General features: G+C 40.5%; 2 protein-coding genes across 7 annotated transcripts; one reads left to right on the top strand and one right to left on the bottom strand.

Moving 5' to 3' along the window:
• Window positions 1-4,354: 4,354 nt before the first annotated feature.
• On the top strand, window positions 4,355-4,966 carry LOC122645235. The gene has a single exon (XM_043838565.1). The coding sequence runs from the start codon at window positions 4,355-4,357 to the stop codon at window positions 4,964-4,966; it is 612 nt and encodes a 203-aa protein (XP_043694500.1).
• A 295-nt stretch (window positions 4,967-5,261) lies between these two features.
• On the bottom strand, window positions 5,262-110,324 carry LOC122645995 (sodium/hydrogen exchanger 8). Of its 6 annotated transcripts, XM_043839442.1 has the most exons (24): window positions 110,109-110,324; window positions 106,939-106,948; window positions 105,114-105,162; window positions 103,465-103,556; window positions 90,364-90,441; window positions 90,133-90,290; window positions 89,866-89,967; window positions 89,669-89,786; window positions 68,641-68,693; window positions 68,469-68,534; window positions 65,122-65,166; window positions 58,572-58,627; window positions 54,946-55,130; window positions 52,560-52,607; window positions 52,351-52,458; window positions 37,477-37,708; window positions 36,199-36,501; window positions 26,712-26,809; window positions 8,566-8,697; window positions 8,253-8,474; window positions 7,945-8,151; window positions 7,506-7,767; window positions 5,658-5,968; window positions 5,262-5,569 (listed from the first exon to the last, which is right to left on the bottom strand). In XM_043839442.1, exons 1-24 carry the CDS (start codon window positions 110,318-110,320, stop codon window positions 5,300-5,302), a joined length of 3,417 nt encoding a protein of 1,138 aa, XP_043695377.1. In that variant the 5' UTR covers window positions 110,321-110,324; the 3' UTR covers window positions 5,262-5,299. The 6 variants fall into 6 exon arrangements, with proteins under 6 accessions (XP_043695377.1, XP_043695376.1, XP_043695378.1 ...); XM_043839441.1 differs by lacking the exon at window positions 106,939-106,948 and having other exon boundaries at window positions 105,114-105,164; window positions 110,101-110,324; XM_043839443.1 differs by lacking the exon at window positions 106,939-106,948 and having other exon boundaries at window positions 5,658-5,959; window positions 105,114-105,164; window positions 110,101-110,324.
• Window positions 110,325-114,714: the final 4,390 nt, after the last annotated feature.

Below are 114,714 nucleotides of genomic sequence, written 5' to 3'. Positions count from 1 at the left end.
AGCCTTACCCCTGCCCAAGCAAAAGTAAAGCGATTTTTTCTGCCTAACTGTGTGTGGGGCACAAGAAAATAGGGGCAGGTCGCAAGTAGAGATCCAGATCCATTATGCTGATTTGAAGATATACGTTTAGTGGCTATGGACTACCATAGAAATCAAGGAATCAAATCCATAAGAGATTCTACCAAAAATAAATAAATAAATAAAAAATCCATGTAAGATGAAAGGGAGACGCATGCACGGGGAATCTAAGTGGAGGGGTGAGGTGATCATTTCATTATCCCATGTGACAGGGCATAAAGAAACGATATCAGTATTATTTTTCTTTAAATTAATATTATAATCTTCTACCAAAAACAAAAGAAAAGATATTCTAATCTTTACCTTTTAATTTCTTTTGAAAAAAAATCAATTTCCTCTCTTTTGGGAAAAGGGACCAAATATTGATTATATGTCTATAAAATTTGAGTGCAAAAGGAGCTGCATATGGAACTATTAAAGCCGTTAAGGTTAAGTAACCTATCTGTGTAGAAAACTATTTAAATATATTTTCATACATGATTGTGTAAGCATGTCCAGTCGTGTGTCCCCTCTCATATAGAGTTGAAAAAGTCATAAACCCCCCACCCATTAATTAATGTCTTGAAATTCCCATCCTCTCACATACACGGTTTACACAGTTATGAAAACTTTCTCCAATATATTTTTTAGGGATTTTCTTCTGTCACTATACCTAGTGAAGAACATGATTGGTCCATAAATAGAGGATTAGACAAACATCTCATTTTTACAATTTAAACTTAAAAACAATAGAGAAAATAGTTAAAATTAAAAAGCGAAAAAGAACACCACCTGATCGCTCCAAACACGCCATCCCTATACCTTGACATAGGGGTGCACGAAATGACCACCGCACCCTGGTCATTTCTAGGGTTCCAAGGGGTGTGGTGGTCATTTCATGCTCCCTTGTGTCAAGGCACAAAGTAGGCGTTCACTGCATTGCCGAGTGGCATTCTCTTTCCCAATTAAAAAAAATGCCATTTTGTATTATATATTCATCTTATTTGATACCATTTTGGTATTTTTACTATAATTTGAATTCAAGTTTGAACAACTTTCGTCCTTCTACCAATAAAAAAACACGACAACTTTCATCCTCTATCACATAAACTAACTCATGTATTGCCAAGTGACAAATAGTGAAGCATCATTATTTCATTAGGGCAAAGTATTACTTAGAAGATTTTTTTTTTTAAATTCTTAATAATATTATTATTATTATTATTCAATAAATATAATAATTGTAAGAAAAATGTTTATTTAACATCATGATTGCCATAATACGTACATTAACATAATTTTCTATGGTAAAACAACATAAAAAAAATGATATACAATGATTGCATTGCTTTTCTAGCTAACTTAGATTAATTTACTACAATGATTGCATTACTTTTCTTTGATTTTTATAAAGGTTATCCCATAATTTGGTACACCCTATTTGAGAAAGCTAGACATCATATCCTGAGTATCACCTACTTTTCTTAAGAGTTTGTGACACCTGTAGTGATGTGCCAACGACATCCTTAGAATCTTATTAAAGTTTGAGGCATAGTGACCTCAAGGGGGGTTGCCTCGGTTGGCAAAACCAACTCCTCAAAAGTAGAAGGTTATAAGATCAACCCTCCTTAGGGTCTCCCCAAGTAATATATATATAAAATCTCTTAATTTAGGAAAAAAAAATAAAAAAAGTTTGAGGCATAGTGTAAGGGGACCCAAGGCGTTGGAGGGTCCCCTAAGCGACAAGGCCCTCTTAACCACCCTAGGCATGCAATGTGTGGCTATATGTAATATAATAATCATAATTTTATTAGGAAAATTTACACATACACCCCTGAGATATCAAAAGTCTAATCATACCTCCCAATTTTGAAAAATTCTACGCATCCCCTGAGGTTCACAAACGTTAACACATGCAACCATTCCGTCAATTTATGACTAATAATATTAAAATCAAAAGGTAAAGTGACAAAAATGTTCATTCAAGAAAAAGGAAAAAAAAAAAAAAACTGCAACTGATCTTCCCCAAATCGTTTAAGGTTTAAAAAAGGGGAAGATCAGTTGCTGGTATGTATCGTGTTTTTCTTGAAAGATCAGACTTTATTCATAAATGGATTGAAGCAGCATCCTGAGATGCAAGGTTAAAAGCGGTAGCTCGTGGGCTGTTGATTTCTTCTTTCGTTCTCTCTGTTTCCACCATTGACAGTGGATACAGCGGTTGTAACTGCGATGAAGAAGGCTTCTGGAGCGTGTAGAATATCCTAGATTGCCAGAGAGTGAGTGATTTCGTGATCGTTGTAGCCTACTTTTCCAACCCCATTGAACTCCTTTACTTTGTTAGCTGCTCCAACGGCCCCTTCAAATGGATACTCTTTTAGTTCATCATCTTCATTGTCCTCTATGGGCTGACCCATTTGCTCAATGGCTGGACTTATGCTCCACACTCATTCCAGCTGATGCTGACCCCCACCGTAGCCAAATTTGTCACTGCTGTGGTCTCCTGTGCTACTGCCATAACCCTTATAACCCTTATCTCTCTGCTCCTCAAAGTAAAGGCCAGAGAGCTATTCTTAAAGGAGAAGGCTTGGGAGCTCGAGAGAGAGGTTGGAAGCAGCTTGAGAAATGAGATCTTTCCGGCTACATCCTATGGTGAAGGAAGCGGCTTGCCTTGCCAAGTGTCTCTGTATTTGTAAAGGTCTTGATTTCCGCATTGAGGTTGAGAACTTGGTGCCTGACTGGGTCCTGGGTGATGAAAGAAGAATATTTCAGGTGATCCTGCATATGTTTGAGAATCTTTTGGGTGGGTGTCATGGAGGAGAGTCTATAACCTTTTGGTTCTTTTAGAGATTGGAAATGCAAGAAGTAATGAGAAACATTGGGCTATTTGGAGACCAGATTCAGCAGATGGGTACGCTTTTATAAAGTTTGAAATTGGTATTGACAATCTTACCAAAAAAAGAATTGGGATTGACAATGGTTGTTCTCAATCAGAAGGCTCAGTTTCAATGATGCAGCTTGCAAGTAGGAGACACAACAGCGAGGGTATTGAAATTGGGAAACACGATCCTCTATAGTACAATCTGCTTCTTCTCGAGATCGAATTCTAGGAAGGATACCTGCAACTCATCTTCCTTTTTTTCAAATCCTAAACGATTTGGGGAAGATGAGTTGCAGATTTTTTTTTTCTTGGAGGGGCATTTTTGTAAATTTACCTCTTGATTTTTACATTGTTAGTCATAAACTGATTGAATGGGTGCATGTGTTAACATTTGTGAACCTCAGGGGGGTACGTAGAATTTTTCAAAACTAGGGGGTATGATTATACTTTCGACATACCTCAGGAGTGGTATGTGTAAATTTTCTATTTTATTATTATGCATATATGCAACATAGAAGTCATATCAATGCAACATGATATAATTATGCTAGTGATACCTAATATGAGAAAATCAACATATAATTAATAAAGTGTAGGATATAATATATGAATATTCATCAAAAAACAAAGCAATAAACATAAAATCAACATAAACTCGTGATGTGTCAACAAGGCATGCTGTCGCCTTGGACCCAAGAAAGAGCCTACACGCCTAGGCGGCGCCTTGACAACTATGGCTTGAAGTAGTAGATTAGGAGCATCTGTCATATTCCTCTGATTTCAAACTGACAACTTGTCTACTACCTTCTTTCATTCAACACAACTAGGTTTTAAGCAATGTTCAAGATTTCAGTTCGACTAAGATTACAACCTTGGTTGAAACCGTAATATACCACCGAAATAGACGAAATGGCACCAAAATATGGTCCATTTCGTCAAAAAATCGAAACATTGAAGATGCCTCAATTTTCTTGCTATTTCGATTCAATAGTGTCGAATCCCAAAAATGCCGTCCAAATTTTGACCTATGGTGTTAATTGCTTTCTGATTGAATGCATATAATGCTGAAGTGCAATGCAAGAGTAAAGCATGGTTCTTAACTCATGAAAGGTTTGTTCACCATCCATATTGGAGGGTGTTGGCCACTCTAAGATAGTGAAACCTTTCCTTTTGCTGGTCTGCTTTATACATGATTTGTCGACAAAGACACATCTCACCCTCAAAATTAGACCACTGGAAAATTTATTTCTCAACGAAGACATTGCACAATTGGAACCAGAAAATACTAACACGGTCTGGCAATTATTATTTGATGGAGCAACCAATCACAAGGGTTATGGAGCCAAAATACTATTAATCACTCCAAACAGAACCTATATGCCCTGGGCGCTTAAGCTAGACTTTGAATGTACTAACAATATGGCCGAATACGAGGCTTGCGCCACAGGACTTGAGGGTGTCTTATCAACAGGTCTTAAGAGACTAGAAATCTATGAGGATTCTTCTTTAGTTGTATGCCAAATGCAAGGAAAGTGGAGAACAAAGGACAAGAAGTTGATACCATATCAAGAACATGTTGAAAATCTATCAAAGGAATTTGAAGAGATATCCTCCTCTTTGCCAAGGGATAGCAATCAGTTTGCGGATGCACTATCAACCCTGATATCCATGGTTGAGATGGAATTTGGAACAAGGGTACATCCGTTCTCAATTGAGTTAAGACATCAACCAACAGATGCCAATCACAACAATGCTTTAACGATTGATGAAAGACCATGGTATGCAAATGTTACTGACTTCATCAAAGAAAGGCGATACCCTAAGGATGTCACGACTAAGGAAAAACGTTTCTTGAGATACACAACCCAATTCGTGCTACGAAAAGACATTCTCTACAAAAGGTCGTATGATGGAGTACAATTATTATGCATTGATGAAGAACAAGCAAAACTAGTAATGGATAAAATCCACCAAGACATATGTGACCCCTATATGACTGCAAGGATGATGACAAAAAGATCCTTAGGCTAGGATATTATTAGAATACCATGGAAGCCGACTGTGCACAGTACGTAAGTATCACAAATGTTAGATATTCAACAATCTCAAACACACACCACCTTCAGAGTCAGACACTCTAAGTTCTCCCTGGCCATTTGCCACTTGGCCTATGACATCATAGACCAAGTGGTCCCTAAGTCCTCTAATGGTCATGAATACATTTTAGTAGCCATCAACTACCTTACCAAGTGGGTGGAAGCCCAATCTTTTGCCAAACTAACAACAACAAGATAGCTACGTTCATAAGCAACAAATCAATTTTCACGATTTCGTCAAGATAGCAGAGAACCAACTCCAAAATGCCTAGTGGAAAGATAGTCTACTAGGGGAATCAATTCTCACGATTTCATCTTCACCACCTGATTCATCACTAGAATTGCCAACTAAATGCCTTTCTCTAGTTAAACTACTTGGAATTTGGGTACCAGGGTTAGCAGCTCCTTTTAATCTAGCAGAAACTTGTCGACGACCAAGTACTCCAGTCGAAGGAACTCCAGGATATGAAATGCTATGTGATGGATTTGTTTGAGAGGTCCATGGGAAGCTCCTAGTCCGCCTTCGCGTCTCACCCACCTATAAGATAAGATTCAAATAACGAAACAGTAAGTTGAGTAGAATACAAATGAATGCAAACTAAAGGTTCATTGACAAATAAATATACCATGCTCCCATAAATGCTCAGCTGCAATGCTCTTGCGGACAGATTATGTTGTTCCTGATCGGCTGCATCAGAGTGTTGTAGGCGTTGTTTTGGCTTGTAGAAATTTTCAGGCCAACTCATTAGACGACCATACTCTCTACTAGGGTATCTTTGGGGGTCGATTGAATTCGAGACCAATGAAGCTGGCCTTTTCAGAAACCCACTGTCAGCCTCAAATGCTCCAATATCGAAAAGGATTACCCTTGCTCTTTCCTCAACCTGATACCAGGATCCTTGGTGACAGAAACTTGTTGCATTTGCACCTGGGCCAACTAATAATCATAAGATAATTCAACTTACAGATCATATGTTGCATTAGGTTGGTTTGACTAGTTAATCAGAACCGACAGAGAGATGAGCAGCTGTAAGATAAGGAAGCAAATTAAGATCACTCATATCTTCCAAAAGTCACAGTGTCTAGGCGACCTAAGGCATTGGACAGGGTCCAAAATCAAGCCGATACCAAAAAGGCGACTAAGGTGTCCAAGGCACCCGCCTAGGCGACTAAGGCACCTGGACGCCTAGGTGTCACCTTGACAACTATAATCCAAATAATCTGTGAAAATTGTTTTTTTTTTTTTTTTGATAACAGGCATCATGTTTTATAAGAGACAAGACTTTGTCAATAAGAAAGGACATCCGCTGAATCAATGCCAGGGTTTTTGTTAGTCAATTGTTTAGTGCAAGATATGGGCTTATGGTAGGAGCTGGGGGTATCACTAATTCAATCAGAAAAGACAAAATCACTGAATGATTCCCTCCACAAACAGAATATAGTTGATGGAGAGAAGCTGTCTAGAGCCTCAAATGTTCAAGCCTCCAAGATCCAGCATATGTCTCGGAGGTCGCTTGTACCTGAAGTCTTTTGTAAAGTCCAATCTCAGTCTTGGAGATCAGATCCTTTCTTTCCCTTGTCTTTTCTGCCCTCTCGATTGGGTTACATGCCTCTTTCTGAGATTTGACAATCTTTAAGCATTTATCATTTCTCTTGATTGGTATTTTTATCAAGGTATCTAATTAGGTTTGGCTTTAGATTCACGTGTCATTTTCTGTAGGACAGTAGTAGATCCGACATATTTAAGAGCTCTCATGGAATTTATTTTATCAGCTAATGCTCTTTCAATGCCCATTAGGTCAATGCCCATTAGGGGCCCATGCAGTCGTTGACACATTGTCTCTGGGTTTGGTCCTTCACCAATGTGGCCAGGCCAATGGCCTACATTTGGAGTCCCATATCAGTGAATGCCAACAAAGCCCAACATCCATGTTGATGATTATTGATGAAGTCCACCAGGGGTAAAAATTTCAATGCCTATAATCATCTTTATAAAATTTCAAGCCTGTAGGTATTTCAATATTCTTTAAAATAATCTTTAACATACAAAAATATGGAACACCCAATTTTCACATGGAAGTCTCAGAAAAAAATAATAATTTTGTACTGTTGATTTAATATAATAAGACTAAAAATAGATCCGCTGGATTACTCGAAACCCAATACAGCAGCATGATATCAAAAAATGTTGTGGCATACATGAACCCCATGGGACCAAAAATGATACCTACCTTAAATGGATCCTCCATGTGTCTAGAACAGTGGGAATGTTAGCCTTATCCTTTTCTCCAATCGGTCTACTTTCATGTCACATGTTTAGGATTAAAAAGAAAACCTCCTAGTTTTTTAAGGAGGCAATTGTTTCAATAATATCGAGTCAATTTTAATAAGCTAAAACGTCAGCTATTCAAGTAATAGGATGCACCACAAGTATTACCAATAAGATACTAAAATGAATCTACAAGAATAATTACCTGCTGTTTCTAGATTGACAAAGTTTAGCTCTCCATACGATGGCAGAAGTGTGGCTGGAGATGTAATCAGTTCCTGAACATCTTGGTTTTTCATGAACCCATCCAATAGTAAACCAATTGAATGGATTGGTATTTCTACAGTTTCCCCCCCTATGTATCTGTTCATTATTGATCTCTCTACAACAAGAGCTCTCAATTCTTGCATTGACATTTTCTCAAATATCTGAGGAAGTAAGAGTTTGGCTAAGATAATTGCACTTTCCTGCAAAAGAAAGAAGTCATATATCATATATGATCTGGTAATTTCTCAGCGTTTGAGAGCCATCCAGTACGAATTTTTCCATAAACCATCCTAGACATATTCCAATTTTAACGATTCATTAATCATTACAAGGCCAGAAAGATGAAATTATATCAAATGAAATACCGTTAACATTACCTGCCACAAGAAATCTTCCACAGCAGGGTCTGAGCGGAGCACTGAGAGTATCCTTTCCGTTTCAATAAAAAAACACTGCAGAACAGAATCCGCGATCATGTCACAGATGTAAGGCTTCTCAACTAGAACCTCATACAGGCCCAAAGTACTTCCATGTGAAAATCTTGGATGCAACGAGTGTTTGTTTCTCAAATTGTTACTTTCCCACTGTTGAGAGAGAGAGAGATGTTAATTTGAACATATCCACAAACATACATGATGTAATCAGACAACTGATGAGCTGTAACTCACAATAAGAATTTTATTACCTTCACTACCCCATTTGAAATAAGCCATATCCCATTTGTCTTGGATCCCTCTTTGTACAGAGAAACACCACGCAATTTCAACTTCATTTCTTTGGTAGAACCCACAAGAGATTCACGTGCTTTGGGAGGAAGAGCTCCAAGAAAAGGATGGATTCCTAACAAATCGTTTGCTTTTGGCATCTTCACCAAGGGAGGATTTCTTAAAAGTTTCTTCAAGTCAGTCTGGTAAGAAGGTTTAATGGAGATTATCACTATGAACTGTGAAAATATAGGAACAAGATTGAAAAAGAATGAAGAATCAGTAACAAATTACCTGAACAGCATCATGAAGATGAAGCATCTCTTTATCTTCCAACAATCCAACCTTCTCAAGATTTTGGATGTAGTCACTCAAATGTTGAAGAATTGAATTTGTCACTTGCCTTGTTTTCAGGACATGCAAAACCTGAGAATGTCCATTGAATCATGTTAAAGTATCAAGTAGAGTAGTGAGAATCTCGATTAGACTATTCCTAGTTCTAATCGAGATTCTCTACTTTGGTGTCCTTGTAATTAGATTAAGTCTCTACGTCTTAGTTTTATTATGATTCCTAGTTGCAATTGGATTTGCTGATTGTAAATTAAATCTATAAATAAAACGATGGGGCAGGAGGCCGATCAATTCGATCATAACTTTCTCTCCTGTCCCTCTTCTCCATCTTCTCTCTACACTTTCTCGGTTCTGGTTTTCTAGAGCTCTGCTTCGTTACATGGTATCAGAGCACAACCATTAGGTTGTTTCTGTTCTGCGATCCTGGTTTGAGAGTCTTCTACAGCTTAATTTCCTTTTAAAGGGTGCAGCACCCTATGCTGCATATTGTTGAAGATTAAACCCTATATGCAGTTTTCAATTGAAAACTAGGGTCTTACTACTACTGCTGACCTGAAGTGAAGAATTGATTGGGGTTTTTAAGTCTAAGTCTCTGTTCAACTTTTAATTCTGATCCAATCATGGGATCTATGTTGCTCTTCGAAGAAATTCTTCAATACTTCCTACGATTAGTTGGATTTTAGGTTATGAATGCAAGTAAGAGAAGGAGAAGAAGTTGAAGGAGGAAGAGGGAAGGAGGAGAAGTAAAAAAAGACAAGAGAATAGAGTAGAAGAAGATCTGGTGGTAATGTGTTGTGTTGGAGAGTATTCTCCACACAGCTATATTACTTCATTGATAATAAGAAATATATTACATCCACCTGTTAGAGTTTATGTAATAAGGGTAGTTTGGGCATTACTCTAGTGTCTTATTTACTTATGTTGTATTTCCTTGTTTTAGCTTTTACCTCCCTAGGGAGATGGTTGTAATTTACTATTTTCACATTAGTGAATCAAATAGGGGAGAGGAAACAACTCTCCTACCATTTGGTTGCTATCTTCTTCTTCTTCTTCCCTTTCTTACCTCTATCCTCTCCTCTCTTCTCTTCTCTTCCCTTGATTTGATCTCTACATCATTTCCAACTTGGTATCAGAGCATTCCCAGGTTTGAGAGTCGACCAAGCTTCTACTTCCTTTTTTTCTCCTCTCTTTGGAACCCTAGGAAAGTAGAGGGTTCCAATAGAGGCTATACCATGTAAGATAATTCTCTTAGAGGATATATTGGAGTTCTATCATCAACTACAAGCCATAATGGATGAAAATTTGGAGCTGTAAAGCTCGATTGAAGAACAAGAAGCCCTAGACAACTTTACCGCCAGTTCCTTCCTTCTTGCTTTTGATTCTCCCTCCTCACACTACCATTTGCATTGAAACCAGACCAGTTAGAATTGCCCAGGGGTCCTCTTTCAACCCCCTAGGGTCTCGGTTGGTGAAGTGAAACAGTATGGGAGCATAGTCCATTCTCTTACAGCCCTATAGGTACCGCCAGATTCTGATTTGCTTCTCTGTTTCATAAAAAATGGCTTGTGGTGTATTGAATAGTTGCTGTTGATTGAAGAGTTGAATTATTTGAGTATTGTTGGTTATTGTGGAATGAGGCTAAGGTGCAAAAGGTGGTGTATTAGCTTGTGATTTGGTTTTCTTCAAGAAGCTGTTGTTCATTGCGTGCTTGTTTGTTTCTTTGGGTAAAGTGTACTCCCCATTTGAAATGCAATATATGATGCTTTCCAGTTATGAAATGGTTGTGGAATGTGTCATATGGAACCTTGAGTTATCATAGGTTGTTGCTACCATTCGAAAAGTTTATTTGAGTGGAGTTCAAATCTGGAACTGTTTTCTTTCCTTGCTGGATTTTCCTTTTTTCTCGAAGAGGGACAGATTGGTGTCGGTAAGGAATGTTGTTTGAGCTTCTCTAGTGGTTGTGTGATGAAGCTATATTTTAAAGAATATAGTGATGTTGAATTTCTTTGACTTTGGGTGTTTTCCTCATCATGTAAGTGTGTTTATTTAGCCTGTCTCAGATCAGTGAATCGACAAGGGTTATTTGGACAAATCTTTCCTGAGAAGAATTATCTCTGTATGGGTAGAGTGTGTGCTCCCCATTGAGTTTGGGTATCATCCCATTATTTCTGTGTATTCCGACATTATGTCAGTTGTTGGAAGAAGAGGCCCGGTTCCACCCAAAGGGAATAACAGGGATAGATTCAGCTGTAACCACTGTGGGAAAGCTGGACACACCCGCGAGAGATGTTGGATACTTTATGGCTGTCCCTCTGGCATGCATGACAACAGGAGAGGGGGAGCCGGAGCATGCTCCTTGATGACTGAGGTTGCACCTATGGGATCTACATGGGTTATTGACTCTGGAGCCACAAACCATATAACCAACATTTCTCAGTGTTATGACTCCTACACTATATGTTCTGGTAAGGAAAAGGTTAGAGTTGCTGATGGTTCCCTTTCCTCTATTTCTGGTAAAGGTAGTGTTCGTGTCACTTCTTCTATCTACCTTGACTTTGTTCTTCATGTTCCTCAGTTTCATACTAACATCTTTTTTGTAAACCACCTAACCAAATCCTTGAATTGTTCTGTCACTTTTTTTTCATCTCATTGTGTTTTTCAGGATTTGGTGACAAAGAAGGTAATTGGCAGAGGACATGAGGAAAAGGGACCCCTTTACCTTCTTGATCAAGGGACTTTACCTACTGCTCAGTCCTACGCATGTGGGCGTAATGACAACAATACTGTTGACTCTGTGATGTCGTGGCATCAACGTTTGGGCCACCCTTCTTTTGGGGTTATGAGGACAAAATTGCCCCACTTGTTTTCTTCCATTCCTTCTTCCCATGTGTTTCAATGTGAACCCTGTTTGTTTGCCAAACATTGTCGTTCTCCTTATCCTTATTAGGGTAATAGATCCACTATTCCCTTCCATATTGTGCACTCAGATGTTTAGGGCCTTCCCCCACTACTTCTTTGTTAGGCTATCGCTATTTTGTTTCCTTTATTGATGACTATTCCAGGGCAACTTGAACCTTTTTTATGAAACAAAAAAGTGAGGTCTATGATGCCTTTAAAAATTTTTATCAGCTCATTTATACCCAGTTTCGTACTCGTATTCAAATTATTCGTTCTGATAAAGGGAGGGAAGTATATGTATGGGGGGCGTCAACAGTTTTTTACTGATCATGGCATTATCCATCAAGTTGCTTGTTTGGACACCCCTCAACAGAATGGGGTGGCTAAAAGGAAAAATCGCCATTTGTTGGAAGTCACTAGAAGTCTCCTATTTGGCATACATGTTCCAAAAACCTTTTGGTCTGAAGCTCTTCTCACTGCTTCCTTTTTAATCAATCGCATGCCCACTAAACTTCTGGGCTCCAAATCCCCTTTAGACTTGTTGTCTCCTCAGACTTCTGCTTTCTCTCTTCCTCCCAAGGTGTTTGGGTGTGTCTGCTATATCCATGTCAACAAATGTGCTCAGTCTAAGCTTGACCCCAAGGCACTTAAATGTATTTTCCTTCGATATTCCTCATCTACTAAGGGGTATAAGTGCTATCACCCCTCTTCTCGAAGGTAACTTTTCTCAAAAGATGTTACCTTCTTTACTTCTTCTCAACATCCTTTTCAGGGGGAGAATAGTGGAAATGAAGAGGTTGTCTTCATCCCTTTCCTCCCACCTTTGCCTACTTCTCCATTTCTGTTTGATATTAGGAAACAAAAAGAAGGGGCTGTTGTTGAAAATTGTTCTGGTAATGAGAAAGATTACCACATTCAGTACAAAAAAGGTGAATGCTTGAAGAGTAAAGGACAGAAGACCTGCCAAGACCCCTCTTTAGATCCACATCCTGAGATACATCCTCCGTAGTCAGGTAACATCTCTTCTCTTCCTTCTGATTTAGACCTTCCCATTACTACTAGAAAAGGGAAGAGAGCTTGCACTAATCCTGTAGCCCAGTTTGTTTCCTATGATGCTCTCTCTCCTACAGGTATTGTCTTCACTACTGCCCTCTCTTCTATTTCCATCCCAAAAATTGTCACTGAGGCCATGTCTAACCCAAAGTGGAAGCAAACCATGTCTGAGGAAATGATGGCCCTTGAGAAGAACTGTACTTGGAAACTAGTTGATCTTCCCAGGGGGAGAGTTCCAGTTGGATGCAGATGGGTATACACAGTCAAGTACCAATCAGATGGTACAGTTCAGAGATACAAGGCCTGGTTGGTGGCTAAAGGCTACAGTAAGGTGTATAGGATCGATTATTAGGAGACATTTGCTCTTGTGGTAAAGCACAACTCAATAAGAGCTCTTTTGTCTTTGGTGCCTAATCAAGATTGGCCATTGTATTAGTTGGATGTGAAGAACGCTTTCCTCCATGGTGATCTAGAAGAGGAAGTGTACATGCAGACTCCACCTGGCTTTAAGTGTCCCTCAGCTGAAGGAAAAGTGTGTCTGCTCAAGAAGGCACTATATGGTTTCAAGCAGTTTCCGAAGGCTTAGTTTGAGAGGTTTAGACAGGCCATTTTGAAAAATAGGTATTCCCAGAGCCAAGCTGACCACATTTTATTTACCCGGCGAGGTAATGGTACCATCACAACCCTTATTGTCTATGTTGATGATATTGTAGTGACTGAAAATGACAAGGCTGAGATAGCTAGGCTAAAGACATACTTGGCTCAACAGTTTGAGATTAAAGATTTGGGTCCCTTAAAGTACTTCTTGGGTATTGAAGTGCCAAGGTCTAAGAAGGGAATACATATTTGTCAAAGGAAGTTTGTCCTAGACTTGTTGAAAGAGATAGGGACGTTGGGTTGCAAACCAGCAAACTCTCCTATTGATCAGAATCATAAGCTAGGAGAAGACTGTGGACCTTCCCTTGTTGATGCAGGGAAATACCAGAGGCTTGTAGAGAAATTGATCTATCTCTCTTTAACTCGCCCAGATATCACCTATGCAGTTGGGGTGATGAGTCAGTTTATGCACGCCTCCAAGAGTGGGTACCTGGATGCTGTTTACCGGATCCTTAGATACTTAAAGTCCTCTCCAGGAAAAGGTCTCCTATATGCCAAGAACAACCATTTGAGAATCGAAGGCTACACTGATGCTGATTGGGCTGGTTCAGTTTCTGACAAACTATCTACATCTGGCTATTGTACTTTTGTGGGTGGTAATATGGTCGCATGGAGGAGTAAAAAGCAACCAGTTGTGGCTCGATTAAATGCAGAGGCAAAATTTAGAGCTATAGCTCATGGATTATGTGAACTTCTATAGTTGAGATGGCTGATCCAAGAGTTGGGATTTGATACTGAGGCACCTATGAGACTCTATTGTGATAACAAGGCTGCCATTAGCATTGCACACAACCCTGTACAACATGACAAAACAAAGCACATTGAAGTGGACCGCCATTTCATCAAGGAGAAGATTGGCTCAGGATACATTTGTACTCCTTTTGTTAAGACAGGCGATCAGTTAGCTGACATCTTTACCAAGGGGCTCATCCCTCATCAGCTCAGTACCCTGTTATGCAAGCTGGGAATGTATGACATTTATTCTCTAGCTTGAGGGGGAGTGTTTGAGTTTATGTAATAAGGGTAGTTTGGGCATTAGTCTAGTGTCTTATTTACTTATGTTGTATTTCCTTGTTTTACCTTTTACCTCCCTAGGGAGATGGTTGTAATTTACTAATTTCATATTAGTGAATCAAATAGGGGAGAGGAAACAACTCTCCTACCATTCGGTTGCTATCTTCTTCTTCTTCTTCTTCTTCTTCCCTTTCTCACCTCTATCCTCTCCTCTCTTCTCTTCTCTTCCCTTGATTTGATCTCTACATCATTTCCAACTCAACCTCCCTAGAGAGATAAAAGGTAAAAAAGATAAAAGAAAAAAAAGGAGAAAATACATTATAAGGCAACCAGACAAAAGACTAGTTCCTAAAGTACCCTTATTACATAATTTCGAACAAGTCTAACACTCCCCCTCAAGCTGGAGAATAAATGTCATGCATTCTCAGCTTGCATAAGAGGGTACCAAACTGAAGAGAGGTAAGCCCTTTGGTGAAGATGTCCGCCAGTTGATCACCAGTCTTCACGAAAGTGGTACAAATGCAGACAGGGTCTATCTTCTCCTTGATGAAGTGTCTATCCACTTTGTTAGCATTGTTATGGAGTTCTTTTTTCCTTTAGTCCAAGTTGGATCTTCTTTCTTTAATATTAGTATAATCCAGCTTGAGGGGGAGTGTTAGAATATATGTACTCCAGAATACCGTGGGGGGTATTCTAGTCCTTTTGGGGTATTTTTATGTTATTAAGTGTACTTAGCTTATGTCGGCTATGTGGGTTTTAGTCCCACATCGCCTAGCTTAGACTATTTGTAATTTTCCCTCTATTATAAATAGAGGGGCTTACCTATCAATACAACAAGCCATTCCATTATTTTATTCCCTCTCTCTGACCCACGGTTCAACCAACATGGTATCAGAGCTGGTCTGATCTAGGTTAGAGAAAAAAAAAACCCTATGTCTCCCTTCTTCTCCTCCAATCGATCTTTCCCTTCTTCTCCTTTTCTCGGTTTTCTCTTGCTCCTGTTCTTCTTCTTTTCAGCCCAACAAAAGGGGCAGCACTAATGAGGTAAACATAATATTGATGATTTAGTTGCTGCCCCCCTTCTCTTCTATTGTTTTTATTAAAAAAAAACCTGCTGGAGCTTCATCTGCGATTTGGAGTTTCCCTTCTTTGAGATCAGATCTCTATGAACTTGATCTTCTTATTTAGGAACACCCTATGCAGCCTTTTTCCAGCCATATTCTACCCTATTCCTAAACCTAACTTCCCTTTTTCTTTATCTCCATCTTTTATTATTTGTTTTCCAGCCTAAATCCCCAAATCGATTTCACCTTGTCAGGGTTTTTCAAAACCCTGACTCCAATCGATTTTGGGGTTTCCCTTGTCAGATGCAGCCAATATTTCAGGGATAATTCCCAACTAATCCAAGCCTTAATCGACCTCAGTTTGGTCACTATCTGATGGCTGGATTCGTACCTACAGCAAAACCTTCTCAACCTGCTATTTTTGGTTACCTGTTAAAACCCTGACTCAAATCGACATTAGGGTTACAGGTTTCAGTTTTTCCTGCCTTTTGGAGGGATGCTTACTCCATCTATAAGGATCACTCGACCTCAGTTTCAGCCTCTTTCCAAGTGTTTGAAAACCCCTAACCCCAATCGATCCTTCTTTTCAAGGTTTTGAAAAAAACCCTGACAAATATCGATTTTAGGGTTAGGGTTGATTGCTACTATTGGAGTTTTTTGGAGGTGTTTCTACCATCAAGAAGGACATTCTACTTCAACTATTCATGGCTTGAAGAAGGTCTATTGCACATGATAGCTGCCGCCCTATTTTTCTGCAATTTTTTGGTGATTCTCCCACGTGAAGAACAAGTCTCAATTACCAAGGAGATTGGTTATTCGAACTGGAGATCCATTCCAGCAGTGGTGGTCAGCATCTATTACCAGAAGACATCACCTTTGACAAGTCATCATCACTTTGTTGAAGCCCCCTTCCCTACAATCGATCTTCCCTTTCAGGGTTTGTTACAAAACCCTGACTATAATCGATCTAAGGGTTAAGGCAGTCCACTATTGCTGATTTTTTTAGGAGAGTTTTATAAACATCAGAGGAGTATTCAGCCCCTATTTCAGCATCATTCATCAGTTCTTTTTGGAAAAATTAAGGTTCATTCTTATGGCTCGGTTTCTCCAATTATCAACCTATGTTTCTTACTCATTCCTATATGGCTGGCTGCTTCAACTACCTATGGATCTGTTTGGTTATTTATCTTATATTTGCTGGTTATTTTGAGCTTTCATACCTACCTGGCTGGTATTATTGATTGGCTTCTTTAAGCATGACTGGTTGATGTGTTACTGCTGCCTTCATGTGGAATACTGCTGCCCTATGATTGTGATTGAGTTTCCTATTATTGGAGATCGAATTTCTTTTGTTATGGAATACTCGAATCTGCTACCCTAGAGATCAGCTTATTTGGGACTACAACAGTGTGTTCCACGATTATTGGCTGCACCTACAAACATATTCAGTTATGTGAAGCTTTTCTGGTTCATTTCTGGCTCACCTTGGAGCTTGAATCATAGCATTGTTACTAATTCAGATCTGATCAAATTTTTGTTGAAGCTTCTACAATCCATTGTTGTCCAGATATCTTCGTTTGTTCTTTTAAGCATCTGGGAGTTTATACATTGGGGTTTTTGCACACTTGTTCCTCCTTGTTTGAAGATTGATCAAGCCTTAAAGAATGGAGGCTTTCCTTACTTCAAATCAGATCTGTATACTTGTCAGATTTGAATATTGGAGTTAGCAGTTTCTCCCCTGCAGGAGTTTCCATCAAAGGTGTTTGTTTGATCGCTTGACGATGGTTGGAGATTTATATGTTGCATTACTTACTTACTTCATTATCCCACTGCTTTTTCCTTCACCACCTCCCAAACCATACCTTTGGCATTCCCCATAACCACCTTGGAAGTTAATGGTACTCTCTTCTTTACCATTTCTTCTTTTTTCCTTTACACTTGGCAGCCATTGAAAAATTCTGGAATGTTATGTTTTGCCCTATCTCTAAAATTATCTCTCTTATGTCCACGTGCACTACACGTGAGGGGGGGATTATATACAGTATACCTGCAACCATTGCAGAGAGCAGAACATGTAGGGACACTTGGTGCAAAACATAGAAGGTCAGAGGTTTCACCATTGCCAATGGGTATCTACTTTGTTATTGGGTTGAGTTTGCCGCAAGGGAGAGGTTGGTCTTAAAATTTTGAAGATGTTTGGTTATTGCCTGCCTATATGAGGTTCTATAGTTGGGTTGTTTTTTTTCTACTGCTTGCTCTTTATTGCTGCCTGATACATTTGTTCGCTACCCTAGTCACTTATCTTCAAGATTATCAGTCTGAGATTCATCACTGGACAGCTGCTGAAGATTGGTGAAAATTTACTGATCAAGTCTGCCTAAGTTTTGAAGATCTAATTTTACAAGTTCTTGAAGGTTTATTTGGGAGCTGCGTTCATCTTGAAGCTGGATTCTGCTACAACTTATCTTTTCCCATTTTATTCAAGTTGGGCATTAGTACCTTGTATGCGCCAACTTGAGGGGGAGTGTTAGCATTGTTATGGAGTTCTTTTTTCCTTTAGTCCAAGCTGGATCTTCTTTCTTTAATATTAGTATAATCCAGCTTGAGGGGGAGTGTTAGAATATATGTACTCCAGAATACCGTGGGGGTATTCTGGTCCTTTTGGGGTATTTTTATGTTATTAAGTGTACTTAGCTTATGTCGGCTATGTGGGTTTTAGTCCCACATCGCCTAGCTTAGACTATTTATAATTTCCCTTCTATTATAAATAGAGGGGCTTACCTATCAATACAACAAGCCATTCCATTATTTTATTCTCTCTCTGTGACCCACGGTTCAACCAACACACTTCAATGTGCTTTGTTCTGTCATGTTGCATTGGATTGTGAGCAATACTGATAGCTGCCTTGTTATCACAGTAGAGCCTCATATAACCTTCAGTGTCAAACCCCAATTCTTGAACCAATCGTTTCAACCATATGAGTTCACACACTCCATGAGCCATAGCCCTAAACTCTGCCTCTGAACTAGATCTGGCTACAACAGGCTTTTTTTTCCTTCTCCATGTGACTAAGTTACCTCCCACAAATGTACAATAACCGGAGGTAGATCTTCCAGTCTGTGATGGATCCAGCCCAATCGGCATCAGTGAAGCTTTCCACTCTCAAGTGATTGTGCCTGGCATACAACAGTTCTTTCCCTGGAGAAAACTTCAAATATCTGAGAATGCGATACATACCATCCAAGTGGCCACTCTTGGGGGCATGCATAAATTGGCTCACCACTCCCACCGCATAAGAAATATATGGGCGTGTTATAGAGAGATAAATAAGCTTCCCCACTAGCCTTTGGTACTTTCCTGCATTAACAAGAGAGGGACCACAATCTTCTCCTAGTTTGTGATTCTGCTCAATAGGAGAATTTGTTGGTTTGCAGCCCAACATCCCTGTCTCTATTAACAAATCAAGAACAAACTTCTATTGACATATGTTGATTCCTCTCTTCAGTCTCTTGGACTTTGATACTTCAATTCCCAAGAAATACTTCAAGGGACCTAGATCTTTGATTTCAAACTGTAGAGCCAAGTAGATATTAAGCCTATTTATCTCAGCTTTGTCGTCTCCAGTGACTACAATATCATCAACATAGATAATAAGAGATGTGATGGTACCATTACCTCGCTTGGTAAAGAGAGTGTGGTCAGCTTGGCTCTGGGAATATCCATTCTTCAGAATAGCCTGCTGGAATCACTCAAAGCATGCCTTTGGTGACTGTTTGAGACCATATAGTGCATTCTTGAGAAGACACCCTTTCCCTTCAGCTGAAGGTATTTTGAAACCTGGTGGAGTTTGCATGTACACTTCCTCTTCGAAGTCACCATGAAGGAAGGCATTCTTCACATCTAACTGATATAATGCCCAATTTATTGGCTGCCAATGATAATAGAACTCTTATAGAGTTATGCTTGGCCATAGGAGCAAATGTCTCTGGATAGTCAATTCCATAGACTTGACTGTACCCCTTGGCCACCAACCTTGCCTTGTACCTTTCAACTGTACCATCAGATTAATACTTGATTGTGTAGACCCATCTACATCCAACTGGGACTCGTCCCCTGGGGATATCTACCAATTGCCAAGTACCCTTCTTCTCAAATGCCATCATCTCCTCAGACATAGCTTGTCTCCATTTTGGGTCAGACATAGCCTCAATGATATTCTTGGGAATAGAAACAGAAGAGAGCAATATTAAAGCCAAGACCTGTAGGAGAGAGAGCATCATAGGAAACAAATTGGGCTATAGGATTAGTACAAGCTCTTTTGCCTTTCCTAAAAACGATAGGAAGGTCTAAATTAGAGGGAAGAGAAGGGATGTCACCCGACTAAGGAGAATAGGTCTCAGGATGTGGATCTAAAGAGGACTCTTAGCAGGTCTTCTTTCCCTTCAAGCATTCACCTCTTTTGTACACAACCACTTCTTTGTCATTGCTATTATCCACACCTGATTGATCATCAGTATCAACCACATCCACTGCTCTGTATTTTCCAATGTCAAACATAAAAGGAGAGATAGAGGAGAAAAAAAGGGAATATCAGCAACCTGTTTACTTCCACAATTCTCCCCCTGAAGAGGATGCTGAGATGGAGCAAAGAAAGGGACAGATTCAAGGAAGGTGACATCTTTGGACAAGAGACACCGATGAGAAGAAGGGTGATAACACTTGTAGCATTTGGTAGTTGAGGAATACCTAAGAAAGAGACACTGGAGAGCTTTGGGATCAAGTTTAGTGTGAGAGGGTTTGTTAACATGCACATAACAAACACATCCAAAGACTTTGGGAGGAAGGGAGAAAGCAGAAACCTGTGGAGATAAGGTTTCTGAGGGAGATTTGGAACCAAAGAGTTTGGTAGGCATACGGTTTATGAGAAAGGAAGCTGTGAGAAGAGCATCAGATCAGAAGGTCTTAGGAACATGCATGCCAAAAAAGAGACTATGGGTGACCTCCAATAAATAGCGATTTTTCCTCTTAGCAACCCCATTTTGTTAGGGTGTGTCAACACATGCTAGCTAATGGATAATGCCATTATTAGCAAAGAAGGTTTAGAGGTCACTAAACATGTATTCCCCCCCCCCCTTATTAGACCGAACAGTTTTGATTCTAGTATCAAACCGAGTAAGAATCATCTGATAAAAATTCTTAAATGCATCATAGACATCATTTTTATGCTTCATAAGAACAATCCAAGTAGTACGAGAAAATCATCAACAAATGAAACAAAGTAATGATAGCCAAATAAAGAGGTAGTAGGTGAAGGTCCCCAAACATCTGTATGCACAATATGGAAAGGAGCAGTAGATCTATTACCATGATTTGGATAAGATGAATGACAATGTTTGGCAAACATACATGGTTCACATTGAAAAACATGAGAAGAAGCAAAAGAAGAAAATAAATGAGGTAATTGTTTCCTCATTACAACAAAAGATGGATGGCTAAGACGACAATGTCATAACATAATAGAATCCATAGAACTACTATCATTACGTCCACACACATAGGACTGAGTTGCGGGCAGAAAAGGTTCAAAAAGGTAAAGGCCTTTCTCTTCACGTCCAGTGCCAATAATCCTCTTCATCACCAAATCCTGAAAAAGACAGTAGGAAGGGAAAAAAGTGACACAATAGTTCAAAGATTTAGTAAATTGACTCACAGATAAAAGATTAGCAGTAAGGTTAGGAATGTGAAGGACGGAAGTAAGAGAAATGGATGATGTAACAGAAATGCTGCCCTTACTAGAAATAGAGGAAAGGGAGCCATCAGCTACCCTAACCTTATCCTTACCAGAACAAATGGTGTAGGAATCATAATAATAAGACGTACCAGTCATGTGGTCAGTGGCAACAGAGTCAATAACCCAAGACTAGGCTGCAGTAGAAGCTGATGTGGAGACCTACAAAGCGAAGGATGAAGAGGAGTTGGTCACTGTAGGTGTAGAAGATGTGCTCAAATGTGACAAGACCCTGCGAAACACTGCATCTGCCAAGGTGGAATCATCTTGTGTGCTAGGTGGGTACTCCCTAGAATCTGCCTTAGTCATCACAGAGTGTGCTCGAGCTCCCCCTCTACGGCCACCATGGGTACCAATAGCACCACTTTGTGTACCAAGAGGACGATCATAAAGAAGTCCAACACCTATCCTTAGTATGTTCAGATCTCCCACAATGATCGCATCGAAACCTGTCTCTGTCTTCCCCACGGTTAGGCCCTTGGCCTCTACCACCTCAACAGGCATCTCTGAGAGAACTAGAAGTGAGAGCATATACCGATGCATGACCCCTATTATTCACATATAACTATGGTTTTTCACATCTTCATTTTTTGAAGTTAGCTCGAGGAAAAGGGGTTCTTTTGTCTCCCCATAATCATCTCCGTATTAAGGCATATACCGATGCTGATTGGGGTGGCTCTTCTGATCGAAAGTCTACATCAGTGTACTGCTCATTTGTAAGAAGGAACCTTGTCACTTGGCGCAGCAAGAAACAAAATGTTATGGCAAGGTCCAGTGCTGAAGCAGAGTTCCGGGCTATGGCACAAGGAATCTGTGAGTTGTTATGGATTCAGGGTTTACTTCAAGACCTTGGTGTTACTGTTCGTCTCCTAGTGATGTTGTATTGTGATAATAAAGCCGCAATTAGCATTGCCCATAATCCAATGCAGCATGATTGTACACGAAGCATGTGGAGATAGATAGACACTTCATCAAAGAGAAGTTGGAGAGTAGATAGATTTGTATGCCTTTTGTGAAAACCGATGATCAACTGGCTGATGTTTTCACTAAAGGCTTGTGTGGAAAATTATTTCATCCTATTTTGTTCAAGTTGGGCATGTGTGATATCTATGCACCAACTTGAGGGGGAGTGTTGAGTTTTGTACCCTGAGGGGCATTATGGGGTTTTTCCCCTATAGCCGATTCATAATTAGAGACGGCTATAAAGGGGGTATTATTGTATTTTTATTCTCTCTTTTTATTATAAATAAAGGGCTCGGTGATCCTATTGATCACTCAAGCATTCAGTTCTAAAGCTGCTAACATTATCTTTGCTGATGGGTCCTCCATTCAAGTAACTGGTCATGGAGATGTTTCTCCTACATCCTCCATAACCCTCTCTCATGTTTTTCATGTTCCTAAATTACCTCTAAGCCTTTTCTCTATTAGTCAACTTACTAAATCTCTTAAGTGTTCTGTAACATTTTATCCTTCTTATTGTGTTTTTCAAGACCTTCAGACAAAGAAGACGATTGGTGGTGGGCTTAAGTGCGACGGTCTATACTACCTGGATAGCACAAGACCTTCTACTGCAACTACATCTACTACTATCCCCTCTCCTATGCAATGACATTTACGCCTTGGTGACCCTTCTTTGCCAAAACTTCAGTTAATGGTTCCGAGTTGCAAGACTACACCTCTTCTTGAATGTGAAGCCTGTGAACTAGGAAAACATCACTGCGCCTCCTTTCCTACCCGTACTAAACTTAACAGTTCTTCTTTGTTTTCTTTGGTGCCTTCTGACATATGGGGTCTGTGTAGTGTTCGTAATAGATTAGGATTCTCTTATTTTGTTGGTTTTGTGGACGATTATTCCCGTTCCATTTGGGTTTATCTGTTAAAGGACCGGACTCAATTTATTACTGTATTCAAATTCTTTTATCAGGAAACAAAAACTCAGTTTGATAAGTCTATTAAAATTTTTCGTTCTGATAATGCTCTTGAATACACCCAATCTGAGATTTCTGATTTTTGTCTTACTCATGGTATTATTGTATTAACCACCAAACTAGTTGCTCGTACAACCCACAACATAATGGAGTGGCCGAATGCAAAAATAGGCACTTACTGGAAGTAGCCCGGTCCATTATGGTCCATATGATTGTTCCCAAACGGTTTTGGTGTGATGTTGCCCTCACTGCTTGTTACCTTATTAATCGTATGCCATCATCTGCTTTAAATAATACTATTCCTGTATTTCTTCTTTATACTGATTGTTCTTTGTTTCCTTCCCCACCACGTGTATTTGGTTGTGTATGTTTTGTTCACATTCTTCACCTTGTAGTTGATAAATTATCTCCTCGCTCTATCAAATGTATTTTTCTAGGTTACTCTCGAACCCAGAAAGGATACAAATGTTTTGATCCGGTTTCTAATAAACAATATGTTAGTGCTGACGTCACATTTTTTTAAAATACTCGTTATTTCTCTCCTCATATGCCATCTACTGTGACCCCTAACAACCTCTTCGGATCACCTATCCTTGTACTCATTCCCATCTCATCATCTCCACCTATACAAGTCTATCATCGTCGTCGCCATTGACCTCCTACCTTACCATCCACCATCCACTACTATTATTGAACCAGCCCTCGCCGTCCCTGATCCATTACCTTTTGATTCCTGTGCTCCAGAGCTGCCATCCACTACTGCTAACATTCCTCCAGCCCCTCCATCTGCTTCTAATGCTGAGGTCTCTATTGACTTACCGGTTGCTGTTCATAAAGGTACTCATACGTGCACTCAAAAATCCCACCAATCTTTAACTGTTTATCCCATTGAAAAATATCTCTATTTCTCATCTCCCATCCCACTATCACCGAGCCTCTCTCCGAGACAGTGCCCAGATCGTTACACCTTTCGTGCGTGTCGGAACTTACCCAACAAGGAATTTCGCTACCTTAGGACTGTTATAGTTACGGCCGCCGTTCACCGGGGCTTCGGTCGCCGGCTCCCCTGTCATCAGGTCACCAACTTCCTTGACCTTTCGGCACTGGGCAGGCGTCAGCCTCCATACATAGTCTCCCTCTTGCTTCTGTTTTATCTACTAACTTTGTTCCTCAATCCCAACGTGAGGCGATCCCTCACCCTGGCTGGAAGACAGCAATGGATACTGAAATGGATGCTTTGTTATCTCGACAGACTTGGACTCTGGTTTCTCCACCTCCTGGTAAGGATCTTGTCAAATGTTGGTGGGTTTATACTATCAACCATAATCTTGATGGTTCTGTTGAGCGGCTTAAGGCTCGATTGGTTGCTAAGGACTATACTCAGACATATGGTGTTGATTACTTCGAGACTTTCTCGCATGTTGCTCACCTGAATTCAGTTCGTATTCTTATTTCTCTAGCTATTAATTTTGACTGGCCCTTATATCAGATGGATATAAAAAATGCCTTTCTCTATGGTGACTTTCAATAAGAGGTTTATATGGAGCAACCTCCAAGGTATGTTGCTCAGGGGAAGAATTCTACCAAAGTTTGCAAGCTCCGTAAGGCCATTTATGGGTTGAAACAATCCCCACGGGCATGGTTTGATAAATTCAGCTCCATTGTCACCAAGGTTGGGTTCGCACAATGTTATTCTGATCCAACTGTTTTTGTTCAGCGTCAAGGCTCAAAAGTGGTGGTGATGGTGGTTTATGTGGATGATATTATTATATCTAATAATGATATCTACAGTATTACTCAAGTTATCTTCATCAGCATTTTCAAATGAAAGACTTGGGCGTTCTCAAGTATTTCATTGGTATTGAAGTGTTGCGAAGCAAGAAAGGTGTTAGCTTATCCCAAAAAAAAAAAACATTCTTGATCTACTTACTGACACCGGAATGCTTGCTTCCAAACCCGTAGATACTCCCATGGATCCTACCAAAAGCTTGGGTCCATTGAGAGTGAGGATTTTACACATGTTCTTCGTTATAGAAGACTAGTTGGGAAACTCATTTATGTTACTGTTACCCGCCCGGATATATCCTTTGCCGTTGGAGTTATTAGTCAATTTATGCAACATCCAAAGAAAATTCATTGGGATGCTACTTGTCGTGTGCTGCGATTTCTAAAGGGTGCTCCTGGCATGGGTCTTATTTATCGACCTAATTGGAATGCTAATCTGGTTGGGTTTTTTTATGCTGATTAGGCCGATGTTGATGATGATAGGCGGTCGACTACTGGATATTGTACTTTTGTGGGTGGTAATTTGGTCACCTGGAAGAGCAAGAAACAAACTACTATTTCCTGGTCTAGTGCTGAAGCTGAGTATCAAGCTATGGCACATACTATAGCTGAGTTAATGTGGATTAAGTCATTACTTCAGGAGATGGGGTTTCCTATCACTCAACCTATGAAGATGTTTTGTGATAATCAAACTGCTATTTACATTGCCAGCAATCCAGTATTTCATGAGCGGACTAAACACATAGAGTTTGATTGTCATTTTGTTCGTGATGCTGTTATGAAGAAGCTAGTCTCTACTCCATTCGTTTTTACTGCTAATCAACTTGGTGATATGTTTATCGATCCTTTGTTTGGACTTGCTTTCCAAAAAAATTGTTCCAAGCTAGGTCTTGGTGATTTGTACACTCCAGTTTGAGGGGAGTGTTAAAGTATCGAGTAGATTTGGGAGAATCTCGATTAGACTATTCCTAGTTCTAATCGAGATTGTCTACTTTGGTGTCCTGGTAATTAGATTAAGTCTCCAAGTCTTAGTTTTATTATGATTCCTAGTTGTAATTGGATTTGCTGATTGTAAGTTAAATCTATAAATAAAACGATGGGGCAGGAGGCTGATCAATTCAATCATAGCTTTCTCTCCTGTCCCCCTTCATCTTCTCTCTACACTTGTATTCCTGGAAGTAAAAATTGACAATCCTGAGCTAAATCCTATTTTCAGAAAACAAATAATAGTTCAGAAAGCAAGAAAACAGGATAGGTGCAGAGATTCAATAGAGTCTGTTCTAACGAATGGAGTTGACTGCATTGGTACTGAGAATTACAGTGAAAGTTACATTTATAGTTATATTTGAAGTGAAAGTGGGAGCTATAAGAGAAAGATAAGATGTAAATTGGGGACTCTATTACTCTATGTGCATATCATTTTGTCCTCTTCTTGTCTTCTTTTCTCCTCTATTTTTTTCTCTTTTTTTTTTTTTTTTTTTGGGGGGGGGGGGGTTGGAGTGAGGAATCCCACTACCAGGTTCTCTCTCTTTCATGTTTGTACACTCTTTACCTTATATATCTTAGCTCCGCCTATATTCATAAAAAAAAAAGGAATTTATTGATATATAAAAATACAAAACTGTAAGTGCTCAGGACTTTTGATTGCACAATAAGTGTATGTAGCATAAAATGGTATGCGAATGATTAAAATATACCATGTTCACCCACCCACCCCCACAAACACAAAAAAGAAGAGCAGAATAATTTCTTCTAAATGTTTCCAAGTCCAATTCTTTGGACTCCTTCACAGAACAAGCCAATCAAATCCTATCATTTTACGTTACTGTATCTTTTACCTATTAATAAATTCTTTTCACCTACAAAAAAATGTATTCATTGAGTGTTTTAGAGTTACAAACCTGGGGGAATGTAACACGAACATCTTCTAAGAATTGTCTTGCTTCCTCTCCTTCAGTATCACTTTCATTAATGACTATAGACGTAACTTCATTTTCACCTACAATGACATTACTTTGCAGTAAAGAAACATACGATATTTGACACAAATCCTACACATATTCACATTCTCATGCAAACATGTGGTATATGGTGTTGTATCACCCCCCCCCCCAAAAAAAAGGTTGTATATGGTGTTTATGTTGTGGAACCCAAGTAGGTTAAGGTTAGTTGAATTGAGTTGTTGACATGAAAATGTACCTTTAGCTGCACGTGCACATAGTTATGCACACACACATGCATGCTCACACAATAGTATGGACATGTGACCTGTTAGCATAGTTCTAAATTTCGGCAAAATTTGTGAAATGTCGCAGAAATACTTCAGTGTCAAAAGAAACCAAAGTGAAATGCTAGTCGATTTATGAGGAATTCCAAATTTCGGTAAAAATTTCGAACATTGCCCATCTATAAAAGCAAGATTTGGACGATGTAACGAAAGATAATACTAACCAGAATCTGAAGAAGAAGAAGAGAAGAGATGAGAGAGAAGAAGGAACTGATTAGAGAACAATAATTAACACTCTCCCTCAAGCTTGGAGTATACCTATATCAAAAGAAGGCTACAGCTTGGACCAATAAGAATATATATTAAAAGCAGCATCAGTCTTGAATAGCAGTTGTAGACGCCAGTGAGCACGGAGAGAGAGAGAGAGAAAGAGAAGCATCATTTAGGTAGCACTATCAACTCAAGCACACAAATCATCAGCAGCATCAGTAGATAATAACTGTCGTGTCGAACAAATCCAATCGGCAACAAGCAAAAATAGGCGGTAGTGAACACTAACCGCAATCCATAGTATCATATCAGCAACAACAATAGAAAAAACACTTCACAAAGAAGGCTAGTAGTAGGTAGCACCTCACAAACAAGGCCAGTAGTAGATAGTCATCTTCTCAAAGAAAGATAAAAGTGCAGTATCCAACGGCTACAACAAAAGCCCTTCTCAAGGAAAGCAGGTAGTAAGTAGTATTCAGCACAAACAAAGGCAGATATAGAACCCCAAATAGAGGTCTCAGATAAAGCAGTATAGGTTATTGCAGACTATACAACATCAGGTTGTTGTAGATAAGATAAATAGTATAGGTTATTGTGGACTAGAGAGACAATATAAGTTACTGCAAACCAGATAGGCAGTGTAGGTTACTGCGGACCAAACAACATCAGGTTGTTGTAGACCAAGTAAGTATGAATTGTTGCTGAATACCATATTCACAGAAAAAATTGTTGCTGAGGACACAAACAAGTAAATAGTAGTAATCTTCAAATAAAAAATAGTCTTGAGATGATGACTTGAGCATAAAAAATAGTCTTGAGCTGATGACTTAAGCAAATAAGAGAATAATCTTCAATCTCCCCCTCACGTGTAGCATTACACATGGACAAAATCCACATTGCAAAGGATGAGCATCACAATAAATCCCATAATCAAGAGCAGCTACGAATATTAGTAAAAAAATCTCCTATCTCCCTCACAGTAGCAAATAATTTTCATGCAAGTACCAATTGACAAAAAATTGCAAATCCCAAATGGATGTGATTGAGGGCCCACTAAAGCAATAATATGGCAAATGAATAAGATCAATGGCGATTTTGTAAATTCTAGCTACACATATGGGAGAACCCAAGCAAAATACCAAATAATGCAATCCGGGGTTCCAAATCCCTGCTCGGATTGCTTATGGTCCACCAAATCAATAAGACTCCAAGGATTAAAAGGCAATGACAGTTTGGAAAATAATTAAAAATTTTCAGGGGTTAGTGGGAAATAAAGAAGCAATGGGACATAAAGGGGGTTTCAATTTATTAATTGAGGATAGACTTGGCAATAAACAAAACGAGGAGTATAACAGAATAATGATAAAAGAATGGGGGCAATATGGGAAACCAATTTTAAAAAAAGGGAAAGCAATGTCTGGGGGGTTGGATATATTAGAGAAGCATAATAATAAGATTGGAAAACTGACTAACGAAAGCACAAGAGGGTAATTATGTTAATCTAGTCCCATGAAAGGATTAAATAGGATCACTATAACAGAACAGGGGCATACTTGTCATTACCGATGAACAAGATCTTCTTCTCCACGGTAGAACAGAGTAGCCAAGGCAGGGAAGCATGAAAGTCACACGCAACCAGCAGAATTCTTAGGGGGGAAAAATGGCGAGGTTGTCTCCAATCGAGAACCTAGGAAGGAGGGGGAAGCGACAGAAATCTCCTGCGAAGGACACTGGTTCCATGGTAGGGCTTCAACCGATAGCAGCAAACGACACTGGTTCTATGAATCTAAGAGCATTTTAATTCCAGCAGGACAGCAGTAGTAGTATGTAACGAATTGCCCAAAATAGGACTTCGCTTCTTCTTCGATCAACATTTGAGCAAAGACAAAGATTCCAACAATCGAAGCAATCAATGGTAGCAATCCAAGCAAACCCTAGCAGTATATCATTTGCAAAAGAAAATCAAAGCAGCAAATAGTGTCGAAGTAGCAGATGACAATGAAGCAGCAGTAGTACGACGGAGTGAACTCAGACAACAACAAAGCAGCAGTAGCACGATGGAGTGAACCCAGACGACAACAAAGCATCAGTAGCACAATGGAGTGAACCAGAAAAATCACAAGCAATAATGGAGAACACGATGCAGGTAAGCAATTTTTTTTTTTCCACATCAGCAGTAATGAAACACAACACAGGATACCTACCCCCTTTTTTTTCTTCTTTGTTGTTCTGATACCATATAACAAAAGATGATACTGACCAAAGCCTTTATTTATATTAGATTGAAAACAAGACAAATAGGAATCCAACTTAGAAGTAAACAACAACTCAACTAATGACTAAACGTAACTCTAATCAAGGATCGAGAACTCGCGAGATCTTGCCGAGTTTCTCGGTTTTGGGCCATACCGAGTCGAGTTAACAGTCGGTTCCTAGGAGTGCAATTTCTCGGTTCCTAGGAGTGCAATTTCTCGGCCGATGCCGAGATCTCGGTGATATCTCAAGGCTCAAAAACAGGTTCTTTTCAATACAAAAAAAGCAATATCTCGCCGAGATCTCGACAAGATCTTGGTTGGGCCCAAAAGTGCTATTTACTTGTATTCAGCCCATTTTTCACCCAAAAACCCATTTCCAATGTAAGAGAGAGCAGGGACAGAACTCGATAGGCTCTAAACCAGGGGGAAAAACACCTCTCCTTCAAATTTCTTCTTCTTTCTTTCGATTCTTGGCTAGAATGCACTGTTTGGAGTAAGATTGAAGTGCCAAAGTGAAGATTCAAGTGCCAATTTGGAACACCATCACCTATTTGCAAGATTTCAAAGGTATTTTCTATTTTTTCCTCAAATCTATTTTTTCCAAAAAAGATTTTGTAATCCTTGTTAGATTCATGTGGTTTTAATATATGTTGAACATCTTTGCCCGATCTATCACTTGATGGAGTCCGATTTTTTTTTCAGTTAATAAATTATTTATTATAATTTCTGAAAAAATAAATGATTTATTTGAAAAAGAAAATGAAAAAAATAGGATGAATAGTGATTGTTTGAAAATGATTTTGATATATGTTAAACTACTTGGGATGCTCTACAGCCCCATGGATTAATTTTTTATTTTCACCCATTAAAAAAATTATTTTATTTTTCAGATTTAATAAATATATTATAAAAATTAAAAATATATATATAATATTAAGGAAAAATACTTATTGCTTATGAAAAATTATGTACAACATATGTACATAATATTCAACTTCAAATGGTGTCAAATTCATCACTACATTATATTTTTCTTATACTTTAAGGTATAAATAGTTTTAAAAAAAATTCAAAATATTATTTTTAATTAACAAATAAATACTAAGGTTAGGGGATAAATAAGAGATAGTTTTTTCATAGTTCTAGTAGCTTGACATTACATTTAAGAGTTATAAATAGCATACTTTAAGTCTTGAATACCTTACTTTAAGTGATCCATGGTTATTAATACATGCTTTTTTATGTAACAGTGTAAAACATAAGACATTTTGTATACAATGTCTGATATAAGATGGCAACATAGAGTCCTCATGTCCGCAGACAAAAAGAAGTCCAAATGCAATTATTGTGGGAAGTTGCTATTTGGAGGAACCACCAGGTTAAAGCAACACTTGTTCGGTACAGACAAGGATGTTTCCTCATGCCCAAATGTTCCTATCCAAGTGAAAGTGGCAATGGCACAACATTTGAAAGGAGGAAGATTAAAAAAAATCTGAGCGGGAAATAATACAACAAGAGTTTAATGAGGCAGTACTAGAGAGGGTTGATGTAGAGGTCCGTGGCGGAGATGATACTGACATTGGGCCTCCACCTGGTGAGTTTCAATCAGAGGCTGAATGGAGAATTTACCAGCAGACTTTGGCTGAGAGTAGACAAAGTTTTCATTTTGATAATATAAGAGCATATGAGCAAGCAAGAGGAGCTGGTGGATCTGGCTCAGCTGCACCAGTGCAAGAAGATGAGAGGAGGAGAAGCACTGGGACAAGAAATATACCACGACCCCAAACCCGACCACGAGTACAAGGTCCAAAACCCATTTTTGAGTAAGATCCCACAACTTTTAGGCAACAAGATGCCTACCAGCCAACCATCTCACAAGTATTTGGTGGTAAACAAGAGGAAGCACGAAAAGCCTTCAGCAAGTTCATGCTTTACCATGGCATTCCAGCCAATTTAGCACAAGGAACATACTATAATGCATTCCTTGATGCTGCAGGGAGGGCTGGTGCAGGATGGAAGGGACCTTCACCATTTGAAGTATACAATGTATATTTGCCTCAGGAGGTAGAGGAGCTAAAAGACTACATTGATGGTTTGAAGCCAATGTGGGAGACATATGGGGTTACTCTTATGGCTGATGGTTGGACTGGACCTACTAGGCTGCCCATCATAAATTTCATGGTGAGTTACAATGGAAAGACTATATTCTTGAAGTCTATCGATGCATCAAAGCATATAAAGGATGCATCATACTTGTATAAGGAGTTGAAGCAAGCGGTGAAGGAGGTAGGACCAAGGAACGTTATCCAAATTGTGACGGATAACAGTTCCAACTATAAAAAGGCTGAAGGACATGGGGAAAAAGACTTTGGTGGCGGGTGTGGTAAATAGGGCAAGACAAGTAACAACTTTTGTGTACAACCATTCTTATGCTTTAGCCTTGATGAGGGAGAAATGCAATGGAGATTTAGTGAGGCCTGGTGTCACTCGATTTGCCACCAATTACATTGCATTGAAGAGCTTTCAGAGTAAGGGGATAGGTCTAAGGTGTATGTTTACAAGTCATGAATGGTTTGGTTGGCAAGGTTCTAAGTCAGAAGAAGCAAAGGCAGCACAAGCTGCACAACAGACCATTGCAAATGATGGATTTTGGAAGGACTTGGGGAAAGTGGTTGGCATATTAGAGCCAGTGGTGGCAGTACTGAGGATGGTTGATACAGAGAAGAAGCCTACTTTGGGCCACATTTATGCTGCCATCCAAAAAATGAAGGAAATGGTTAGAGCTGCTATACCTCGAAGTGCAAAGTCCTACACTAACATCATTGATGAGCGGTGGGTGAAGCACTTAAGTCATCCATTGCATAAAGCTGGTGAGTTCAACATACTTTATACTTTAAATGTTATAACTTTTTTACATTTACATATTCAAAACCCTAAAAGCATTAAGTCAGTAACAAATCATATTTGTGGTGTTTACTTTACCAGCATACTATTTGAATCCAAAGTATCACTGCTCCCATGATCTTGGGCTAGACATAGAATTGTTAGAGGCAGTTCAAGCTGTTAGTCAGAAGTTGGAGCCGCATCCAAAGACACAAGCTACTTGCAATGATGAGGTAAGAGTATGGGACTTTGGTAGTTAGCTTATGAATGTAATTACTAAATAGGAAATACTAATGCCTCAAATTAAAAATAGATTAAATACTTCAGAGAGGCCTCAGCAAGTTTCGGTCGACAAGCTGCAGTGGAGGGTAGACAAAAGTCAGACCCTGGTAGGTGGCATGATATTACATTTATGAATTATAATTTTATCTCTTTAGAATGTACATATTCTTACTATTCTATATTTGTAATGTAGCCGACTGGTGGGTGCTTTATGATACAAGTTTACCCAACCCGAGGAAGGTAGCAGTGAGAGTGCTCTCACAAACTTGTTCATCCTCCAGATGTGAGCGCAACTAGAGTACATTCTCATTGATACATTCAAAGAGGCGGAACAGGTTGGGTAGCGAACGACTGGAGAAGCTTGCGTACGTGCACTACAATATGAGATTAAGGATGAGGCACATACGTGAAGGAATTGAGGCCAATGATAAAGAACCCATTGAACTGTCCAACATTTTTCAAGAGGACTCTGATGACGATGAGGATCCCCTATTCCAGTAGGTGAGGGATCGTGGTACACCTGATATGGATCAGCCTGGGGGTAGGCCCGACCCCACCATTGCGTCTGTAACAGGCACTGATGTTGATGATTATATGTCGACGCAAGAGGGGCATGCACATGCAGAGTCACCGAAACCTTTTGAGCCTGCTGTAGTAAGTCCTGCTGATGATGATGATGGTGGTGGTGATGACACTGGTGATGCTAGTGATGGTGATGGTGATGGTGATGGTGATGCTGGTGGTGGTGAGGCTACTGCTGCTAGTGGCATGCGGAGTGGCTGTTATTATGATGATCGTCATGAGGGGATGCGCGAGCAGTACAAGCATGATGTGGGAACGCAGGGGGACCCTGTGCATTTCACCGGGGAGTCTCAGTTTATGCATGCCACTCAAGATCAAGACCATGGTGGCCACCCTAAAACATACAACAGAGAGAAGGGTCGCAAACACTCACATCAGTCATATGCTCAGGAGGAGGACAGCAGCAGTATGAACACCATGCTTACAAGTTTCAGAAGCATGAGTATAAATACTACTAGTGAGCATCAGTCATGGCAATCATCTCAGCATCATCATGGCTATGACTATGGCCAACAGAGCACTGATTCTGATTATAGTGCCTATGGTCAGTATGGGCAGTTAGCCGCTGAGTATGACAGTCAAAGCTCTGGGTCAGGTGTTGGGTACACATTCCCAGTCCCAAACCAGCCATTCATGCCTCAAACTCAATATGACAGTAGCAGTGGATCTTACACCTCATACCAACAGCCTCCCATGTACCCTAAGATAGGGAGATTGGTATATGTTAATCAGAAGACTTATATGGAAGTTGTGTCACACTATCTGCAATACTATAGCAATTCCATGACATGGGAATTCTATGTGGATCGATATGGGGATGAATTTCTTGTTCAATCTCATTTTATGTAACAAATTAAGTGAACATTGATGTAATGTACATTTTATTTGAATGTTTTGATTGATGTGTACTAATTAGAATGTTTTGATTGTTAATTTGCTATGTTTTACTAAATTATATGTAGATTAGATTGTTTTAGTACGACTCGTCGCCTATCAACCTATGGTCCAAAGTGAAACTCATATTTGGACTTGTTTTTTAGCAAATCTGGGCATGCCATTGTGTTTAAATGGCCTGAAATAGGCTGGATACCAAGTTTCAGACCCAAAATAAGTGTACAACCCACTGAGTTGGGGGTCCGAGTCCAAAAAAAAAAAAAATGCAGCAACTCGCCGAGATCTCGGCTGGACTCGGTTTTTGGCCTGGCCGAGATGCCACCGAGACCCGAGTTTTCGAACCTTGACTCTAATAGGACACATAACATCAAATCTTAATAGAGGGAAGATTCCTCCTATTGAGTTACAACTCCATATACCCCACAGTACAATAATTAACAGATGAAATTGCAACTCATTTCATTGAAACTTTGAGCATTCACTCCCTTTCACCCGAGAGCTCTAGAACTGCTAGAAAACCTCACTTCTTTAGAAAATCCTTCATTTTTCTGTTGAATCAACGCTTGGTAGTCAACTATAGAGAATCCACTTTGTGACAAACACAGAACCTGTAACCAGTCGGATTTTAATCTCTCCAATTCCCTAGACTGTGCAGTGCTGCAGTTTGCGGTGGAGATTTCGACACGTGGCAGCTCGGATATCCAACAGTCCGAGCTCATTAACTTGCATTTTTTTTCTTTTTTTTCTTTTTTTTTCTTTTTTTTTCGGTTGAGCTCGGCACTGTTGGATGTCCGAGCTGCCAAGTGTCGACATCTCCACCCCGAACTGCCGCACTGCACAGTTTTAGGGAATTGGAGAGGATTATGTTCCGTAACGAGTAACTGAAATAGAAGAGAGAAGAGAGAAAGAGATTGAGGAAGACGAAGAGAAGGGCAGCCGATTATGTTAGCTCTCAATAACGTGAGAGTAGGGAAGCAGTTTTCTGTCCGGGAGTGTGGCCTACTCCACTACTTCCATATTTATCTCTCTCCTCCTCAAAACAAGGGGACAGAGATGTCTTTTCATATAGGGAGGAGAGAGATAGACTCATGTGAGTGCTGGCGTAGGCCACACTCCCGTACAGAGTTCTTTTTCCCATATAATAAAATCAATAGAAAGTTACATTAGAAAAGAAAACTAATTCCTTGTCAGCCAAGGAGAGAAAATAGGAAACTAATCTAATAAGGAAACAAGAGAATCTAACCTAGAGTAGGAAACATAGCAAAGAAATAGCAACTAGCCTATGTAATCACGGTAGGGACCAACCCCCTACTTGTGATACATATCTTAACACACTTCAAACTTTGTGTGGATTTGAAGCATTATTTGCCAAAATTTCCCCAAATTCCAAAATTTTCACCTATAGGGCTCTTGTGATGAACTTTGAGAGATTCTTCAAACAGATGATGACATGACCATCATATGTTATAGGGTTCGAAGCCAAACTACCACTTTGGGTTTTTTTTTTTTTCTTCTAATCTAATGATTCAAACATGTTTAGTTATGCTTAAATAGACACTCCCTAAAGTTTCAGGTCAAATTTTCAGTTTTTGGGCGCACCGAAATGAGCAATCCTATATTTTCGCCAAAATGGACCAAATTTCGATGTGATTTCAGCCATTTCACTAGAACATTTTTATCTCAGCAGAAATGCCACCGAAATCGGAAATTTTTAACCTGGCAAAATTGTCCCTGAAATAGACATTTACTCTCATGCTAGTTTCAGCCCCAAAAACAAGCGCGAGAAAAATGACAAAAACTACAAAAAATTGCCACTTGATGCAATACAATAGAATTACATTTTGTAATTTTTTAAAACTTTGCAACAGTTTTTTTTCCCTCCAAAATAAGTTTTGCATAGAGTCTAGTATGTAATGCAAGGAATTTAATAAAATAATGTCAATACCTGAAACAAATATATGAAAAAAATTTGAGGTTAGAAAAGAAGATTCATACCGATAAACTCATAGAGTTGCGTCCTTGCGATTCTGTGCGCACGGAGAAATGCAGCACAAATGTAACATGCAGACTCTAACCTTCCTACTATGAAATATGTCACCAACTTTTGAGGAAAATTGCTCATATGGAGGAACCTATAATAATTTGGGAAATGAACATGAGCTTTAAGGCCCTTCCAATCACATAAAGGTTCATAGGGCACTAAATCAATTCCTTCATCCACTGATTGCATCAGAAGATTTGCTGTAGCTTGGGTTATTCTTCCCTCATCAAGCATCCCCCAGTAGGCAGCTTGAACACCTGTTATGACTTTTGAATTAGGAAAGGAAAAATGACTATTTCCCTGTTGGCAAATAATTGATCTGTTCATCATAATGGAAGTTCTGAGTTGAGAATAAATATTCTTAACTTTTTAGAGCACAATATCACATTAGCTAGTAACAATAGTCTGCAACTGATTCACAGAGCCAAATGTGTAACAGAAAACAACTGAGTCCAGGATTTACAGAATCTACCATAAGTTGATGCAACGGTAAGGTTGCTCCATTGTGGCCAAGTGGTCACGGGTTCGAGTCTAGAAACAGCCTCTCTGTGAAACCAGGGGTAAGGCTGCATACACTATGACCCTCCCCAGACCCCACAGTGGCGAGAGCCTCGTACACTGGGTACGCCCTTTTTACCATAAGCTGATTACGGCCCTAACTGTTTATTTCCACGAGTAAGTATGGATTACAGTCAGAGAAATTAGGATGAATAAAACAGAAATGGAAAACAAAGTAACAAAAGAAGTCCTCTTCAGAGAAAAAACAATTAAAATCACAGATGTATCATGTCCAGAACAAATTAAAAAATACAAGGGATATAAGACCCTGTGATCCTATAGAGCCATGAACATTCACATGCAAATGTGAATCATAAACAATTTATTAATCAAGGTTGAAATGTCAACATTATAGTTGTCATTATATCAAGGTGACGGCCAGCCACAGAGAAATCCTTAATATTGTTAACATGTGGAGGGCCGATAAGTGGGTTTTTAGGCTAAGTGTCTTGACACATAAAGTGGCTGGTCACCTTATGCCACAAGTGCTGGCTTTCACCTGGGCAGCTTTGACTACTATTATCACCATTTCAACTTATATAAGGGACAAAAAAGGAAAATAAGTCGATGGATACAGGAGTTATAATACTATAGTCAACAGAAAAGTGTTAAACACCAATCTCATTGTACAAGTGACATGCTTCACTGTAGAATGTATCAAAATTACAACTTACCATTTAAAAGGCGTACTCGTATATCTTTTAAATTCATATGCTGCAAATTGTGATCGCTTTCATATGCAATCTGAGGCTGCATGTGTTCACCTTCTAGGTCCCTTAAGCAAGCAATATATCTTTTCACTGTATCCCAGTCAGCAGGTCCTAGTTCTTCATCATCCCTAAGATCACCAAAAGCCTCTCGTGCTTTGCTCATCATCTCATACCTTGTATAGTCCAATATGCGCCTCTGCCATTTATATAGCAGATAAAACAAATTGTCAGCTAATTAATATTTTCCAGGGAAAGAACCCTGTCATGTAAAATATGCAGAGGATATCAACGTGTGAAAACCTGAGATAAAGTTACAGGATCAATCATAGTTCAAAGTCTCACCGAAATTTCGGATATTTCGGCCAGGCCGAAACAAGATGCTATGTCGAAATGAAAAAATTCAATATTTCGGAATTTTTTGTCTAAAAATGAACCATTTCGTTGAAATTTCGAATATTTCGTTTGGGTATTTAGGTCATTTCAGCATTTTACACCCAGAAATGGCCAAGGAAAACTACTAGAAAAAATACAATATTTCGGAGAAATTTCGGTCTGGCCGAAATGGCCTTCCAAAACGAGATTTAATACTATGGGATCAATTTCATATATTATACTGAAGTTAAACACACATGTCATAATAAAATGAAAGAGAACTGAACAGATGGTAACATAAACTTGTCAGTTGTCAGACCAGGAACATAAGTGTGAGAATACTGAACACGTCAAGGCTGAGCTGCCATAAGGCGGTAAAAATTCCTTTCACTTGCTAAAAATACTGCTAAATGGTTCAGGAAATCAGGACTAATAGGTTGTTATGACATACAGAAAACCTACTGATTTTTCAAGATCTTTTCATATCAATAGAAGCCAAACATTCAATAATATATATTCTAAATGGCAAATAACCAATTTCCTTTGGACAATTTATACAACAGAGGCCTTTTTAGATGAATAAATGCCTATGCTACTATCTATAGACAGAACTGTTAGGAGTTTTACCAAAAAAAAAAAACTGCTAAGAGTTGCACATTTAAGACCAGACTCTAAGCTCATGTCAGGCTCAAGCAAGTCCACCAACCCATGTTCAGTCAACCCCATCAGTCAGCCTATTAGCCTCCTTTACTTAATGAGGCTTTTCAGTTTGTTCTTGACAAGAAATTGCAGTAGTATTCCTTTTCCTCAGTCCCATTTCCCAAAGCAAGAAATTAAGTACGGCACCATGCGACAAGGTAAGCCCTGATGCTGGCCAGAAGACTTGGAATCTAAGAGGTGGCTTAGGCAAAGCCTCATTGGTCAAGGCATGCATAAAACAAGGTTTAGGTTACGTTAGTACTCATTATTTACCAATATCCTAACCAACTTATGTTAATATTTAGTATGCTTAGTACTAATATTAAATCGCCCTCTTGAAAATCAACATTCCTTTGATTCCATCCGTTGGGGCTTCATCTCCCATGTCCTCATAAAAATGTCCTCCCCCCCCCCCCCCCTTTTTGTTAACTGGAATCATTCTTGCATCTCCTTCCCTCGCTTTTCTGTCCTGGTCAATGGTAGCCCGGCCAGCTATTTTTCCTCCTCTATTGGTATCCGCCAGGGCTGTCCCCTCCCCCTTTCTCTTTTGCCTGCCTCTTGAGGTCCTTTCCCGTAGCCTTCAGTCCAAAACTGACTTCACCTTATTTCCCCCATCCCTAAGTGCTAACGCTCCAACTTGACCCACCTTGCCTTCGCCGACGATCTTATGATCTTCTTTAAGGCTGATACCCACTCCATTGACTCCATCATGGCCTCCCTCCTCCTCTTTCAGAACCTCCCAAGCCTTCGTTTTAATCTCCTTAAGTCCCACATTTTCCTTACTGGGGTTTCTGACACCAACAAGACCCTCCTTACTAGCCTCACCGGCTTTACCCTCGGCTCCCTCCTTGTTAGATACATTGGTCTTCCCCTCATCCCCGCTAGGCTGACAGCCCACCACTGCTCCCCCATCCTTAATCTCCTTCGTAAAAGACTGCAGCTTTGAAAAGCTAGACTTCTCTCCTATGCTGATTTGAATATAATACCTCATGGCAATACAAAATGTCACGAGTTCCTTAATGTATTATAATATACATGTGGTTTTATTTATTGCCTAGTCACATAGTTAGATGTCACAACCTTAATGACACTCAATCCACACTTAGAATAGTACAAAATGTGATGTTGGATATCGTACATGTGACATAGCATAATGAAAAACAAAGCATAATAATCATAATAAATGATTAAATAATTAAACAACCAATATGCAACCAATGAATACTTTATGTATCCAAATAACACCTTTAAAGGCCAAGGGATACTTAATGCAGTCAAACAGACCCTTGGGTCGACGATTTTTTAATACATTTTTTATGGCAGAGACTACTTCAAATGTCCAAACCATAATGTATTTTTTATGTGGGTGGACGAATTTCGATTATGTGAATGTGGGTTGGGACAATGTAAAGTTCGAGTAGAAAAATCATAAGCAAACTTAGGCCGACGATTTTGGTGTTGCCCGCAATCTACAGGGGTATGACTATCAACTTCTACATTCAATTGAAATTCAGTCTATTTTTTTCTTTTTAAACCAATAATGGTATCTTAATATGGAACAATGTATTTGGAATACAGGCTGAAAACCGTGGTTGCAAATTTTTCAAATGGGTGGGATGATGACATCAATTGCTCTACTACCAAAGTTAACCCACTCACAACTGATTCTGTAGGACTGTCCATATCTGCTCCTTCGCCTGGCACTCCCCCTACATCAGATTATGTCAAGGGATATATACAAAGAACAATCCAAGGCGAGGAGGGAAAAAAAAGAATGTTAACTGGAGAAATTCAAGACGCAGAGGAAAGGTCAAGGATATTTACAGATATCCTTGATGCTATTGAGAAGCTTGATTTAAACAAAGGAGGAAATTAGAACCCCATTTGAGCATATTTGGCATCTTGCTTTGTTATAAACTGTGGAATTCCGTGAATACTGGCTTGATCAATGTGATCATAGCCCAGCCTTTATTTATAATATTGAAATCATATGACAAAACTATAACTAAGCAATGTGGGACTAAAATCCACATACAAGAATACCCCCACGGACAGATTTACCCTTGGACCCAGATTACAACACTCCCCCTCAAGTTGGTGCATACATATCAAACATGCCCAACTTGCTAATAATAGGAAAAAATAATTTTGTACTGATTCCTTTGGTGAGGATATCAGCCAACTGTTCACTAGACTAAATGAATGGAATACAAATAATTCCTTGTTCCAGCTTCTCTTTGATGAAGTGCTGGTCAATCTCAACATGTTTGGTCGGATCATGTTGGACCGGGTTGTGAGCAATGTTGATTGCTGACTTGCTGTCACAGTAGAGTCGCATAGGAAGATCACTCATCCCCAAATCTTTAAGAAGCCCTTTGAGCCAAAGAAGCTCATAGATACCCTGTGCCATAGCTCGGAATTCAGCTTCAACACTAGATCGAGCCACAACAGCTTGTTTTTTGCTTCTCCAAGTAGTTAGGTTACCTCCAACAAATGTGCAATATCCAGATGTGGACTTCCTATCATCAGGACTGCCAGCCCAATCTGCATCAGTGTACGCTTCTATCTGGAGATGGTTGTGTGGAGAGAACAATACTCCTTTCCCCGGAGCTGACTTGAGGTAACGGAGAATTCTATATGCTGCTTCCAAGTGAGAAGAGTGAGGATAATGCATGTATTGGCTGACAAGGCTTACAGGAAATGTGATGTCTGGCCGGGTATGTGAGAGGTAAATCAATCGACCCACTAATCTCTGATAGCTGCCTTTATCCACTGGCTCACCTTCCTTACTCTTCAAATGTGTGTTGGGCTCCAGAGGGGGATCTGCTGGTTTACACCCAAGCATCCCTGTTTCTTTCAATAAATCTAAGGTATATTTCCTTCGAGAGAGAGATATGCCCTTAGCTGAATAGGCAACCTCAATCCCTAGGAAGTACCTTAATTTGCCCAAATCTTTGACTTCAAACTCCGTGCCCAAATAAGCTTTCAACTTCTGAATCTCATGTGCATCACTGCCTTTAATTACTATGTCATCAACATAGACAATCAAAAGGGTAACTTGCTGTCCCACTCCCTTGACAAACAATGTTTGGTCTGCATTACTCTGCTTATACCCATATGCGATCATAGGCTTGTGGAATCGGCCAAACCAAGCCCTTGGGGACTGCTTCAAACCATACAGGGCCTTCTTTAACTTGCACACTTTCCCCCGAGTCTCTGAAGAGGTAAAACCTGGGGGTACCTCCATGTAGACATCTTCTTCCAAGTCTCCATGTAGGAAGGCATTCTTCACATCGAGTTGTTGGAGTTCCCATCCTTGATTTACAGCACAAGAAATGATGACCCGTACAGTTTCATCTTCGCTACAAGAGCAAAAGTCTCTTGATAATCGATTCCTTGGGTGGGTTTGAGTGAACCCTTTGGCGACCAATCCCGCCTTGTATCTCTCCACAGAACCATCAGCCTTGTGCTTCACAACAAAGACCCATTTACAACCAACAAGCCTCCTCCCATGTGGAGAACTTACCAAATCCTAGGTCTGATTTTTCGCAAGGGCAAGCATTTCTTCATTCATTGCCTCCTTCCATTTTGGTTCGGCTATTGCTTCCTGCCAAGTGTTAGGTATAGAGACAGAGGACAAAGAGGATATGAAAGCATGAAAGGCAGGAGTTAGAGAGTTGTAGGACACAAAATTTGAGATAGGATGCTGAGTGCAACTTTTTTTTTATCTGCGAACAACAATGGGTAAATCAAGACTAGGATCAAGAGGGGGCTTACCAGAAGTATGACTAAGAGCAAGATTTGGAGTAGGAACAGATGCCGATTGCGTAGGTGGTGCAGCAATGGTGGTTTCTTTCTCTTTATACCGAGGACCATTTGTAGGAAAATCAGTTCCCCAAGTGTATTTCTGCTTCACAAGTCTCTCCCCCTGCACCTGTTGCTCAATCTATCCAACTTCTTGTTCTTGACTTGTAACTCCATCCTCTAGTTCAATAGAAACATCTTCAATGCTTGGTATCTCAACATCTAAAGGAGCAATTAGCGGGACCTCTTCATTACTTTGAGTCTCCCCCTGCAGAGGTACCGGCGGTGGAAAGTAAGCTTCTGACTCCCAAAAGACAACATCCATGGTGACCAACACCTTTCGAGTAGGAGGATGGTAGCATTTATAGCCCTTCTGAGTTGGTGAGTAACCGAGAAAAATGCACTGTAATCCTCTGGGATCAAGCTTACCATGGACATGGTGATTTCGTGCAAACACAACACAGCCAAACACTCCTGGGGGCACCACAAAGGTGGATTTGCCAACCAACATATCCAAGGGACAGCGGCCACCCAAGACACGAGATGGAAGTCGATTGATGAGGTAAGTAGCTGTAAGCACGGCATCACCCCAGAAACGAGGAGGGACAGACATGGTGAACATCAGGGAACGAGCTACCTCCAGTAGATGTCTGTTCTTGCGTTCAGCCACTCCATTTTGAGCGGGAGTGTCAACACAAGAAGTCTGGTATATGATCCCATGGCTGTCCAAATAGGAACGGAAAGCACCATCCATATATTCCTTGCCATTATTTGAGCGAAGAATCTTCACCATGGCATCAAACTGCATCTGGACCATCTTGTGGAATAACATAAAACAATTGAACACATCACTCTTGCTATGCATCAAATAGACCCAAGTCGTCCGGCTAAAACAATCGATAAATGTGACAAACCATCGAAACCCAGAGGTAGAAACACAACGGGCAGGGCCCCAAACATCAGAATGAATTAAACCAAAAGGACTCAAACTTCTATTATCTGTAATAGGAAAAATAATCCAAGTTTGTTTTGCCAAAGTGCAAGCATCACAAGAAAAATTGTGTTTATTACATTGTTTCACCAGATTAGGAAATAAAGGAGATAAAACCCCAATCGGGGGATGGCCCAAACAACGATGCCAATTATTCAACTCAAGCAATGCAGAATCAAAAATAGAAGATGCCGGCTGTGATGTCAATGCTGTTCGGGAACTTTCAAGCACGTACAGACCACCAACCACCATAGTTGTCATGGCGTCGCCATACCCATGGCGTCATATGGCTGGAGAAGTGGGCATATCAACCACCGATATGGATGATGTAAGAATATCAACCGATATGGCCTCCATGTCGTCGCCATGGCGCCGCCATGGACGCCATACCACGACATATGGCCATATCGGGCGACATGGTTGTTTCAAATTATAAAACTTAATTTTTTAACAATAATTTTTTTAACCATTTTTTATTTTAATGCTTTTTCCTTAAAAAAAAATTTAAAAAAACATCAAACAGAAAACACTAATACACTATTGACTAATACACAATCACATATTCACTTCAGCAATTATTTTTTAATTTAGATGGGTTGTTTATTAGCTTTATTCACTCAATATAAATTACGTTCTTGTAATTGTTTTTTTGTTTTGTTACTTTTGTAGTCACCATATAAATCATATCTCAACTCTCATGATCTTTCAACTTTATTATCTGCAAGACTATTGCTATCAATTATTTGATAATCCATGATTTCATATACACTAATGGATATTACACTTTCATGAATTAAACCATAGTAGATTAGTAGTACACTTTCATGTTAATTTTTTATGTTATAGGGTATATATTAATGACATTAAAAATAGAAAAAATAAAAAATAAAACATGGTCGATATGATCGCCATGGCGGGCGACATGTCGATATATCGACATGACACCCCTCCACCGACTTGGATCGCCTTGATGACGTAACAACTATGCCAACCACCTTACCACATGCAATCGTCCTATCCGTTTCCAAATCCTGAAATAAACAATGAGTTGGATAAAAGATTACAGTTTAAATCCTTAGTTAGACTACTAAAGGACAGCAAGTTAGTAGTAAACTTAAGAACATGTAAAACAAAGGAAAGAGTGAGAGAGGAGGTGCACTGAACGGATCCTTTCCCAGAAATAGAAGAAAGAGACCCACCAGCAACCCGAACCTTTGACTGGCCTGAAAGAGGATTATATGTGGTAAAAACAGAGGCAGAACCTGTCATATGGTCAGTTGCCCCAGAGTCAATAACCCAAGAGTCAGGCATGACCGAGGTGCAATTCCCACCAAAAGAATTACCAATGGAAGAAGGTGCATTGGAAGGAGCAGGTAGAGACAAAGCCGAAGCCGCCATGGAAGGAGATACGGATGCCGAAGAAGATGTGTCCAAACAATTCATCATATCCCACAGATTTTGCAACTCAACCATCACAGAGGAAAGAGACTGTTTAGATGGATCTTCAGTAGCAGCCTGATTAACACGAGAGGTACTGGGCCGATTGGAACCCCCCTTTCCACGCCCACGAGTATCCTCAGGACGACCATGAAGCTTCCAACATCGGTCCTCGCTGTACCAGTCCTTCCCACAATAATCGCATTTAATAGGCGGGTGATCACTAATTGGTCGATCAGTAGGAAGAGCACGAGAGTAATTACCACGGGAAGATTGAGAACCAGAAACAAGGGCTGGTCGTTCCTGAGTGACAAGATGAACCATGGCAGTGCGCCTCGTGTCCTCAGTCGAAAGTATGGCATAGGCTTGCTCCAAAGAGGGAAGAAGATCCCGATTCAGAATATTGGACCTGATATTATCAAATTCAATGTTTAGGCCGGCCAAAAAATCAAACAGCCATAAACCATCCTCCCACTACCTAAAGGCTGTAGCATCAACATCCGTTGTAGCCGTAAAAGTGCCTAAACAATCCAATTCCTGCTACAGTGTGCACATGGTATTGTAATATTGGGACAGAGACAACTTCAACTACTTGGTAGAATGGAGCTTCTGACGGAGTTCATAGCATTGGGCTGCATTCCCAACTTGAGAGTATGTGTCATGAGCCGTCTTCCAAATTTTTGCAGCGGTGTCAAGGAGCAGATAACGACCAGCAATGGTCTGATCCATGGAATTAACTAGATAGAACATCACCAAAAAATTGAAATTCATCCATCGATCCTAAGCCGATCCAGCCTCTGTAGGCCTGACCTTAGTGCCCGTGATATAACCAGAGAGCCCACGGGAACCAATAGCAAATAAACAGGAACGAGACCACAGAAGATAATTCCTACCATTCAACTTTATGGGATTCACCGGAAAGGGAACAAAGTCCCGCTGGTTGGAATCCTCAGAACCAGTCAAAGCAATCGGGATCTCAGACTCGTCAGGCATCGTGGCTAGAGAAAAATTGGCAGACAAATCCCCAAAAAAAATCAGAACATGTATAGGGGAGAAAACTAACCCTTGGTGGGAGTCAACTCACCACCAAGGGATTAAAAAAATTCGAACAAGGTGGAAGCCCCCCCCCCCTCGAGGTGTGTAGAGGTAGCGAAAAAAGGAGGGAGGGACTGGCAGAGGTGCCGGGAGGAAGGGAGAGGGCCTGAGGTGGTTGGCGGTAGCTGGCAGAGGCAGTGGAGGGTTGGCGGTGGCTGGCAGTGGCTGTCGGAAGTGGTGGAGGAGCTGGCGGTAGGTGGCGGAAGTGGTGGAGGGGTGGTTTATGGCTGGCAGAAGTTGTGGAGGGGTTGGCGGTGGGTGGTTTTAGGGCAGAATAACGAAAAAGAAAAAGAAGGGAGAAAAAATCGAAAAAAATTTACTTCCCATATCCCCAGAATATTTTTGGCTCTGATACCATGTGGAATTCCGTGAATACTGGCTTGATCAATGTAGTCATAGCCCAGCCTTTATTTATAATATTGAAATCATATGACAAAACTATAACTAAGCAATGTGGGACTAAAACCCACATATAAGAATACCCCCACGGACAGATTTACCCTTGGACCCATATTACAACATAAACTTTTATTGGACCATAAAACTTTTAATTACAATGTTTATTTTAACCTTTATTATCTAAAGTTCATTATTCAAAACAAATATTATTAAAATTTGTCACATTACATGTTCCCATAAATAAATTTTATCAAGTACCAATGGTGTTCCAATTGTCTTCTGGAAACGTTTCCAAAACAGGTTTACCAAGCGGGTCAAAAACGGTTTCTCAGCACAGAAAATGAAAAAACTATTCTGCTGTTTCTTAGCACATAACCAGAACAGAAATACCCGTAGGGTTATCAAGCAGGCACTTAATGTCCCTTAAATTGAGAGTGTACTTTAATGTGTTCCTGTCACCATATAGAACATTAAATTACCCTTTTATAGGACCTAAATTTTATACTCCCACTGGTTCAAAATACTCTTTAAATTCAAGATCAAAACAGTTCAAAATTGGCTTAAAATAGCCTTAAATTAATTCAAAAAATCAATTTTTAAAACTGCTTCCAAAATAGAAATAATTATTTCAATAGGAATTGTTTTTTTGAAATAAAGTGCTTCTCTGGAACAGAAATAGAATTCTGAAGCAAAAAACATTTCTCTGAAACGTTTCCATGAATTATATCAGCTAGAAATTACTTTTGTAAGTAGAACGAACCAAATCGATTTCTATGAATAATTCATAGCCTGAATTAAACCATTTCAGACAAATTAAACCAAAATCTAAATAAAGTTCATAATTAAATTACATCGTCCCCAAGATCCATTCATTTGAGAAGTAAATACAATAAAAGAAAGCAAAAAAAAAAAGAGAGAGATCTTGGCCGCCACTTTGGAGCAGCCTGGCCGTATGGCTGGGCTGCTCCCCCCCCCCTCCCCTTCTCCCTTCTCCTTCTCTCTTCCTCTCTCTCTTCTTCTTCTTCCTCCTCCTCCCCCTTTCTCCACTTTTTCTTCCTATGTTCGGTACTATCTGTGCAAGTTGAAGCCTCTCAACTGTAGTCACTGGTTACTCGCTCTGTAAGATCACCGCCTGGCAGGTCGCCTCTTCTGCTCGGCCTGTCGTTCCCTTGGTTGTCGGCCCTTCTTGGCTGACACCCTGTCGGATCCCAGGCTCGATTTGGCAACACCCGCTCGGTAACCGCTTTGTTTGGCAAGCTTCTCCGTCAACTGCTCGTTCGGCTCGGCTTCTCCTTCGTTCGTCAGCATCTCCGCCGTTGTCGTCTGCATCATCGGCGCTCGCAACCTACCGTCGCTCAGTCGCCTGCTTGTTTGTCCTGCTGCCTTACGTCCACCAGCCTCACTTGGCCTCCCTCCTGCCGATTCCGCTTGGCGCGCTCGGCCTTTGTCCGTTTTGCTGCAAGTTGCAAAGCCACAGCTCGTAAGGCTGCCTTCTTTGCTCATTCGGCAGCCTCATCGCCGATGCCCTCCGCAAGGTCAGCACCCTCCGTCATGGTGATCTCCTTCGATAGGCCAGTTGCCCGTTTGGCCGTGGCCCTCCGCAAGGCCAACGCCCCTCCGCCTTGGTTGCCTTCTTGCCAGCGGTTCCTTAACTTCATCTTGGCTGCTAGGAAGTTGTTGTGTTGAGATTTGATGTCTAGGGTTTTGGGGGACCCTACCTGGAATTGTCTTTGTTGCCCTTCTTCTTTCTTATGGGCTTCATTGCTCTTGTTTTAAGCCCATGTGGGCTTTTGTCTTGCATTGGACATGCCCATGTGGGCTTTTGTCACCTTGTTTCTTGATGGCCTTATGGGCTTGTCTTGTAGTCCTTAATGGACTTTTGTTTCCCTTTTAGGGGCTTTAATACATTTTATAATCACCCAAAAAAAAAATTACATCGTCCCACTAGTCGAACCATATAACCGACTCAGAGTACATAATAACATCCTCCCACCGGTCCGACTAATCAATATGACAATATGCTAAACATGACAGAAATCAACAATAAGTCCATAACAAATAAAAGTAATACAGACTTAGATCCATATTACACATTTTCAATTTAATGGACTTTATAATAATAAGCCACCAAAAATAAATGGGCTCATTTTACTTCCATCAAAAGTCCTCTTTAAGCATGTAATAAATACAGCAGAAAAATTCTGAGTGTTACCATGCATAAAAAAAAGTTCCTTATCGTGCCAATTTGAAACATAAAAGAGGTACAAATCAAACACTTAAAAGTGTTCCTATTGTTACAAAATGGAACATCACAAGGTACTATGGAACATGAAAATACATAATTATTTCCAAGTGTTGGCGTCATTGATGTTCCTATCGTGACAGAAATTGAATAGCACAAGCCAAAATATGTCCCCTACCATGATAATCTGAATGTAACGACGCATATAGTAGAAAGTGTCCTATCGTTACAATGCGTAACATCATGAGACAAACTCAAAAATAAAACATAATTACACAAATGGTCCGATCAGGTTTAGAGATGAACCCAAAAAACTAGACTGAACTAGGGTTGAACTGAACCAAGTCTGAACTGAACTGAACCAGCCTAAGTGGTTCGGTCAAAGTCAAAGGTTGATCCAATCAACGGGTCAATCGGATCGGGTTGGGTTTGCGGGTCGACCCGACCCAGGGCGCCTGTTAGCACCACCTGGCCGGTGCTTGTTAGCACAGGTCCATTACTTATTACTTTAACTAAAACCATTTTTTTTAATTCAATAAAAGAATAAGGAATCGGAGAGGGAATATTCCCTCTCCTTCCCCAAATTGCAAAATAGAGAAGGGGGTTTTAGGATTTGCTAAAGCCATTGTTGCCTCTTGCGGCGGCCACGAAGAATGCTGGCGAATGACCGCCAAACTCCGAAGACCATAACCCCGGCGTTGATTGGCCGGAAAAATATCAAAACCCCATGCCCAGATGCATACCTGAGAACCCATTTTAGGGTTTTGAAGGCAATCTGCCACCTCTGGTGGCGACCGGAGCAACAACTGACGGTGCCAAAATGCTAGGCAAAGGAAGATCTCACTTTGGCGACTAATATGTCGGCTCCAAATGCCGGTGAAGCTCAGCAGCGACCATGAATCAGTCGAAAATCCTTTTAGGGTTTCAAAACACCTTTGTCGTCTCTTGCGGTGGCCAAACCAGAGGCTGATGGCGTTGGAAGTTGGCAGCGAACGACCGCCTTACTCCGACAATCACTAACGGCCTCAAACCTCCCGGTGAAGGGAGAACAAACTCCAACGATCATCAAATCGATGTTACAGTGGCCAGAATGGTTCAAAATAGCCTCATATAAGAAGCCCGAATTGATTGTGGTAACCTCTGGCAGCCATGGCCGCGACCCTTGCAGGTTTCTTCAATTGGAATCCACAGGTCTACACCCATGATTAGGGAGGCTCAGTCAAGATGGGTTCTACGATTTAGGGTTCTGAACCCACCATCAGTGTTTATCAACAAATTGCAGCCATGGGGTAGGTCTGCGATGCTAGTGAGCTTAACAACAGCTGCAGTCATGGCTAAATCCATAGCGGCAGCAACAATAATACCAAAATTGCAACTCATTAATCTCCAAGAAAGGCTCTGATACCATTGATAAGTTTCATACTAAACGCGGAATCGAAACAAGGAGATCAATGGGCATGCAATCAATCAAGAACAATAACCAAAGAGGTTGGGAGGTATACCTGCATCCATGTTTGGTGTAGAGAAGCTCCCCTTGCCTTGAGTTTTCTCTTCACAGCAGTTCCTCCTTGTTGGCCTTGTCTACCCTCTTCTCATCGTTCCTTATGCTCAACTTTTAATGGGCCAATGTGAACTATATATATGAGTGAGGGTAGGGACCAACCCTGAAATACAAATTTGGCTTCCTTTCCCTAAACGGAATCATACTATAGGTCCTCACATAAAACTGAATTTCATACTATTAAGGTGTGCTTAATATGATCCAATACTATACTAACGATCACTTACAAGTATTGGATCAAGCTCACTCCACCCTTAGTCAACACCTCTAAACCGGTTTTAAAAAATCAAATAGGTGACTATGCTAGCCATAGTTATCAAGGCGTCGCCTTGGACGCCTTGGGCGCCATGGCGGGCGCCTTGCCGCCATGGCAGTGGCGCCTTGATTTTTGACTCTCTAAAATGCCATGGTCGCCTTCCCACCTTGATAACTATGATGCTAGCCCACCTAATGGAAATCTTACAAGTAGGGCTCAATAATATTTGTCTTTCTAATTTTAAACCGTTATTTCGGTTTTTTCCAATTTAAACCCCCATATGTATATGTTAAGCAGCAATAATGTGCACCACAAAAGCATAGAACCGAGAATTACTTTTTACTTTTTCAAGCCCTAAATGGCACTCACTTAGGTGAAAAACTGACCAAGTCAATACCTAGGGTAGACCTTATCAACCAAAGTAAGGACCAAGTTGTAAAATACTAGGCGAGTGCAGGTCTAGCTAATTCTGAAGAGCCTTGGGGCCTGGGCATGGACTAGGAAAGGCATTGACAACTATGTAGGACACAAATATCTTAGTACAGGCTACAGTGATTAGAGAAGCTAATCAAAAGGTTTTTTGCATTATCACTAATGATTAGTCAGTGGAATTCACTATGTTAGGTGGAAATATGTGGTGCTATTCATTTTCTTTCTAATGGCAAGCAACTAAGTAAACTTTCAGAAGAATCTAGATTCAGGGAGTATCAAGTCTTTGACTCATTCAAGCTTTATTGTGATCTCCATATCTATGCAATATGAATGATAGGAGAGGAGACATACTATTTTCTGTGATGACAGCTGTCTTGTTTGTTTCTAGTTGTGATTCAGTTAAAGAAACAGTAGTGATTTAGGTTTTTCAGTGACTCCTGGTCCTTTTATTAACCTGCTCTATTTTCATTTTTACTCCAGCATCTGTTATTCGGGTGCTGGTCTGGAATCATTCCTGTTGCATCCCAACACTGCCCAGTGGAAGCCTCATGGTGATGTAGATACAATTGAGATGGGCTACCTTCAGAAAAATATTATCGAACGTTGATAAACAGAATATTGAAAGAGCCAATAAAGAAGAATTCTGATTTCTAATTTAAATCAGAAGAATTAAATAAGGGGAGCAAAAAAGAAATTCGATTTAACCAAAGAGATTAAGAGAAGAAGAGAGAAATGGCCCAGGCTAACCAATAACTGGATAACAGAACAGAACAATAGAAATTAAGATGGAGAAATGAAATATATATGTAAGAAAACAAGAAGCAGAATCGATAGAAGAATATCACGGGAAAAGAAGGGCAATAGAGTTGTTAACAGTAATATATATTGGATTCTCTGAATGACACCTCTGTAGTGTGGAACAAATTGTTGAGCCTTCCCCCTATAGATGGTACTAGGACTCTAGGATGGGAAGAGGGGTTACTTACTCATTATTCTTGACTCCCATATCTTTGACTCTTTGTAATGAACCATGTATAACATCTGACAATTATGAAATGGTTTATAATTTTATGTCTATTCATTCTTAATGCATATTTTAGTTGTTTTAATTGAATTAAACGTGTGTTCTAGTTCAAAATTTTGTATGGAATGGGCCATATTAGAAAATGTATAAAACATCATACTATATATACTACCAAACTAGGGTCCAAAGTCAAACTACAATTTTTGTGTGTTTTTTCAAAATCAAAGGCCTACACTATGTTTAGAGGGCCTAAAATAGGGTCTCTTAGAAGTTTCGGGACCTAATTTGGTCATATGGACCTTGAAACCCTCACTTGAAACCAACCACCAAAAACTTCCTGGTCTAGACCGAAATTCCGTGATTTCACGAAATATTTTGGTCGAAAAACCAGGCTCGAAACCAAAACCTGGAACTATGGTCTGTCATTGTCACAGAATTACCATGGTTGTATATGATACACAGAAAGATGGACCATTATGTGATACAATCAAACGGAACAGTATTCTCTAAACAGATAAAATCTCACCTTTTCTGCTGATAGCTTATCCAAATCCAGAAGATGCAAAATAAATTGTGTAGTTGACCCATTTACAGTAAGAGTTAAGAACACAATGCCTCCGGTGAAGAAAACAAACTGCAGCAAAGAAGAAATTTTCAGTTACCAAACTGAAAAGCTGGGTTAATTTACACAGAGCAATCCAGCATGACATAATTCTATGGAAAAAAAAATAATACCAGAACTCCGGTGCTCTGATGGAGAGAAGATAAGGTGTCACTGGAACGCTGGAACCATGAGAAAGTCATAGACCAGTTAAGAGGGTAATCAAGTTTTTGAATGAAAGAACAACACAATAATTAAATAATAAAGTCGTCCACCACTTAAGAAAATGAAAGATAAGAAAGCTGAGCACCATATAGATTATAGGAACTAAAGAATGGGACCGTGTACCACAAGTATGGGTGCATATGAAACGGCCATTCTTAAAATAAGGCATGCCATATGTAACACTTGATTCATTGATCTTTCTGTCTCTGTACCCTCAAAAGCGTGCACTGATACAAAACTGATCAATTAGGATGGAAGAGTTTTCATTGCATCCGATGGTCACAATTCCTTGAATGATCAACTTTTCAACTGCAGTTATACTAGATAGTTTTTGAACGAAACCATGAGAAAGCATGGAAGAAGAATTCGGTCGAAACTGCAGGTTTTGATTGTGTTGTCTCAGTTTCACAGCCTACCAAGACGAGATATGGGTCGAATTTATATTTGACCCAGTTTTGATCGGTTTCGCTGGGTTACGACCCTGTTTTGGCCATATTTCGGTAATTTCGTAAGTTTCGACCTGAACACCTATATAAATTCACTTATCCCCATCAAACTTGAGGAAGCCTGGCTCGAAACCAGGAGAGACACTTATTTATACCAAATATCATTTAATTATAAAAACATTTATATAAGTTATTATTCATAAATAATTAAATACCTCCCCCCCTATTTGAATCCAATAAAAATAGTTAAAAAAAAATTCTAGAAGGATAAAAAGTCAACCCCCCAGTTCAAGAACAAAAACTAGATTTTCGGTAATAAGTGCAATTTTCAACTTTTAAATGTTGGGGTTTTCTCATATCTAAAAATTCTATGAATCTTAATATGATTAAACATTGTTAAAAACCAAAAGAGCGGCAAAATATTCATTTGTTTTGATGTCTAAAAATTCATTTAGAGCGATTTTAAACAGCATTGCCGCACATCAAATTAAGTTTGACCGGAACATAGCTCCTTTTCTTTTTTTTTTCTTTTTTTTCTTTTTTTTTCTTTTTTTTCTTTTTTTTCTTTTTTTTTTGGTGCAGAATATAGCTCCTGCAGTGTCTAAAAACAATATATATGCTATCAAACTTGGGTCAAAACCACAAGTACTATTTTGAGTGTTCTCTATGTGAAATTCATGCATGGATTGGGTTCAAAATGTCAAAAATAGGCAGCACAACAAGAATCAGGGCAAAAAACAACTTCTTGGCATCAAAACCAAGGTTTCAAGTTGGCTTGGACAAAGTACCAGGTTTTGGCCGAGATATGGTCGAAACCTAGGAAATCTTGGGTTCTGGCTGGTCGAAACTAGTGTTGGCAGTGAGTTTTTGAACCTTGTGAGAAAGTCATAGACCAGTTAAAATGGTAATCAAGTTTTTGAATGACAGAACAACATAATAATTAAATAATAACGTTGTCTACAACTTAAGAAAATGAAAGATAAGAAAGTTGAGCACCATATAGATTATAGGAACTAAAGAATAGGGCCGTGTACCACAAGTATCGATGCCTATGAAATGCCCATTCTTATACTAAGGCATGACCGTGTACCTTCTTGAGGAGAAAAGATTCTACCTTCTTGAGCCTCGGACACCTGTTTTGCCCACTGCTCAGTCCTATGTTAGTGGCCAGAGTAATGGTAGTACTATGGCTTCTGTGATGCTTTGACATCAACGTTTAGGTCACCCATCTTTTGCTGTTATGAGAAAACAATTACCCCATTTGTTTACTTCTTTTTCCTCTTCTCATGTTTTTCAGTGTGAACCATGTATTTTTGCTAAACATTGTTGTTCATCTTATCCTTATCATGGTAATAGATCCATTGTTCCTTTCAATATTGTATATTCTAATGTTTGGGGACTTGCTCCCACTACCTCTTTGTCTGGTTATCGTTATTTTGTTTCTTTTGTTGATGACTATTCCTGGTCCAGTTGGACTTTTTTGATAAAACAAAAGAGTGATGTTTATGATGCTTTCAAAAATTTCAATCATTGATTTGTACTCAACTTGGCACTCGCATTCAATAGTTCGTTCTGTTAAGGGGGGAGAGTACATGTATGGGGGGATCCAACAGTTTTTTATTGACAATGGCATTATTCATCAAGTTGCTTGTGTTAACATAAAATTCCATTCACCATCAGATAACACATCTCAAGAAAATGTTCAAAGTGGTCAAGAAGCACTAATAAGGCAAGCCAGTTTATAGACATACATTTACAAAATTTTAAGATATCACTTTTGTTAGTTCTACTATTCCAAGCTTAAATTTGACTGCAAAATGTGGGGGAGGGGGGGGGGAGTAGAATTTGCCTTAAATGACAGTGAAAGCGCTAACGCCACAGCCCCTCGCAGACCAGACCATATAAGAATGATTGCTTCCTTCCAATCCAAACCATATCCAAAATACCGAAGGAAGGGATACAATACTCCTACAACTATGGCCCGTGAGATCTGAACAAAAACATAGAGTAGAATGAGGTAGCCCCATGAAGTTCCTGAAACAAGGATGAAGAAGAAAATAATATGAACCAAACAAATTCCTGAAAACTATCATTCATAACCTAACAAAAGCAACTTCCTCATATTTTCTGTGTTAAGGAATCAGGCAGTTTTCAATGTTTTCTTACCCATAATTTTTCAATAGAAAACCAATAAAAAGTTAGGTTATCCAGTTGTTCAAAGAAGAGATTTAATGAATCTTAAAGAAAATTATCCTTAAACTCTTGAAACCAATTAGAAAGTGAAAAAAGAAAGAGTTGGTCAACTCATGTGTTTTATCCCATCACTTATCTTTACTAGAACACTTCGAATTAGAAGCCACACACACACACATCTGCCATGCTTCTATTCAACTACAAAATTCCAAGAGGAATCTTATCTTCGCCATACCCTGATACCCAGGTAACATGGCCCATTGAATATCTTTTTATGACAAACATAATCGGAGTGAAGATGCTTCGGATTATTGTTCATGGTGCTGCCTAAGGGTTTCTTTGGTAGGTTGTGAGGGTGGTCATCACTCGTCAGCAGGTATTTTCTTTTCAATCCTTGGTTCTTCATGGCTGCCCCATGATTATAGTCCCATTCTGTCTCAGGGTTTCACCCTTTTCTAGATACTGTCAAGTGGACAAAAGCATAAATATGATGTACCCAAAAAATCTGCAGTTCCTAATAGAATGGGTAAAAAAGTGACTTACCAAACCACCAGTTCTGCATGCACGCATATCGAGTTGGTGCTATTTCTTGCACAAGGTTGTATAACAGGGGTCTTTCAAACCCTTGAAGAAAAGACAGGTTGTAATTGTGCAGATCGCAAACCCGTTCCCGAGATGCCCCAAGACCCTTATTGTATTTTTATGACCATGGGAACCAAGTCTCTGAAAGCCGAATGAGGATGCCAGTGGAGAAGTGCATGATAGCATCATCCCATATCTCAACTAGAATTTCCTGGTGTCTTGGCCTCCTACCTAGGGACTGCACTGTTCTCTTTATCTCCTAGAAAGACCTTAGCAGGGTTCCTCTGAACCCCCTAATGCTTATGTGATTTCTCATATCTTTCCATCCTTTTTCCTTCAGATAACTTCATTCCGATAAATAAAAAAAAAAGGAAAAAACATGCCCCTCCCCTATACTATGGCCTAATTACACATTCCTCTCCTGGACTTTCCCCAATTACACCGAGACCCCCTCTGGGTTGGAAAAGACTATTTTACCCTTGTACTAAAACATCAGAAATAAAATTACAATGGTACCCTTTCTTCATCTTCAACCTAAAGCACCCATTACTGTCTTTCCTCCTCCGCCACCATTATTCCCTCTTACAAAGAAGAGCTATTGTCTATTAAATAATCTATCCATTCTCCAAGTCCCAATTCATCCAATCTGGAATCATTTTGTTAAGAAGTTATGTACAATGAACTCGATTTGAAAAATCTAAATTCTGTCTTTATGTCTGCTTAATCCTATCAAGCTATCATGGAATATGGAACAAAAAGTTCTCTGCTAATGTACTTAGTGGGATAAAACAAGGATGCCAGTCACTTGGAATCAGATATGAAGTTGTCCCCAAGAAGATTTGAATTTTGTATTCATGCCTCTCGACCATTACTAACCCAATTCCCAAAATTCAAAATCTCCACTCCTGAGATGTCACTGTTAGCCCTTTTCAATTTTTATCTCTGTTTCTCCCCTGTTTTATATCCACCTCAGAACTTCAGTACACCTTATCTACTTGTATTACAGCTATGCAACTTTGATTCTATATGAATCTCTCAGTTTTCTTGGCTGAAATGCATGAGGTATGGATAAATCAGCTCAAACCAAGAGTACCTACCAAGTGCTTTGAAAGTACGTACTGTAAATGCTACTCTTTTGAAGGTTCTGGTTATGTTTTAGCTGTAATTGTTGTTTTAGGTTATTGGTCTGTTGGGTTTTGTGAGGTCTTTCCAATGGTTTTGGTTCCGCTTGAGTTTGAGATTTGAGTGTCTGAAAACAAAAGTTGGGTTTCTGAAAATGGGGTTTTCACTTTTGGGTTCTTCGATGATTATCGGAAAGATTATGATGGTTTTGCGGTTGGTATACGGTATAACTTGGGAAACAGAGCGGCAAATGTGCCTGGGTGGACTGTTGGTGGTGGGGTTAGGGTTTCTGAGAACTCTACATATAGGCTTTCTATGGATGGAAGATTGGTCTCATTTGATAACCTTAGTGGTTTGGTTGTTCAAACTACTAGTTTGTTGAACAATGGTGATCTGGTTCTAATGGATAATGCAAAGAAAGTCCTCTGGCAAAAGCTTCGATAGCCCTAACTATGGTAATTTGCTAGTTTTCTTCTTTCATTTTGTTTGTACTCTTTATCATTTGATGGAGAAATTTAATGGACTAATCGATGTTGAATTGAATTGATTCTGCACAACATAAGAGAGAGATAGAGAAAGAGAGTAGACCACAGGCTACAGGCGGGCTTCTAGCCTTCAGCTCTTCAACACTTGACCTTGATCAAGGAAAGACGAGGAGAGAGAGGAGTTTGGGATTTGGGAAGGTACTATTGGTCTTGTTGTCCGTCACGAAACCTGAAACCCAGCAGAAAAGTGGCAAACGCCAGTGTTTCAGGGGCTGAGGTGCAGATGGTTGCAGTAGTGCAAGCTGGACAGCGATGCGAGCAGGGCAGCGGTTGGGTTGGGTGATTCAATCAATGCGTTGGGGCTGGAATGATGTGAACAGGGCCTGGGTGCATTGCAGGATGTGGCTTGGTGTTCAAAGGCTAGGGCTGGATGTTGCAGAGCTGATTGTGGTGGGCCTTGCAGACGGGGCCGCAAGAGATCTGCAAACGGGGTGGAAAAGAAGAAGAAGAAGAAGTCGGAGTGTAATTAGGGAAAGTCTAGGGGAGCAATGTGTAATTAGGCCATAGTACAGGGGAGGGGCATGAAATTTTCCCAAAAAAAAAATAGAGTTTTTGTATGCCTATTTAGGTTATATTTTTTTTCTTGACTTCTCCATTAGAGTCTCAGCTCCTCTTCATATATTATTCATAGCATGCAGATTGCAGACCCAGCAAAACCTTTAAACCATGACATCTATTGCAACATATTTCTACCTAAGTAACAATGAATGGAACTACAAAGTTTAATTGCAAAAATGCACAGAAAATTCAGAGACAGTGAGTCCGAGATGTTTGTCTCCTTTCAGTCCAGCACGCATTCACGAAAACAGAAAAGATATGCATGCATGACATCAAATATGCTTGATAATCCAACATTATATTACTAATCAATCATTTAAACATCCAATTTTAGAAGCATATTAGGAATTCTAGTGTATCCAACTTATGAATTCAAAATCAGAGCATAAAGCTGGTGGCAAAATTACAAACATTACATCCTTCCACACAAACAACAAAATATGTCAAAACTGTTAGGCATTTATAAGGGACTAACCATCACTCTCAATATGATTGTCATTGTGCAGAACACTTTGAGCTATTACAACCCCACTGCAAAAGCATTGGAACATATTAAGCAATCAAATGCATGCATCATACTATTTCCGGAACATTATGGTAGATTAAAATATCCAAAACTGTAGACAAACTAAAATGCACTGACATAAGAAGTTGAAAATGATTTCTCCTTAATAGTCTATAATAGCTGGTGAGGGTGCGCCAATTAGGATTTATGAATGGATAGATACAAGTAATAGGGCAAGATTCACAGCAAGGGAAAGGTGAAGCAGAGAGTTTGGAGAGAAAACGATTGTGTGTTGAGAGATTCTCAACACACATATTAACTTCATTAATAACTTTCTTGAATTACACTGACCTCCCTAAGGAGGTAAATGGAAAGAAAAGGAAAAATACAACTTAAGTCATGTCTTATAACAAGACAATGACAGAACTACCCTTATACAAAATATTCTAACAGTTCTAACACTCCCCCTCAAGCTGGAGAATAAATGTCATACATTCCCAGCTTGCACAATAAGGTATTGAATAGACTAGGAATGAGACCCTTGGTGAAGATATCTGCTACTTGATCACCTGTCTTCACAGAAGGAGTACAAGTGCAACCAGAATCCAGCTTCTCTTTGATGAAGTGTCAATCAACCTCAATATGTTTGGTTCGATCATGTTGAACCGGATTATGGGCAATACTTATAACAGCATTGTTGTCACAATAAAGTCTCATTGGGCCTTCAGTGTCAAAACTCAAGTCTTGAAGTAGTCTCTTCAGCCATATAAGTTTACACACTCCATGAGCCATGGCTCTAAACTCTGCCTCCGCACTGGATCTAGCTACAACTGGTTGCTTCATGCTCCTCCAGGTAACTAGATTACCACCCACAAAAGTACAATACCCAGAAGTAGATCTCCTGTCAGAGACTGAACCAGCCCAATCAGCATCTGTGTAGCCTTCAATCTGTAAATGGTCATGCCTGACAAATAGAAGACCATTTCCTGGGCAGGATTTCAAGTACCTAATGATGTGATACACCGCATCCAGATGACCACTCCTGGGAGCACGCATGAACTGACTTACCACTCCAACTGCATAAGAGATGTCTGGTCGAGTCAAGGAGAGAGATTAGCTTCCCAACTAATCTTTGATACTTGCCTGCATCTATGAGAGGAGAACCACATTCATCACCAAGCTTATGATTCGGATCAATTGGAAAGGTTGCTGGTGTTGAGTTATGTAACCCGATAAGGGAATTTTGAGGTTTAAGCACAACTCTATAAGAGTTCGTTTATCATTAGTTGCCAATAAAGATTGGCCATCATATCAATTAGATGTCAAGAATGCCTTCCTTCATGGTGACTTGGAAGAGGAAGTGTACATGCAAACTCCACCAGGTTTCAAAATACCTTCAGCTGAAGGGAAAGTGTGTCTTCTCAAGAAGGCACTATATGGTTTCAAACAGTCACCAAAGGCATGGTTTGAGCGCTTCCGACAGGCTATTCTGAAGAATGGGTATTCCCAAAGTCACTAACCACACTCTCTTTACCAAGCGGAACAATGGTACCATTACAGCCCTTATTGTCTATGTTAATGATATTGTGGTCACTGAAGATGATACAACTGAGATAGATAAACTGAAGATCTACTTGGCTCAACAGTCTGAAATCAAAGATCTGGGTCCCTTGAAGTACTTCTTAGGAATTGAAGTATCAAGGTCAAGGAGAGGAATCAACATACGTCAACGGAAGTTTGTTCTTGATTTGTTAACAGTGACAGGGAATCAGGGATGTTAGGCTGCAAACCAGCAAGCTCTCCTATTGAGCAGAACCGTAAATTAGGAGAAGTTTGTGGTCCCTCTCTTGTTGATGCAGGAAAGTACCAGAGGCTAGTGGGAAAGCTTATCTATCTTTCCATGACACGCCCAGATATTTCCTATGCAGTGGGAGTAGTGAGCCAATTTATGCACGCCCCCAAGAGTAGCCACTTAGATGTTGTGTATCGTATTCTCAAATACTTGAAGTCTTCCCCAACGAAAGGACTGTTGTATGCCAGGCATGATCACTTGAGAGTGGAAGGTTTCACTGATGCTGATTGGGTTGGATCCATCACAGACAGGAAATCTACCTTCGGCTATTGTACTTTTGTGGGAGGCAATTTGGTTACATGGAGAAGCAAAAAACAGCATGTTGTAGCCAGATCCAGTGCAGAAGCGGAATTTAAAGCTACGGCTCATGGAGTATGTGAACTCATTTGGCTGAAGAGACTAGTTCAAGAATTGGGGTTTGACACTGAAGGGCCTATGAGACTCTGCTGTGATAACAAGGCAGCCATCAGTATTGCTCACAATCCAGTGCAACATGACAGAACAAAGCATATTGAAGTGGATCGATACTTTATCAAGGAGAAGATTGACTCCGGCTACATTTGTACCCCTTTCGTGAAGACTAGTGATCAACTGGCAGACATCTTCACCAAGTGGCTTACCTCCCTTCAGTTTAGTACCCTCTTATGCAAACTGGGAATGCACAACATTTATTCTCCAGCTTGAGGGGGAGTGTTAAAAGTTATGTAATAAGGGTAGTTTAGGAACTAGTCTTATGCCTAGTTGCCTTATCATGTATTTTCTCTTTTTTATCCTTTTTTACCTTTTACCTCCCTAGGGAGGTGGATGTAATATTTCTCTTAGTATCATTGAAATAATATAGAAGTGCGGAGATGTCTCTCCAACACTAAGCCATTACAACCAAACTCTTCTCTCCTTCCTTCTCTTCTTCTTCTTCTTCTTCCTTCCTCCTTCAACTTCCTCTCCCTCTACTACTCACATTATAACCTAAAACTCAACTCCCTCTACCTTTCTAGGGTTCCAAGAAGAGGTGAAAGAGAATAACCGAGCCTTAGTCGACTCTCAAACCAGGGAAAGACCGCTCTGATACCAAATTAGGATTTATGAATGGATAAATACAAGTAGTAGGGCAAGATTCACAGCAAGGGAAAGGTGAAGAAGAGAAGAGAAGAGAAGAAGAAGAAGAGAGAGAGAAAACGATTGTATGTTGAGAGATTCTCAACACACATATTAACTTCATTAATAACTTTCTTGAATTACACTGACCTCCCTAAGGAGGTAAATGGAAATAAGGAAAGAAAAGGAAAAATACAAATTCAGTCATGTCTTATAACAAGACAATGACAGAACTACACTTATACAAAATATTCTAACAACTCTAACAGGGCCTTGGTACAATGGTAAAGGTTGCTCCATTGTGACCAAGTAGTCACGGGTTCGAGTCTGGAAACAGCCTCTTTATGAAAGCAAGGGTAAGGCTGTGTACATTATGACCCTCCCCAAACCCCGCAGTGGCTGGAGCCTCGTGCACTGGGTATGCCCTTTTTTTAAGTCTATAATAGTTGGTGACCTTGTCTCAAAAAGAAGAGTATCAGTAAAGAGAAGTTGTTAAGTTCTTAAATCAATCTCTTTCCTTCTTTGTTGATTAGAGGGAAAATTTTATTAAAGCAAAGACAGATACAACAACACATTGGCACAGAGAACACATTCCATGCAAGGCCCAATATCAAAAGAAGATAAATTTACCTCCATCCATAGCTTATCAGAAATTAAGTTTGCTGACATTGGAATCCTTTGGGAAAAGATTTTCATAGTGCATCCAAAGGATCACGCATCTCAAATGGGATGAGATTGTTTTTTTCTAACCAACTATACTGTCATGAACCCAACAAATACCAATAAAGGAATGGCTCTCTACAAGCAATCTATCAATTCTAAGGGGGGAAGATCCACAAGCCGATATATTTTGAACACGAAAAGATAATCTGTTATCTTTACGAAAAATGTCCTGATCTCCTTCCTCCATGTCCGTCCACCCTAGGGTGGTGCCACCACTTCCCAGCCCCCCCCCCCCTCCTCCCTTCCCTTGAAACTAGGTCTTGTCCTCCCTCTTCTCTCCCCTTAACACCCCCTCCAGTGATGGTTTCCCTCTCCACTTTGTCCTTCCCACCTTCATCAGCGGCTCCAAAGCAGCTCATTACGAAGCTGATCTCCTCCTCCTTGAAGCTAAAAAATGGGAAAATTGGCTTGTTGTGGGGCACTTTATGGGATCACGACCACCTTTCCCCCTTGCTAAAGCTTCTCTTTCGAAGCAATGGAAATCAAAGGGTCATTTTGATACATTCCTGCTCAACAATGGCTTCTTCATCTTCAAGTTTGTTGAAGCAGAAGACTTAAACAGAGTTACGGCTGGGGGTCCTTGGTACGTTGGAAGAAAACCTCTCTTTCTGCGACAATGGAACCGCTATCTTCAGCTACATCATCTTGAACTCAGTTCTCTTCCTCTCTGGGTCTCTTTCCCTGGGCTCCCTTTGCACTTCTGGTGTGAGGAGGGACTTAGTGTGATAGGCTCGGTCCTTGGAAATCCCCTCTACTCTGATGGCAGAACTAAGCTTCAGGATTGCCTTGCCTTCGCCAGAATCTGTGTGGAAGTTCCGGCAGACTCTCCCCTGCCAACCTCCATCCTTCTTGTTGACGACTAAGGGTTCTCCTTCAATTAGGCTGTCCACTATGACTGGACCCCCCCTCAGTGCTCATCTTACAAGGTTTTTGGTCATTCGAAGGGAAAATGCCCTGTTGCTGGAAGTAATAGCACCACCACTGTTGCTTCTCCTGCTCTGCCTTCCTCTTTCGAAGGCCCGAACCCTATCTTAAAGCAAAGAAACCCCCTAGCTGAAGACGCCGATTATCTTCCGGCTGAGTTTGTGAATCACAACCCTGTCGATGCCTCTGGCTCTCTTCCGGCGGCCTTTGAGCAGCCCAACCCTGTTGTAGCCGTTGTCCCTCTTCCGGCAGCCTCTGAGCAACGCCTCCAAGTTGATTCCTCTGCCTCTGTCCCTCTTTCGGCAGCCCCTGAGCAGCGCATCCAAAGTCATGGCCGGAGAAGAAGCCGCCATCAAAATCTTGGCTGGAAAGACCCCCTGGCTTCTACCTCTCCCCGTCACCGTCGCTGTCGCCCTGCTCCCTTCGCAGATTCAAACCGTTTCTCTCTCTTCTGCGATGATGCAGCCTTCCCAACCCCCGATGAGCTGGCATCTGGTCTTCTCCCTAAGCCTATCTCCTCGGTCCCTGTTCCTGTCGAGCATGCAAAGACTGTAGTCCTCGACCCTGTCGCCCCTCTGCATTCTTCCCCAAAATTGCTTTCCCTCGACCCTGTCGCCCCTCTGCTTCTTTCCCTAAAATCGCTTCCCCTTCATCTCGGTATTACTGCCTTCCTCAAATCGACTTCTAATCGTTTTTCTTCCCCCCTTTCGCCTTCTCTTTCCTCGACTCCCCCTTCCTCTATTACGGTCCCCCCTCTATCGTTACCCTCTGTAGCCCAGCCCAATTCTGGTCTCCCTTCGGCTGGTCCATCTGGTTCAAGTGGGCCAGCTAACTCTACTTTATCCTCAACCCCTCCGACCCAGCCCACTCCTTGTTCCAATTTCTCTGACCCATTTGGTCCTAAAGGGCCCGGGCCAGTTGCCTCTGCTCACTCAACCATTAATTCTACCCAGCCTCTCCCTGCCGCCTCCTCTTCTCTTCTCGTTTTCCGTCGTCGTAACACCAGCTCCCCTCCTTTCCCTAAGAACCGTCCCTACCTCTCCTACTCCCCGGCCGCTCAGGATTTACAGCCGTTCAGCTTGGATATTAGGACTTCTGCTCTAAGTGGTGAGCTGATTGACCCGGGTTAGTTTGCCCCCTCCGAGCCGGGTTGGTTCTTTGGTTTGCCTGGCTTGTTGTTTTTCTTTTGTGCCTTTTGGGTTGGGCTTTGGCCCTTTGTTTTTGCTCCTGTTGATCCCTGTTTTTGGCAGGGCTTAGTGTCGGCTTTTGCTTGTATCCTCTCCCCCCCCCCTTTTCTCCCTTTGGTAATTGAATGTTTTATTCATCCAAAAAAAAAGGATCCACAAGCCTATCCTGTAAGTCCTTCCCACTGTATTCCATTGTAGTTCAGCCCTAGAAATCTGAAACCCTAGGCTGTCCTACATCACGTCCACGAACTGTTCCTATTTATCATAAGTGTATTATATTGGTTCTGGAAGTAACATACTCCAAGTGGGTGACGTTTAGCGACAATCTGCAACACTGATCAGAAGCTCAGTCTGCAGTATCTATCCCCCAGATCAACAAATACTTTTATGAAATAGATAAAGAGGCTGCAAGTGTAATTCGAAAGCTGTACAATTGGTACTGTTTCATCTTATGATTCAAAGGATTAGTTGAAGCTCCATAGTAACGATTATTCTTGTATGGGATGCACAGAGTGATTGCCAAAGTAGATAGAGACCATGTTTCTTTCATCCCCATCAGAAGAATGGCAAAACTACATGAGATAAGGAACATCACTTAAGCATGATATACCAATAGATTATGATAGAAATACGGATTACTATAAAAAAAAATTTATACAAGAAAAGTCAAAAAATTGGTAGCTTTCACTACTGACATTAATACCAAAAAACCCATAAAGAATGCTTAAAACTTCCATACCTTAAGATGAAAATTAGAGTATTAGCAATATAAGCAACCATTTCCCTGAAATTGAAACAAGAAAAACCACTCAAACATGCTGATAAATGATAACCCTAAGAAGTTTTGATGAGAAGTCAATAATTACATATTCCTCTCCCCTCCCCCCCCCCCCCCAAAAAAAAGGAAAATTACGTGAACACACCCTGTACTTTGACTAAAACAATACTTAACCCGAGGTTTTCGATAATCACCTTGTACACCCCCTCGATTTAAAAAAAGAAAAAACACGAAATAGCAGTCCATTAGGAAGTCAACATTAAGTGATGACGTGGAGTATACTTTGGACATGAAATGACCCTTATACCCTTTCACCTCAAAATAAAAGATAACTCAAATCTATCTGTTCCTTTAATATGACCATTGAAGGAAGTTACTTGGGCAAGCATCTGTGCTGTGCAAGACGACTACGCCTGCAACCTCCGGGTACACCTGCAACCTCAAGAAAACTACAGAATAAACGAACTGCAGAGCTCCTTTGGCTCTATCAACGGTCCAATCCTACTGTGAATCGCACTCTTTCAATTCACAGCCTTTCCCCAACCTGATCTGCAGTTTAATCCGGCGATAAACCTCACAGACTGAAGTCTGAGAGGAACATAGAAAGTGCTTTGATCGGTACTGACTTCAAGAAATCAGAGCCATTGGCATTCAAAATATGGTCCACTATAGACGTCATCCGATTCAATAATGGGTTTGGTTGCGCTGCTCTCACAGATTCAAGAGTGGGTTCCATCGGAAATAGGTCGAGGGAGTGGGGGAGTTGAGTGAGCTCTGAGGAGAGGACTGAGGGTTTCAGTTGGATGGGATTTAAAAATGAAAATAATAAATAAAAAAGGAACATAGATGATTAGGGATTACATGAGGAAGATGAGAGAGAATGGGAAATGGCGGTTATGATTATGGGTTAAGGCTTAGAAATTTAGGAGAAGAATGGGGAAAGAAAATGGAGATGGTGGGGTCAGTTAAAGGGGTAGCAGCTCAAGAATCCGGAAAATTGGGAAAGGTAATGGTGGTTCAGTGAGAGTAATGTAGATAATGGGGTTTGAGGTTCAATGGAGAGAATGGGTTTGGTGGAGAAAGTGGATTCAACTTTGGGAAGAAAGAGAATGGGAAAGGAGAGATGAAGGGACAAAAGGGGTTTCGTTCATGGTGGAATTAGGGTCCAGAATGAAAAAAAAATAGAAATAGAATGGAGATGGAATAAGAGTTTTATGTGCACAGCTGAAGAAGGTAGAAGGAGAAACAGAAGAAACAGAAGGAAATCAAAGGAAGAGCTCACCGGATATGGCAGAGATGGCGCGGCCATGGATGCCGGAGTAGGAACAGGGCTGGTTTGCCTATTCTTTGCACGGAGACAGGGATGATGGGTGAGGTTTGGGGAAGACGATGGTCATTAGTTTGTTAAGGGTGTTATGAAAGGGTATAAGGGTCATTTCATGTCCAAAGTATACTCCACATCATCACTTAACGGTAAGTTTCTAACGGACTGTTATTTTGTGTTTTTTTTTTTTTCTAAATCGAGGGGGTGTACAAGGTGGTTATTGGAAACCTCGGGTTAATTATTGTTTTAGGCAAAGTACAAGGTGTACACGTAATTTTCCCAAAAAAAAAAAAAAAGACAAGAAACTAAATAATTTTAAAATCTGGAAGAAACAAAAAAGAGAATTTACCATCACCGACTCACCGTTCATGTGTTACTTACATATCAAGCAAGATGTACACATTCCATTTTTGGGGGGGGGGGGGGGCTGGGAGCATGTCCAAACTCAAGTCTATGTTGGAAAATGTTTCTAGAAGAAATTTACGAATATGAGCAGATGATTTTATGTTAGTGATTCAATAGAATATTTTGAATATTAAGTAATACATCCAACAGTAGCAAATGACTAAATTTTCTTAGAAGCAATCTTTTCAAATCAAGAATTTGTCATACTTTAGTAAATGCAACCCTAGTTTTTGTGATGCTGAATTTTATGTTTATCAAACACACTACACCAACCAAACCAGATCAGGAACCATCCTTTTTCGACATAATTCAGCTCTGCATCTAGGCTGAGTTCTTCTAAAAAACCAAACAATTGTACGAATAAAGCACCCAGCCAGAACTAGGCGCGACAACAGCCAAGCAGAGAGAAGGAGGCTCCGATTGAGGAAAGATCGAAAAAATACGCGATCTTTTTATTTGAAGCAAGCATATGTCAATCTGGCTTTCTATACAAAGAAACCCCCATCTATTTATTGACGATTCCACTCTGATATCGATGCATTTCAACTAGTTTCTTCCACTTCATTCTTTATCTCCAACCCTTGGTCATTCTATAGGGCGATCTCCGGTTAACCCTATTGAATAGCCTCACTGATTTATAGAATCAAACCCTGGACCACCAGTATGCAGCTCGCACTGCTCCAGAATCGAGCTGAAATAAAGATCCATCTTGTACTCACCTTTTATAGCCAGAAAAGTCTGGGAGACATATCGGGGAGACGCTAAGAGATTCTTTGATACAAATGGATACACTAGTGCTAAGTTTTTCCTTGTTTAATCACTACTCTTGGTCATTTTTTGAGTTTAGATGAAATCCACTTAAGTTTTGCCCAAAATCAGAGTAAGAAGATTTCTATAAAAAAAAACTGGGATATTTAGGTTTTGACAGCCTGTATATCAATCGTTCGGTACTGAATCTGTACTGTATTGGTCCATGACACATTGGTCCACATCAGTTAGATTACAGTTCTGTACATAAATATTTTTTTCTATCGGTTCTGTACCATATCAACATTGCTGATCTTGATACATATCAAGACTTGACAGTTGCCACCATAGTGAACCTAATCATAACTTCATGGAGATTAGAATCATATTACAATCTTGACAACCAAACAAACTATTTCAGAATGATTTTCTTGCAATTCCCAAAGTTATATCGTATTGTGCCATCTAACGATGCAATGTGAAAGACAAACAGAATGATGGACACTAATAGTCTCTAAACTAATAAAATATCTTACACCATGAACATAGTTTGCACAGGGGCCTAATGTATGTATAATTAACAGGCTCTTGCTTACCAAACCATCTCTTAAAACTCAATGTGTTTCATTTTAGAAAGATACTCCAATTGATCATACACAAGTTATCACAAAGATTTATTGAACATGATATTTCAGTCAATTGCCCAATGAACTCGGCAATATGTAGTACCTATCTTGGAGGGAAAAAAAATCAGATGTATAATTACAAGAAGCTCCAGATATCACTTAAGCCATTGAAAAAATTGCATAGGCCACTCTCATCTACTACATACCAAAAATGATGCAAGCTCTGCTGACCTTCACCCTTAAAAGCTGTCCTTGCAAATGCAGAATAAAACCTGAGCATGGATAACATCAAGGGGAAATTTTTCCTCTCTTTATCCCATTTGTCCCTATGTACAGTTAATCCAATATATAAAATGTGCAAAAGTAACTTTAACTTACATCCCAAGAGTCATCACTGTCAAGACACCCGAAACATCAGCCTCATTTTGAGCCTAGCATATAAAAATTGGCAATTTCAGATATTAAGGGTGAAACAAATCAACAAGTCTCTACATTATGACATCCATCAAAGTTAGTTCTTTCTGCTCAGAAAGAGATCCCGTGACCCAAAAAATCTGAACTTCACCAAAACAGCAAGGCATTCAAGAGAACTTTAGTCTAAGGATGTGTGTTGTGCAAGCTTGTCTCAGAATATGCCAGACTATCTGTTTACTACGATCTCTGCAGGACCAATTTATGTTCTAGATTGCACCTAGAACAGCATTTTTTAAGGGAAAAGGATCCGCATGCTGTCTGTGTGTGGATTCCTTTATATGCCCTCTCACATAAATGGGGCCCCCACAACACTCTCTCCTCCAAAATCCCCCCTATTTGACGATTCGTAGGGGGGGTTCCCCATAACCCCGAATTAGTCCTCGGGCATCGTGGGAAACCCTCTCCCTTTTTTCAAATACTAAGGACCTTGTTGCAATGTAGCCTTCCATTCTGTTTGGAGTAATAGGATGGATATCATGAAACTATGCACTTTTTTGCAGAGATACATAGCCTTTGAAGGAGAAAAGCTAAAGAATATATGTTGATATTGCCATGATCTGCCATGAAATTCTGCGGATTTTGAGTCCTCAATGTTGGTTTGACCTCTAGGACAGAAAGAATTTAAGAACTTGGGACCAACATAGGCTAGGAAGCAATTGGATACCTATGCTTCCTGAAAATGAGGCATATCTTTATTGCTTTTAATTATGAAATGCTTTACAACAGTGTACGAGTTTTTATGCATTGATACACTTGCATCCCGATGTCAATCATAAGGGAAATTTACGTTTACCACCCTGTGGTTTCAAAATATTACGTCTACCACCCCTGAAATTTTCCAAATTACATCCGTACCCGAGTGCTAACTCTATTAGTTTTAATTTGAAAAGACAATTTTACCCTTTCTTATTTGTTATTAATAAACTAACTCCACACCATCATTGTTACCGTTGCATACCCACCTGGAGCGAGAAGGGTTTGGGAGCACCTACTGCTCCGGTGACCACCTGCTGCTCAGGCGACCATCTCCTGCTCCGGTGACAACCACCTGCTGCTCCGATAGGTTCTTCTTCTTCTGCTGCTTCTTCTTCTCTGCTTCTTCTTTTGCTGCTGCTTCTTCTCTGCTTCTGCTTCTTTTGTCACTGGACGAACTGGTTTCCAAAGCATCAAATCAGAAACCAAGCATCAATTTTTCTGTTTCTGTTGGGTTGCTCTGCATTTCTGGGTTTCTTGCTTCAATTTCACGGTCTTGAATCTTGATCTGTTCCTCTAAAATCTATATTTGGTCCTTCACTAATCTCGGGAAGAACTGTTGATCTTTCTGTACCAAATTCTTTGGATAAGATTATCAAGTGTAATCTTGTGCAAAAACTAGATGGGTATTTCTCAGAAGTGTGGCTTTGATCCAAATTCATCTGTATGTCCGTTCTCTCTTATACTGTCCCTTGTGGATCTAAAACAGAGCTTTTTTTGTTGTTCCTTAAGGCCATTGAGAGGAGGTCTCATCATATAGAGCCTGAGCCCACTCAACTCCACAGCCCTTTGCCTGCTCCCCTGGAGCACAATTCAAATCTGCAAACTCCAAACCCAGAAAAAGCTGTGAAGCCCTGCATGCCTTCTAGTAGTCATCAATCAAAGGTTCTGCAGAACTTTGATAACAAGAATGCGGCAGAATCTGATTTCATCACCCCACAGAAGAAGCTTCTCGACTCCATTGAGCAAGTTGAGAAGGTTGTGATAGAAGAATTCAGGAAACAGGAATGTTCCCGCAGCGCAAAAAAGGTGGAAAGACAAAAGAAGGTGCACACATTAATGTCAATGAGATGACTAGATAGAGCATGGACAGGGAAGGGAAGCTGGGGAGGTGAGAGAAGTGCTATGATCATCTTCTGATGATCTTCTACTTTAGCCTTTGAAGTTGATCTCTTGGGTAGATAAGATTTTTTTTTCTTCTGATTTGTTTTAGGCCATTAATGTCTTCTGCTGAAAGTCTGCTGTAGCATTACTGCATTAGTAGGCAGGTTCTGCTTCTCAATGTCATGGACTGAGGGTCTTGACTTAGGACTACTAGTAGACATTATTTTGTAACAATGTAAATAGGGGCATTTCCTCTTCATTACTTGAGAAATTCTTAGGCCATGTATGATTTTTTACATCATCCAATAAAAATAGGTGATCTTTTGCGGCTATTTTTGCTTCTTTTGTGGCTTTTCCTTTCCAGTGAGACAGTGCTTGATTTCATGATATGGTTCATGGAAATCATGGTCTTCAATATCATTCCAGTCATAAGATGCTGGCTTCAGGCTTTTGCAGCATGAACACTAATGGGACTGATTTTTCTCAAGTAATTTACATCCTGTTGAACAGATTGGCTGTTGGTCCGATTTAAGTTTGTGTAAAAATACCCATCAATATTGCTCTTAAATCTTAATGGGCTGTCAAATTTATTAGTGAATCAAGTAGAGAAAACTTGTAAGAAGACATGCTTTGCACATGGAAGACCGAGATCTAAGACCAAGAGCAAGAAGAGTCTGCAACAACCAAAGAGAGAGAAGAAGCTTCGAAAGAGAAATATTGTATAGAAGAGTTGAATGTAACGACTCAATAATGATAGAAGAATATTGACCAATTCAAATCTACAAACTCCAAACCCAGAATATTCAGTTACCTCTTTTATTCTTAGCAATCACTACTTTCTATTTGTGAAAGTAGGGAAGAAGAAGAAGAAGAAGTTACCTGTCGGAGTAGGAGGTGGTTGTTGCCGGAGCAGGAGGTGATCGCCGGAGTAGGAGGTGGTCGCCGGAGCAACAGGTGCTCCCAAATGGGGGTAAATATGGAATGAAGTCTATTAAGGGTATTATGGGCATTTATGTTAAATTTGGGTGATGACATCATCACTTAACTGTTCTAATCTAACGGTAGGGGTACAGTTGTAAGCATATTTCAAAATACAGGGGAGGTTTTTGAAATAGATCAAATTTCAGGGGTGGTAGACGTAATAGTTTGAAACCACAGGGGTGATAAACGTAAATTTCCCAATAAAGAATGTCCATTTTGTTCTGATATGTAAGTTCGTCTTTTCTTTTCTTTTTTTCTTTAATTGTTTGTTTTTATGTCTATTTGATGTGTATTTATGGTCTTTTTTTCTCTTAGAATCATATTAGTCTTCCCCTCCCCTTTTCCCCCATTTCTTTTTTCTTCTCTTTCCCAGTTTTCGCTTCTCCCTTCTCCACAAACCTTACATTAGAAGCCTACAAACACTACTTCAACTTGGAATCATAGCAGAGGGAAATTCTATAATTAGTTGAAGGAGAGAAGACATCCATTTTCCTTCACCAGCCACAAAACTGATGTTACCCATACAAAGCCTGCCGTTCTTTGCATAAGAGAGTGGTTTCAAAGGTCCAGACCTGCGTTTTTTGGATCAAACTGCTTGTGAAATGCACAAGTATTGATTTTTTTTGTTAAAAAATCCTATGCAATTTCTAAAAAGAATGAACAGAAATGTTAAAAATATCTAGTCGGATTCGAAGGTTGTTTGGAATTGGTTCCTCTATATTTTGGTCGTTCCATTAACACCAGCCTGAATGTCATGAAGTTTGAAGGCTTTTTTTTTTTTCTATGGGGACAGCATATGAGCCCAAAGATAAGGGCCTTATCATCATCAAGAACCCTAGGATTTGAGCTTCAGCCCCTAACAACAAGAACCCCTTAGAGGAAGAAAAGAACATCGCAATCACATAAAATTTTATTCACTAAAATCTAATTATAATCTCTCAAACATCTATTTATAGACTCAATACAGCTATCAAGAACTACTACTGACCTAAAAGACAAAATAACTCTACCAAAACTCATGAACTAATTAAACTTCCAAAAAATAGAAATCTTAACACTCCATCAATATATTGGTCGTAAGCCATAACTCTTCTGATCCAACTCAGAATCACAATATCTTGGTCCAACTGGCAACAACAACAACAACAACAATGAACTAAGCATTATCCCATTTAAATGGGGTCGGCTACATGGATCCTTGCAGTTGAAAAACAAAGTAAGAGAAAAGAAGAAATGAAGCCATAGAGATGAGAAGTGTGAAAAGAGAAATGAAACAGAAATGAAAATAAATGAAAGTAAGAGAAAATAGGCCCAGCCCAGGAGGTCAAGGAAGTCTCAGCTATACGGGATCGGCAACATGGATCTTTGCCATCCAAAAGCCTCTATCCGAGGTCATACTTGGTACAAGATCCAAACTATGCATGTCATTCCTCACAACCTCTCCTATGGTCATTTTCAGCCTGCCCCTAGCTCTTTTAGCTCCTTCAATCAGGATCAGATCGCTCCTCCGTACTGGGGCATCCCCAGGCCTCCATTGAACATGGCCATACCACCTCAAACGACATTCTCGCAACTTGTCATTGATCGGGGCAACTCCCAAATCAGCTCTAATATGATCATTCTTTACTTTATCCTTCATAGTCTTTCCGCACATCCATCTTAATATCCTCATCATTGCTACACATAGCTTCTCTATATGACACATCTTAACTGCCCAACATTCCGCCTCATACATCATAGCCAGTCGGACAATGGTCCTATAGAACTTTCCTTTAAGCTTTAAAGGAATACGTCGGTTGCACCCCTCCACTTCATCCATCCCACTTTAATTCTTTGTAAAACATCATCATCTAAGTCACCTTTATTTATGGTTGACCCCAGATATCTAAAATAGTCACTTTGCGGTATCTCTCTCTCCTCAATTTTCACCATATCATTATCCATCATAGAGTGACTAAAGTTACACATCATATACTCCATCTTTGATCTACTAATCTTAAAGCCTCTTGTTTCAAGAGTTGATCTCCAAATCTCTAACTTAGCATTGATCCCTACTTTAGTCTCGCCTACCAAAACGATATCATCGGCGAAGAGCATACACCATGGGACCTCATCTTGAATGCTCTTGGTTAATTCATCCATGATAAGTGCAAACAAATAAGGGCTTAGAGCCGATCCTTAGTGTAACCCAATAGTAATTGAGAATTCCTTGACCTGGCCTCCCACAGATCTCATACTAGTCACCACGCCCTCATACATATCGTTAATTACATCAATATATTTACTCGACACCCCTCTCTTCACTAGAACATGCCGGATTAAGTCTCTAGGGACTCTGTCATAGGCTTTTTCCAGATCAATAAAGACCAAATGGAGATCCTTCTTGCTAGCTCTACATCTTTCCATGAGCCTCCTCAGTAGGTAAATAGCTTCTGTCGTGGATCTACCTAGCATAAAACTAAATTGGTTCTTCGAGATATATGTCTCTCTTCTTAGACGGGCTTCAATAACCTTTTCCCATAGTTTCATAGTATGACTCATCTTTCGCAGCCATGATGTAGGGAAAATGGCACTTGACCATAAACAAGAGTACCAACAACAAGTGGGGAGTACACACTCAACCCAAATATGGAACCCAACACAAAAAACCGATTCAGCAAGGAAGAAAATCCATGAATCTTGATAAAAAAAACTTCACCCTAACATTCTCCAAGGATAACACCAACTGAAACAAGCTTAAACACTTCACACAAGCTGTTTCTATGCATTTCTCAACCAACATAGCAGCATATTGCAGTCCAAATACAAGAAGAACAAAAAATCTGCAGTCTCGATTTTACCTGGGCAGGAAAAGAGATCCCACGAAAATGAGTACTGCCCAAATAGGTCTTTCAAGCTGCAAGGAGGAACATATGGGACTAAAAGAACACTTTTGGGCGATTCTAGTAAGCCAATCCAAGGCTTAAACCCATGCTGATAGAGAGAGAAACAGGAACTTCAGGTTGAGGATGGCGGTAACTGTAGCAGTGGCTGGAATGGCTTCAAAACTTCAAGAGAGCTTTAACAAAGCTCAAATAGCATCTTCAAACACCTGAGTAGGTTATCTCGAACCTATTTCATGCCCCCATAACAGATATTTTACATTGCCACATTGGTGTCTTCTCCTTGAAACGCTTTAAGCCCTAGGATTTCAAAAAGAAGAAAAAGAATAGGAGAAGAGGCTGAATACGACTCTCAAACCTAAAGCTCTGATACCAAGTTGGATTTTAGGTTAGGGAAGCAAGTAAGAAAGGAAGGAGATGATGGAGAAGGAAGAAGAAAAAGAAGGAGACAAGAGGGAAGAGAAGAGTATATTTCGGTGGAATGTGTTGTGTGTGAGAGAGCTCTCCACACCCATATTACTTCATTAATAGACTTTGAGAATATTACATACACCTCCCTAGGGAGGTAAAAGATAAGAAAGGTAAGAAATAGAAAATACACAATAGGGACACTAGATGTAAGACTAGTTCCCAAACTACCCTTATCACATGAGTTCTAACAACTCTAACATAATATAGGTCATCATCTCGTTCCACATCTCATTGGTGTCTCCCCTAGAGTCCCACTTTCCTTATTTGACCACAATATCAGTAAATGTCTTTAGGGGCTCCCCTTTTAATCTCAACGACCTTATCTTACGATACATAGGATCCCTCCTCCTACGCATCTGTGCATTGAGGCACATATCAAGGACTACCAATCTATGTTGGGTCGTTAGGCTCTCTCCAGGGATAACCTTACAGTCCTTACACACTACTCTGTCTGCCTTTCTTGTTAGGAAGAAATCAATTTGACTGGTATGAATCCCACTTTTGTAGGTAACTAAGTGTTCCTCTTTTTTTCAAAGAATCACAATGGTTAGATCATAAGCTACCGCAAAGTTTAGGATTGAGGTCCTCTCCTCATTCCTCTCCCCAACCCCGAAGCCTCCATGGACACCTTCATAGCCTCTACCATCGCTCCTAACATGGCCGTTTAGGTCACCTCCAATAATTGATTCATCCTGGCCAAAATCCTACAACAAATTATCCATATGGTCCCAAAATCAGCGTTTACAACTGTCATCCAAGCGCAAACGATATTGACAACCTCTTTCTCCAACACTAGTTTGATGGATATAATCCTATCACCCACTCTTTTGACCTCCACTACATCATTCTTTAGATCTTTATCCACTAATATCCCCACTCCGTTTCTGTTACTTTGGTTGCCCGCACACCTAAGTTTGAAGTCGTCTAACACTTTAGCTTTGTTACCCTTTCATCTTGTCTCTTGGATACAAGCTATATTAATCCTTCCTCTCCTCATAACATCTATCTACTCTAGGCTCTTACCTGTTAAGGATCCAATGTTCCAAGAAGCTAATCTAATCCTGCGTTTCTGGGCTAGCATAATTCCTCTCACTTGCCCTTGCCTACTTATCACCACATCCGGGCATTGACGCGGCACGTCGCAAACAGGGAACACCCTAGAAAGAGAAAGGGAAGACATGAGATCAAGAAAAGTTCAAAAAACAAAAAGATCCATGCAAAAGGTGATTGGCTGAATATACTAAAGTGTCGACTGCCGACCTAACGCACCACTATAGGAACATAGATAAAATTATTGAAAAAGTACAAACAAAGGGTTCCAAAGCATTAAGAATTACTTAGGCATCAGACAATAGGGACCGTTCACATAGTACAAGACATAGGCAGGTAATACAACAAGAAATATATAAATATATAAAAATGCTGTCTAGGAAATCAAACAGAAAAATAATGAGTTCTAGCACGTTAAACTAGAGTGTATCCGCCTGTTAGGAAATGGCAAAAGAAAAATCATGCAAAGAATAATTAATAAAGAATCAGCTTGCAGACGAATATCAGGTCAACAAATAGAGATGAACAATACATACAGGAAAGGGTTATATCGATTATAGCACAACACTAAGAAAATAGTTAGGTAAAATAAGAGCAGATATCAAAATGGCTAAAACAACAAAGAGCAGAGACGACACACAATAAATAGCAAGAGTGAAAGGGCTGGTACAATACAATAAACAAACAAATATAATTAAAGAACGGGTATTGATGTACCAACCATGTCACTATCTTGAACAGTCTGAGAACAATCATTCTTTTCGGCCACATCAAATTCCAGAAACTTCACCGTCTGTGACTCCACAATCCTAGTGCCCCCGCAGGGATTATAAAATTTATATCCCTTCGAATGATCTGGATAGCTGACAAAGTAGCAACGAGTAGTCTTGGGATCTAACTTGTTTAAAGTCGGATTATATAACTTCACTTCTGCAGGGCACCCCCAAACTCTAAGATGGTTTAAACTGGAGTTACGACCGGTCCACAACTCAAAAAGGGTAAGAGGAACGGCTTTAGTAGGTACACAGTTAAGGATATAAAGAGCAGTTTTCAAAGCCTCTCCCCATAAGAACTTAGGTAAATTTGTCCAGAATAGTTGAAAGCAGTAAAGGAGATGATAATAAATAAAATAAACACAGATGAATAAACAAATATTAACTAGAACAATAAAAAAAGAGGATATACTAAAAGTCCCTTACTAAACCGAGGACTCCAAGCCCTCTGTCAATGGCGACTTAGGATCGTTGAGAGCACCTCCAGCGATCTCAGAGAATTCTTCGTGAGAGCTCCTCCAGACAGGTAATCAGGAATGGGGTAGGAGAGCACCTTCAGCCAGGTCTGGGAACAGCCGGAGCAACCGAAGTAGCTCAAGGCAGATCTGTAAACACGCCGATAGCAGGAATCGAGACCAGCAACCCCTCAACGGAAGGCTGATTTTTTTTTTCAGCATCAAGAGTTCAGATTTTCCTAATTCCCTACCCTCCTACGATCACTCTATCTCTAGAACAAGTCACAAAGACAAACCATATTCTGGCAGAGAGATCATCAAAGGGGGAAGAGAGAGCACCTCGGTTGGGGAAAGGTTGAATAGAGAGGTCTACCGAGAACCCCAACCGTGATAAGAGTATACTAAAACCCTAGCGGAGAGAACGAGAGATCTACCAAGATTGCCGATGCAAAGACGACTTAGGCAAAGAAGAGAGGGCAGCTACACCTGTGCTTGGATGTTCGCCTGAGGTGGGGACAAGAGCACGAGAGAGCGAGTGGCTCTCTGGTCTCGCCAGGGAAGATCCGACCGTTACAGTACGAGCGAGAGACAAAACACATTAGATTCTCTTCGTCCTTTAATCACTATCAACAAGTTGGCAAGTTGAGAGAGCCAAGCTAAGGGGGAACGGGCAATGGGAGAGGTGCCTTCTCCAGTTCTCCCCCCAAGGTCCCCCCTCCCCCTCCCTCTCCCCTCTCCCCTCTCCTCTGCTTCCACCCTCATCCCCCCCTCGCATGCTGATGGCTCTCCCCCTCCCCCTCCCCCTCCCCAGGGTCCTTTCACCTAGTCTTCCCTATTTAGTCATTGTAGCTCTCCCTTGGGGAAGGGGCTACCCCTTCACTTCATTCCCCCTACCACCATTGGCACTTCTAAGGTTGGTTGCCAGTTATGAAGCTAGCCTCCTTGCTAATGAGGTTAGAAAATGGGAAAATTGTCTTGTTGGACATTTCTTGGGTAGTCGTCCTCCCTTCCCTATTGTCAAATCTTCTCTTGCAAAGCAATGGAAGTTGCAAGGCAAAGTAGATTCATACCTCTTGGACAACGGGTTTTTCATTTTCAAATTTTCAACCGTTGGAGACTAATGCCATGTGCTTGAAGGTGGCCCTTTTAATGTTGTCCGAAAGCTGATTTTACTTCGGCAATGGAACCACTATCTGCAACTCAACCGCCTAGATTTGAGCTCCATCCCCCTCTGGGGGTCTCTTCCAGGCTTGCCGTTGCAATTCTGGTGTAAGGATGGGTTAAGTTTGGTTGGCTCTGTCTTTGGGACGCCTCTTTACTTAGATGGAAAGACGAAGACTCAAGATAGACTGGCCTTCGCAAGAATAAGTGTGGAAGTCTCTGTTGATGCTCCCTTGCCATCCTCTATCCTGGTTGTTAACGATGAAGGCTACTCCTTCAAGCAACCGATATGTTTCGACTGGCTCCCCCCACATTGCACTGCTTGCAAAGTATTCGGCCACTCAACTAGAAAATGTGTGAGTAACTCAAGGATTGCCCCTGGCCACTCCCAGCCCCTGGACTTTGACTTTCGTCACCCGCCTCTCTCCCTGGCTCCTAAAAATCACCTTCTTCATCACCCTTCTCTTTCTTCTATTTGCCCCGATTCTATTGCTATTCCAAAATTTGGAGGCCAATCTCCAATCTCTTCTCTCTACCCCCTTCCCCCCCCCCCCCACAATCGCTTCTTCCTCTTCTTTTATCCCTTCCCCTTCTCGTGGTTACAGCCGCAGTCGGTTGCGCAAGACTCACCGACGTCGTGTCGCGGCTTCTTTCTCTCCCTGTGGTTACATTACTGCTTCTCCCATATCCCCGCTGGTCCATCGCCCCTTCGTGACTGTTGGTCCTGCGACCTCCAGTCGCAACCAATTTCGTACCTTGGGTTTTGCAGCTGACATTTTCGACCCTGTTGTGCCTGCCATCTCTCCCTCCAATGCATTCCATCAACTTTCCTCCATCTATCCTAACGCCTCCTTGTCTCCCGTCTCGTCGCTTCATCTATCTAGCACTCCTTGTGCTTCTCCCGAGGAGTGGCATCTTCCTGCAGTCGAGCCCCCTCTCCCCTGCCACTCTTCTGCACCTCTGATGGCTGTTCATGCCTCCCCTGTTGTCGAAGGGTCTCCACTCCATCTCTTCCCCTCAAAATACCAGTTACCTCTTCTTTATCTCCTCTGGACTCTACCATTGTCGGCTTCTCGACAATAAAGGCTAACCCCTCTTCAATCCCTCGATCCTCTCTCCCTCCCCTTTTACCCCTTCCTAATACAAACCATGGGGTGGACCCCACTTTCACCTTATTTCCATCTTCGCCTCTCCCCCTTCTAGCTCCTAATCCCGATGGCCTTAATGGGCCTGCCACTTTGCTAGGCCAACAAATCTCTTCTAACCCTTTAATTCTGGCTCGTCCTCCTTTGGCCCCTTTATCTTCCCCTGGGTTGACCCCCACTGTGCCCCATCTCTCTCCCTCCGACCCTACTCATCCTTCTAATGTTCCTTATCCCCCTCTTCGTGTTTACCACGGGCACAACACAAGCTCCCCTCCCTATCCCAAGAAACAGCCTTACAAAGACTATATCTTGCCTTGCAACGAGAAGATTTTGCCTCTTAGTAGGGATATTAGAGAGCCCGTCTTATGTCGTGGCATTTCAGATCCCACTGTTGGGTAGTGCACTTTATTGTTTTTGGTGCGCTTCGTTTTAGGTTTATGTTTCCTTCTTGTTGTCGGGTTCTTAGCCCTTCATGTGGGTTGTGGTAGGTTGGGATTCCCCTTTTCTTTTTTGCAGGCCCTCGCCTTTCCCTTTGTTTTGGCAGGGCCTTATATCTGGTTTGTGTTGAATTCCGTGAATACTGGCTTGAGTCAGAGTGACTACAACCATCTTTATTATAATAAAGAGAAGAACATTCTAGAATGAGTACAAGGACAATTCTAGCCTTGAACCCGTATTATAACACTTTCCCTCAAGTTGGCGCATACATATCAAACATGCCCAACTTGCTAACTATAGGAAAAAATAACTTATGACTGATTCCTTTGGTAAGGATATCAGCCAACTATTCACCAGACTGAATAAACAGAATACAAATAATTCCCTGTTCCAATTTCTCTTTGATAAAGTGTCGGTCAATCTCAACATGTTTGGTTCGATCATGTTGGACTAGGCTGTGAGCAATGTTGATTGCTGACTTGCTGTCACAGTAGAGCCGCATTGGAAGATCAGCATTCATCCCCAAATCTTGAAGGAGTCTCTTGAGCCAGAGAAGTTCACAAATACCCTGTGCCATAGCTCGAAATTCAGCTTCAGCACTAGATCGAGCTACAACAGCTTGTTTTTTACTTCTCCAAGTTATTAGGTTTCCTCCAACAAATGTACAATACCCAAATGTTGACTTCCTATCATCAGGACTGCCAGCCCAATCTGCATCAGTGTATGCTTCTATCCAGAGATGATTGTGGAGAATACAGGACTCCCTTTCCAGGACAGGACTTGAGATAACGGAGTATTCTGTAGGCTGCTTCCAAGTGAGAAGAGTGAGGATCATGCATGTACTGACTGATAAAAATCACAGCAAATGTGATATCTGGTCGGGTATGTGAGAGGTATATCAATCCGCCAACTAACCTCTAATTGCTACCCTTATCCACTGGATCACCTTTTTTACTCTTCAAAACTGTGTTGGGCTCATGAGGGGTATCTGCTGGTTTACACCCAAGCATCCCTATTTCACTCAATAAATCCAGGGTATATTTTCTTTGGGAGAGAGTTATGCCCTTAGCTGAATAGGCAACCTCAATCCCTAAGAAATACCTTAATTTGCCCAAGTCTTTGAATTCAAATTCAGTGCCCAAATAAGTCTTCAACTTTTGGATCTCTTGTGCATCACTACCCATGATCACTATGTCATCAACATAGACAATCAAAATTGTCACCCGCAGTCCCATCCTTTTGACAAACAATGTATGATCAGCATTGCTCTGCTTATAGCCATAAGCAACCATGGCCTTATGGAATCAGCCAAACCAAGCCCTTGGTGATTGTTTCATGCCATACAGAGCCTTCTTCAACTTACACACCTTTCCCTGAGTCTCTGAAGAGGTAAATCCAGGAGGGATCTGCATGTAAACATCTTCTTCCAAGTCTCCATGTAGGAAGGCATTCTTCACATCAAGTTGTTGGAGTTCCCAACCTTGATTCACATCACAAGAAATGATAACCCGCACAGTATTCATCTTTGCTACAGGAGCAAAGGTCTCTTGATAGTCAATACCTTGGGTTTGAGTAAACCCTTTGGCTACTAGTCTTGCTTTGTATCTTTCCACTGAGCCATCAGCCTTGTGCTTCACAACAAAGACCCATTTACAACCAACAGGTGTCACACCCCGGCCCGGTTTATAAGGGCCAAGTGTGACTGGATGTCTCTGACATCCAATCAACCCACCAGGATCGCAAGTGCAGTACCCTATTCACAATCATTAGCACAATACAGAATTTAAACGCAGCGGAAGCAATTTAAATATAGAAATAAGGCAATAATAAGGAAAGCTAGTAATAAAACTGATATGTATATAAAAGAGAAACTGAGTTACAAGATTGTTCCACACAGTAGTTTATAATAAAAAGACATATCTACACAAGTCTATATACAAAAGTGTATAACAAAAAGAAGGAAGAAGCCTGGTCTGGCAGGCAGCTCAAGAGAACGCGCAGTCATCACACGAGCACGAAGCATCGTGCTCCACCACGAGAGGAGTATCAACTCCAAGAGCTGAAGGGGTATCCTGAGTAGAAGAGACTCCCACAGAGACACCAGAGACAGCAGCAATATCATCTGAAAAATAAGGTGTACACAGGGGTGAGCTCTATTGAGCCCAGTAAAGAAAAACATGTAAAACACATACAGATAGTCCATGATGAATGACCCTAAACAACATGCTCCTAACATGGATACTAAGTCACATGAGGTATAAGTAGTAGAATGCTAGCCTCAGTCCCGGAAACACATAACCAGACGTCGGTCACCCGAGCGAAACCATTCTACTACGGTGGAGACCCAGCAGCTCAGGCATCATACATCTGACGCTAACGGACCCCCAGTGACTAACCCTACTGTTTGTTCACACACCTGAGTGTTCTTCGGTAATGGGACAGTAAATAGCATTCCGGAATCATCCCTTCGGACCTACCACGGGTTATCCAACACCTCTCCCCTGTTAGTAAGGGACGTAGTACTGGGCAATGTAAATCCTAACCATATGCAGTCTAACATGATGGCATATGTATCAAATAGAGAAATTGTAAGTTAACCAGTGCATCATCATCATTTATACAGTTCCAAACAAAATATCAATGCAATGCAGCATGCCGATGCATCCTAATTCATGTGCAACTAATGCGAAGAATCAAAAGCTATAAAACTACATGAATCTGAGTTATATTCATGATGCATGACATGGCATACTCAACAAAGATACAATTAAGTCAATAAACACACAAAATTAAGTCAAAATTCCCTTACCTGATATGACAGACTAGTCTAAGCCAGTAAAACTCCAATGATCCAGACAAACCACACAAGAACAGGTTTATACAGCCCTAAATAACACAAAACATCATAAATTAGACTTAGGAAGAGTCCTCGGTCAAAACCCAAGCATTAGGGTATAAAATGGGGTAAAAATACTGAACCAGATTCAGAGCCCAGGCCCTACGATCGACCGGTTGCAGGCCTGCAACTCCATCCGGTCCAAAAGTCAGAATTGGGGCTTTTGTTTGTGACCCTTGGATCTTGACATGCAAGGTCCCAATTTCACTTTTTGGACCAGTTCTAAGTTGGGTCAATCCAATTTAATAGTTTAATTCCAAAAACCAATAACAATTTGGAGGTTTCAGCTAATTAACCCTAATTAGCAACCTAGGGTTTGTAATTTGAGCAATTCAGCTGTGAATTGGGTTCTTAAGAAGCAATTCTCAGGTCACAGCCACATCTGAACCAAGATTTGATTCAATTTAGGCTTAAAATATGGGAATTGGTCAAATAAACCTACTGATTCTAAGCTTTAATGGCAGAAATTGGTATAGGAGTAGGGATGTAAATGGATAACCGAAATCCGAATCCGAATCTGCATCCGTGTCCGTTTAGGGGCATTCGTATTCGTTTAGAGATATCCGGGAAATAATCCGAATACTCCGATTAAAATCCGTCCGAAAAAAAATCCGAATACTTAATAATAAAAAATTAAATAAATAATGATTTTGACGGTTTTTGAAGATTCAATAGGTTCTAGAATATGATGAAAAGAGAATCATGATCTAAGAGATATGGATTGAGAGTGAATTGTATCCACTAGGGGGAGGAAGGTCCGGGTTACACAAGGCAGAGATGTAAACGGATGGTCAAAAATCCGAATCCAATCCGCATCCGAATCCGTTTAGAGGTATCCGAATTCGGTCAGGGAATATCCGACTCCGATCACATCCGATCTGTATCCGATCCGAATCCGATCCGTTTACATCCCTATATAGGAGTCAATTAGGGATGAAGAATAAAGAAGATAGAGAAGGGAACAGCAGAATGATGGCTTACCTGAGTACAGCAGTGAGAAAAAGGATGAAGGCAGCCTTGAATTATGCAGCTAAGTCTCCAATGGAAGTCCCAAAGCTTCAATTCCAAGTAGAGGATCAAAGCCCCAAGTATAGCCCTCTCTTTTCCCTTCTTCTTCTTCTCTTTTCTCCTTCCTTCTACACTTTTCTCTAAACTTCCTAAGGCTGGATCGATTCTAATGGCTTAGGAATAATGAATAGTACAATTGAATTTGGTTATATAATTAGTTAACTAAGGCTTGTTTGTTTTAATTAACCAAAATCTATTTTCTAAATTGATTTCTTAAATTGATTCTAATTAGAATTATTTACTTAATTGGTTTCTTTGAGTATAAAATGATGTCATATGACATCAAGGGAAATCCCAACTCGGGTAACTACTGGGAACTAGATTCCCCACTGGGGATGCGGGTCCCACAGGTGAAAATTACTATTCTGCCCCTATATTCCCTAATTGATCAATATTATACAATATACAATAGGATAGATTAGTACTTACAGTAGGATTAGGAAATAGAAAGGTTCTGCATGCGGTCAAGCCAGCAGATCCGACACAGGTAGCTCTGGTGCAAGGTACCAGCAGGGTCCTCAGACTCCAAAATAGCAAGCTAGGAAGATTCCCCGGAATCCTCCATAGGTGTGTCGAGTTGATCCGTATCCTCAACAGATGCAGCTCACATTATCGAGGCAACAATGGACATAGAACTGGAACCTGAAATCACACAAGTTCCAAAGTTCAAATTTGCAGTGGTTTTTACAACAGGTTTCTTCCCTAGTGGAGGACTCACCAAATCCCAGGTCTAATTTTTCTCAAGGGCAAGCATCTCTTCATTCATCGCATCCTTCCATTTCTGTTCGGCTATTGCTTCCTGCCAATTGTTAGGGATGGAAACAGAGAATAAAGAACATACAAAGGCATGGAAAGCAGGAGTTAGAGAGTTGTATGACACAAAGTTGGAAATAGGATATTGAGTACGACTCCTTTTTGGTTTCCGAATAGCAATGGGTAGATCAAGACTAGGATCAAGAGGAGGCTTACCAGAAATATGACTCAAAGTAAGACTTAGAGTAGGAACAGGTGCCGATTGTGTAGTATCGGTGGTGGTGGTCTCTTTGTACCGAGGGCCATCTAGAGGAAAATCAATTCCTCGAGTGTAAGTCTTCACATTATTCTCCCCCTAGACCTGTTGTTGTTGCTCAGTCTGTCCCACTTCTTATTCTTGACTTGTAACTCCATCTTCTCATTTAACAGAAACATCCTCTACAATAGGTATCTCAATGTCTAGAGGAGCAATCAGCGGGACCTCTTCACTACTTAGAATCTCCCCCTGCAGAGGTACCTGCTGTTTGAAATAAGCCTCAAACTCCCGAAATTCTACATCCATAGTGACAATTACTTTCCATGTAGGAGGATGATAGCATTTATAGCCTTTCTGGGTAGCTAAGTAACCTAAAAAGACGCACCGTAGTCCTTTGGGATCAAACTGCCGTAATACCGTGTACATGGTGATTCCTGGCAAACACGACATAGCCAAAGACCTTTGGAGGCACAACAAAAGTGAATTTCCCAAACAACATGTCCAAGGGACAGGGCCACCTAAGACTCGAGAGGGAAGCCGATTGATAAGATAGGTAGTTGTAAGCACAGCATCACCCCAGAAGCGAGAAACAGCCGTAGTAAATATAAGAGAACAAGCAACTTCCAATAGATGTCTGTTCTTGCGTTCAGCCACTCCATTCTGAGCAAGAGTGTCAACACAAGAAGTCTGGTGTATGATTCCATGGCTGTCCAAATAGGATCGAAAGGCACCATCCATATACTCTTTTCCATTATCTGATCGGAGAATCTTCACCTTGACATCGAATTGTGTCTGGACCATTCTATGGAATAGAGTGAAACAAGTCAAAACGTCACTTTTACTATGCATCAAATACACCCAAGTTGTCCGGCTAAAACAGGCAATGAAAGTTATGAACCATCTAAACCCAGAAGTAGAAACACATCGGGCAGGGCCCCACACATCAGAATGTATCAAACCAAAAGGCACAGTGCTTCAATTATCAGAAATAGGAAATATGCTTCTAGTTTGCTTTGCCAAAGTGTAAGCATCACAAGAAAAATTATGTTTATTACAGCGTTTCACTAGACTAGGAAATAAATCAGATAAAACTCCAATCGGAGGATGGCCCAAACGACGATGCCAATTATTCAACTCAAATATTACAGAATCAAAATCAGAAGATGCCGACTGAGAGGTCAAAGCTGCCCGGGAACTGTGAAGTACGTACAAACCACCAACCACTTTACCACATGCAATCGTACTGTCCATTTCCAAGTCCTGAAACAAACAATGGGCTGGAAAAAATGTTACTTTGCAGTTTAAATCCTTAGTTAGGCTACTAATGGAAAGAAAATTAGTAGTAAACTTCGGAACATATAACACAGATGAAAGGCTAAGAGAAGTGCACTGCACAGGTCCCTTTCCCGAGTTAAGAGAAAGAGACCCATCAGCAACACGAACCTTATTATGACCAGAAAGGGGAAAATATGTGGAAAAATTAGATGAGGAACCTGTCATGTGGTCGGTTGCCCCTGAGTCAATTACCCAAGAATCAGGCATGACCGAGGTACAATTCCCACCAAATGAAATACCTGTGGAAGATATATTGGGATTGGTAGGCAGAGACAAAGCCTAGGCAACCATGGAAGGAGAAACTGATGCCGAAGAAGATGTGTCCAATCGATTCACCATATCCCAAAGATTTTGCAATTCAGCCACAACTTGGGAAAGAGATTGATCAGGTTGGTCGTTAGTAGTTGCTTGATGAGCACGTGTGTTACTGGGCTGATTGGAACCACCCTTCCCTCGCCCGCGAGTCTCTGCAGGGCGACCATAAAGTTTCCAACACCTTTCTTTAGTATGCCACTCCTTCCCACAGTGATCGCATTTAATGGGAGGGCGATCACCAGATGTCCGATCAGTACTGGTAGACCTGGTAGAATTTCCTCAGGGAAGACTATGAACCAGAAACAAGAGCCGATCATTCCTGAGTGACAGGATGAACTATGGTTGCACGCCTACTATCCTCAGCCGATAGAATCGCAAGCTTGCTCCAGAGATGGAAGTGGGTCTCGGTTCAAAATATTGGCACGGATCTGATCAAATTCAATATTGAGGCCAGCCAAAAAATCGAAAACATGTAAGCATCCTCCCACTTACGGAAGGCCGTAGCATCAACGTAGCAGTGAAGGTGCCCAGAAAGTTCAAATGCTGCCATATAGTACACATGGTATTGTAATACTGAGACAGGGATAACTCCAACTGCCTGGTAGAGTGAATCTTTTGACGAAGCTCGTAACATTAGGCAGCATTCCCAACCTGAGAATTAAGTGTTCTTGGCTGTCTTCCAAATCTTTGCAGCCGAATCAAGAAGGCGATAGCGCCCGGCAATGTCTTGTTCCATCGAATTGACAAGATAGGACATTACCAAAAAATTGAAGTTCATCCATCAATCCAATACAGAACCCGCCTCGGTAGGCCTGACCTAAGTGCTCGTGATATAGCCAGAGAGACCACGGGATCCAATAGCGAACAAGCAGGAACGAGACCACAAAAGATAATTATTGCCATTTAGTTTGATGGGATTCACCGGAAACGGAATAAAGTCACGTTGGGATGACCCATCAAAACCAGAGGAAGCAGACGTGATCTCTAAAACGTCAGGCATGGTGGCTGGAAAAAATCGCAGAAACCAAGAAATAAAGCCCCAAAAAAATCAGAACATATGGAGGGAAAAAAAGAACCCTCGGTGGCAGTCAACTCACCACCAAAGGTGGGGAAAAAAATACAGCAAAAGGGGGGGAACCTCTCGCAAGAAAGAGAGGAGGCGAGAGGCCTGCGGGCTTTGGAGAAGTGGCGGAAGGTGGTGGGGTGGCCTGTTGTGGCTGGCAGAGGTGGCGGGAGGTGGTGGAGGTACTTGCAGAGGCTGGCGGAGGTGGTGGAGTGGCCTGCGGGGGCTGGCGGTGGTGAAGGGGCCTGCGGTGGTGGCTGTCCTTAAGGCAGAATCACAAGAAGAAGAAGAAGAGAAAGAAAAAAGAATAGAAGGATGAAATTTCTAATTCCCATATCCCCGGAATATCTTTAACTCTGATGCCATGTTAAATTCCGTGAATACTGGCTTGAGTCAGAGTGACTACATCCATCTTTATTTATAATAAGGAGAAGAACATTCTGGAATGAGTACAAGGACAAATATACCCTTAGGACAATTCTACCCTTGAACCCATATTACAACAGTTTGTATTTGTTTGCTCTCCCTCCCCCTTTCTTTCCTTTGGTATTGAATTTTTTATTCATCCAAAAAAAATAGAGGCAATTCTAATAAATAAACTGAAGTTGCAAGAAGAGGTGGCAAGATCATAATTTAATGGAATCAAGCAAATGGAATGCAACGTATTAGTGAAAGGGGTAAACAAAGAAGAGGAGAACAAGGACAATAGGGGTTAATAGGAAAAGGGGAGGGGCAAACCTGGAAACAAATAGGTAAAAAGGATTTAAAGCTCAACCTTAAGGTTGTCTTCAACCTAACGACTAACCCAGAAAACGGAAACAGCTGCAGTTCAAAAGAGATTACTGCTTCGTGGGTTCTTTGTTGACTCTGAAATTTGAGGGATGAGTCAACATTGAAGATCCCTCTTGGATGTACATCATTATCAGCCCAAGCACGAAGCAGAAGAGATGTATTTGATGTCTGAAACTGCCGCTGGTAGAGGAGGGTAAGCCTGATCTGAAATTAGCTTCACACCTCACTGTTACAGCAAGGTTTGGGGATGGGAATCCACAGATAAGGTTGCCCTAGGGCAGGTATTAAGCCCCAAGTTTTGAGACTAATAAGAGCAGATCTACCCCAAGGGGGTAGCTCAATTGGCAAAGACCAACACTTCATAATTAAGAGGTCACGAGTTCACATCTCCTTGCGGCCTATCTATCAAAAAATAAAAATAAAAAGAGCAGATCTAGGAGAGATCGATGCCTCTCTTACTACACCCAGAACTTGCGTCAGAACAAGGGAGGTTTCAGGTTATGCGATAGGGAGAAGAAGAAGAATATGAGAAGAGAAGGGAACAGGAAGAACTCGCACAACACAGACACAGAGGAACTCACAAACTCAAAGCCAATTCTTTCACTTCATTCTTTTCAAATATGATTAACTCTACTGTGTTACATGATCATAAAGAAAACTCCATTACATCAAAATAGAAACCTAACAAAAATGGAAACCAACTGAAAGAAGAAACTAAACAAAATAGGCAATGACTCAAACAAAGAAACTACCAAGGAAACCCTATGTAGTCTACCCAACCTTCTAAAACAAAGAGAATTAAATAAACATTAAATGGAAATAAATATCCTATGTAATCTACCAACCCTTGACAGGCCAGAAACTGGTTTGGAACCAATCCTCAGTTTGGGCCTCCAACGAGCAACTGCATCAGTTGTTGTGCCCATGGAACTAAATCTTGGTTGAAACTGACCGAAATCTTCGAGTTGTCTCAGTTTCGGGCCTGGCCGAAACGAAACCCAGGGTCAAACCCAGTGTCGAAAACTCGAAACGAGATCAGGCATGTCTTGGTTTCGGGCCTGACCGCAAACAAGTCTGAAACCGAGATGATATACATTGTTGTGGCCCTTACTTAACAGCTTGTGCTTTTGAGATAAGCAGTTGTAACATGGATAAAGTATTAGTCACATCAATCAGTAACACTAGATGCATTAATTTAAAATTTCTAAACATAGGAAATCACACTTCATATTGGATCTTACAGTGAAATAGGCAATGTAGCTCACAGCAAGTGTCAATGCAATCTCTATCACTGTGTCATTGAAAATAAACCCCAGCCAAAAAACAGATGCTATCCCAAAGGCAAGACCAATACCTACACTGCACCAAGGAAAGCAATGTTACAACCACAATTATACTTCAGCCACAAAAATTCATCCCAAATACTCATGTCACATACGCCCCAAGTGCAACTTGTGTTAAAAATTTGATTATGTCTCCCACATTGAAGCTCCGGCCAAGCACCATTTGATAAAATAGCTGATATACCACAATAGCTGTCCTGGAAATAGAAAGTAAACTCACTAAGAAAGATGAAAGAGTATGTGAAGAGATAAAACTTGTTTTATGTAAGTAAACAACCAACTCCATGATGCCTGTCAGAAATATAACTCTGACGAGTATTTTGTAACCAAAAAATAACAAAAAAACTAAAGAGCAGAGATACCCGTCATTCATCAAGGACTCTCCTTCAATTATCGTATTCAGTTTTTTACTTGCACCAAGCTCTTTCAGCAAAGCCACAACAGCAACAGGGTCAGTCGCACTAAGAAGCCCTCCCAGCAACAATGATGTTTTCCAGCTCCAATTATAAGGAAATGTGAGCTGCAGTATGTCATTGCAATAATTATTGGAAAGCAAAGAAGCATTGATCTGAGCAAAAGGAGTCAAAGGATACCTTCAAAGCAGATCCAAGACAGAAGGTTGAAATTAGAACACCTGGACCAGCAAGTAGAACCATTTGTACCATGCATCTCTGCATCCAAGAAAGTTAAATAATAAAGGCTAAAAATTCCATCACAATTCCAAAACCAATTATTCACTCATACGAATGAGTATAAGTTTACGAAAAGGTAAATAAACTGGAAAAAAATAACAAATCATACAAAGATTTTTAGAAGCTTGAAACTCAACACCATCGGATGGGAGGGCAAATTCATCCTAGGATTATTTATGTGATCAACCTTTTCTTTCTAGATTTTAGTTAAAATAAGTTCATCAAAAGGTGTCATGGAGGAAAGAAAATTAAGCATTACCAGCTAGATTATAAAAATTGAAACAAAACACAAGCAAGATAGAAAACATATATATCTGAGGATTACACGATACCTGGATCAAGTAGCGTGGTTAGAAGGAAAATATTACATGATGCACAGATTCTAATGAAGTTACCTCCTTAAAATTCTGTACCACTTTGATTCATCAATCGCTGATAAGGTGGATAATTAGGATCTCAGAGTTAACCAAAGAACCACAGCCAAGTGTTATATGTAAGTATGTAACCCTCTGATGCAGATCACAGTAGGAGGAGAAAGAAGGCAGATCTGTAGTTGAAGACTTGCTGTTAACGTTATCCTGAATTTTAGGAGCTGATTCTCCGTTCACAACAGCCTCAGAAGTATTTTATTCCTAAAGTTCAGCACATGTGAGGCCCATGGCTGGTGGTTGTGATATCCTGGATTTTAGGATATTATTTTCACTCCAAAACAATCCATGCATGGAAGACATTTGGTGGGGGCCAGCTCAAAAAGATCCACTGATTTGCGGTTTCCATATTATTCTTGATTCCTAAAACTAGGAATCTCATCGAGATAAATCATGGAAGGGATCTCAGCAGCCCTATTTACTAGTTATTTTATTTTAAGATATTGTGAAGATTTGAGAATAATGGCTTGTGACTTTATGATCACAGCCCCTTTTATTTATAATAGATGAGAGAACATTCTAGAAAGGTACAAGGACAGAAATACCCCTAGGACAAAAATACCCTTGAACCCATTTTACAACACTCCCCCTCAAGTTGGTGCATAAATATCACACATACCCAACTTGCTAACAATAGATACAAAACTTTTACTACTAATTCCCTTAGTAAAGATATCAGCTAACTGATCACCAGATTGAACGAATGGAACACATATTACTCCTTGCTCCAGCTTCTCCTTTGACATGACGATCGATCTCAATATGCTTAGCGGTTTCTACACTTAGTATGATTGTGTTGAACTAGGTTGTGTGCAATGCTTATTGCCGATTTGCTGTCACAGTATGGCCGCATAGGCAGATCAACGGAAACACATAAATCATGAAAGAGACCTTGCAGCCAGAAGAGCTCACACCATAGCCCAAAATTCCTCTTCTGAACTGGACCGGGCAACTACAACTAGCTTCTTGCTTCACCAAGTCACCAGATTCCCACCAACAAAGGTACAATATCCCGAGGTAGACCTCATGTCATCCGGACATCTTGCCCAATCTGCATCAGTGTAGGCCTCAACTCGCAAGTGACCCTGAGGAGAGAAAAGGACATCATTTCCGGGAGGAGACTTCAAATACCTCAAGATCCTATATGCTGCCTCTAGATGGGTGGAATGAGGATCATGCATATACTGACTCACCACACTAACGGCAAATACTATATCAGGTCGTGTGTGGGATAAATATATCAAACCACCAACCAATCTTTGATAGTTGCCCTTATCCACAGGCTCTTCATCATTACTGTTGAGAACCGTGGGATGGGAATATTCCCTATTTGTTATTAGGGTTTTATTTGTTTCACCTTTTACCTTTTTGCCCTTGGGGTTGTAACTTTTATTATAAATAAACTAGTCCTCTGTCATTATTGACATGACACATTATTCCAAAAACTATTATTCTCAACTTGGCATCAGAGCCGAAACCCTAAGAAATCTTTTCTCGTTCTTCGCGTTGCTTCTCTCTACCACCACAACTGCCCTTGGGGGCTACAGCCTCCACGTCTAGCATGGTAGACGCCATTTGAACCATGCACCACTAGTTCTTCACATATGCACCTAAACCACCACGCCTTCTCCCATTTTTCCGATGAACCACAATTACCGTCGCGACCCCGTCTAAGGTCACTTCTCTGTTCTACCGCGCCTCCGCTACGGCCTGGCCACTGTGCCTCCCTACTCTGTCATGCCTCCGCCGCGACCTGGTCACCTCGCCTCCCAGCTCCACCATGACCTCACGGCGCCTCCATGCTCTGCCGTGACCCAACCTGGTCGTCGCGCCTCCACAGCCCATGCTGTCAGTCGCGACCCTCCTAGTTGCCCTTGTTGCCGCCTCCGTGACCCCCTGGTCACAGTGCCAATTTCCGTCGTGCCTCTCCGCCAGCCCTCTATGCTGGTGCCGCAACGACTCTTGTCGTTGTGCCCTCTCTCGCGGTCTCGCCGCAACCTTCCTTGGTTACCGCACCTCACCATCAACGTCTCCACCGTCGATGTTGCAACCGTTCATTGCCTCTTCCGGTCTTCTTCCCTACTTTGGATATTGGTCTTTCCGTAATTAAGCATGGGAGACGAAATCACACTCCCTCTTCCTCTTCCGGTCTTCTTCCCTACTTTGGATATTGGTCTTTCCCTAATTAAGCATGGGAGACGAAATCACACTCCCTCTTCTGGTGAGGGATCCTCTTCTGGTCGATGAAAGACTAGGCATCACACTCTCCAATCTGGCCCCATCGAATTAAATGGCCAGAATTATCTTACATGGTCCCGAGCATGTCTTCTTACACTGCGGGGACACAACTACTCTGGTCTTCTTACAGGAGCCACACCCAAACCAAGCGATCCCACTGCATCCATTACATGCGATGGGAATGATGCCTTGGTTATGTCCTTCCTGATTAACTCCATGGAGCCTTCCATCAGTCCCAGTTTTGTTCTCTTCAATTCGGCCAAAGATTTGTGGGATTTTGTTCGTCAGACCTACTCCCAGGCAGGGAATTATGCTCAGATTTATGAGATTCGTCGACAGGTTCGCAATACTACTCAAAATGAGCTGACCCTCACTGCTTATTATTCGGCCCTAACTACTCTCTGGCACCAACTGGATTTTTACCACCCTGTTCCTATTTACCCTGAAGATGCTGGAACTTTTCAAAAGGAAAGGGAAATAGAGCGGGTCTATGATTTCTTGAGTGGTTTAAATCCAGAATATGATCAAGTCCGTATTCAGATTTTGGAACGTGAGTCTTTTCCCAGTCTTCTCTAGGCATATGACCTTGTTCAATCTGAAGAACACCGTCGGACTATGATGATGCCACCGACTACCCCTGTGAGGTCGGCCTTACTTATCACTCCAGCTACACCTATTCCCATGGACACTTCTAAGGCTTCTCCAACCTCTCCTTCTGTTCGCAAACCAGTCAAATGCAATTATTGTGGTCGCTCTCGTCATACATGAGATACTTGCTGGAAGCTCCATGGGCGCCCTAAGAATGGGCACAATCCTCCCAAAACAAGTGGCACACATTCCCAGGCTCATCTCACTGATGTTGTTGATAATACCCCTGCTACTTCTACACCGGCACCTTTCTCCCCGGATAAAATGGTTGCACTCCAAAAATTGGTGACACAGTTGACTAATTCTAGTCCTTCTGTCTCCAATCTTGCTCAGTCGGGTAATTTTCTTGTTTCAACTTCTACACCCTTATGGTTACTTGATTCTGGGCAACGGACCACATGACCAATAGCTCTGAGGTCTTTCGTACCTATATTCCCTGCTCTGGAAAAGATAAGGTCCGTGTTGCCGATGGATCTATGTCCTCTATCTCTGGTAAAGGTTCAGTTAATTGTTCCTCTCATCTCTCCCTTTCTTCGGTATTACATGTTCCCAAACTATGTGCGAATTTATTATCTAACTACTGAGTTAAATTGTTCTATTCATTTCTTTTCCACTCATTGTCCGTTTCAGGAACTGGTGACGTGCGCAACGATTGGGTATGGTCGGGTCTGTGATGGTCTCTACTACTTGGAGTCTCCACCAACTGCACTCCTTCCATCTTCTGCTCACACTCTTCGTTCTGACAGTGCTCTCACCAAACTTCACCACTGGCATCGCTGTTTGGGACATCCTAGTTTTCATATTTTACGTTCTTTATTTCCGGACTTGGTTAAGATTTGTGCTTTAGAACAGCTTCATTGAGATGTGTGTGAATTTGCAAAACACACTAGAGATTCTTACCCTATTAGTGATGTGAAATGTGATATTCCTTTTTCTACTATTCACTCTGATATTTGGGGTCCTTCTCGAACCGTTGATCGTCATGGTTATAGATGGTTTATCACCTTTATTGATAGCTGCACTAGACTCACATGGGTTTATCTTTTGCATAATAAAAATGATGTTTTTTCTTGCTTTAAAATTTTCATGCCATGATTCGTACCCAATTTAATGCTTGCTATGCGTGTCCTTAGAAGTGATAATGGAACTGAGTATGTGGATGGTTCTTTTCAACACTATCTTCTTTCCCATGGCATTTTTTCTCAAACCTCATGTGTTCGAACTCCTAAGCAAAATGGGATCCCTGAGTGGAAAAACCGCCACCTTCTGGATGTAACTCGTGCCTTGATGTTTACTACTGGGGTTCCTAAAACCTATTGGGGCGATGCAGTTCCTACCACTGCCTATCTCATTAATAGAGTTCCCTCCAGTGTTCTCAATTTCAAGACACCAATTTCTTTTCTACCAGATCCTACAGTTGCTTTTTCTCTCCCTCCCAAAATATTTGGGTGTGTTTGCTTTGCCCATAACTCTTCTCCTTCTCGTTCCAAACTGGATCCCCGTGCTATTCAGTGCATTTTTCTGGGCTATTCCGCTTCTTAGAAGGATACAAAAGTTATCATCCATTCATCCCCCTTCCTATCGACTGTATGTCATAATGGATGTTACTTTTCATGAGTCGGAACCCTATTTCACGGCACCTCTTCAGGGGGAGAGTTTTGAGGAAGAAGAGCTGCCTTTACCTACTCTTGTTGTTGGTAGCCTACCCATTTCCATTCCTGCTCAGGGGGAGACAACAGGATTGGGGGAGACTCCAAAGACTAATGTTCTTGAGTTAAAGATTTATACTAAAACTAAGTCTAGGCGGAAGGATACCATAGATGGCTCCCAACCGTTAACCATTGTGGTGCCTTCACCAAATCTGCCATCATCTTCAGGTAACATCACTCCTAGTATTCCTATTGAAAATACTTCTAATGACCGCCCTATTGCCCTAAGGAAAGGGGTGTGTTCGTGTACTCAACATCCCATTAACCATTTTATTTCATATGAGTTTTTATCTCCTTCCTATCAGGTCTTTGTTTCCTCTTTGTCTTCTGTGTCAATTCCATAGGATTGGAAGAAAGCTATCAACGATCCAAAGTGGAAGGCTGCCATGATAGAAGAGATGCAGGCCTTGGATAAAAATGAGACCTGAGAACTCACTCCTCACCCTGTAGGAAAAAAACTGGTGGGATGCAAATGGGTATTCACAATCAAGCAGCACACAGATGGCATTGTTGAAAGGTACAAGGCTCGCCTAGTTGCAAAGGGCTTCACCGAAACTTATGGGATTGACTACCAGGAAACCTTAAAGATGAACACAGTGAGAGCCTTCTTGTCTTGTGCTGCCAATTTGGGATGGAATCTTCAGCAATTAGATGTCAAGAATGCCTTCTTGAATGGAGATTTGGAAGAAGAAGTCTACATGGATCTTCCCCCTAGTTTCTCCTTCCCTTCTACTACTGGTCATGTCTGCAAATTGAAGAAATCCCTATATGGTCCCCAAGCAATCCCTTAGAGCTTGGTTTGGTCGATTTATAAAGGTAATGAAGAAATTTGGATATCACCAAAGCCAGGGTGATCATACTTTGTTTGTGAAAAAAGAAGGAACCCAGATCACTGCCCTTATTGTGTATGTAGATGATAAAGCAATCACCGGGAACAGCGATGATGAAATATCCCATTTGAAATCTCTACGCAAGGGAGTTTGAAACTAAAGATTTGGGACCTCTTCGGTGTTTTCTTGGGATTAAAGTGGCATGGTCTAATAAGCGTATTTTCATCTCTTAGCGAAAATATGTTTTAGACCTTCTCCAAGAGACTGGTAATGTTGGGGTGTAAACCTGCTGACTCTCCCATTGAGGTTAACCACCAGCTATGCAGTGGCATGGGGGATCCTATTGACTGGGAACAATATCAACGACTGGTTGGCCGACTTATCTACCTTTCCCACACTCGACCGGATATTGCTTATGCAGTAGGCAATGTTAGTCGGTTTCTTCATGATCCTAGGACATCCCACCTTGAAGCTGTTAATAGGAAATTGAGATATCTGAAATCTACTCCTGGGAAAGGTATTCTTTTCCCCGACAATGGGATTCTTCGCCTAGAATGTATACTGATGTTGACTGGGCAGGGTCCATTGATGATAGGAGATCTACTTCTGGTTACTGTTCTTTTCTTGGTGGCAAACTAGTTACTTGGCGTAGCAAAAAACAATCTGTTGTCTCTCGCTCCAGTGCAGAAGCTGAATTCCATGCCATGGCACAAGGAATTTGAGAACTAATGGGGCTTAAGGGAATTTTGAGTGATTTGGGGTTTAACTCTAAAGACCCCATGCGCCTCTACTGTGATAACAAGGTTGCCATCAGTATTGCTCATAATCCTGTTCAGCACGATCGCACCAAACATGTGGAGATCGACAGGCATTTCATCAAAGAGAAACTTGAGGATGGCGTTATTTGCATTCCCTTTGTTAGTTCGGAAAATCAGTTAGCTGATGTTTTTACCAATGGCCTTAATTGTAAGATGTTCCATCCCCTGGTCTCCAAGTTAGGCATGTTTGATATATTTGCACCAACTTGAGGGGGAGTGTTGAGAACCGTGGGATGGGAATATTCCCTACTTGTTATTAGGGTTTTATTTTGTTTCTCCTTTTACCTTTTTACCGTTGGGGTTGTAACTTTATTATAAATAAAAAAGTCCTCTGTCATTATTGACATGACACATTATTCCAAAACTCTGATTCTCAACTATTTCTCTTTAGGTGAGTATCCGGCTCCAAAGGTGTATCTGCAGGCTTACATCCCAACATTCCTGTTTCAGATAAACCAAGGGTATACTTCCGTTGTGAGAGGAAGATACCTTGAGCTGAATGGGCGACCACAATCCCAAGAAAATATCTTAGTTTTCCCAAATACTTAATCTCAAACTCAATCCCCAAATAGGTCTTCAATTTACCTATTTCATCAACATAACTTCCAGTGATTACAATGTCATCTATATAAACGATCAACATTGTGATATGCAGATCTCTCTCCTTGATAAACAAAGTGTAATCAACATTACTTTGTTTATAAACAATTGACACCATAGCTCTATGGAAACAACCAAACTTAGCTCTGGGGGACTGTTTTAGATAATATAAAGCCTTCTAGAGACGACATAACTTGCCATGAGTTTCTTGAGCAGCAAAACTAGGAGGGATGTCCATGTATACCTCCTCTTCGAGCTCCCCATGAACAAAGGCATTCTTCACATACAGTTGTTGAATATCCCAGCCATGGTTAGCTGCACATAAGATGATGACTTTGACAGTATTCATCTTTGCTACCAGGGGAAAAGGTTTCTTGATGGTCAATCTCATGTGTCTAAGTGAATCCTCTAGCAACCAGACTTGCCTTATATCTTTCCACTATTCCATCAGCCTTATGTTTGACTGCAAAGGCCCACTTGTAGCCAACCGGTTTCTTTCCTAGAGGGAGACTCACCAAGTCCCAAGCGTCATTTTTTCCTAGTGCTGTCATTTCTTCATTCATTGCTTCTTTCCATCTTGAATTAGCCATTGCTTCCTGCCAAGTATTAGTGTTGTAATTTGGGTTCAAGGGAAATATTTTTGTACTAGGGGTATTATTGTCCTTGTACTCATTCCAGAATGTTCTCCCATCAATTATAAATAAGAGAGGGTTGTGAACATTAATTCACAAGCCATTCATTCATGTTTTCCCACATGGTATCAGAGTTGGGATCCACATCGAGATTCCAACCCTAATGCCACAATCCTAGAAACCCATCGTATCTCTCTCTCTCCCCCTTTTCTTTCTCGTTTTTCAAGCCAACACCACCAAGGCCTCCGCCTAAGGGTGTCAATTGGGACGGTTCCCGGTATTTGGGACGGGACGGTACCGGTACCGGTACCAAAAGTGCCAATCCCAGTACCGTCCCATTTAGTTAACGGGACCAAACCTAGATCCTAGTCCCAATTACTAGCGGGACGAGACGGTACCGGTTCTTAAACGGTTCTAGGCACTGTAAAAAAAAAGAGAAGAAGTTTAATTGTTTCTAACAAGGCGGGTTTATTAGTATTGTGGAATTTTTTCACTATCATGAAATCTAAGTTGTCTACTGCTTTTTATAAAGCAACTTAAATTATGAAATCATAGTTTTACTTCTTCAAACTCCCTAAGATCACATGTAATAAGCTTCTCATTTTTTTTAAATCTAGAGAAATCCTACACAATGGAAGAATCCCGTTGTGTTTTTCCTCTTTGACTTTCCCAGACAAAACTCTATTTATCACACGTCACATGGTAGTATGGTACGAAGTACAAAGTGCACAAAGGAAGAACCTGGTAGATGTAGTTGGTCGAGGGAGGAGGGAGGAGGGAGTAGCACTGTAACAGGTTCTGTGAGGAGAGACTTCAAGCTATGGCTGTTGACATATTGTTCCTCTTTATATTCAAAAGGCAATTAGTGAAACCCTAATGAGTCGTAATTCTAATACCCTTTCTTTATTTTTATTTTTTTTAAAAGATCTTATATACTCTTTCTTTTTAAGCGGTACTAGTAGTTTTGGTACCATCCGGTACCTAATTGGTATTTCGGTACTGGTACCGTTGGGAGTCCCGTCCCATTTATCATTCGGTACCAAAATCAGATACCAGTACCGTCCCATTTACTAATGGGACGGTCCGGTACCGGGTTTTAGCGGGACGGTATTGGGACGGTTCCCGGTTCCAGTCCCAAATTGACACCCTTACCTCCGCCTCCGCCTCTCTCTCTCTCTCACGGCTTCTCTTCCCTAGCCGCAAGCACCACCAGCCTGCGCCACCTCCGTCAGCACCGCCGTCCGCCTCCGCCAACGCCTCCTGCCGGCGTCACATGCTAGCGCTTCTCGCTAGCCCTTTTTCCGCCGGCGATTTCTTCCTACGTTTTTTGGTTGCTGCCGTCCCTACCTGTTGACGGCCCTTTTCTTCTCCCCTTGGTGGTTAGTTGACTCCCATCAAGGGCCCTTTTTTAGTAATTGGTATGTGTTAAATCCTTTGCCAAGGATTTTTTTTATTAATTGAAAAAACTCCTTCCTATCCAGTAGATGCAGTGGAGATCTCAGGGTCGCCCATAGTTGCTGGTCAGAGTCACAAACACATCAACACTGAGTGGATCCAAAGAACATCAATTACCTTGGATCAAAAATAAATAAGACCATGGAGTGGTCAAAAAATCCCTTGGTGGGAGAAAAACTCACCACCAAGGGTGAACCAAGAAGGAGGCAGTGGAGGCGCTAGACAACAGCAGAAGTGGTGGGTAGCGGTGGTGGTGTTGGAGGAAGTGGTGGTTGGTGCAAATGGCGGCAGCGGTGTTGTGTGACGGTAGCAGAGGCGGCGGGAGTATTGTGCCACAAGAACCGAGAAAGAGAGGGGCAGTAGAGAGCCTAGGGTTTCCAGATGGGAACCATTAGGGTTCGGATCCCGAAGTGAATCCCCGCTCTGATACCATGTAGAGATTTGAGGATAATGGCTTGTGACTTTATGATCACAGCCCCTATTTATTTATAATATATGAGAGAACATTCTAGAATAGGTACAAGGACAGAAATACCCCCAGGACAAAAAATACCCTTGAACCCATTTTACAACAGATATGTAAGCAAGTTACCTGCGTAGGACAATTTTCATTATTAGTCGGTTTCTATTTTACAGTTGTAATGTATTAAGAAACAAAGCCTTGCATGAGGAGTTCCCTAAAAAGTTTCTATTTTCTGTTTTCATTCAAATCTATAAATATACAAGGCTGGTTATATCCCCCAACATTGAATGATGAATTGAGTTGGGATGTTGCCATTATTAATCTGTGAGATATAGAGATCCACTGTGGGAAGCAGTGTTGCTTCGTGAGATGTCTTGCAAACAAAGTTAAAGATTTCGCCGAAATTTAGTGAAATATTTTGGTTTCGCAAGAAGTCGAAACGAAACTCCATGAGATATGTTGCAAGGTTTGTGTCAAAATTTTGCTATGCATGGTTTTAGTATCTTTCAATCAAAATGACACAAACCTTTAATATAAAATGTATAGTTTCAAACAAAATTGGTCAAAATTCCGATCCATTTCGTTGGTTTCGCTGGATTCAACTCTAAGGTTTGTGGAAACTTGGTTTTTCTGGTTTTTTGCCAAATCACTCCCATACAAGCATCGAACAAGTTGTTAGGGAGTAGTGGAATGCATCGAAAGTGATGATTTGCTGCATTTGTGGAAGTTTTGTGAAAGAATTCAGTTAAAGGTATAGGATGGGCAGAGAGGTGACTTGCTTGTATTCTAAACTCCCATATCTTTGACTCTTTGTAATGAACCATATATAACATTTGATAATTATAAAATAGTTTATAATTTTATATTTATTCATTCTTAATGCATATTTTAGTTGTTTTGATTGAAATATGTGTTTAAGTACTAAATTTTGTTTAGAATAGGCAATATTAGAGAATGTATACAGAAGCATACATTGTGTATACTACCAACCTAAGGTCCGATGTCAAATTACCATTTGGGTGTTTCTTTTTTACAATCTAAGGGTTCCACTATGTTTAGAAAGCTTAAAATAGGATTTCCTAGAAGTTTCAAGACCTACTTTGGCCATTTTGGCCTCGAAAGTATCCACCACGACCAAAATTTCATGGTTACGCGAAATATTTCGATTTCGAGACCTGGAACCTTGCTTGCAAGTATGATTAGTGGGATGCTGATAGAGGCTTAGCTGGGATGCCCAAGTCATATCCTTTTTATTGTTGCTTTAAATATATATATATATAAATACACACACACACACACACACATATATATATATATAGAGAGAGAGAGAGAGAGAGAATGTGTGTGTGTGTTGACAAAAAGAGAAACTACTATTATCAATTTTGATTTTTTTTCCCTTTGTTGACGATACTGTTGCGATTTGATCTCTCGTTGGTCTTTCACTGGTTCGAGATCAATACCACATTATCCTTAAAAAAATATTCAAAATGAGGAACATATACTAGTCTTAGAATCTAATGTAGGAAAGCGTGATTTGAATTCCCCTAATTTTGACTGGGTAAGTACAAATTGCTGATAAATTTTAGCAGTAAATCAGCTTTATTAAATTCACGGTTGTAATAGCAACTGATGGAGAACACAAGTAACATGATTGAAATTAAAAGAAGCCAAATACAATTTGTTGGGAATAATCCCACATCAGCCAACTCTATGACTTTGGATGACTTCATATACCAATTGGGCCTCTCCACCTAATAACTTAAGCTTTTGGGTTTGATACTTCAACATTGTATTAGAGCCAGGAAGTCGGGTGTTTGATCCCTGGCAAATACGAGAGGTTTGTGTTATGTGTTGGTGTGCCAAGTGATGGTGTTACATGCAAAACCGTATGTGTGTGTGTGGGCCTGCATGTGCGGGGGTGTTGTTGTGTATTGATATACATGTTTGTGGCCCTTAATTCCTAGTTCAAGATTTTAGGATAAGCGGTTGTAACACAATTAGTGGATCATGGCTTCTTACCTGCATTGAGATTGGATTTTTCAATCCAGCCTCCCCACCCCCCAAATGACCACCATACCCAAACTCTTGTCATCCTTATAAGCACCGATGCAAATTGAGGCTTCACCAACCCTTGTCTAGCTAGCTCATCTGCCAAGGAGTTAGCTGACCTAGGTTTCCAGTGAAAGACACTTCGGCTAATGAAACCATATAGAGAATCAGAGAATGTCTCTGACAACAAGATGAGAAAATGTTCATGGGGGATCAATACCATTTCTAAACCACCCTATGACAACAGCAAAATAACACCCTCTATCATAACACCGTTGTAGACATGCCTGATAGAAATATTTTTTGTTTTTTATTTTTTTAATCTTAGTACACTCTGAACCCTCTTTTAATGATTCACAAGCTTGGTACATGCAAAATTTTGATCAGTGAGATGGGTGTGAGGTCCTTTCTCACATGGACACACCTTTTTGGTCCATGTCAACCACGTGCATAGTTATCAAGGCGGGAAGTCGACCATGGCGTTTTAGAGGGTCAAAATTCAAGGCGACACCGCCATGACGGCAAGGCGCCCGCCATGGCGCCCAAGGCGTCCAAGGCAACCAAGGAGCCTGGACGCAATGGCAACGCCTTGATAACTATGACCACGTGACAAAGGAGAGTGACGTTGAGACAAAGACAAAGTTTACAAACCATTCGGAAATTTAGTTTGTTCCTTTGTTATATTGTAGTGGCAAATGTAAGCAACTATATTTCTAGATTTTCCCATCATTTTCTACATGTTAGGACTAGTTAGGTGTTTCACCTGGTATGATTACACTCGGCCTCTTAACTTATTTACATTCATTCAACTAAAGAGCATTTCAATTTTTGTTCATTAACCCTTTCCAGTGACCCAGCCAAGTTCAGAATTTCTCATTCAGTGGTAATCTTCTCTGTGACAACAGAGGGGGGGAGGAGATATATGACGAATGAAAACCAAAAGTGTAGGAATATGAATTTTCAAACAAAAGAATGTTAGGTGTGTACAGCAAGTGTGCTTGTGTGTGTGTGTGTAGAGTGAGAGAACTCCCAAACCCTGACTAGGATGTTAAAGTCTATCACTTGTACACAAACCTTTGTCTGGTGCACTTCCATTGAAAATGAGCTCTCAAAAAGAAGAACAGGAACAAACCTTTATCTGGTGCACTTCCATTGAAAATGAGCTCTCAAAAAGAAGAGCAGGAAGAAAAACAGCCAAAAGAAGGTCCGGATTAATATTTGCCCCTGTGATCATCAACACAAAAACCCCAATAGATTACATAAAGTGGTAACAAGGCTCCTGCCCATCTTAGGAGGCCACACACCCTTCAATAAGTTAATACTTAATATTTCATTAATTGTTGTGAATATAAGACTAGCGAGATGAATATAGTATTAATAATGTTAATAAAAAAAAAACAACATCAGGGATAACGTCTACACAGCCACCAGGACTAGCTTGTCTATATGCCCCACCATTTTAGAGCCACGTGTAGAGGTTCTCTGGTCAAACCAACCATTGGATAGGTAGCTCTCCCCTTAGCCATGTGTCCTGTTTCGTGTCCCATCTCCACTATATGGCCCCTCAAATTTCTAAAATTTACCCTTGTATTTTCCACCGTTCAAACAAAGTTACCAAAGTTGAGTCATTTACCAGTTTTCAAAATTTCATATTTCGATGTGGGAAATTGTGTTCGAGATGAAACTTGATCAATAAATGCTGATGTGGACAACATAGCCTCATTTAAGAGCCAAATAAGCAGCCACGTGGTAAATATTTGAGGCCATTACGGAAAGCTTATCTTAACGGAGATTGAGGAAACATTCACCCTTACAATACTGTCTTTGTCAAAGTTGATGCTCCCTTCTCACATGGTAGACTAGGATGGGTGCAGGTCGGTCCATGTGATAAGAGGAGGCAACACCCATGACCCATCTGACCGGACAAGTTTCAGCCTCAAACAAGCATATGAAACGGTTTTGAAACAGAAAAGTGAGTTGAAAGTTATATAACTCACGAGAATGCCATTCTATTGTAATGGAATCTATTGGTTTTTTGTCATTTTTTACCACTTTCAAATCACATTTAAGGCACTTCCCTAATTGTTTTGAACTGAAACTAGACCAATATGGGTGTGGGGTCCTATATCATATGGTCCAACTATTGTTTGCCACATGGCAAGTTGTGATGGATGACAAATTTCACAAATGCTTGTGAAACCAACAACGACAATAACAATATTCCTATCCAATGGATAAGCATGCCATTCTTATCCTGTAAGTATATTTGCCACATGGTAGCTCAGTTGTAATAAAACTATGCAGAAACCTGTCATATTCTACTCATCTATCACGTCTCAGTCCAATCAGACATCACCACTTGTTGAAATAAAGCTTCGAAAATTGGTAGAAAAGGTCATTTTTCTTTGGCAAGAAGATACAAGGGGAAGAGTCCAATACATGGTTAGCCATATAATAGAGATGAGAAACTAAATTTAAAATGTTGTGGACAATCCAAAGGTATCCAATGGTCAGAATGACCAATCAGCCCTCAAAATCAAGGATTTAGTGGGCATATATGATGACAGAGCATCTCGAATAAATCCTGATCCAGATTTCTCATCGGATATTCTAGTCCAATACCAATATGGATTGTCATCCAAAGTCCAAAAGATCTGATACCAATCATGCTCCACATGGCAGAAATAAAACTCCCAACAAGGAAATATTCCTCAACTACCAGACGAATAAACATATGATATTGGAGGAGGAGGAGGATTGAGGAACTTGAATTTAACTTACAGAGACGAATCCCATTGCCGACCTTTCCTAATCGATGATTTGTACCATACTCTGCATATTATAGATTTAGAGATATAAGACATACAGAAAATCTACATAACAGTGATGAAAGATAAGGATGATTTCAACGATATCCACAATCAACATAATAAAATACCAATTACTCTATTAACTAGATGGATCACGAAACAATAATGCAAGAAGAATGGTCATCAGATAGTCTGTCCCACCTCTACCACGGTACCAAAATTTAGATCTTCTAAGATGTCTAGACCCATCATGGTCACCCAAAGTGCATGTGGTTATGAATGTTTTGGGGACTAAAATGCAATTATAGTTAATTATGAATTTCTAGTAAAACCATATCAGGTCTTTATCAAATTCATATTGTAATAAAATAACAAATCAATCCAAATCTTTCATTTCCCTGAACCCGTCCTACAGTTCTCTCGTCCTCCTGTCTTCTGATGCATCTTTTCTTTTCTCACATTAAATCAAAGGCTGAATCAAATATTTTGTTTTTCTTTTGAAAGGTAAGTAGTAATTGTATTAATATAAAAAGAAGGAAAATATTACAAGGATGCTATATAGTCAACAGAAAGTCCTCAGTGATGCAGAATCAAGGTTCAAGAAGCAGTACCAACGGAGGAAGAAGAAATCAGATTCCAAAATTGACTGTGACATGACAGAAAAATTTGACTGTCAAAACAGCTCACAGCCACAACAGCCACCGTGACAGAGGATATGGCTGCCATGCGACAGCCTGCGGTTCCAACTTTCTACACAGTTTCTGATTCCTGATCAGATCAGGAACCTTATCTCCAGCAGTCCAAAATGATGGAGTCTGTTAAGGAGCCTTATTTTCTATTTTTAACTGTTATTGTTATCACTAGTTAGGCTGGATTAGGCTTATTAACTTCCAGTCCTGTTCGGTTTATAATTTTTCTTATTTTCAGTTTTCCTTGTCAGTTTCTATCTCTTCTTTGATTGGTTGATTGGAAGAGTTAGAATCAGTTTTCTGTTTAGTTTCCTTCTTTCTTTATCTGATCAGATTTTATTTCTACACTATTTCAATCAATTCTGATGGGTCTAGAAGACTAGGACAAATCTATAAATACCTGTAAGCAAGGAACTAAATCTCAGTTGTAACTGACCAAAAACTCATAGTTGTCTCGGTTTTGGGCCTAGCCAAAACGAAACCCATGGTCAAAACTCAAGTTTCGACCCTGGGTTTCAACCCAGGGACTCAGGGAGGCCCAGGACATAGTTCAAAAACTCGCCAAAATTCTGCTCATTTCAGTCAAAATTTTTGTCATTTATGTCATGTCTACATTGTAGACAAAAATTGCACTGTTTGATCAAAATTTCAGTCATTTCGTTATTTCACTCATTTCGGTCAAAAGTTCGGTCATTTTGATCGTTTGCCCCCCGAAACAGTCTGGCATAAAATGCACTGTTTCGGCAAAATTTTGCCAATTTCGGTGCATTTTGCTAATTTCCGTCTGACCAAAAATGGCCTACCAAAAAGAGTTTTAAAACTATGGTCGAGGATCAAAACCCAATGTCAAAACCTCAAAACAAGATCCGCCACGTTTCGGTTTCGAGCCTGACCGAAACTGGCCTTGAAACCAAGATTTAGAACCTTTCCTGTAAGGCCTTCAGGTCATCCCATTGATTTGAAGAAATAAAGATGTTCAGTTTCTGAATTTTGGTTTTGTGAATTCAGACCTACACCTGTGTATTCAGCGGTGTTACCTAGAGGATTCCTTAGTGGAAGAGTGGATTCCTGCTCTATTATCCTATCTATCTATGTTTCTATCTATACTACTACAGAGCTTGCAGGTCAGATCCAAATGTTTCCATACCCTGCGGCTATACTGATTATACCAATTTCTCTGATCTGTTTTTTTGCTTATTAGTTTCGGGTTTATACTGCTTGTTTTGATCCTGTTCGAGTTAATTTCCTGCTGAAAATTCCTGGCCAGGTTTTATTCTACATTACTCAGCTAGGGACCCCTTTTACTATTGAGAACATTCCATATTTGCCACACAGAATTCCTCCCAATTATTCCAAATCCTGCAAGTATTCTGTCCCTTAATTATACTTTGCTTGTTGAGTGGAGTAACAGAGTTTGACTGTGTTGATAGCTCATATTGATGACATTACCTTTATATTATATACCCAACATTGACATTGCAGGTAATACCCCCAAAGAAATCAAGAAGCTAAAGATGTACATGAATGAAGCATGAACTTGAACAATCTATTCTTCAAACACTTCAATTGTGACTACAAATTGTTGGAGTAGCTTCAGCACTTTATGGAAATAATTCTCTCTCAAATCCAACTATGGAAGGCTTATTTATGGAACCAGTCCCATGAGATTCTTTGTAAGCAGATCAGCAAAAAGTCTCACCATCTTAGAGTGGCCAAGACCCTCCAATATGGATGGTGAACAAACCTTTCATGGGTTAAGAACCATGTTTTACCCTTGCACCGCACTTCAGCATTATATGCATTCAATCAGAAAGCACTTAACACCATAGTTCGAAATTTCGACGGCATATTTTGGATTCAACACTGTTTAATCGAAATGGCAAGCAAATAGAGGCATCTTCAATGTTCCGGTTTTGACCAAGGTTGTAATCTTAGTCGAAACTGAAATCTTGAACATTGCTTAAAACCTAGCTGGGTCGAATGAAAGAAGGTAGTAGACAAGCTGTCAGTTTGAAATCAGAGGAATATGACAGAAGCTCCCAATCTACTACTTCAAACCATAGTTGTCAAGGCGTCGCCAAGGCGTGTGCAGGCTCTTTCTTGGGTCCAAGGCGACAGCATGCCTTGTTGACACTTCACGAGTTTATGTTGATTTATGTTTATTGCTTTGTTTTTTGATGAATATGCATATATTATATCCTATGCTTTGTTAATTATATGTTGATTTTCTCATATTAGGTCATCACTAGCATATTTATATCATATTGCATTCATATGACGTCTATGTTGCATATATGCATAAAAATAAAATTATCATTGTTATATTACATATAGCCATATATTGCATGCCTAGGGTGCCTAAGCGGGCCTTGTCGCCTAGGTGACCCTCCAACACCTTGGGTCGCCTTGACAACTATGCCTCACACTTTAATAAGCTTTTAAGGATATCGTTGGCACATCACTACAGGTGTCACAAACTCTTTAGAAAAGTAGGTAACTGATACTCAGGATATGATGTCTAGTTTTCTCAAATATGGTGCAAGAATTGAAGCATTATATAGTTATTGATCCAACTGTTTTTAGTCATTTCAGAAAATACTTGATGCAAAATAAAACCAAATTATGAGACAATCTGTATAAAAATCAAAGAAAAGCAATGCAATCATTGTAGTAAATTAATCAAAGTTAGCTACTATCAAGTAATGTTAATTACCTACTCATGAGTAACTTAATGCATACCAAATACATATACTAACACTCTAGCACCAGAAACATGCCAGATCTAAGTTAAGAAACCTGGTTAACATAACAACCTGCATCCAAAACTGTCTTCACTCTTCACCAACTTAACACAAGTCACCCAGCTTGCTCACCCAAAAGGCAAAATGTAATTGAAATATTGGGGATTCATTTTCAACCCAACACAATGAACCAACATTACTACAAATGTCATATGACATCCCATCAAAGTTTCCCCTCAATTCCAATCTCCCAGTACAGATCTTCTGAACATCAAAATTTACCTGAAGACAAACATGAATACAGTGCAGTGACTCCACAAAATATTCACATTCTTTGTGAAACTTTCCTTTTATCCTTAGAAATCCAAACAAGGATCAGAATAATAACTGTATCACTAAAAACTGCAGGGACCTTGATTATTATAATAGCTGTAACAGCATGATCACCTCTACTTTTTAGCGCATCGTTAATTTCACATCAGAATATTTGACACATCTAAGAAGAAGAGATAATGTTAAAACTAGTGTCAGACATAAATAACCAAAATAACAGTATTATAGCCATTATATTTGCAAATGCAAGAACTATTTTCCCAGCTTTATTTAACAGCATAGCATAAGTCCTAGGAATAGAACCAGTGTAACAGTTCCATCAACACTCGCAAAGGCCATGCAATAAGAAGTAGGAACCATTAATCAAAATCATCGCAGGAATCAACTACTTGAGTACGATCAGATCATTTTTCTTTTTCAGCTCAGGAATGACTACTTCATCTCCCAGTCAAACAGGCATGACCAATAGGAATAGAAGCAAGATCCAACCCCCCCCCCCCCATCTTTGTGTAGTTCGAACTCTAGATAAGTGCAGGAATTTCCGACCACCTTCAAACTCTAAATTGGGATCAGTTTAAGGAAAACATTAGACTACCAAACCTTTCGATTCTCCTAACTGCACAGTTCCACTCTTGCCACTCTCTTCCGAAAGTCAATACTAACCGACGATAAGTCCCAGAGGTGAATCCCAAAGTCGAACAAGATGTGCCCATGTCTTTCCATTCATCTGTACAACCTTCATACCATCCTACTTACTATTTTCAAATTTCAACACACTCAGGTCTGCAGTCTGCACTACCAACTCTTGACATCCAACAACAACTGCCTAGCGCAGTTGGTGAAGCTGTGGTGCGCTAAGGCCACGCTCACGAGGAGGTGTCGAGTTCGAACCTCGTGATTGTTACCTTCCCTCCCCCCCCCCCCCCCTTCTGTAGAGTAGGTACCTATCAAAAAAAAAAACTCTTGACATCTCTCTTCATCTTTATTGATTGAGAAGTTAACACGCAATTCAAAATCCAAATCGAGAAATTTCTACCATTTAAACCATTAAAACACAAACAAAAACAACAACAACGAGAATTATCATCTCAGGATACAAACCAAAAAAAAACAATTGTTGAATTATACGGATATCCAAGAACACACAAACTAAAAGCATTTGAAAACTGAAAAACCAGAAGCTAATAAAACAGACCTAAGGACCCAAGACCAATGCCAATGATGAGCAAGGCAACCGTGTAAGGGACTCTGGTGCCTCGAAGTAGATGCCTTGAAGCAATACCCAACGCCAAACTGATTCCAAAGAAGACGACGGCATCTGACGGCTCAGGGGAACTCTCCTTCAGAAGCTTCAGCGGAAAAGGGCCCTCCACGACCTCCGCCATTACTCCAGATGAGAGAGTTTCAATTTGCATCGACGGTGTTGCGTCAAGAAACCTCATGGTATAACAGACGCCAACTCTGGTTCTGCACTTCTGCGCCTGTATTCTTCTTCTTGAAAAAAATAAAAAAATAAAAAGTAAATTACTACCCCCTCCCCTCGATTATGCTTGAATGACAAATCCCTCCCCTGGGTATTGAGTAATGACTCTCTCCTCCCCTGCATTAACAAGATTCTATCAACCGTACCCATTCCGTCAAAAATGGTTGTTAAGTATTTTAAAAAGACTATATTGCCCTCTAAGCCCCTTCTACTTCTTCTTCCTCCTCCTCCTCCTTCTGCAACTCCAAATCGAATCGAATTGAATTGAATTGAATACCGCTAGTACAAGCTGCAACGCATCTAGCTATTGCGACTCTAATCGCTCACTAGAAGAGATTCCAGGCCGCTTCTCATCCAATGATGCTTTGAGTTTACTGGGTCGCGAATTTCGCCATTGTTTGCTTGTTCTCTGTTTCAGCTATCATTCGCCTGAGCACCCAGAACAAAGACTTCAATAGTGCAAGGAAAACAGAGAGAGGATGCCACGACTGTATAGCATAGACAATTAATTGCTTGAAATGCACACAAAACAACACAATAAAAACCGAGTTCTTTCAGAGGCAGTAAAAAATGCACATCTTAAAGAAACCTTAAACACACAAAACTAATGGGAGCAACAATATCGTTGGGGTTCACCAGTATGAAGGAGAACCCAAAAAGTTGCTCAAAAGAGGTCTTGGTGTCTCACATGTCTCGACAGCTAAAGAGGAGACATTCTTCATTGCTTCTCAATCTCTGCACCACCGTAGATGTGTAAATCCTGATTCTCCTGGACTGCACAAAACAGAATAAATTTCAGTGGGGAAGAAATGTAAACATTAAAAAACCAAGAGAGAGGGCTTCATCAAGGGAAAGCTAGAGAGAGAGAGAGAGAGAGTGGGTTTCATGAACAACCTAGATGGAGGTTGCTTGTTCTCAATAGCCATACTGATTCATCTGAAATTTTAACCTAAACCATGAAACACATACAAGGAATTTAATTCAAAGTGATGCAAAACACATCCAATTGGAATTTTCCCTCTTCTTCACATCTCTCTCTCTCCCTGTTTTAACCATATACAAGATATGGAAGAAGGCGGTGGAGGGTTTCAAACCTAATCCGTTTCTTGCATCTATATTGAACTGTGTAATGCGGATCTTCTATGGTCTTCCCTTTCTGCATCCCCATAGCTTTCTCATCATCACCATCAATGGCGTTGGTCTCATTTTGGACCTCGTGAGGGCGGCGGTGGTGGTGACCGTGGCTGCGGAAGTGGTGGCGGCGGTGGTGGCTAAGTTTTTACGATTTTGATATGATTAGGGGTATTATTGGAATATTACAAATACAAGGGCATTTTGGGATTTAAATGAAAATATTTAAGGTGATGTCATCACTTAATAGCCATTTTTTGACGGAATGGTTACGGTTGATAGAATCTTGTTAATGCAGGGGAGGGGAGAGTCATTACTCAATACCTAGGAGAGGGGTTTGTCATTCGAGTATAATCGAGGGGAGGGGGGAGTGCAGGAGCTCCAGCCACTGCGGGTCATTCTTCTTCCAGTTTCCGATTTTTTAATAGTACAACGTATTTGTTTATTAAAAAAAAGGATAAATTACATGTCAGTCCTTGGTTTTCAAGCAAAACTCAGATCACCCCCTGATTTTTGAAAAAACTCAAATCACTCCCTCTACAGTAATGATGTTAGTGTGTTGTTAGTTATTGGTGTGAAATGACTATTTACCCTTGTACTAAAACATTAAATTAAATTTACAATGCTACGCTTCCTTCATCTTCAACATTGGTCAAGGGTAGTTCATGATTTAAATTTATTTAACTAGTTGACATCATCACTTAAGCATAAAACTAATGGTAGGGATTAATATGTCATATTGGGGTCTAAACCAGGGGGTGATCTGAGTATCGTTTGAAACCAGGAGGTGACGTGTAATTTACCCTTAAAAAAATATAGCCTAATGAAGATATTAACCAAAAATATATATATATATCTTCACCATGAAGACATTAAAAAAAAACATTGAACCTTTTTCTGTAAGGAGCATATGGAACACATGCAATAAAAAAAAAAAATTGGGACAAAGAAAGCTAACTGGTTATGCAGCGCGGCACTTGCACCATGACACAATCACTCGTGAAATATTCAACGCATCCTCTGGAAAGGCGGAAAGGACCAGGGGTGCACGACGTGTGTCACTCATTTTGCACACAATTGTGTCTGGGGCCAGGCACATGCTGCACTGCGCGACCGGTTAGCGATCTTTTTCCCCAAAAAATATCAAATGTAATAAGGCAATGAAGTCATTTCATGTGACGGGGAGAGAAGTTGACTCATAGGTACTAGCATACCCTACCCTGACAGTAAGGGTGTCAATTTAGAATCAAATCCAAAAACTAAAACCAAAACTGACCGTTTAAAATTGAACCAAGGTAAATCGATTTGGTTTTGGTTTTCAAAATTGGAATCTTTTCTAGGTTCGGTTCAGTTTTTGGTTTCATGCCTAAAACTGTTAAACATAACCAAATTACCTATTTTCAAATTGAGTAAGGAACCGTATAAAATAATACTTTTTTAATTTTTTTAATCAATTGTGGATGATAAATTCTTTTCCATTTAAGTGTTTGAGAAAAGTTTGATTAACCCACTAAGAAGCTAATACAAAATTGAAACCGAACCAAATTGGTTTGATTTTGATTTTAAAAATGTATTCCTATTCTCGGTTCGGTTCGACTTTGATTTATACATTTTATTTCTTAAATCAACCAGAAATTGACACCCTTACGTAACACTTTAAAGACCCTTTTCCCTGTCTCAATTAATTCATAACAAATGAATGAAGAATCTAATGGTTTCATTTTCTACAATTTTTACAGGCAAAATTATCACCCAAAATTAGACACTATTCGACGAATCTCATCCAACCATAAAAGTTGGGTGAAGATTAACGAGAGAAATGCATGTGCTTACATCTAATCACAAATTTATCATATATCATCTTGACACAACCGGTGAATATTAAAGAGAGAAAAGCATGTGCTTACGGATCTAATCACGAATTTATCACACATCAGCCTGACACAACCCACTCTCTTTTTATGCCTCGTTATTCATGCGATGAGGATTGGTTTTTATGATACCTAACCTGTCACAATAGTATGGTCACCTATACATAGATAAATCAAATTGCAAATGAATTGACCATAAGTTAGGCATAAACTATACATTGCACATTTATTTTTTTTTTTTTGGGATAGAAAGAGCAAATGTAATTTATCTAATGTGTAGTACACATGGGTGGAGAAGTGAGAACCTGCAGAATCCATGGATTGGAATTAGGTTAGACTGTCATACATGTAATCGACAAAGCTAGGGTTGCAAGTTTGGCCCTGTCGGCCCGAACCCGCCTTGGCCCGCTCTAAGCCCGAACAGAGCCTGGGCTGAGATATTTGGTCCAGAGGGCGGGTCAGGGCTGGAAATTTCTGGCCTTGAGTCAGGTTCGTGTTGGTCTAGGTTTGAGGCTTTGGGCTAAGCCTGGCTCGGCCTGGCCTAACCCTGTTTTAAGGTATACTATAAAACATATATTGATATAATATATATATTATAAATTTTAAACATCACCCACATTTTGTTATATAATATATTATATACGAAGACAATAAGTGATATAATACATTTTATTATAGTGTTATTTTACGTAAAATTGATCATTTTCTGTCCGGCCCATTCCGGCCCATGTATTTCCTTCCCCCTCCCCATGATCAGGGCCAATCAGGGTCAGCCCGGCCCGACCCTGAGGGCGGGTCATAGTTGGATTTTTCAGGCCCTAAGTCAGGGTCGGGTCGGGCCTGGGCCCAGCTAAGGGGACTTAGGGTTCGGCTAGGGTTCTATAAAGCCCGACCCAACCCGACCCTGTTGCAGCCCTGGACAGAGCCCTCCTAGCTAGGGAGTCAACAAAGCTATTTATCTCCCTTGGAAAATAAGCAAAAGAACAAGATACAAAAGAGGAACAAATATAAACAATATCTTCCAAATAGGTTTAACCTCCAACACCATCAATCCACCACCATGTTGTAGATAATTAACGATACCCATATGATCAGATTCCACCATGAGAGTACTATAACCAGCAGATAAGCCTTCCAGTAAAGTCGAGCGGATAGCCAACATCTCCCCCACCATGATATTGGAAAAAACAAGTGGAATTGAAACTGCCCAAACTGGAAAACCTTGATGATTCCGAAAAACAAAACCCAATCCACTTTTGTTTTCAGAATGAAGTAAACTAGTATCAGAGTTTACTTTAATAACATCTACAGGAGGGTATTCCCA

Source organism: Telopea speciosissima, chromosome 11 (assembly GCF_018873765.1).
Source record: "Telopea speciosissima isolate NSW1024214 ecotype Mountain lineage chromosome 11, Tspe_v1, whole genome shotgun sequence".
NCBI lineage: Eukaryota > Viridiplantae > Streptophyta > Magnoliopsida > Proteales > Proteaceae > Telopea > Telopea speciosissima.
Note: the sequence above shows the minus strand (reverse complement) of the source record. Positions and strands in the feature narration are given on the sequence as shown.

Excerpts from the sequence above, each read along its gene's own strand:
- LOC122645995 (XM_043839441.1), bottom strand. The coding sequence starts at position 110,320 with ATGCAAATTGAAACTCTCTCATCTGGAGTAATGGCGGAGGTCGTGGAG. Across the intron at positions 52,608-54,945 it reads CGCTTTCACTGTCATTTAAG|CGTTCCAGTGACACCTTATC; the intron begins GCAAATTCTACT and ends TCATGGTTCCAG. Across the intron at positions 5,969-7,505 it reads TGTCAATCTAGAAACAGCAG|TTGGCCCAGGTGCAAATGCA; the intron begins GTAATTATTCTT and ends TATGATTATTAG.
- LOC122645235 (XM_043838565.1), top strand. The coding sequence starts at position 4,355 with ATGGCCGAATACGAGGCTTGCGCCACAGGACTTGAGGGTGTCTTATCA.